The 106,136-nt window shown below is 40.1% G+C and overlaps 3 protein-coding genes and 1 long non-coding RNA gene across 11 annotated transcripts in view; 3 read left to right on the plus strand and 1 right to left on the minus strand.

The window, feature by feature from the left end:
• Positions 1-2,221, plus strand: part of LOC147134850 (uncharacterized) — a 5,785-nt gene extending 3,564 nt beyond the window's left edge. For both annotated transcript variants that reach the window (XR_015090161.1, XR_015090162.1), the window contains exon 4: positions 1,625-2,221. This is a non-coding gene — a long non-coding RNA (uncharacterized LOC147134850). The remainder of the gene's footprint in view (positions 1-1,624) is intronic.
• A 39,267-nt stretch (positions 2,222-41,488) lies between these two features.
• plppr2a (phospholipid phosphatase related 2a) lies at positions 41,489-77,395 on the minus strand. 6 transcript variants are annotated; one of them, XM_086056306.1, is made up of 8 exons: positions 76,942-77,395; positions 71,900-72,020; positions 58,245-58,433; positions 51,442-51,562; positions 49,742-49,992; positions 49,281-49,457; positions 48,892-48,992; positions 41,489-46,848 (listed from the first exon to the last, which is right to left on the minus strand). In XM_086056306.1, exons 2-8 carry the CDS (start codon positions 71,966-71,968, stop codon positions 46,740-46,742), a joined length of 1,017 nt encoding a protein of 338 aa, XP_085912432.1. In that variant the 5' UTR covers positions 71,969-72,020; positions 76,942-77,395; the 3' UTR covers positions 41,489-46,739. The 6 variants fall into 6 exon arrangements, with proteins under 6 accessions (XP_085912432.1, XP_085912435.1, XP_085912430.1 ...); XM_086056309.1 differs by having other exon boundaries at positions 48,876-48,992; positions 76,942-77,394; XM_086056304.1 differs by having other exon boundaries at positions 48,892-49,019; positions 76,942-77,394.
• Positions 77,396-92,892: 15,497 nt separating this feature from the next.
• LOC147134852 (uncharacterized) lies at positions 92,893-94,511 on the plus strand. 2 transcript variants are annotated; one of them, XM_086056536.1, is made up of 3 exons: positions 92,893-92,938; positions 93,706-94,037; positions 94,110-94,511. In XM_086056536.1, the coding sequence occupies exons 1-3, from the start codon at positions 92,893-92,895 to the stop codon at positions 94,509-94,511; spliced, it is 780 nt and encodes a 259-aa protein (XP_085912662.1). The 2 variants fall into 2 exon arrangements, with proteins under 2 accessions (XP_085912662.1, XP_085912661.1); XM_086056535.1 differs by having other exon boundaries at positions 93,706-94,511.
• Positions 94,512-95,564: 1,053 nt separating this feature from the next.
• LOC147134853 (uncharacterized) lies at positions 95,565-103,663 on the plus strand. Its single transcript, XM_086056722.1, has 4 exons — positions 95,565-95,690; positions 97,176-99,473; positions 102,316-102,401; positions 102,832-103,663. The coding sequence occupies exons 2-4, from the start codon at positions 97,205-97,207 to the stop codon at positions 102,928-102,930; spliced, it is 2,454 nt and encodes an 817-aa protein (XP_085912848.1). The 5' UTR covers positions 95,565-95,690; positions 97,176-97,204; the 3' UTR covers positions 102,931-103,663.
• The last annotated feature ends 2,473 nt before the right edge of the window (positions 103,664-106,136 follow it).

Here is a 106,136-nt window from a genome sequence, read left to right on the forward strand (position 1 = left end):
ATCATTTTGAATCTTTTGTATTCCATGACTGTTGATGTTCGGAGACAACATCAAATTATTTTCTTCCCTGGAGATGCTTTCAAATTCACAAAGCTGTCTTGAGTAACTGACAAGCATGGCAAGCAGTATTGGGTTGCGATCATAACATGAGCCCAGCCATACATGACCACGTTTGATGCATGATGTCATGCATTTTGGGTGATGAGCTGTTCCCTTTTCTCCACCGTAGTTTCCTCTTCTGTAATTCTTATACAAGACGACCTTGGCTCCATTTGTCCAAAGACTGATACTCGAACATGAGGCCTTTAAAAATAATAAAATAAAATCTGACAAAGTCTAATCTGAAATCTAATGAAAAGTGTATGGCTTTTTGAAGACATTTGTAATAAATACAGAAGATAACAATTTCATTTGAGTCTTATTCTTTATTCAAACATCTGTGTGAGTAGGATCATTATTGAAGTCTATAAGTCATTTTGCAGCAACAGTTTAAGACTTGTTTGTCTGGTTCAACTGCTTACAAGATGTTGAACTCTCAGTCAGATCATGACCGTACGAGGTCTTTCACAACTTAGGTTTTGCGGATGTAAGTTTTATGTGGAGTTTTACGACACTCATTTGTCATATATAATCCACTGTGTTTTAATGGCTTTAGTTCAATCCACCATGAAAATAACAGAATATCAGATTGCACAGATTATTAAATCAGAATCTGAATCAGTGTGTAAGACAGAACGAATGTGATCCCTGTTCTAACAATGAAAATCCTCATCGCTTTATAAAACACCCTTTTCTAATTAGCGTAGCTCAGATGCCAATCAGGAAAAGGCAGAGTTAAATAATGAGACACTGGGAAAACAAACAGCAATTAATATGACAGGAGCAAGGATGCGAGTATTTTTGTCTTCCGGTGCATCAAGTTGTAAAATGCAGCAGCATTTCTGTTGTGTGCTTGCGGATCTGGTGCTTTGAAATTTCTGAATGCACACCAGGACAGCAAGTTTACGGTTTGACTCAGAGCATCCAAGTTAGCTTTTGAACAACTTGTTAATATTTGAAATATCCACAGACACCCTCTTTAACCTACACTTTGCTGTACCTATGTATACCTATATGTTGCTCTATTCAATTGTTAAAAGAACAACATTGGGCTTGTTAAACGATACTGTATTATTACATAGGTTCTCAAGTTGTGGCTGCTGCTTGACTCGTCGCCGTGCCTTAATTTGTCACTGGGTGTGTCATCAAGTTAAACAAGCAAAGTGCTAAAATGGGTCATTTACATATTGTATACCCGATGTAACGTGTCATGTTTTCAAGCATTTGTATTTAACAGACAGCTTTTTCATATCAAGGACTGTTGTTAGATCTTGCAATAATCTACAGTAGCTGTAAACAGTGTTTACAAACATATGTACAGTATATGCCTTGCTTACCGCAGCAGTCCTTTTTTTTTTACTACATTTATTTTACACTGTGATTGTGGTCACATGTAATTATTACTCTTGGAAAGACCCTTGTTTTTATAGACTGAAAGTCACCTCTGCATACTATCAATATGCTGAGCACCTCAGCGCAGACTGTCAGTGATTTTCTCCTTATCGTCTCTCTTTGTTTTCTTCAGGCCTGGTCAGCTAAACAATCACTCCACATCAGCAGCTTCTTTACACACTAACCGTTTGCAAGATGCTCGACGCTTCCATTTTACACTTTGCCTGATCTGTGAAGCCAATTCGACGTGGGCCAAATCAGAAAAAGAGCTGATGGTAGTAAAAAGGAAAAAAAGCACTTACAGGCACTGTGCAGTGTGAAACATGATTCATGCAGCTGACTCACACTTTGTGCAGTACACACTGGATGTGAATTTTGTTGTTGTTGTTAGAAATGACTCAGCTGTCATTTGTTTTGATGAGGATTATGGAGGGCCATTTGTCCAAAGAGTATATCTTTGTTACATTCAAATGTCTTAAAACAAGTGTGTTTTTAAGACCTCATTTAAAATGTGCTTAACATGCTGGGCCATTGCGTTTCATGAATCTTACCTTGATGTTAAATCAGAGCGCTAAGAATTTATGCAAGCTTATTAGGGTTGCGTCAGGAAGGGCATTCGGCGTAAAATGCTTTGCCAAATCAATGATGCGAATTGAGCGTGCACTTGATTCGCTGTGGCGATCCCTGAAGGGAAAAGCCGAAAGGATAACAACATTTTGCATCAGAAGTAAATTTAGCCTAATATATATATACTGTATATATATATATATATATATATATATATATATATATACTATGTATTGTGGCTGGTCTAGTAGCCACAAGGGGGCACTCTATTACTGTCCATTGTTCATATTAAGTAAGTATGAATGACTTTACTGTTTCAACCATGCATTCATCCATGCTATACGTCTGAATGGAAGCAGGTTGCACCAATGACCTTGCCAACATAAAGGACAAATAAAACCAAAGTTTGAATTAGAATTTTGAATCCAAGTCAATATTTATAATGCAAGTTATATTTTCAAAATATTTCAGTCGCACTCTGGGTGCGGTTATCAGTAATGTCATAGCCCACTATTAAAAATGTGCAAATATTTCTCCAGACATCTTTTATTTGACTGATTTGATTAATATACACACCCCCTCTAAACCAATTTTTAATTTACATTTCTCAGCATGGAATTTCATGTCCCAGATGACCTGTTGTGATTAACCTATAATGATTATGGTAATAAGAACAACAATGACAGTGTTGGATCAGCAGTGTAATTAAATACAGCAGGCTACTTCTTCTCACCGCAATCCCGACGGCTGTTCTCATCAAGATGTGAGGCTGCTGAGGCAGGACAGGCCCAGGCAGAGTTGTGCACAAACCTGCATGCCTGAGTCTTGGTGTCAGAGCCTTCTCTGATTGTTCTCTTTGGATACACCATAAGGTCTATGAGCGATACATTCGATTTAAAAAACAAAAAAAATTATTAATGAGATGTAAAATATTAAACTTGTGGTTTGTGGTTTGGAGCTAATCGCTATATGCGAGTTACTGGCTTTGTGGTGTAAGTTATGTAAAATACAATAGCAATGCTGAACATATCTACTGGAAAACATGACTACACTGCTTTTGATAATTTCCTCCGCACAATACACAAACAATACTTTCTTGAACTGTACCTCATGGCTACCATGTCTGCATTAAAGATGCTGAGTTTGAATCTGATCCCGAGCCTTTCTCTGTAGGGTTAGACTGTGCACTCTCTTCTACCTTTCAACACATGCATACACGTACATGTGTGCCCTGCAGTGGTGAGCCACCAAGGTCAGCAAGGCCTTCTCTGCTGGCCGAAACACTATCATAAGCACTGACCCAAATTACAACCTTTGTAATATACACAGTGTGTATATATATATATATATATATATATATATATATATATATATATAGAGAGAGAGAGAGAGAGAGAGAGAGAGAGAGAGAGAGAGAGAGAGAGAGAGAGAGAGAGAGAGAGAGAGAGAGAGAGAGAGAGAGAGAGAGAGAGAGAGAGAGAGAGGTCATTGTGTATCTCACCCAAAATACCCGTGACCCTAAACAGGATTACATTACCTTAGACCCTATAGGTTGTTCCATCCTCAGGAGGACGTAGATCTGCAGATGAGGTTTCCGTATAATTTTTTAATATGTAATTTTTACTACAGTACGTGATCATTAACCTCCCCCCAAAACAGGATCAGTAATAGAAAATAGCAGTATGGATATTTTTGGATAGTTACCCAACACATTCCAGGGAATTACCTCCACCAAGTGCTAAAGTATGATGGTGGGAGGGATTTTTTTTTTCCACCAGTCTGTTTTTGCGCCAGTTAGTTGGTAATATTATAGAGAAAGTTCATCACTGATTTCCATGAAGCTCAGTGGTTAGATGCAGAGCAACAACCCATTGCTGCGCACAAACTCAACAGCGTTTGTTTATTATTTCATAACACCTTTTGGCTTGAGATTTCAAATTTAAAATTAATCCAATTATTTGTTGAAACATTTTCTTTTCATTTCATTTCGTTTCATTTTCCAAGCAAAATTTCTTATAAATTTGAGGTTGGGGCCGCTTTGCTACTTCAAGACTTGGACTTAGATTATTTTTTTTACCACATGATAAATAAAACCATCAATTAAAAAACTGCATATTATTTTTACTTGTCTTGTCTGGTATTTACATTCTCTTGATTATCTTAAACATTAAATGGGGAAACTAAGCAAAAAAAAAAAAAATGAAGAGTTTGAGAAAAAAAAATGAAGAGTTTGAGAACAGGGCAAATTCTTTTTCCATGCCACTGTCTGTGGTACATTAATACTGTAATGCCAACAATAATAATAATAATAATAATAATAATAATAATAAAATAGTAGCATGAGTAATCCCAAGTAAAAACTCGGCTAAATAAATCTTTATCCAGGTGTCTTTGGTCAATTACAGTAATTACTAATCTCCCATGGGCCTGCTGAATAATGTTGGAATTTAGCATGTCTCTCGATGTCCAAATATTTAATTATCCCAGGAGGAGTCTAATTAGCATGCAATGCTGAAGGTACCACATAAAAAAACAGTTTTATCAGTATTAGTATTCTCAGAACAAGCATTCAACTTGCAACGTACAGCGACAGAAATGCGTAATGCTTTGATCATTTCATGTGTAGCTGTGCATCCTAGGATTCTTCTGGAAAAGATTTACTCAAGTATGATTAAAAAACAATTTGAATATTTGATTTGAAATGGTGAGAAACATTTCAAGTGGAAAGGAATGGAGGCTTATATTAAAAAATTCCCAATGCTTGAGGGAATCTCAAACGTAATCACGTCAGTGATGCAAAGCGTAGAATTAGTCGAAAAGTATTGTTGATATGAGTAATGAAAAAGTATAAACTCAGCGGGGAGCCATCTTGCAGTGTATTATTATTTTTGCTTTGCAAAGCAGAGTTGTAAGTAACAAATTACAATTTCAAATTTTATTTGAATGATTGACCAGGTGATTTGCCTTTTACTTGATTTAAACATGAAAAAAAAATGCAAAGGGTGCTACGATCATATTGTCATCTTTTTTTTTCTTAAATGCTGTGGTAGCACTTCAAGCAATTGATCCTTTATAGACTGGAAAACTAACAAGCCATATGTTTTATTTTGCATTTATTCATTTAAGCATTCTTTATTTCCATAATAGTGATGATAAAGAATAGAAAATCAAAATCAAAACATTTTAAGCAATTATACATGAACTGCTTTTGATATTAGTTGAGACCACAGCGCCGCTGGCTACAGAGTGGACTTCATGTCTCAATTAGTATACAATGACAATCATTCAGCAGTTCATTTCACGCAATCAATAGTATTATTTGCATTCAATTAATTGATTAATCAATTATTATACACATCTCAGATGACTCAGACAATAAACATACAAAGTAAATGAAGCTAGAACACTCCATAAAATGGAAGTCGTTTGAAATGAGTTATAGATATGTAATTTGCTAATGGACACAAGATGGCAGACTTGATATTCCCTAATAGCAACAAGACTTCATTTGGCCTGAGGAGGAGTATTTTTTTTCTTCTTCTTTTTGTTCTTTCCACAAATGGCTCTTCTATTCGCACAGTGAAGCAAACTATTGCAGAATTTACTAGAATAAGGAAAGTGAGCAAACAATGTTAAAACTTAAAAGTCTCAGTGGACAGAAGCTATTTCAGCAGAGCCGGAGTGTAATGTAATTTGTAGTAATGTAATGTAGCTTTGAATCTAAAGCAGTTTGACGAGGGGAGCAGTTAATGCCGGTGTGTGTGTGGGGGAGTGTGGGCGTGCGTGTGTGTGTGGGGGGGCCAGGGGGGGAGGAGGCGTGAGGTGTCAGGGAGGGAGGGGGGAAGCCTTAAGTTTTTGCTGTGCCATGAGCATCTCATTCCACACCCACACAAGCAACTAAACTACGAACTGGAGAGAAAAGCAACTCATGGCAAAACAGTGCAGACATACTGTACCGCACCATAATCAGATTCCCACATATTGTTTGACGAAGGGACAAAAGAGTCGGTCCTCCCTTTTTCTCGACATCTGAGCGGCTCTGGCCTTCTGTGTTATGACTCGCTCTTCCACATCTGGGGTGTTTGTCGGTGGGCCTTTGACGACTCTTGCCGCATCTGGACAGCGACGCAGCTGCCGCGCCCCTCCCGCGTCTCGACAGCCTCGTGCAGACACCTCGCTGTCACTCCAGGTTACCTACAGTCCACCTCACTGTCCGAGGTGAGACTCTGCTACATGGGTGTCCACAAAGCCACATCTGCAAAGACTTTTGTGTGTGTGTGTGTGTGTGTGACTTCGGGTACATGTTTATCCTCAGGGCTGGGGCTTTGCTCTTCACACCTCTCAGATAAGCACACATCCGGAAATACACACTAAGTTCAGAAGCCAGACAGTGTTTATGGGTCAATCAAATACGAACAACTTCAAAAATGGATTACCCTTCAAAATGTAGCAACTAAATTTACAGAGGAGAAATGTATAGATGAGTCAAAAAGTATTCATATGTTATTATATCAAATATCACATCATATGATGCAATGTGCCTTTTTATTTTGTTCAGTGTGGAAATTACAAAAGAACGTGTAAGAATTTGGTTGCTTAGAAGGCTCAAGAATAGTGTCAAATTTAGTTAAGGTACTTATTAGAATCCTCTCGAATCGTACAAAATATATTGTTGCCACTAAATTGTCCGCAATCAAAGATATGAACACATTTAAAAGTGTATGGGGAAAATGTTTTTTCTGTTTCATTTGGTTGCTGATGGAAATGGTGTAGTGGTACAATCACCTAACTTCTGTGCAGGCCACGTGGTGAGTGTCAGTGTGATGGGTTTGTCTCTATACTGTATGCCCTGTGATTAACTGGGGACCAATCCCGGGTGTAGTCTGTCTTTTACCCGAATTCAGATCGAATAAGATTCCCCGTGATCCTGAACAGGTTAAATGTTATAGAATAAATGGATGGAAGGATGGATATCGGAAATGTTGTTGTAACGTCTTTTGCCACTTTGTTGTCCAGCCAGAAATGACCAATTCTACAAATAAGAAATCATTTAAACTCAGAATTTGGTCGGGATATGAATTATTATTTTAATTGTATATCTATTACATAGAACTGGGCAAGTTGAGGCACGAGCGGTGTGGAGCGAAGTGACGACGTGAAAGTGGAGGAGCAAAGCAATTCACCAAACTAAACTCAAGAACATCCCGTGGATGAGCAAGTCTGCAACTGTTTGACTGACGAATTTTCTTGGCAAGTGGATAGCGATGAACTTCAGGTCAAGCATAGTTGAAGACAAGGGGTTAACAGAGGTGTTGCAAACAGCATCCAATGAGCTATCATACAGTGATGGCCAAAATCAACAAGATTGATGATGGCGAATAGAAAAACAAACTTGTCATTTTGGTGGAAGATGTGTTGCTGTAACCGAAGATCGCTGGACCTCAACTCGCAACCATAGCTATTTTGGGGTGACCGGACACTTTATTGAAGGTGAGTGGAACCTCGTTTTGCAAACTCATTTGGCACTGATTCTCATGAAAACAGAAACCAGGCACTTTGCTGATAAATGCACCAAACAGTTTCTCAAGGTGGCAAATGACTCGGAAATTGAAAACAAGATATCCACCATACATCCAGAGATACAAACATACAGACAGCGCAGCAAACGTGCTGGCTGGTATGTGAGCCCACCCATACGAGCACATTGCCTAGTTCCATTCTCTGAACTAGAGGACCATCACGGCTTGCTGGTGTAGAAGTCAAATAATGCAAAAATAGTAGAACTGAATCAGCAACAAATATCAATGAAAAAAAGAGTGAGCAACTTACAATAACAATGTATTTCAATAAAAATACCTCTGGTTGAGGATACAACTCCGAAATGGCTTTAGGAAATGATATAGATGATAAAATATGCTCTCTCTCCTCCCCTCTCTCTCTCTCTCTCTCTCTCTCTCTCTCTCTCTCTCTCTCTCTCTCTCTCTCTCTCTCTCTCTCTCTCTCTATATATATATATATATATATATACATATATATATATGAACAAATCTGGTACTCAATGGATACACCCATGTCAACTGGTGTGTGACATAGTAAGTACAAGTAATGCACAAGGGTTTTCTAATATCCTTGAGCCTTCTGATGCCTGAATGGACAAACACCTTGTATCTTTAGAACACTGGCGTGATAGTTGCTGGAAGTGGGCCTTTATACACTTATGTAGATATTGCACCAAAAATTTGCAGCTAGAATTGTCATTTACCACGTTAATAATGTATAGAGTGTATTGCTGATTAGTTTCAAATTATCTTCATTTAAAAAATACATTTCTTGGACCCCAAACTTTTGAACGGTAGTGTGTATATATATATATATATATATATATATATATATATATATATATATATATATATATATATATATATATATATATATCAAGTCCGCCTCACAGTTCAGAGGTTGTGGGTTCGATCCCCGCTCCGGCCTCCCTGTGTGGAGTTTTTGCATGTTCTCCCCGTGCCTGCGTGGGTTTTCTCCGGGTACTCCGGTTTCCTCCCACATTCCAAAAACATGCATGGTAAGTTGATTGGACTCTCTAGATTGCCCCTAGGTGTGATTGTGAGTGTGTGTGTGATTGTTTGTCTCTGTGTGCCCTGCGATTGGCTGGCAACCAATTCAGGATGTCCCCCGCCAACTGCGCGAAGACAGCTGGGATAGGCTACAGCACGCCTGCGACCCTTGTGAGGATAAGCATTCATATAGATAATGGATGGATATATATATATATATATATATATATATATATATATATATATATATCAATAGTATATTTCAATGTAGAAATCAATAGTATATATATATATATACTATTGATTTCTTTCTTAATTATATGAATAATTTTGGTGCTGGGTGTCCTTTGGCTTGAGCACCTGCCCCCCAAAATGTCTGTGTACCTTCCGTACGGGCCTCTTTCAGTGTAGTTGTGGAACTTCAGATGAGTGTAACATGCATCTTTCCCCTAAGCACTCCACCACTGAACAATCTCTATTCTAATTATCAGAGATTACAGCAATTAGCAGACCATTAATCACACCCTTATTAGTTTAGCTGGGCAGGGAGAGGGGAAGAGTGAAGAGAGGGAAGGAGAGGATGTAAAGTGCAATCGGATGGGAAATAATAAGCGGAGGAATGATTGTGGGGGAAGAGAGTGGCTCTCCTCTTGGCACTGTGATTTCTTGCTTTCTTTTCAGGAGTTGAAACAATGTCTCATTGACAAAAGTGTCGAATGTATGACGTGCGCTCAAACAAAAATGTTTATGTTAGAACAGAAAAAGCCAACATACCCACGTTAATCCCCCTAAATGAGATTTTATGAGTTATGCGATGTGTGAGATATGCGGTAGGGTAGATTTACTCTAAAATGTGTTGAAGACAGTGAGTGTGTGTGTTATGATAGGATTAGTGCTGCTATGTTAAAGCATCAATATGTGCTTGTGCGTAGCAGCATAATCAGAGTAAAACCAGTGTGAACGTGCGTGTGCATGCGTGTGTGTGTAAGCTGAGGAGCTAGGGGCACGGGGGGCGGTGTGTTAAGGAAGTGAGAGCGAAGCGGCTTCAGAGGATGAATTTCTAAACATGCTCCTTGTGATACCATCTTCTTTCTCCTAACCCCCTCATCTCCTCCTCCCCCCGCACTTCATGCACCACCTCCTCTTCTGCCCCCCCCTCGCCGACTCGCCCGCTCTCCCCCCATCAGCAAGAGGGGTCAAATGTTATTCCCTCCTCGTTGTCACGGTTGCCAATCACCTCACACTCTGTAGCAACTGTTTCCAAGGCAACGGAGGGATCTGGTTGCCAGGCACCGAGAGCAATGCATGTGATTGTTACATATTTATTTAATTCTATCTTTATCTATTTGTTCATTCTAAATGCGTATGCACTCCAAGGGTGAATGCCAGACACACACGCGCGCGCACACACACGCACACACACTTCTCCTTTTTCCCTCCTCCTCAAGCTTTTCTTTATGCACACGTCCATGAACTTTATCTTTTTCTTCATTTAGAACCACGCTCGCATATGCATGCGGATGGACCACGCACCGACTGCTACAAACCCCCAACGTGAACTAACCGACTCATCTGCATGTACCACAGGTGTGAAACGTGAGCACCGGATGACAAACAGTCATTATCATAGCAATAAGGATGATAATCTGGAGTCGGCTCTCCTCTTCTGGCCTTCTGTTCCCTCCTCTCATCTGCCTCGTCTCAGAGGAGCTGCGCAGTGATAAAGACAGGCCCTAATGAGAGGGCACTTATTGCGCTGTGATTTTCTCCCCTCCATCCCCTCCTCTCTCTCTCACCCATTTCTGTCAACCTATACCTGCGCTATCTTTTCTCTTTCCAGCCATCCTTCCGTCAAATCCCCGCAGCCCGTGCGCCGCCAGCCTTTTATTTGCTTGGATAAATATTTCAAGGTAATTGTAATGGAGTGACCCATCAAAGTGGAAATTATTGCTAACGCCTAGACCTACTTATTTATTCAAAGTCTATTGTCTCAGTTTGCTTCTGCATATAGGGCCATTTGAGTCGGTGAGGACCACTCTGACCGAGGCTGCTTTTGCTTTTTGCCTCTTCTGGCATAGGAGGCATATACCATTTGTAGCCATGTTTTGTTACATTCTTGTTTGCTCTGTAAGTGTAAGGAATAAGATTAATTATGCTCATTTGTCCACCCTATGGCACACAAACAGTGATGAATTATAGGTGAATGAAGAGCTAGCCATGTAGGCAGCCAGCATGATTATACAGTGCGGCACTGCAGAAATAGTGCAGGCAGTTCACTTGATTATTCATTACGAACAATGTAAAATTGTGTGGAAACTGTAATGAGAAATCAGCGGAAACATGCACAAGCTATATAGAGTACACTCGTCAGCCTCAATGTTAGAGCTGTACGATTACAAGTACCCTCAACTTCTTGCCTGGACAATAATGTTCGCTTTGGGCTGACATATATGAATACATGAGTTAGCATTGATTGAATGAATAAATCATTAAGTATTGTTGTACTCGTAGTGGTATGGAACTGAAATGCACTGTAACAATTCAAGAGATCAGGGAGGTAGGAAGATTGCTTGTGGTGGCTCTCCAATGGGTAGTCACATTACTTGATTATTCAACAGACAGTACACATTTTACATTTTACCATTACCCAGTCTAATGATTATTTTATTTGAACCCGACTTAAGTAAGTGCAAAATTAATGACTCCCAACCCAATTAGTCATTAAATGGCAGAGGACTTATGTGCTTCTTAAATGTAATATGTCAAGTGGATGCTGAATTAACAAACAGTCATTATATTTATGCAAAAATGGCTTAAATTGAGTTACAACATAACCAGCCACACAAAATAACCCACTAGTGCAATGGCTTTATTTTTGTTTTGTTTTAAAAAAAAACATACGTAAATGTTTTTTTTTTTTTTAAAGATAATACTAATCAATTTTGATTGACAAGTTCCACAACGTATTCATTTACATTTAAGGTTACAGTAGTTGTTATTTGCAGTGCTGTAGAGCAGCACTACATAAATAATTCATCGTGGTCATATTTTTGTAAGTCACTAAAATCTGCCCTTTGACAGGAGTAACGTAATTTATATACATAAATACATACTATTGATTTCATTGATATGTATTTGTGTGTGTGTGTGTGTACCATCCACTACAAACATCTGCAAAAGGTTACTGTTTCATCGTATAAGAAAATAATGTATCGCATACAGTATCGGGAATCATATGTAAACTCAAGAATAAGAGGCGCTCATGTTATCGTCTTGGAGCTCTGTAATCATCATAAATGAATTCAGCATCCAATTTGCAGGGGAAAAAAATCCAACCTGTGAGGCAAGTGATCAGTGTACGCAGGGAAATCAATTAGATCTTTAATTGCTGTGTGGAAGGGGAGGTAGAAATATTGCCTGCGCATGCACGCACACGCGCGCATGCACGCAGGCACACACTGCTGGAGACAGTGGCATTGGTGTAAGTGGAGTCTCTGGGGAGTGGCGTGGAGAATCCTCTTGGCTGGGATTTTTCAGGGTTTAGCACTCAGACACAGCTGCTGTCAAAGGGCCTTTTACGTGGATGTGCCCCACTATCACATTGGCCCACTGTGAAATAGAGGGATTTGAATAATCTTATTACACCCCATTACAATAACACTAATACGATCCAATGCCCTACAAGTCAGTGAAGTCGAGCAGATACCAGCGATGTTGAGCCTGCAGTGAATCATGACAAATAGTAAATAATATTACAGTTTAATGCGTGCTTGTGAAAAATAGATTTGACAGCAAAATATGATTTGATCCCAGCAGGCTTTCGTCTCATTTGTCAGTTTTGTCCCATTACACTCATTCTCTCGTAGCTCTCCTCTCCTCCTTGCAGAGCATCTTAAAGTAGACTAAGATTTATCTCTGACTTTCTAAAACGTGTTCTGCTCGTGCCCCCACCTGCCCGCCCGTCTGCCCGCCAGCCAGCCTGTCTAGATATTGCATTTGCTCTTTGACTGTGACCTTATACACAGCAGCAAGTGCAACTGCTGGACCTGCTGTCCTGTCGAGCATAGTCGTGTCTCGCTGCCATCAGGGGCCCCAGACTCCCTGCCATCGCTGCCCTGCACCAATTCCTCAATGCCCCCTCACATGCCCCCCCCCCCCCCAACCCCCCTCTCCCTCCACCATGTGCACTTATTGGATTCCCCTCTTCAACCATGCACTCTGATAAGGGCATCTGTCAAGCGGATGAACAAGCCAAGCTGAAAAGGTGTGTGATGCACGCTTGGAAGGTTCTTACTTCCTGCAGAGGCCAGGAGGAGGCTGGGTGGAGGAGTGTTGCGAGCCCGGGGACCACAAGTAGGACTTTAGGAGAACTAGAATGATGCTTCTCGCATCAACACCGTCGGAGGAAGAACCGCCGATTAACATCCCATCACGCCGCTGGAGGAATATTTGTGGCCGGTGACGATGGCTTCCGCTCAGCTACGCGTATTCTCAAGCAATAACATCGACATCTGTATTATCAACCCAAGAATACCCGTGGTCGAGACGGGAGCAAATGGTCGAACCACCTCTCTCCCCTCCACCTTTTCTCCGCTCTATAGCGCCCTCTCCCATCCCCCCACTTCTGAGTCTGACGCCATAGAGCAGGAGAGAGCTGGAGGGAAGGGTGGGGATTTCATAAGCTGCGGAAACTGACCAGGTCCTGCAGGAAAAGGGGAGACAAAAAACAGGTCTTATATATATTTTTTTTTAAATAGATAACACCATAAAAGATAAGCAGCAACACATTCTGTTTGTGGAAGAATTGCCTATTGTTGGTTTGGTATGGTTTGAAATATGAAAAATAGCATCTTATTATTTAGGACCAGTAGAATCGGGATTTGTTGCTATAGTAATGTAAATAGTGAAAAGTAGATTTTAACATAAAATCAACTCATTAATTGATTCCATTGCATAATAATGTCATTTTTTCTTATATTATAAGGCACGAGGAAACAAACAGAACTAATCTGCATCAGCGACTAATGGTAGATTTTCATCTCCTGCATTTGCCTGAATTTTGTCATTAAGTGCCATGCATTAATTCATGATAATTTCAGGAAAATATTTTTGCAAAGTTAACAAAAGCGGGAACAAAAATCATTCCCCATTTCTTGTTCCCTGCTTCCACAAGAAATCAGTACTTGTTGCATTATCTTTCAAAGTACAAATAAAGAATAAAGGCATGTCTTTTGTTTTGTTTTGGCAATACCTCCATTATATCAGGTAGCCTACTTTTTTTCCTCTTTAAACTATATTCACTATTTCAGTCAGCACTAGGTGAGCCACAAGACACGAGTAGATAAAAAAAAAGAAAAGAAAATGTTGACTGCTGAATATGATGGACTGCTTTGCTTACATGAGTAGTCACTTTGCCGTAGTGCACAAGGGTGCAATAACGTTTTTTTTTTTTTTTTTTTAAGCCACGGAACCCTGACTGAGTGCGAGTAAAGAAGTGGGAGATGTGAGCATCTCCATCCCTGTTTCTGAGTTTATCAGTAAGCACCACAGTTGCACGCATACATCTGAGGCAGTTGGGGCTGCCCCCGCAGTGCTCTCAGCTCGGGGCCCCCATGCTGAACACATGAGAGTGAGTAAGAAAGCAACAGAGCAAAAAGATTTTAAAAAGGGAGAAAGTAAGACGGGAAGACTGAAAGGTGGAGGGAGTGTGGATGTGTGATTTCATGTACATGTGTGAGAAAGGAAAAAAAAACACACACAAGAGAAAGCAACATGGCAGCATCCAAGCAGAGTAGAGAAGCGAAAAGCAATGAGGAGAGTCAGAAATGTCAGCAAGCCAAATGAGAATGAAAAAAAGGGTGTGCAATTTCAAAAGAGATGAAAGGGAAGAAATTGATAGAACACGATGGAGTTATATGTGCCTATGTGTGAGAGAGGCAGGGAGAAAAAGAGATGAAAAAAGAGGAAGGGGGTATGTATCAGCTGGGTTCAGACTGTCATTCTACGACATGATTGGCTGTGTCAGGAAGAGATAAGCAGCCTTCACATCCTTCTGCCCTCGTATCTTCAAGGCCCCGGAATCAAACGGTGGAGAACACTGCGGCACATTCCTCCGCACTGAAAGAGACTACATGAAAGGAGTAATTCCTACTATTATTCTAAACACCTCTGCATGCGAAATAGCAGACTTTTTCAAAGTGGGGAAAGTGGGGAAAGTGATGAAAAAGGTAGAAAACCACACCGGGAAAGGATTTTGAAAATGTTAGCCTTCTTCCTAGGAGGTAGCCGGATAGCACCCTGGTGGATCCGGCTGGAGATCTTACACCCCTGACAATTCTTGTGCTTCTACAGCTTTGCCGTAAGCGCTCACATTAGACGGCATTAGGGAGGGAGACCAATCGAGTATCCCCTGCTTTGTCTCACTTCCTGGGGGAGCACATCCCTGCTCTTAAAAGGCCCGCTGCATGTGTCCAGCTGACCCAGTCGAGCACATGTCATCTAAGAGAAATCCCTAAGTGAATCCTTCACACATTACTCTCATCTTTGACACTCTTCCATAGATCTCCAGGATTACAGAGTAGGTGGGTATTATGAGGCATTAGTTTCTTTAAGCAGAGGCTTAAACCTCCACGTCGGAAAGAGTTTGGAAACAATAATTCATACAAGTTGTTCCTCGCCTGCGCTCACTTGAGGGATGATGTAAAAATTCACCTCCCGAAGCCCCTTTGTCAACTTGTTGCTTTATTACACCTGCACAGTGAAGCATTTGAGAGCAGTGGGACACACGAGCGTATGTTATAATGTGGAGACCCTGTGAGATTAGAACACGTTCAAGGATTTGCCGAAACAGAGGCTGCATAGGCATCACTAGCAATCTCCTGTGGGCTCCAAACAGCTCCCCACTATGCGTCGCATCAATTATTCAACATATTTATCTATGCAATCTGACGGCCTCTCCCCTCTAAAGCTCTGAACAAATTGCGGAAGCAGCTAATATCACTTCTGGCTCTGTGGCTCAAATCACCACGCTAGAAAACCCCAGGGGGCGAGCAGGAGAGGCTGTAAACAATCACTTGACACTTAGCACTTATATTTTTTCATCTGTCGAGCTAAATGCAGGCTGTGAACTGAATGCACCTCCGCTCGGGGGCAATGCATCAGTAGGGTCTTCTTTCATGAAAGAGACAATGGCAGTAAATGTGTGCACAAGAGACCTGTGGCGCTTTCACAATACCAACAAATCACTGCTTCCCTTCCCCCAGTCAGACACCACAATCATGCATTTTGCACACTAACACGCACACACACACACACACACACACATATATTCCCACTCCCTATTTCTTTCTTTTCCCCCTTCTTTCCACCAAACCGGCATTTAGCATGACACACGCTGAGGAGCCAGGGTAGCCAATTATCAAACAGATGTCAATGTATGCGTTGCAATACTAAGGGGAGCCCAATTACCGCACAGATGTTTTGTTTTTCCTCCTTTCACTCCTTGCTTTCTTAGCCAGCATCCCCTCTGCTCAAGGCCCTCTGAGGATTTCCCCAACACACCATCAGCACTACAATAAATACAAAATAAAAAACTCCCTCACCCTCCACCAATCATGTATACACTCAAGGCCTCGTCCGCATGTACACAGCGAGGCGCTGGTCGGACTAAATGAGAACATGTGGATGTCAATCAACAGGGTGGCGAGGGGTTGGGTGGGGTGGGGGTGGGGGGGGGGGTTATTTGCGGCTGTTGGAGGGTCAGGAGGAGGAGGAGGTCCAGATCAGAACCAAGGACAGCTCCCAATGGAGAGATATGTGCCGCTTTGCTGCCTTCCTAAATGGAAGTCTGCCCCATTCAGCTAATGTGGACCAACACCCCCCACACACACGCACACTCGGGTGCAGCACACACTTGTGGGTTTTACACAAAAGGAGACGCTAACAATCAATCTCATTGAAGCACACATACATTCAATGAATATGTATAATCATATGTTCCAATAAATGCATGCACATGTAAACACACATACACGTACAAGCTACAATTTGGTGACCAACTGATGACACACAACTATTCTCCATCTTTACTAACGGATTCCCAACCAATCTTCGCTCCTCTTCATTTCCTCCATTTCTTCTTCTGTTTCTGATGCTTGAATAAAGGGGGAGTAGAAAAGGCTGAAAGACGACGCTCACTCAAAGCCCGCATGAAAGCGAGGAGATGGAACTTCATGTCTCTCTTTGCTGCTTGATCAATAGGAATTTAATGGACATGGATTGAGTTCAGAGAGTTCATGCTTGCCAATGTGCCTGAGGGCTGAGCTCGAGCACACACTGAGGCAGGCGGGCGGAGGGGGGGGGGGGGGGGTGGACACACCTCACAAACACACACACACACTCACACACACACTGAAATTAATGTTCTTTCTCCAGACACACACACTCATACACAGCACAGTGGCAAATGCCCCAACAAACACACATATTGCCAAAGGCTCCTAAAAAGAGCTTGGATTCAGATTGATCATTTAAACAGAAGAACTATTGTTTGATGCATTAATGATCATGTATACTGAATTACACTGCTCTTTTGGAGGGCTGCTGTTGTTTTGTGGCTATAGGTGAAAGCTTAAATATTTCATTGAAGTGATCTGAAAGCAATCAATTGAAGAGGAGGTCTCATCACGCCAGCCCTTGTGTCAGAGCAGCTATCGCCTTGAGGAGTTAAACTGCAGTGTTTTGCCCACATAGGATATACATGAATAAAATAAGAAGACAAAAACGTACGCAAGATTGCTGTGGTACATAAAAGTGAATGAGCGATGAAGGCCTTGAACCACAAATATATGCGCCTGGCATTATTAGTGTATTAGTCTTGCTACATCCAGTTGAGCATCATACAAAGCTGATGAATCTGACCTTTGAAATTGAATTCAATTAAGAACAGCTGAATCATCTATAGTTTCATTTAGCTGCAGGTCTATTCTTAGATTTCTTTTAATCATCAACACGGAGAGCTACCGAAGTGAAGTCTGAATAGGGAAACAAGTGTTCACTGCGAATATGAGCAACAAGCGGCCCCAACTCTATAATCAGATTTTCCCGTCACCAAAGATGAAAAAGACACAAAAAAAGAAAGGAGAACCGACAACCGACCAACTCAAAGATGGATAAAAGAATGCATGAAGATGGAAATAAAATCATTGTGTGGCAAGATTATATATGCCATGACAGCACTGTTGGCTTTGAGCACCCCTCCCTCTCCTCACTCTAACATCCTGTCGCGGACAGGCGACTATTTATGGTGGTCAAATAATGTGAACGAACCCACCTGGCATGGCTTGACAGCAGTCTGTACAGTGCATTGTGAGCGCATTGGCCGCGCGCATTTATGCGTGACTTGCGCTTCTGCATTAATTCTATTACACAGCAGTGAAGTCGCGCCTACAAAAGGATGGCAGTGGATGGAGTGAATGCGGTCCATACTCACTCCATTGTTGGAAGTCTGTCCAGTTCTCCCCGCTCGCTGAAGTCGACGACATAGTGGATTTTAGCAATATGTGCAAATCACACTGAAGGGGAAACGCCCCCTCTCTAAGTCTCTCTTTTTCTCTCCCTCTCTCCATCACCCATTCATCCCAAAACACACACACACACACACACACACAGGCACTCACACACATCCCTGCAGGAGGAAAATGAAGGTAAAAGGAAAGGAAAAAAAAGATCCGAGAGGCGCCGTTTGTCCTCCCTGAACACACTGGAACATCTCTCTCACTCTCCCCCTCTCCCTCTCTCTCTCTCTCTCTCTCTCTCTCTCTCTCTCTCTCTCTCTCCCTCTCTCTATTGTTGCGAATCACGCGTGGTCAAAGGGGCACGGCGGAGGCGCTCCAAGATTGAGGAATCAGAGGAGTGTAGGAAGAGATTCAAGCTCACATATCACCATGATGGATGCTCGCTGTGGTCAGGATACGGTGACAGCTCAGATACTGGGGGATTTATTGGGTGTACGACTAATAACTACACGGGCTAATAATGTATAATGTATGTCATGTATTTATGAGTCTCTATAATTGTCTCTGTATAACTTATCCGTTGTCAGAAATACAATTTTAGCCCCTTAAGGAACAAGCTAGCTACACATACAAAATCGAATTAATATGTTGGTCGGCTGTGCCGTTTGTATGACTTTGGGGCTAGTTGCGTCAATGACTCTAAATACTGTATCCGTTTTAAAAGGGAAATGAAAAATGGTGGTTCATCAGGCATTTATAGGTAGATCAGTGATTGCAAACCAATGTGTCGCGGAACATTAGTGTGTTCTGAGCAGAGGCGTGGATCTGGGTGGCGGGGGTGGCCGGTTAATTGGGGTACGTGGGCGGGTGGGGCTAATGGGAAGACTTTGTGGTTGCACCAAGCATGCTGGCGGGACCTACATATGATACTGCCACCACCGTGCTTCACTGTAGGTATGGTGTTTTGATTTTTGTTTCAATGAGGCATTAAATATACCATGGAAGACAGTCATCATCAAGTGGGTAAAATATGGGCAAAGAGGAGAAGAAAAACTGGTCAGGGGAGCCTTCAGGAAGCCTACAGCAGCACTGAGGGAGCTGCAGAAATTCTGGCATGTAGGCCTACTGAGTATATAATACATGCAGCAACAACCTCTAATTTTCTTTGTACAGTATGTCTGGGCAAGGAATTTTGAAAAACAAACAAACATCCAAGGCCGGCTACATTTTTTTGAAAACACCTTTCAAATCTCCCAAATGCATGTCGGCAAATGCGATGTGGTTCGATGAAACCAAGGTTGAACATTTTGGCCTTGGTTCCCAAACACAACACTTCATCATAAAAAACAAAACAAAAAAACAACACCAACAACAACAACACAATTCCTACAGTGGATGATGGCGGCAGTCAGTCTTAGCATAAAAACCTTCCTGCTTCTACTTGAAAGCAAAACAGTGTCAGGAAAGAACTAGTGGTATATCTGATCTTTATATGGTGGTAATCAGAAGCACTTTAAAACTTCCTTTTAAAATGAGTTGAGTGTGATGTGTCAATGCGGTATTCTCAAGAATCAGTCTTGTGTTTATTTTAGTCACTTTAATTACATTTAAGCACAGAGAACTATTTAACAGTATCCATTCAATGTGGCATCAAGCTACCTTTCTCCTTCTCTTATCAACGTGCTAAACTGAGGATAAAGATTACTAAACTAAGTATTCAGATTACTAAAATGTGGAAACGGATTAGTAAATTGAGGGTACGGTTACTAAAATGAGGGTAAAGATGACTAAATTGAGAGTACAGAGTACAAAACTGAGGGGACAATTTAGAAAACAGATTTAATGGAGTGCACTTACATAGCATTTTATCTACACCATATGGTGCCCAAAGCGCTTTAAATAGACTAACATTCACCCATACACACATACATTTCTATACCAATGCTAGGCTCCTGCCACACATGGCACTGCCGGGTGTACAGGGAGCAAATTAGGGTTCAGTGCCTTGCTCAAGGACACTTTGACGCGGTCACAAAGGTTGAGGATCCAACCCACAACCTCCGGGTTTGGACACGGCCACTCTACCATTGAACCATGCCGATCATGATAAGTAAAGTAAGGGTACATATTGGTAAATTAGGAAATTTAGTCTACATATTACTAAACCGAGGGTACAGATTACTAAATGGAGGAAACATATTACAAAACCGAGGGTACATTTTACTAAACTGAGGGTACAGATTATGAAATTGAGGATACAGATAACCACAGTGAAGGTACAGATAACTAAACTGAGGGTACAGATTAGTACATTTAGGGAACCGATTGTCAATGAATATTATTATTCTCATACCTTGTTACCAGAGGGACTCGGCATTTTAGTCACCAGTGCAATACGTTTTTTTTTTTGTTTGTTAGTTTTTTTGAGGGTTAAGACAGTAGACTTAGTGCAGCCAAAATCCACCCCCATGTCGTCTTAATGTCTTAATTCTATTATGGCAAAATAAGCATATCAAACAATAGTCTAACTTAGGCTTGGAAATTATTCAAATGTAACCTTCACCAAAGTGTTCAAACGCTAAAACTGCACACCGGGAGACACTCATTAGGCAGTGGCAGGCTGCCTGGAGAGCTCTACTTTGGAGCCATTTGCCCTGAACATGACCGCGTTGCACATTGGGCTAATTAACTTTTCAAAATTACAGATGGTCGCGTATTTAAATTCCGGCCGTAATGACTGATCGACATTTCCCGTTATTAATTCTGGCCTCCACCTCCCCGCAAGAGCGATTGTGCACAGGCTTTTTGCTTGGAAATGAAACACTGTTTAATTAGGCACACAACATACTGTAGGATCTGATGGACAATCTGTGTGATTCCCAGGTAGAAGACGTCTCTGAGCCAGCCCATTCAAGAGCACATCTGCGGCCTAGTGTGAGGATTGTTTCTCTCAGCCAGCTACTTCTCAGTGACTGGCTCCATTTCCAACCTAATCCAATCCCACAGGATTACCAGGTGTTGAAATTCCCCAGCAGAGGACTGGCAGTTCCAGTAGGATCTCTGCTCCCCAAATCTCTCCAAACCTTGCCTTATCCACCAGAGATTACACAGCTCATCTCCCCCAGTGGAAGTAAAGGTTCTCAAGTCCATTGGTAGTGGAAGTGCGAGTGGGCTTGCTCCTTGTTGCATAATAGTTCCATATAGCAAAGTGGGCATATTGTGAGGCTGCACCGCCATTCATCTTGCTTTTATTATATGTCAAACAGAATCAGGATACAGGATTTTACTGGCCTGTCAAGGTGCTTGGCTTTACTCTAAATCATACACAGACTGTATACGCACAAGCCATATTTTCACCACAGTGGTTTTATATGTAGTGTTTTCAGAATGCGTAGTTATGAAATTACAGTAATGTGTATAAATAAACTTCTCTCATAAACGTTATAGTGCTGCTTTTACAGAAATTTCCCCTGTGTCTGCGGACATCCTCGTGGACATGGCTGGCAGGTAAGCATTTTTTAATCAGCCTATGGGGCAGTTATGATTGAGACCTGTGAACCCTTCCTAGAAGCAAGTGGCCACACAAATTCTCACACAGATTCTGCTCGTTTGTTATTCTGCCAGCGGGATGAGGAACAAGTGGAATTGAAAACAAACCATGTCATGGTTTGTGTTTTGCCTAGTTTAATGTTCTGTATCTGTTGCTGTTCCAGTTCCAGACAGTACATTCGACAGTGGGGAATAGCACTTGAGATTTATTTATTTTTTTTGCCTATACAGTCTGCCTATGTGGTACACCTCTTGAATTTAATTTACTTGCCAGAATATTTTTTGGTAAACTCAGATTTCCCAAAATATCAGCATCATATAACACGTGGTGTCCGGCCCGTGATCTGCGAATGTCTTGGATCTAAGTCTCTAGATAATTTGTAAGCAAGATACAAATCCTCTTCATAATCAATTTCAGTGTCTCACTACTATGCCAACAAGCAGTATGTTTCTGTTCACTAAGTTATGGCGAAGTGAAGCTACAAAAATTCATTTGTCATCAATGATCAGGGATATCAAAACAAACACATTATAGCAAGCCTTTTTTTTTTTTTGCAGTCTTTGTAATTCCACCTGCAAGTAAGGTTTGAGTGAGGCTTCTGTGTGGTGACTGATGTGACTGATGCACAGGGAATTCTTAAGAGCTTTTGCGTGGTTATGTAAAGAAATAAAATAAAATTGCACTGTTGAAAAAGACAATTAAAGAAAAGAGGATTCAAAGCCATTTGATGTTTTCAGATAATGTTGTCGTCACATTCCTCTTCTCTGTGAATTCATCGGCACGTCACACTGTGTCACGCTGCTATGATGACACTATTTATGTATCTAGCTGATCTGCTGTCCTGCCTACACCCGCTGCTGTGAAAACTCATGCCAAATCAGGATTTATGAAGTGTACTGCTTCGATGAAATGTCAAAATCTACTAGTGTAATAATACCCAAGTGAACGATTGGCAAAAAGTGATTTAGTGCGTGTGGAGCAGTTATTTTGTAATGCTACTTTTGAACTTATGTATAATGTACAGAACAGATCTGTAATGCTATCCAAACTATGGTATTGCACATGTGCACACACAGGATATCTTTAATGGTATTGGTGGTGGAATCTAGATGGAGGGAAAAAAAATCAGCCTCGACTTTTGGTTCTCCCTCTTTTGCAGTCAGCTCAGATCTCAGTAGTATGAGCGCATTTCTCATTCCCTCTCCTTCCGTCTCTCTCACTCCCCCAAGAGTACTGCTTTATTAAACAGACGCTCCCTATCGTTCATTTTTCCTCACCGTTCTCCCCACTCTCAGGCTCTGCGTGACCACCCCCCCCATCACATACATCACACTGGCATAGCATACATCACTGTATTACGCATTTGTATTTACCTCTCAGCTATATGCCCACCATACTCCCTTTAGTGTGAAAAAAAAAAAATATGTGTAATCGTGATGCAGATATAATGTATTCTCATTTTATATACATGTTTCATTCTCCGCTGTTTTCCTGCCCTCCTTGGTCTCTTTGTTCACTCCCCACATTGCTTCCCCTTATATGTTGTGCCTCCTCCATCTTTTTCAGACCCGGGGCGGCTATATTTAGCGGCAGGTTAACTGCTCCTGTCAAAGGTCTGATTTGTATTCTTTGCATGCAAGTCTGACTCTGGCCTTGCAGCAACACAAACAAAAGGCCCCCATTTGAATATGCACTGAGCCCACTGGCTTAGGAATCAAAGCCCTCTCTCTGCCCCACTGCCAGTGGTGCCACCTGCTATGGAGGCGGAGGGTGGGTGAGGAGAGGACTGGGGCCTGGAGAGGCGTGGCTATTGGAACGTCACATCAAGCCCATTTAACAAGAAACCACTCTAAAAACAGTTGGGTTAAAAATAACACAATTTGGGGTCAAAAATGAACTGATCCACTACTTGGGTCAATTTGATCCAATTTTCTGGGTTGTTTTTGCAGAAAACAACCCAGAAATTGGTATTTTTGTACAAAACAAAAAAGGGGATTTTTTTTTGTACAAAATAATGCAAGAACATGGGTCAAATTGACCAAATTAATGGATCGGTCGGTCCATTTTTTAACCAAAATTGTGTTATTTTTAACCCAACTGTTTTTAGAGTGCATTTACAAATGATGCACCGCAGATCGGTGGGCTTGTGAGATTGTTGCACTCTGTGTGCAAAGTTTGTGAAAGTTGGAAACAAAGAGAGGGCCATCGCCTTGTACCGCCCCCTGTGGATGGCGGATTTTTATACAGTAGAAGCCATTGTGAGTCGATGGCCTTGAGCTGGAGAATAAAGTGTGATGCAACCTGCTGTTTGCCCATCACTTCGCCTGCTTGGTCTCATCTGGTCTTGCAGCAGGCTGTGTGTGAGAGGCTCAAATCAAGAGATAAAGTCATACAGACCAGGGGCTGAGATTATGACATATCTAATATAGCACAGCACATTTCACAATTGCTCGCACAGCCCAGCAACCTTGAGTTACTGTTGCTAAGCAGGTCAGGCTTTCTTTCAATAAGACATCACATGTACCGTATGCAGGGTCAACTTTTTGTTCTTGAATAATGGCTCTGATTTCACACAGAGCTTAAGAAAAACAGCCTTTATTGTTATTATAATCCAGCAATTTGGAAAGGTAAAAGGAATAGCAGAAGAAAAGGAGAAGAAAAATATTATGAATACAAATATACAAGAATTCATAGAGAGGAATATTGATCACTTCATGACCTTTTCATAGTACCGATAACAATGACTGAAAAAGCTGTATAGTATTCACGCCAACCACCAACATGCTGTTCCTTCTGTTTCTTGCCTAAAACCATCTTTTGCATACTAGTCATCCCTTTATGTCTTTATGTCAAACTCAAGGCCCGGGGGCCATATCTGGCCCGCCACATCATTTTTTGTGGCTCACGAAAGCAAATCATGCGCGTCAACTTCCATGATTCTTGCTCAAATCTGTCATATGTAAAGAATGATAACTGACGTATTGCAAGCATTTTTTTGGTTGACAAACCCATTTTCAAAGTAACACGGACACGAACTTGAAGTCAAACAAACTATTATCCTAGACCAGGGGTGTCCAAACTCAGTCGTCAAGGGCCGGTGTCCTGCCTGTTTTCCATCCATCCCTGCTGCAACTCACCTGATTCAAGAGATCCTGATTGTTATCAAGCTTCTTCAGAGCTTGCTGATGTGCTGATCATTTCAATCAGGTGTGATGCAGCAAGGAGGCAGGAAAGCGGCCCTTGACGACTGGAGCTGGACACCCCTGTCCTAGACTTTTCATTTCAGAACTAGTCATCAATTTGTTGTTTATATGTACTGATAGGACGATGTGCTTAAACATTTCTATGCTTTCTTAGTCATACCGGCCCCCTGCGAGAAACCTAAACAACACTGCGGCCCATGCCAAAAATGAATTTGACGCCCTTGCTTTTTAGGTATAGCTTTAGAATTTGATGTAAAGTAATAAGTGACATATTGTTTGACGCAGTGCTCTAGTAAAAGTACACTTTGTTGGGCATCAGCTTTCATTGTATGTATCATTCCAAATTTTGACAAAGACAAAAGACAAAGTAGCGTCACATCATCTGCACAGCGGAAGCTGTGGTTGAACCTTTTACATAAAGTTTGTATTCCCTGCAAAGTCATCACTAAAACACAATAAAGAAAAAAAAATGGGCCGAAGTTTCAAATGGTGCAGAACAGGTTTGACCTGCCAGATAAAATTAATGGGGATATGGGAGTGAATAAGCAGTTCCCACTTACTGTATAGATGTGTATATTCTGTATTCTTCCCGAGGTTAACTGCTTCCCTCCAAACCCTCAGTAGGTGCTGGAATGCTGATTAGTCCTTCCTTGTTTCACTAATGCTATGTGTGTTGTGTATACCACTGCGATATGTGAATGCAAATTTCAAATTTGCATGTAAAAGTCAAAGACCGGGGTCCTAAGTGTTCTTTTTGGCTGCGCAAGACCCTGGCTATAGGACAACAGTCGAAATCCTTTCCACGTTGAATACAAACATCAATACATGAAGCATTTGTATGCAAAATAGCTGCTTGAAGTCCAATGGAGAATTATTTTATATTTTGCTGTCAATTTTTGACTAGTTTCAAGCTGGGTTCACCTTGTGACTGTCAGCAGTGTCCTGAATGAATTATGAAGTTGTCTAGTCGTGGTGAAGGCATTATAAATATACAGTAGATATGCTCTGAGGAGAAAGTAATTTGAGGGTACGCTTGTTGTTGTAAGCGACACTAACAATTCTATTTGAGGTCATTTGAAATGAGATGCTGGGCAATAAGATTAATGAGCTGCTCACCAGTTTTTGCTGGCTTGTTCTGCTTGACGTTGTTTTGTGTGATATCGTGAACGCGGAGACAAGGGCAAGTGGAAATGATACAATATGCTTACAGCATATGAATGTTAACACATCACTGTCCAAAGGAAGCCAGTGAAATAGAACAGAACAGGACAGAAGCAAATGCATTCTTAATTGCATTTTGAATATTGCTCTTGGCTTGCATGAGTTTACCCCGCCCACAAAGCGAGTAAATAACATAAGAGCAAACCACCACTCTTTGCAAATATAGCGGAAAATCACTTATCTAGACTGTGCTCACGTTATATTGGTAGGATATGCTACAGGTTGATTATCTTTCAGTTTACATTCAGCTGCAAAATACTGATTTATAAGGCATGAATTAATCATTCATTTTGTTTTGATTTATGATTGATTCATTTTAGTATTGAAAGTGATGGACAACTAAAACTACAGTACATGGTTCTTTGTTGTTTTTTTCAACCAATAGGAATCACACATCTGCTGTTGCCATAGAGACAGATCACCAAATTTCATGTCACAACACATGCATTGGTTCTAACCTTACTGTTCAGAGTTATAGTATACAGTACTCTTGCAAATTTTTCTTCACATGAAAACAAGCAGAAAATGTTTGTTTCTAGAAACAATTAGAAAAGCAGAAGGAAATCCAGGAGCAATAAAACAAATTTCCCTGACTGTGGATTTTACTTTGAAATCAAATGAAAAATTCTACCAAATTATTGCTCAGATTAGAGTTTAAAATCATATTGGAACGCTTGTTGAAGACGTAATAATAAATGTTAGTCCAAATCTGGGATACTGGCCATAAAGTAAATATTTGGAATGCAAACTGCTACATCTGGTGTCCAGGTGTTCTTGCCAGGTTCAAACAAACAATAGAAATCTGATTTGAGAGCATGTGTGTATGTGTGTGTGTGTGTGTGTGTGTGTGTGTGTGTGTGTGTGTGTGTTTTAAGGGATGTCTTGAATGTTGTTGAATAGGATACATGACATGTCAGTTTCCAACAAGTGAAATGAGGCTTGAATAAGAGGTCTATGCAATGAATACATTTCTTGAGTGACAGAACCACATTCGAACAAAATTACGAATGAGCTACACAGTCTATATTTTGCATGCACTTAAATACCTTGGCTGCACGTAAATGTACCCTGAGAGGGTGGAGCTTGTTCTTTGAAAACTGCATAACTTGGCATTCAACACACAAATGAAACATATTTCACATTTATTTCATTTTGGTCATTTTGTCGTTCAATGTGCTTTAAAATGGGAGAATTGGTATGAACGAATGAATGGCTTCATTTTGAGATCCACCGTACTGTTGATAGTGTCTGAGTGACACTCGGATGCGTTTTCCTATCAGTGTGAGGTTAAAGTGGTCAGTGGATTGACATGTCTGTAATTTTGGTGCCTAAAAGTCAGACTCCAGAGCGGTACATTGTTGCAATAAGATTGGACAATTATTCCCACAAATGAGATGACGCAGCTTCATTTTTAAAAGGCTCAATTCCTCAATTGTGAAGGCAAATGGCCTTGTTTTGAATAGGGTAACGTCATTTTAAATCTCTATTGTTTAATGACAATTTCACATCAAGATATAATTTGTATTTCATATAACTTGTTTCATAATGACATTTTTACATTACAGTGTTATTTGATATTAGTTTAAATGATCTAAATTCACATTGGAACCCTGCTGCGTTAGATATAAAACAAACCTCGTAAGAAGAAAAATAATAATCGTCCAAAAAGTCAAGTCTGGAAATGAACGGGCACTGTGTCACTTGCCCCTAGTTTTAAAATGCCAATGCACATGTGCTGCTATCGTGAGTTCTTCTTGTCCAGCGCCCAAGGAAGAGATTTAAATAATGGACCACCAGCGGCCAACCACTTTGGAGTGGGCACAACAAAGAGGCATTCCTTATGGGCGCCTTCGACACAATTGATCCTCAGCAAACACTTGAGAAAATTGCAGAAGTCCAGACCACAGCTGCTGCCTCCCTTCAGATGATAAGGGAGCTCACTTTCGATAGAGGAGGGCCCATGTGTGCAGAGTTGGATGGCCTTGTCCACCCAAAGGAGTGTGATTGATGCCAGGAGCTCATTGCAGACCTTTCCAGGGAGCCTCTTTACCATAACATCCACTGAAGGCAACACACATTGACAAATGGATATTCGCAAGAAAGTTGGGATGGATTGAATTCAGCCATGCCATATTATTTTATGTTCCAGCGCATGATTTTTCATTGGTATCCAATTCTTGCTAGATCATGAATACACAGAGACAAGAGTAAGGCCTGATGAATACATGATTGTAGATCCCTTAAACTTTAGGGAATTTTTTATAATTAAAGCTTCATGGCCCAAAATTTGCCCAAATATGCCCATTCTATACAAGCCCACTAGTTGAAACAGGGCATTCTGATAAATATTGCATTTGTGGAAAATCCACTCGTTTTTAGCCATCTCCGGGGGCGGCCATTTTGTCTTCTGTCGACTGAAAATGACATCACCACTGCTCACAACAACCAATCACGACTGCTCACAACAACCAATCACGTTCGTTGTGAGCAGTTGTGATGTCATTTTCAGTCGACAGAAGACAAAATGGCCGCCCCCAGAAATGTCTAAAAACGAGTGCATTTTGCTGCTTAATTTATATTACACAAATGTAAAATTAATCAGAATGCCGTTTTTCAACTAGTGGACCTGCCGGGAACATATTCTTGAAAAAAATACGTTTGGGTTGACTTCCGCTTTAAATAATGGGCGCTACATTGCATTCTGCTGGTGGACGTCTTGTGTGTAATTTAACACGATTGCATCTTTTACAAAGATCTCAAATGGAGGAGGTTGAATGGTGAGCTCAACAGTGTTGACACGGTTACCTTCGGAAAAAATAGTTATGTGAAATCAAAAGTAATTTAGTTGCTTTACTTATTTGATTTTGAAAATGACTAAGTTACGATACAAGTTACTTTAATAGTTACATTCAGCAGCTTCAATCTAAAAATGATAACTGGGTTTGCCAATTGGAAGTTAATAAGAGCTATTGATTGCGGGGAACTTATTATTGCTCAAAGGGTTAGGGTTATAATAACTTTTATGACATTAATTTTAAAACTTTCATATTTAGACAAAGGATAATATCTTCGAAATTTTATGAAAGCCCAGGCTCCATCTGTGATTTGGGCCCTGATACACAATTCTTAATCTCCACCCCCACCCCAAAGTATATTTTTACTAGCGCTTTACTTTTAATAGTAAAGCGCTTGTATACCTTGATCTGAATAATGGTCTGGAAATAGTAACGTGTTAGATTACTAGCTACAAAAAAAAAGTCACATATTGGAGTAACGGGTTACTGGCATCACTGGTGCTCACTCACTCTAACATATGTAAAAGTGATGGAGGCTGCCATATTTAAGAGCGCTTTGCATGTTTACATGAGCAGAAAATATCCGTTCTCCCCATCACCTCTCATTCTGCCCACGCTTCTTTTTGCCGAGATTGCCGCAGTCATGGTTACGCAAAGCAGGGCTGGTTTCGCGCGATACTAAATGACACAAAATCAGCCATCGCAATTCATGTCAGGTTAGATAAATCACACATTTTCTTCCTGTATACTCCTCCTAGAAAGCGCAAAATAAACTCTGCGGTAAATTTGCCCATTTGGAAGACGTAATCCTGGGTGCGCCCAGTTTGTACATCAGCTACCCCATCTGTTTGCATGAGTTTCCACCTGTTTTTACACAACCTTTAGTAAATCAGGCCCTAAATCTTAATGGGACATATGGTTGAATTACCCAGTGGTGGCTTTGCACAAACATGATTCATTTACAACCTGGACAAAGAGGGATGAAGATCTCCTGTTCGAAAGGGAGTCTCAGAATATCCAGAAGTCTCCAATAACACCACAAAAAGTCACTAGAATTGTTGCTAGTCGTTTTTTTTTTTCTTTTGGGACCCCTTTGGGGTCATTAAAGGGGTCAGAAAAATCACTAAATACCGTGTAGTGATAATAGCGCTTACTTTGTTGCAAGGCCAGAACAAATGCTCCGCCAACTCGAGTGATTTCAACAGAGTGTTACAAAAGAATGTTCAATGTGGTTTAATTATTTATTCACGTGTATTTTGACAGCAAAGGCGCCTGACTTCTATAAAGTTTGCAACAGTACAGGGTCACATCATCCTTTCATTACTGCCTGTACCAATCCTCTGTTGTAGCAATGCATCTTCATCATCATCATCATCATCATCACCATCTTGTTTTCCAGGCATAGTCTTGAAAGCAAAACACCCTTCTTTTTGTCAAGTAGTCCATCTCTCAAAAATGCTGAAATACCATAAATGGTCAGTGATTTTCTTCTTGGCCTAAGCCGTCTGAAAGGCGATCATCAATCAAGTGGTTGAATTCAGCTTCACATGTTATGATTCGGAAAGGCAATTGCATATGGGGATCCGAAAGCAGCATGTAGATACTGTAGCTGCGTTGGCCGTACGAATTGTGTGATCTACAAACAGAATATTGTCTAAGCGCTTCCGTTTCCAACAAAGAAGAGGAATATGAGAGGGAAAACAAAAGGCAACAATGGAGGACATTGTTGTATTCTTTGGATACTCTTCAGAGGTTTCGTCAATTGAAAGGAAAAAAAAAAAAAAATCAGTACAGAACTCAAATAAACCGCTCGGTGGAAATGCCAGCTGTCCAACTTGCGACTGTAGCCAGCTTTGAAGTAAGTGACTGCTTCAGTCAAGCAGCACCGACATGAAACCGCATGTACTGTACATTGTGCTCCAGGTTGAATCCGACTCTCGCCAGCTCTGTCAGGCGATCACTCGTCGTGTCAGTCAACCAAGCGGGATTAGAAAAGCTTGTCACATTCATCAGCAGAGAGTGACATTCATGCTTTTACATTGTTCCCTTTAAATGCTTGATCACACACAATTATGATTGTGATAGACTTGTTTTTCATTTACCCTGATAGGTGGGTTAAAATGTGACAGATGCAACTGACTGTACTTAAATCTATCATCCTGGCCAGCTCACTCAAGGGGAATGTTCTCATTGTCTATTAGCTCAGTGTGTGTCCATATGTTCACGCTTGAGTAGAAGAGGTCCTGAGCTTGTCATCAATCAGATTTACAGCGGTAGAAGCAGCAGGTAGGCAGCCGTTTTATAGGTGTGAGAAAGGATACTTGGATGTGGTTCTCTCGTCATTCTTGCAGGGGCATCCAAAGGTGAAAAAAGTGATGCTTCCGAGGGCCAAAGACTCGCAAATATATTTTCAATTTGCAAATGCATGGCAGCACCTTTGCCTTCTCGTGTCTGTGGATAAGTGTTTGTGTGTGTGCGTCTGTGTGTCCGCGGATATTTACAAGTCTGTGATTTTTTTTTTTTTTTTTTTTTTCACTCCACCCTCGGCCTGCTGATGATGTCCATTCCTGATGATGTCATTGTATCGATTGGCAGGGCGTCTGCTGGGGGATTACGTTTCAGTGGCTCAAGACAGAGCAAGCAAAGGGAAGGGAGGGTGGAGACTACGTATATATAAAAATATATATATATATATATATATGAATGAGTGAATATGGGGCGGGTTGTTTTTATAGATTTGTGTCCTCTGGGTTTCCGTGCGATGCCTCTGTAAAGTGCAGCACCTCCATCAAATTGACAGTCAGTCAGTGGGCTGAGCCATGCATGAGCTGTATTGTAAGAGAGAAGGCTTGTACAGTACAGTTAAGCTGCAGCTGCTGAATTCGGACGCTCAGGCTTTGCCGTGTGCTTTTTCTGAGGAAGGAGAAGAGGAGAAAAAGATTTTTTTTTTTTTTCCCTCACCACCTCCTCCTCCTTCTCTATATCTCTCACTACCCGCTTCTTGGAACCTGCCCATGCAATTGGATTTTGTGTCCGTGTGTGTGCCTATTTAGTGGTTTGTCTCAACCCACTCACTTTCTTTCTCCCTGTGCTCCCTGGCACTCCGCTGTCTCTCTTTACTAGCCTCCTTGGCTTGCCTCTGCATTTTAATTGGACAATAATGCATCCAGTGTGGTCCAAAACGACAACACTACATGATAGTGCAACAACAACTGTGCTTCTTGACTGGCTAACTGTGTATTGAGTTTCTGCTGCTGGGTATGCTGAGTATCGACGCGTGTGGCTCTGATGTTACAGTCGTTGTTTGTGTTCTTAGTGGAAGGCCGAAAGAGGCAGCAGGCATGGGGGATGGAGCTATACGCTTCATTGTTTACCTTTATCAATTGGACTCCCACACCTCCACTCGTGGTTACATTCCTTAATTGTCTGCTGAATTCATTCATCTTCATGACTCCCCAACAATTTGCAAGCCAACATGTCCTTTTCAGGGGTGTCAAATTCAGTTTTGTCTTGGGTCACATTGTAGTTATGGCTTCACTTGGAGGGCCGACTGTGAAATCATATCAGTGTTTAATCACTTGCACATATTCTTACATATTCAGTGCACGACAAATTGATAAATAATTAGTTTTAAATCAGAAGTCAACAATGGTTTGTTCAACTATTGTTTCTGTAATAAGGGGTTTGGTAACAAGAAAAGGCTTGCAATACATCAATGTTATTATTTACTACACGTGACAATTTTAAATTTCGGTACAGATTTCAGCAAGCCTCATGGAAATGGTCTTGCTTCATTTGCTTTTGCAGGTCACATAAAATGATGTGGTGGCCCCCGAGCCTTGAGTTTGACACCTGTGATTTAAACATAAAAAAAACCTCAAGTATGTGAGTAGATTTATTAACTTATCTTTTATTTGAGTCATACAATTCAAAAGAGTGCTTTTAGTTGAGCACAATTTTTGGCTACTTTCTGACATATACACATACCCGCGCTACAATTAACAATTATTTTGATAATCAATTAACCTATCAATTATTTTGCCGATTAATCAATGAATTGGATAATAAAAACATGTTTTCATTTAATATTTAAATAAGTCAATCAATCTTTCACGGAGAGCTACTGAAATCTGAGAATATATACTGAGAGGCTGAAATTCTGAGGATTAGGTCAATTTTAAATCAAGTATGGCCTCTTAACAATTAATTGATTATCAAAATCATTATGGATGAATTTGATCATAGATTAGTTGTTGATTCATCACTTCTCATACACACACGCACGCGCGCACATACACGCACACACACCCACACACACACATATACATATGTACAGTACACAATAAGATGTGGCACTTCAAAAATTTGTTTCCTGATGAGAACACAAGGGGCAATATTTCTCCTGGTATGTATACGCGAGGGTCAATCGGCAGCTGTGCACGTGTGAGTCGCCAAATGTAATTTATGCGCAATCATCCAATTCAGTCGTTATCCAGTTAACCAATGATCCACCTATTCCATTCATCCTTCCTTACTCAGCTACTCATCCAGTAATCCCCCAATACATAACCAGCGGGCCAACCATCCATCCAACCGTCCTTCCGTGCACATTCGCATACACGCACATAGACGGAACATGACCCTGCCCAATCGGAACGCCCAGATCCAATCATCCCTTCTAATCCATTCATACAGCCTGCTCAACCAATCAAATCGCCCATCCACCCATTGTTTCAATTGTTCATTTATGAATTGATCCAGCCAGCCACCAAGAACCCATCAATCCACCCGCCTCACAGAAATACATCTTGTCCACCCGAGACCTAGCTACCTACATCCTTCCATCCAATCCATCCTCATAAGTGTTATACCTGACCCTTTGTACACTTCTCGCTGTAGCCGTTGCCCTGTGCTGCTCCCTCTGCGTCTGCTCCATGTTCGGCTGGGGAGAGGGACGCTGGCTGAATAATGGCTGTAGTATCGGCCTAATAACATTACGGCTGCCATGAGGACGGGGAGGGGTCAGGAAGGGTAAAACAAGGGAGAAGGGGGCTTGGGGATTTACGTACAGTATAAAGGGTGAGGTTTGGTTGAGGGGTTGTCTCGAGGATGGGTGCTGAGAAGGAGGGAGGGGGAGGGGCAGGTGCATCACTAATGGCTTTTTAAAAAGGTTACAGCATGTCGCTCCCTCTTCATAATGGGGCCCAGGCTGTGCTGGAAATGCAATTTCCGGGAAAGATAATGCAAGGAGTGAAGAGCTGTGTGTGTCGGGGTGGGTGGCGGCGGTGCTGTTGTAGACGGGGATGGCTGGCTGCTCAGTACCTTGCGCTTATATTCAAGTGAGAGAAAGAAAGGAGGAGAGGAGAGGATGAAGACACAGATGAGGGACATGTGAATGGGGATGCTGAGAGGAAGGAGCAGGGGCCGAACGAGTAGAACGCAGGCGCGAAGATACTCGACGGGGATGGGGAGGGGAGGCTGTGCGACGGCACGATGAGGGGAGGGTGACGGATTTTTCCTGGATGCTTGGATAATGCAACGAGAGGAGGAGAAAGGTGGAGTGGATGCAACGCATATGCTGGAGGGCTCTATGAGGGCTATCTGCCTGCCTGGGTGATCAATAGTTAATGACAACATTATCGCCGGACGCTGCGCCTTCGTGTCCAAACAAACATTATCCTTCAACCCTTCAACTTCCTTTGCGGTTGGGTAGAGCCAAATATACTAATTAACCCCCCCCCAGCCCCCCGCCCACCCGCACGTCCACCGCTATATGAGCCTCAACTTTGCCTGATTGAATCTCCCTGCTTTTGAACGGGCAACTGTAATTGCGAGCCATGTTCGAGGGACCATTTAAGCGGTATACATTATGTTCTTGTCGACACAGCACACTTCGCTCTATGCTGCAGTAATACTTTCAATTTATTTCACGCCCTCTGCGCCGAACACAAAATCAATAACTCGCGGTTATGTGTAATTTCTTTGCGTCAGTCTTTAGTTCTGCCTGAACAATTATAATCTAACTAAATTAATATTGAGCTGGAATTTGCGTGCACGTGAGCTACATACGTGTGTGTGTGTGTTTGTGCATGTGACGAAACAAGAGCAAGCCTGCATTCATTTGTACGTTAGTGGAAAGAATGGACAATAGAAGGTAAAGCTGTGTGGAGAAAGTAATAATGGGCCGCACGCACGCACACACGCGCACACACACACACACACATGCGCGCATACACGCCTCTCTGCCTTCTACGTCTCTGTCTGTCCCATCATGACTCATCCAGCATGTCTCTCCTCCTCTCCGCCACTTAACCACAATGATGACATGTGCTACTTCCTCAGTGGAACGCCTCAGCCGACTGCTCCTCGCGTCCAAACTGTCAGGGGGAAACTGATGGCCCAAACCAACAGCACCTGCTTTTAAAACAGAGGCCCTGCATCTCTCAGAAAGAAGACAATAAGAGCGATGGAATTTAAGTTTGTGAGAAGGAGTCTTCCACTATTGTATGTCCACAAAATACTTGGGACAAGCTGCATGAATACAGTGAAAAGAAAACGGACCGTCTATCCACATATGACGGACGCCCGTTTTGTAGGCGATAAATGACGGGAAACTTAAAAAAATAGTCGGATTAAGCATAGTCGGAAGCCTATTTTCGCGGTGAGGCTTCCGTTTCACTTTGGCCGCGGCCAAGGTCCTCAAAGGTCCTCAAAGGTCCATACAGGTCCAAAAAGGTCCTAAAAGGAGACGCATTTAGTCCGGCCGCGTTGATGTTTCCACGCCATGGTGAGTCTTTCATTTCAGATATCGGCCAGCAGGGGGAGTGCTAGTGGTAGTTTGTCGTGGCTAGCAATCAGAAAGTTTTTAAAATGATAGGCGGACCGGCCTTTCGGTGATTTCTATTTGTCCCGGCCAGACAAAATGGGGTATCGCTGCAGGCGGAAAGCGATAAACGGGCCGCAAATTTTTAGTAAAATGTCCAGCTCTGGAAAAGATGTTTGCTGCACTACCGGTCTAATTCCGAATATCTACATCTTCTTTTGAGTGAACCATATCTGACCTCAATGTGTTTACATTCACCGAACAATTGTGTTCAGGTTCAGAAATGCAGAAGAAAATGAGAAATGGACACAGAGCTCACTATATACAAACATGTTAAGGCTTTCCAAATCCTAGGCTGTTAATCCACTGGCTGACGTTGGACGTCTCTCTTTGTCCATGCACCTCCAAGATTTCACTGTAAGTTTTTTCACCAAATATGTTTGTTTGATTTGTATGTATGTTAGCGATCGGCATATGTTGTTAGTCTTGCAGTGACAAGATATAACCGAATTGCCTGCTTATGTAGCAGTCACGCTGTCAGTTTTATCCACTTATGATCAAGGTCTCATTCCATGCATTATGGTCCAATTTAGAATTGCTCAGCCTTGGTAGAGCTCAGCATTCTTCCAAGGCCTATCCGACTGCAACATATTTTTCAGGAAGTCCTTGATTTGAAGAGACAAAAGATGGACTTTCACAAAAGGTTATCCAAGCTATCCAAAGAAAATAATTCTATTGTGTCTAGGCTTGTCAAAAATATCGATACTATCGGTACTTACGCGATACTAAACATTTTGAACGGATACAATACTAGCTTGCTGTGGCATCGATATCGCCGATACCAAACCACTGACTTCGATACCAACAGCGCTTTGCCAACGTGTGCTCCTAATGGTCTGCTGCTCCCGCACACACTGCCGAAGCCTGCCCCGTGCGCCCGTCCCTCCCTGCTCTGCCGAGTGCAGACTGCTCGTCGACTCCCTAGTTAGCCGCACGCATGAGCTACAAACGAAGTACTACGGATTAGAAAAAAAAGTTTGCGCCCCGGGCTCCTGCTGTGTCGCAATAGCACGGAAGCTCGCCCTCACTCGAGCTGCCGTGGTCCTTTCGGTCAGCCCCTCCGCTCACTTCGTACGCACGCAAACGCTTCTCTGAGCGTGCGCCCGGCCCTTCCCACGGATCTCCCCAGCAGCCGCCGCGGTGGCAGCGGTCGCCCATCGCGGGGCCGCTGATCCTGCTCGTGCCGGGTGTTCAGTAGCATGTTTTCAGTAACAGCTGCATTATTGTATTGTCTTGAACTTCTCAAAAACAAAGCTCTTGTGAAAAATAATACTAGATAATAATGCAAAAAATGTATTAAAATAAATACCGGTTAAAAACAGCCCTTTGAGTAATCCATGGTAAAGTTCACAAATAGTAAAAACTTCATGAAATTGAAGAACAGAGAAGTTCAAGTGATTTGTCCCAAAATTAATCCTTCTATTTTTTTTGGTTAAGAATCGGAATTGTGAATCGTTAGGAACCAGAATCTAATCAAAACATCGGAACAGGAATCGTCCAAATTGAAACGATGCCCAACCCTACCTGCTACTGTTCTGGATAGCCAATAACTGAATGTATTTTAATTTATTTTATTTTATTTTTTTATTATTACTATTATTATTATTATCTGTGACTTGTTGGTTTGCCTTAATCGATAAACATGTGGGTACTCAGACAACTTTTTGTTGATTTTGTTGTCAATTTATGTTACTGTAAGTGGTGGGTGTTATTCTTTTTCACTACCTCAAACAACTTGAAAATGATGTGCCATTGGTGTTGCACAGTATGGTTATTTCTTTGCACTAGTTCAAACAATTTATGGATTAATAATTGTTGTTTTTTTGTGTGTTTTGTTCTTTGCACTACTTCTTCCTTTGTTTTGCAAAAAAAAAAAAAAAAGCCTGTGCTTTAATTTGTTCCGTGTGGTATCGAAATAGTATCGAGTATCGATACTGAACAGGGTATTGGTGTCGAAGTTGAAATTCTAGCATCGTGACAAGCCTAATTGTGTCATTATATTACTTGGGATTACTGGAGTGCAGTCTTAATGAACAACAAAAAAAGATTTCCCACATGTTACCCAGAGGCCCACTGCTTTTATAATAATCTATTATCCAAAGCAGAATAACAGGATTTAACTAATCTATTAGAATTTAATTCATGGGTTTGTTTTTTAAAATGCCAGCAAGAGAAACACTTTTCTCCATTTTTTCTCTGGCTGCAGCCCTGTTCCAAGTCTAAATCTAGATGTTATCAAGCTCGGGGCCATGTTCAGTGTGTGACGTTTTGCTGCAGTTAAATGACATATTTCCTCTAAATGGGTGCGCTGAGGGCTTTCAAGTTTTCATTTCGTGGTCGGTGTATATAAATCTCGGAGTGGTCAAAGAAAGGCAGTGAAGCCTACCTGTGAGTAGTAGTAAAAGTACACGCTGTTTTCATCTGTATAATGTTTTTGTCAAAATACGATGACATCTTGATATATTGGCAGCCGCGCACAAACAGTTGAAAGCTACACTTAATAGATTCTCTGCCCGTTGTGTCCTTCGTGTTTTTTAATTAACTTTTGTAATCCAAATTTCCTCTTGAAAACGGTCAACTATTTAGATGCCTTGCATGTGATTGATTGTAAAAATGTAATATTTGAAATATTTAGAATCAATACTTATAATGAGGCAAGGACAACAATAGTCAATGACTGTACCTCACGAAAAGCTTCATTTTCAATTGCCATGGCAACTGCAGATCGCCATTATTGCGGTGGGCCAGCTAGGGCACTTATCATCTTGTGCTATAGCGCTAGCATTGATTAGTATTTAGCATAGCTTGTCGTAGTACAAAAAATATTTAGGTCATAGTTTGCCAGACCACTCTCAACACTCTCTGCTCTTACAAGCCCAGTGGACGTCCAGGCAATGCCCCCTTTGAGCGTTTTCAAATATTAGTGAGGGGTGGAGCAAGGGTCTGGTAGGGGAGTGAGTACCCCTTTAAGTCAGAAAAGGTGCAACAGCTACACACTTTTTGGGTTGTGCAGATCCTCTCATCTACTTTTCTCTCCTGCACCTTCATGAAATGTATGCACTCTGGGCGGAGCAACCTTGAAATGCGGCCGTTCCCTGTCAAATTTGTCTTGAAGAGACTTTAGCATCTTTCTGGATATGCATATGAAACATCATATTGCACGTTTCGAAGAAGAATAAGACGAAAAGAAGAAGAAGAAGAAAAATAAGAAATTGAAGAAAAAAAAACACTCATTTCTTGTAATAGCTACTATATTTCGGTTTGCACAACTACTAGCATTTTAGTCTACCAGGATTGTACCTTTGGCCACGATGTGACACGAGATTCTGCTTACGGTACCTAAAACTTTAAAGTAAAACTTTTGAGAGTTAAAGTGGCAGTAGGCTCCCACTTAACAGTTTAATAGATTGGCAAATAAGTGTAAGTGAAATGTCAAATGTATGTGAGTGCAAAGCATGTTTGAGCGTCAAGCTGACACATAATGATGTACATAGTACACTACATATATTTACAAATGTAAATGCGAATGAAATGATACTAAAGAGATTTCATCATGATTGTTAAATATTATGAATGCTTATTTAGCTCACATTACTAAAAGTCTCTGGAGTCATTTTTACAAAACCAAGAAGCAATCACAACACTGTTCACGTTGTCTCTCGGGAGGTAACTGAAAAGTTGGTGTATCACATCACATCTGATATATATATATATATATATATATATATATATATATATATATATATATATATATATATATATATATATATATATATGGAGGGGTGTATATACACAAAGTAACGAAGTATACAGTTTCCCATCTCCGCCCCTGCATGGAAGGCAAATGACAGAAGCCCAAGATTCAAACCTAGATCGAGGTCCATAAACCACTGTCCTGTCTCTCCATCTCCATAAGCACATAAATACTAAAGTTATACAAAATACAGATTAGAAAACTACAATAACAGGTGGATATCAGGCAGATATGTGCACTCATGCAATCTGCACATCACTCCCCAATGCAGCGGAATTGAAGCATCAATTACACTGATCATATACATTTACCTGGAAACCAAAGTAAAGAATTTGTCTTGAAAATAAAATCAGCTCAGTTTACCTGCAGAGGTTTGTAATTGGAATGCAGCGGAGACCTTTGCACAATTAACATTCTTTGCAAAGTAACAGAGGATGTTGCACTGCCCACACTAATGAGGCAAAAAATAAATAAGTAAATAAATAAACAAAAAATAAAAGAAAGACGCTGCAGGTGGCATGCTACCAACTACGAAGGAAACAGCATCATCCTTTGAATCCCTCTGGATACAATACTTGGTAGTCTTTTAAATTCAGTGAACCAGAGGTTTTCAGGAATTGCAGGTGCAGCTCTGCAAAGTCTGGAGAACTGAGCAGGCTGCAATCAAAGCCAGCAGCACCTCTTAAACCTTTCACTCTCATTTCATTTTCACGGTTTTCCTTAAATTAGAGAGAAACGAGCTCTTGCTGGAGTTTCTTGAGTGTGCAGACTGAAGGACATAGAGATATGTGACGCACAAGCTATTTTTTATAACTGTCATTAAGAAAATCGGCCTTTTAGAGCACAGGTTCGTGGAGTCCCAAAATGTGCAAAAATTCCTCTTTTCAATTTCATGACTCGAGTTGGGAAATAGCCTCATGTAAGAAATGTTTACCCGTGTCAAGGGCCCCGCGTCAAGCAGCAATATCCATGACGTACAGTGCCACCTTTTGGATGTAAATTGCAAATGCATGCACATGTGACGAGAAGGAGTTTGTTGAATTGTCAACATGATGTAGTGCTGTTGAATTTATAGGATTATTCTGATGTGTTTTCATTTTAATGTACATTCATTGTTACATATTCTCTGTCAAAGATGAAGACATACTGTTTTGTGCAGCCTTTTAAAATTGTTTTTTTTACAGGAATAAAAACCGAATTATAATTATAAATAATATATACAAAATAATACTTAACACTTATCTAAATCTGTATATTCGTCATCAGACAAGTCATCACCATAGCCTGTTGTCATGGAGATGCCGCAGTATCTCTTCTGTGAAGTTCTTCAGTTACAGGTGATTGTCTAAAAAGTACTGCATCCCAACCTTTTTTGAGCCAAGGCATACCTTTACAGGAGAACAATTTCACGGCACATCACCCACACAAATGTTACAAAATGTATGATTATAGAAATATTGTCTCAATTTACTCACAAACCGACTACGAATACTCACTGTGAACTTGATTAATTCAATCAATCAATGAATTTTTTTTTTTTTAATCCAGGAAATAAAACCCGTTGAAACCAAGATCTCTTTTTCAAGAGTGATCTTGCCAAGAAGTCGGAGCAGACTATACATCTACTTAAAAAAAAATTCTGGCCTCAGATGATTTTATTTTGTGTAGCCACGTGATAAAATTAAATTGATTGCATTCAACACACCATTTTTTTTTCAGTGTATGCAAACTACACTGAGAAAAGTTTTTTTTTTAAATTTAAAATCTAAATATCTACTGTGTGTGAAAACTGTCAAATCCAAGTTGTCACATGCACCCATTGAAACAAGCACACATTTTGGACCACATAAGAGGTCCAATGTAACCAACAAAACCAAAAAAATGTTTTTTGACGAAATAACTCACAGAGTTTCTCCAATTACAATATCCATTTATTGTTCTCATCACACAATTCTTACAAAACAGACAGTTTGCTGTAACAAGATGTGAAGAAAGGAAATGTGTTCCCCTCAGTGTTGCAGATCCGAGGGACACTGGTGCTTTTTATTCACTTTCATTCAGTCAACTGCAGAGTTTGTTCTTCACTGAAACACATATTACTTGACAGGAAAGTAAACTGCCATGCTGATGGTTGAATGCGGGGAAAATATGTACTGATCAGGTGGGTTTTTTTTCTCAGGCCTTTGTTTTTGCGCTGACACATTTCGAAAGCCACTCTCAGACAACATTGACACACAATGCACAAATATTAATCGTGCGCTGAAAATATTAACACACATTACACTCAGAATAATCATCAGGGGCCATTTGTTCAAAAAAATTAATCTCAATCATTTGATTGACTGATTTGGAAATAAATTTCTTTGCTGTCCAGGCTCAGGTAATCCGTTCTACTTTTATGACGTTTTTTCAAAGCAACATTGGATTGTATGACCCAGATCCGGATACACCGTTTTCAAAATTACCAGTGTTCTACATGGGACGACATATCACAATGTGGGCTACCAGTAATGTGAAGACTGGTAGAAGAGCCAACATGGAGTCATTTTAAGTGACGTCCACTATTTATGATTTCTTTTATGAAGACTCATCCGAGCCACAACAAATAAGAAATATTAAGTGAAGTAAATGTAAAATGACGCAAATAGATTACTTTACCAATTTTTTAAGTCTTTTTTTTTTTACATTTTCTTCCCAAAATCTACCTTGAAATTCTACCCCGTTGGGATCAAGATAATCCTCCTGAAATGTTTTGAACAACACAAACTGAAGGTTTGATCCAGATTAAAAACAGGATTATATTACATGATTTAATCCAATTTCAGAATCCTTCTTTTCCGTTTGAACAACCCATTTTCAAAATTCGATCCAACCCAATAACCAAAATCCAGTCAGATGACCTTTGAACATCTGGCCCCTGCCATATGTGCTGTCGTTGACCATAAAGTTCTACAGTGCTCTTAAGGCATTTCTGCTTCATGGTGACAATGATGGAAAACCATGATGTTGGGATGTCATGCGGCAAATGTCATGAGTCTGACAAAATGTTTGTACACGTGATTGATATGCATAGACACTGCATCTCTGAACTTCCAGAATGGCAGTTTTTCTTTTAGACTTTTTGCAGTGCAAGGCAATCAGTAAATGTGCACTTGAACCTCACATCCCAACACAGATTTAAATATGAGATGCCTGCACATAATCATATAGTCCTTGCAAAAACGGGAGGTGGGGAAAAGTTACTCTTGTGAAGCAACTTTTTTTTTTTGCTAATTCACATTTTCATTGGGATGAAGTATTGCAATAGCTGTCTTATATTAGCTTTAGCCACAAATAATACTTCATAACACATTTTGGATGATTGTTATATTTCTATCATGTGGCTGGCTTTTAAATTTCAAATGATAATAATGATAATGTTTAGCCTTTGACAGTGTTTTGCTTTTTTTTTTCAATCTCTTACTTTGGTCCAATGAGCAGTTTATTTGAAACCTAATTATGGTCATATTTTCCAGCCAATATATCCAATAAGTAGCTAGACACTCTCATGATGACATTGCTATTAAACTAATAAATACAAGATTTTCCCCGGTCAAGAGAGGAAGTGATGTTTGACTAAATATATGACTCTCAATACAAAAAAAGAAATAAATAAACTATGTACAATATTCTACAGATTTCAGTGTAAAAAGTGGATTAAACTGGTGGACAATATAAACAGCATGAGACAACATGTACAAATGTAAGTGTGCACACACGTTTATGTGTGTATTCTCCAGCAGAGGGAAACATTACACAACTAAAATGATAATTAAAAAGAATACAGGAGCGATGCCTAGGTGGACTGTGAAAGTATTTGGGGAGAAAGAAGCAAAGGGGAGGGTGAATGAAAACACGGATGGGAGGGAGTGTGCACATCAAAGTCAGCAAAACTGTCATCAAGTTTACACGTCGTGACGAAAACAAGCAAACCATATGTCACATAAAAAAAATTATCAATTCAAATCATCGCTAAAATTGTGGCAGAAAACAGTGAGTATTCACCCGTGATAAATGAATGAAAGATTAACATAAATAATAATATTAATAATATATAACAGGAAGGAAAATGTCAGTACGCATCTGTACCATCTACAGTAATATGGTGCTTGTTTTATTATAAAATAATAATAATTCCAGAATGTTTTAAGAACTGAGTTAAAAGTTAAGACACTGACTCAAAGACTCTTTTTTATTTTGAACTGACCTCTGCCATCTTGTCTTAATGCAAAAGCATGCTTTGCTGATAAGAGCTAAATAATACAATTTAAGAATCTAGTGCTGGCAATGATTTTTCAATTTATTTCACCTCAGCTATCTGACTTGGCTGACAATTGTGAGCGATAGCGAGTTAACAAGGCACGTGAAGTTATTCAACATCTTGTACTCTGACAAAAGGAAATACTTGACTATACTTTCAAGAAATGAGACTATTGACGGAAATTGATTAAATATTGTGCTTGCAGACTGGTCTGAATTATTTGTTGACATTATGCAAATTGAATCGAAATGTTCTTTGGATGTCATCCTAACTCATGACACACCCTTCACATGAGAAAGAAAAAAAATGCCATATGTGTTCTTACTGCTCTCATAGTGTGTGGTGTACTCAGATGACTTACATAGGACACCACACAGACAACCATAAGCCTCTTCTCCCGAAAATTATCTAAGACTGACCTGCAAGAGGCTGCAAGGTGCCACAGGGCATCAAAACCGCTGGAAAACACAAAGAGGAAAAGTAGAAGTGGAAAAAGAAATAAAAGAAGTTAGGGTAGCTAGTAGTCATTTTTCATTGCGCTGAATGACTGGGGAGACACATGACGTACACCAATACTCGACACATCCAGCTGCTTCCGGCAACAGAACAAGCCTCAAGCCTGGTTCCTGAATGAGAACTGTTCCGTTTCATGTCTCAATCCACACAAAAGCCTTTGTAAATGTCAGACAGGTTGAACAGTGTAGTTGACCATTTTCTGAGCAGATCAGCGAGGCAAAATCACTCTGAACACACCACAGAATAACGGCTCAGGATAATCGGTCAGACACATTCGAAAATTGCGCCTCGAACGACTTTGATCGCAAGGGAGGGTAAATGCTCCGATTTGGCCCAATTGTCGGTAAACGTGTACCCTGCTTGAGATCCAGTAGCTTCGCATGAACTGCAAATATGCGCAGAAATGAATGTTCTAGGTCAGCAAGGTCATTCCAGCACGTACAGTAATGCAAACTAAAGTTGACATTGTTGAAGTGACTTGGTTAAAGCGCAGAGCTGGGCACCGCCTATTTCCCGTCTGCATATTTAATCGACCCACGTGGTCACAGTCGGTCCGAGTCAGCCAGACAAAATCGAGAACGGACCTGTACCACGTACACGCAGGTGGCGCACTCCTTACATGCGGCCGAGTAAGGAAAAAATACAAAATAAAAGGACGAGGGATGGACCGGGATCACGTGCCCGATTAAATATGCAGGGTAGAACACGGGTAGCGGTTGGGCGATGCCCAGCTCTGGTTAAAGTCTTCTTGCCCATTTGGAAATGTTGCGCCTGATTGTGATAGTCTGTATTTTGCTGTCTGTTGCTCCTAAATTGTGGAGAGGAAAGTATGACATTTTTCTCTCCACGCCTATAAGAACTTTGCATCAGTTCGCAGCGAGCCAGAAAGAAACATGACGCTGATCGCCATGTGAAGATGTTTCCCCTTTAATCCTGTTTGCTTTTGTCTACAATGTCTGCCGAGAGACCACAAATGGATCCTTTGATCCGAGTAAACCTCAAGCAGTGCTGACTAGAGTACATATAGCGACTCCGACTACAGTGTGTGTGTGCGTGTCACACGTGGCTTTGAGGCGCTGCATGCATGAAAGTAATGAGAAAATGGGAGTGAAAAGATAATGCGAAGGAGTGCAAAAAAGTAAAAATCACATCTGTGTTCACGGAATACTTTGGATAAAAGGATTTTTTTTTTATGGGTAAACCAGGAGCACACAATTCCTCTTTGGACCAAGGTAGCAACTTCATGATGGCAGACCAAATCAATCCAACCTTGATTCACATTTTACTTTCAGCGTGCACTTCTTTTTGCATACAGTGAACCCCAATTACATTGCGCTTCATCATTAATACCACCCCGCCATATCACAGATTTTTAGCAAATCCAGAGCTGGGCATTCCGTCTATGTGAGGGGCCGATCCGTCTATCCGTCTATGACGGACGTCCATTTTGCTGACGGTTGACGAATGACGGGTAAAATTTTAAAATAGACGGCCTAAGAATAGTTGGAAGCCCGTGTATTTAATCTGTCTTTCGTCTGCAGTCCGTCATTAGTCTATTTTTTTCGGCGAGGCCTCGATGGCCAATAGTGAATTGTTGTTGCTCGGGGGGTTACAACTGAACCCCCCCGAATAAAAGGCAAATGGGGGACGACGGAAGTGTACCCACGCTGCAGACGGATGATGAATAACGGACGCTCAATTTTTAGTAAAATGCCCAGCTCTGAACAAATCATATTTTATATACAATATACAGCGTCAAGAAGGGGAAGAGACAGAGAAGGCCCCAAACTAATCTTCAGTTATAGTTATCCCCATTGAGTATTGTTGTATTGTCTGCTTGTATGTGTTTCTACTGCATATGTGTGTTTATGAGCAACATCGTTTTCAATTTTATGATGCTCCATCGTTGCAGTTTTGCACCTTTGCAGGTGGTTCTGGAATGTATGCCCCGCAATAAATGGGGGTTCACTGTAATGTTTGCATTTTGGTGGAATGGGAAGGGAGGAAACATGGACATTCGTTGTGGTCACAGTCTGATGTGTCTTTGCACACAAAGCACACCAGTTGAAAAAAAGTGAGCTTCACATGATTTCATATAAAAAAGTAGAAACACGGCAAAAAAGATTATTGAAAAGGAAAAGTGAATGTTCTGGTCCTTCACTGGGGTTCCAGCCAAGAGAAGGTCTTTGAAAAAGTCTAGCCTATCGGTTCCCTGGGAGTTTGGGTGGGTGGGGGTCAACAGGAAGGATGTGTGTGTGTACTTTAGAATTGTGTATCAGCAGTCTAGACCTGCGTGGAATAGGAGCGGTGCAGTGTCGCGTACCGCCCGGCTGAATGTGCGGCACAGCGAGGAGAGTGCTGTTCCGGCTGCTGGTCTAGACTTCGCTGGAAATGGAGCGAGACAGTATGAGGACATCGGGTGTGACGGGGAACCGATAGGGCTGATGGTCATGTGATCTCGGTGAACGGAGATCCCCGCGGAGTCTGCAGGGGAAAGAGAGGAGTGAGAAAGAGGAGAGGGTGGGGGGAGACGGAGGAGAGAGGAAAGCGAAGAGAAGGCTCATCAAGAGAGATGCACATGGATGCAGGGGTGAGAGGGGATGTCTTTGGGGCTTGTGGTAATTTTGACATGTAGCTACAAAACAGAAATATGAGAACAAAGGAAGGGGATAGTGGGGCAAGAGTCAAAAAGACTTAGAGGTGGTCAGAATGGTTGAACGTAGGTGTTGTAGAGTGGGGGGGAAGAGCAAAGTGCCGGATGCTGGTGGAGAGTGAGGGACAAAGGGAGCAGATTGAGAGGAAAGAGGCAAGGTGGGAGACAGAGGAAAATAGGCAATCAGGTATGGGTTAGAACAGGTGACAGACCACAAAGGACGCAAGGCATTTTCCAAACACAGTGGCTATATTTACGTCACTGGGAAGTGCTTCTGAAGGCTATTTTTATCGCGGTTATGCAATGTGCAGTGTCAGAACAGAGAAGCTGTTTACATGTGTTTAAAACAGCATCTGACCAATGAAGCTGGATCAAGAGGCTGAATGTTGTCACGTTTGATGCTCTCTCATGCTCGTGTGGAAACATTTTGACAAAGTGGGCTTTTAAAATTTGTATTTTCATTTCTTGTTATTGATTTTTTTAGAAATACATTTCTACACTGTCCGAAAAAACTTGTTTTTTATGTGTTATTTTGATTGATGTCAATGTTTGTGCAAAAATATGTAGGCTACTGTGCTTCTGTTTACATTTGATAAGTTTATATACCAGAACAACTGGATGCATTTGTCATTTGATACAGGTCTGTTTAATTAATGTCTCTACGAAATAAAGTGAGAAAGGGTAAAGAGTGATAGTATGTTGTAGATTTTTATATATTGAATAACTAATAATACATTATTGCATAACGTATATACATAGGTGATCTAAAATCTTCTATCACGATATAGGCCATTTTATATCACGAAAACAATATGCAATAATGTATTATTAGTTATTCAATAAAAAATCTACAACATACTATCTCTCTTTATCCTTTCTCACTTTATTTTGTAGTGACATTAATTATAAATAATCATATATATATATATATTTATATATATATATATATATATATATACATTAGGGATGTGCGCGACTAGTCGTTTAACCGTCTACGATTTATTTAACGTTTAGTATTTTACTAGTCGGTTGAACGCTGCATTAGTATCACACAAATTGTTCCTCACGCCTCTGCTTTGGTAAACAAGCTGAGCACCAAGAGAGAGAATTGCTCCTCCCCCCGCCCACTCGCACACATAGTAGGGGGCGGGGACACTAAGTTTGGGGAAGAAAAGTACATTCTGAAGATGTCGATATATATATATATATATATATATATATATATATATATATATATATATATATACATATATATATATATATATATATATATATATATATATATATATATGTACACAGTGTGCAAAGCTGCCAAAAAAATGCCTTCAGATGAAAAATAAATCCATCCGTGTAAATATAGCCAAAAGACGCGGTGCCCCATCCATAAAGCTGCTTTGTAAATCACAGCATTATGAAGCAGACTTCTACAGCCCACTGCATTTCATTTTCCCACAATGCTTTATGGGGTTATAGGGCAAACAGCTGACTCTCAACAAACTCATAAGTGACTTTCTGCATGTATACATGTATAACACCATAGAATGAGAGGAAACAGTCCTTTCCAAACAAACACACAATAGAATTTGTTCCATTCTCTTGTTGAAATGTAACCACAGCACATTTCACGCCAGAAGAACAAATCCCAGCTGTTCTCTTATCAGCTGACTGCACAACGTGCTTGTGCACAGAATTAAAGGATTCGCCTCTTGTTTTTTGTTGTTGAGTGCATTTGGGCACGGCATGCAAGCATGTGTGTTGGGTTGTTTGGTGAAAAAGGAGGACAGCAGATTTAGGTATAAGACAAGGAGTGTTTATCACCGACGGTCTTCGATGGGAGTAAACATGCCCCGGCCCTTACCTGAGGGCCACTTAACTTTTCTAGTGGACTCTCCACACAGGGCAGCGTCACCATGGGCATACCCAGCGTTGACTCGGGGCACTGGCGTAGCTGTGCAGAAGGCCTGGGCTGCATCTGCTGGAAGTTGTTAATCACACAAGTCACCTGGAGGAAGAGTTAGAGAGACGCTTGAAAAACAGTATGAAAGTCAATTGACTGTGAGAGACCTGCAAGATCTGCAGGTGCTGATCATTTGAATCAGGTGTGTTGGAGGACGGAAACATCTAAAACATGCAGGATAGTGGCCTTGTTACACCCTTTACAACCTCCTCAAGAGCAACAGAGAATGAAGCGTTCCACAAATGTGCAAATGAAAACCCATACATCCCCAAAATACTGTACTGTACTTCAATTTTCTCTCCTTACCAGAAACACAGCAATAGCTCCGCCAGTGAAGAATCCCGCCAGGACATCAGCCCAGTGGTTGCGATATTCAGCCACCCTGACCACGCCTACGATCAGTGCCAGACACAGCAAGGTGAAGCTGACGGTGGGCTTTGTCAGACGCGTACCTTTGGTCTTGAACACCAGCGTCACATACATCTGAAGAAAGGCAAGTGAGAGAGCACACAAGGTGGGGAACAACAAAGCCAAGGATACCCGAGTGCAGAAACCAACCAATTGCATTTAATGGAAGTTAGCAGGATTTCCTCCACCCCATCTTAAAGCGAAATACACATTTGCTTTCCAGCCAAGATGTATGGCTGACTTCCATCTTACTGAAAGGGTCAACTGGAAACCATCATCTCGAATCAAGGAGGTGAGATTGATAGCATGGCTCTTATATCTTTTTACAGAAGCGCCACCGCCAGCATGTATCAACCTACCACTGTGTACACGGCAGAGTAGACGCTGAGTGCTGCGTCCTTGGATGGGAAAGATTTACGTGCAGACATGACAATGAGAGGGTTGCCGGTGCAGGCCCGGCGCTCTGTGATGTATTGCGTGTTGGACTGGCAGCCCAGGACTGTGTAGTTTGGTCGGCATGCTGAGAGGAAGTGAGGAGTCTGGTTTCCTGTCACCACCTGCCCGGCATTGGCGAAGATGGTTGTAGTAAAGAGACCAAAGGCATAGACACCTGGATTCAGATGAATAGAGATAGTGAGAAATAAGCACATGAGTCTTTAAATGCTGGCTTCGCACTGCCCATTCATTCTCTGTCTAAATGGGATGATTCAAACGCTGTTTACATATCACTTATTGACCCCTAACCTATAGTACAGTATGTTACAGTGCTTACACAAGTAAAAACTGAAAAAAAAATCGACATACTGTATGCACACAATCAAAAAATACCAGTAGAACAACACAAAAGTCCTGCAAACAAACATACATTTAATTCCATTAAAGCGGAAATCAACCCAAACCTTTTTTTTCAAGAATATGTTCTATGCAAGCCAACTAGTTGATACATGGCATTATGATAAATATTGCGTTTGTGGAATAAGAATTAATCCACCCATTTTTAGCCATCTCAGGGGGCGACCATTTTGTCACTTTTGTCGACGGAAAATTACATCACAACTGCTCGGGGCTCAGGTAACAACCAATCACAGCTCAGCTTCAGAAGACAAGTCAGTCATGATTGGTCGTTACCTGAGCCCTGAGCAGTTGTGATGTCGTTTTCGGTCGACAGAAGTGACAAAATGGCCGCCCCCTGAGATGGCTAAAAATGGGTGGATTAATTCTTATTCCACAAACGCAATATTTATCATAATGCCATGTATCAACTAGTTGGCTTGCATAGAACATATTCTTGAAAAAAATGTTTGAGTTGATTTCCCTTTTAAGTTTGGTCTAATTCTTCTCCCCATTGTTTCAAATGACAGTTACCCTCAGCATTAATCTACTCATTAACCGACTGCCGTTTGCCATCATTTTCCCTTTTTTGCGTACCTCCAAGATTTTGCCCTAGTTTTGATTTACATCAGATGTGTTTATTCAATTTCATTACCACAGATGTGTTGCGGACATTTGAATTGAAATGAAAGGTTATACGGTGGAACCTCGCTTTAAAATTGGTTGATTAGTAACACGGTTTTATGACAACGTTAAGTTACAAAGTGAAAATCGTCATAGTAGAGAGTAGAGGTACAAGGTGATAACTCAACAGTGACACTATCCAAAATGGGTCACATGAGGGGAAAAAAAACCCCATCAGAATTAGGTTGAATCGAGCAGAAGAGAGCAAAACAAATCTCTCGAAGCTCTTAGATAAAACAGGTGATAACAAGTCTTGCTTCTCAAAATAGCATCAACACATTATTATCATCTTGGGTGTGAAATTGCAACTGAAGCTTTCACCTCTGGATATTCATCATCATATGCTAATTTCTACATGCAGTTAATTATTTAAATGACTTCTGTTTGTTCAGTTGACATAGCTAGAAAACTTTAAAATGTCATCAGCCATTGTCTTTCATGTTAATTTGGTCCTTCTTCACTGACTTTTACATTAATCCCAATGAGGAAAATGACAGTGAGGATTTCGAAGTGTGAAGGAAGTGGAATACAAAGCTGTGTTCACCTAAAAAGCGTATGATGCGTCTCAGTAGGGGGTTGAAGTAACAGCAGTCTGCGGTCACAATGGTCTTCTCCTGAGTTCCCTCTGCCTTGGTGAAGAAAGCACACAGTTCTCCAACAAGAATCTGGAGACAAAAAAAAAAAAAAAAAACTATGATAGAGTTGTTGGAAATTGTTGCGTGTAACTTTTACATGAATGAAAACAACACAACAATGTATGGGATTTTCTTGAAACGATATTCACATTGCTAAAAGATTGATAAATAAATGTTCAAACATTATAGAGAAAAGCATCCCAAAAATCCCCATACAACAAATCTGTATTCTTACTTGCATTAAATAGCATTAAAATGCCTTTATGCACTTGACCAAAACAGTCATGAACATGATGGATTATGTAATTACATGCGGGATGCATTGCACTGTTGAATGCACTGAGCACATTCATTAATATAACGACGTCAACTAACTTTAATGAATCATGCTAACATTGTAATTCAAAAGCCCCCCAAAAACTTGGCCAGTGAAGATGACACACAATTTGTTTAGTGTCATTTCAGATATGCTTTAGGGATACTTCAGAGTCACTTTTTTGGCTGAAGCTCAAGTGATGAATTTCTTATCTGGCAGACTGCCATTTTAATGGTATGCTAGCCTTTAAATGGGAGAGTAGCTTCTCAGTCTTTCTCAAGGCAACCCTGGATTGCCTGCTTTGGTGAGCTGTATCTAATAGTGTACACCTAATACCCTAACAAACTGAATCCGTAAGGATTAGCATTTGTAAAAAGGGGGGAGCTTCGAATCATCCTGTGGACTTGAGTGAGTCACACAACCGGCATTGCTAAGCACTCCAAAAGCATTAGAACAGTGGTTCTCTAATTTTTCACTTTATTCAAGTTAAATGTTAGATAAAAACGAACTAAATCAATGTTTGAAAAATAGGACTTTTAAAATTGTGATATTCTGTTTTATTCTATTGAATTATTTGTTTCATTTCATTTTGCGTCTCAGTTGCTGGCAATCTTAAACAGCAGGCTATTTAAATCCAGGAGTCACAGGAGGAAGATTGCAGAGTTATAATTGTTACTTGTTGCCATTGCCACAGCATTTTGTTAATTCTCATGCATATTCCTGTATTGTCCTAGTACCTGCCAGTAGTACTTATCGGTTCTCGCCGTCTGTTAGTTTCCAGTAAGTACTTCTGTGATTTTTCAGTTGCCGAGTTTGTCATTGCCCTGTATACGTACTTGTTTAGGTACTTAGTTTTTGCTTAGTTTCATTTCGTATCTTCCTCCCGTGGCACTCTGTCCACATTCATTAGTTAGGCACTTTGGTTTACTTACCACGTCGACCTTTTGTCATGGTCGCTTTTTGTTGTTAGTATTTATTTATGCTGGTGAGATCTTTTGGTCTAATAGAAACTGTAAAACGTGCCTATGCCTTTGAGTTGCATTTGAATCCTCCACCTGTGTTTTCATATGATTCTGACAAAAATATTCAATGCAAGTGCATTGTACTTAAAAGTTAAATACAATTGAACTATACTTAACGGGTGTACTGCACTGGATTAAAAAATACTTGATGGGGAAATCAACCCAAACATATTTTTCTCAATATGTTCCCAGCAGACCCACTAGTTGAAAGACAGCATTCTGATTAATATTGTGTTTGTGGAATATGAATTAAACAACAAAATCCCACTGTTTTTATCCATCTCTGGGGATGGTCATTTTGTGACTTCTGTCAACTGAAAATGACATCACACCCCCAGGGATCAGATAACAACCAATCATAGCTCAGTTTCAGAAAACAGGTGAGCTGTGATTGGTTGTTACCTGAGCCCTGAGCAACTGTCATTTTCAGTCGGCAGAAGTGACAAAATGGCCGCCCCCGGAGATAGCTAAAAATGGGTGGATTAACTCTTTTTCCACACACGCAATATTTATCCCCCCTCGAATTTTCATCATCATATTTATCCAGAAGACTGAAACACTGTAGTCAACAGAGGGAGCATGAAAGCGAGGGACTGGGGATAAAATTGTTCAAGGCTTTTCCTAGCAGTTCCAGCCAAGTTCAATTAGGTAAAAACCTCCAGAGGCTTTTTCATTGCATGCCTAGCTTGTTCTTTCTACCATTAGTGAAACATAACCCTTGAGGGTGTTCCATGGCAACCATCTAAACAATATTACAAGCACAAAATTAAAGCTGAAGGAGGATTTGATCTGTTGAATTAAGTCAGAGCTATTAAGGGCAATGTCACACGCTGGATATCAACTGATGGGGCAATTTAAAGACAGGATAGTGTCCACGGGGACGTTCAGTCCATGGAGCGCTGTGCACACCGGAATATGTGTGCTAATCAACGTACTGTGCTGTCACTTTTGTCACTGCTGACAAACACTCTTGAGCACATTGCCTCAGGCGTAGCTAGCTAAGTAGTGGGTGGTAGGCCTGATGCTAAGCATGTAGTACTAATGCAGCTCTGATGCCTTTAGTTCACTGTCTTTTACTCATGTTGTATGCTCAACATTAATTCATCTTTTTTCCGCAATATCGGTCAATGGGTCGCAGCTGCACCAGACCGTGACGTGACGTCTTTCTTGCAACATGCAAATGTAGCAGCTGATAAATAATGTTCGCTAGGTCAATTGTGTTCTATTAGCTCTTCAGAATTGCGCACAAAATTGCTGAAAGTAACACCTGAAATTCAAGCTTAGACTGGTGAATATTCCATTAGTCACTGCACATTTAATTTGATTTATAAACACTTCTGTCAGGTCCTGGCACCTGTGACCTGATCAACGGTTGTGAACCCTTCTCTTGAATAAAAGGAAGTGCATCACTCAGGAGAATATGAAAGAAAGAGGACGTGTTAAACTGGGAAAGGAAACAGACAGAAGCTAATGTGTGAATGACTGGTTCAAGAAAAAGGAAGGAGAGGAAACAAACCTTTCAAACAAATGGAGAAAAGACATTCTCATCAAACAAACTGCAAGGATACCACTCGTGGGATTCACACCTGTTGATCATTGGAATCAGGTGTGTTGGAGCAGGGAGACATATAAAACATCCAGGATACAGGAATTGCCCACCCCTGCATTAGCACATCATGCCGTATGTCCTAATATGTTCATCTACTAGCTAGCTAGGTCATGATGTAGGATACACTCATTGTACTGTATTTACTTTGAAGTGATTGAATGTGGGATGTAAGGTAAAACTTAAAACCCAGGCTCAAGGTTTGGAAAATACTTCTTTCCCTTTAGCCTCAGCTGTCAGACAGACAAACAGACAAACAGAGAGATGGATGGATGGATGGATGGATGGATGGATGGATGGATGGATGGATAGATAGATAGATAGATAGATAGATAGATAGATAGATAGATAGATACATAGATAGATAGATACTGTAGAAAGACAAAGTATTATTAATGATATAGAATGCCTGAAGCAAACACAAAGAGCAGCACCAAGAAAGAATAAAAACATGTTTTTAATCTAATCAAAGCAAGCACAAAACGAAACACAATACTAAGCATTTTAGTATATAGTATGCAATAAATATTGTCTAATTATGCCACAGTAATATTTGTACAATATTTGGAAAATGGGATATAAATTATAATTGACAATGATGCATAGTGATACAATCACAAATGACACATTACTTTTATGGATAAATGCATTATTTTCAGTCATTATTTTCTTGTTTAAGAATAGTAGCCTATGGTATATGTTTTTTATGTATTAAGTGGGCATTGTAATAAAAGATAGATTCAAGGACAGTCATTAAAGCCTTGTCTGTTGTACTAGTCTGTATGTACATTGTTTAGCTGTGTACTTGAACTAACAGACATTACTTCCACCCCTACACTGCACTGACTAATTAATGAATAGAAAACAAATAACAAGAATCATGGTGGATTTCCTCTCTCTTTATTTTGCGGTCAACAATTTGACAGCCAAGTGAGCCCAAAAACGAAGGCATAACTTGTTATAAGTTGTATCACTTCTGAACTAAGGAGTAGATCAGCAACAGAAAGGCATAAGCACACTTTCCCTCTGTCCAATCACATCGTTCACTGCCTAATCCATTGAGTTGATGCAGGGGCTGACTTAGTCCACCAGGAAATTGGTACAGAGGATGAGGTCGGTAAGCTCACATGAATAAAACCGAAATAATGACTCATGGAGAAATGAGTTCTGAAATGTAGATGACATGTTTTGGAAATTATTCAGTCCATCTTTGGATTATTGCTGTGAGCATTTACAGCAGAGAGCCAATAGGCAGACCGTGATAAATGATCAGTTTTATGTACATGGCAGGGGCAGAGCACGGAAAAGCTCAACCCAACCCATTCACAACAATTGGTGCTGCCATCTCCCACCACGGAGCCCACCCTGCCATCTGTGTCTTTGACCTGGGATGATGGTGCACGAGGCTCAACTATGAGGGAGGTCTGTGTTTTTATGGGGTAACATATGGACATTTGAAGATCTGTTTTCTATACGCCTAAGAACTGTGAGATAGATGTGCTCACCAATATGCTGCCCAAATGAAGGTACATGAAATTGAATTCAAAACAATTAAAATAGAAAGAAAAATTTGGGCCCCTGCCCTGGTTCTAGCCGCCAATACACCCGAAATTCATTTTTCAATATGTTTTATCATTACAAAAAAATGCACTGAACAATACTGTCCTGTATAAAAAACACAGTAGCTGGATCCGGCATCATTTTATGCGGCCCGCGAAGGCAAATCATATGTGTTGACTTGACATGTGCCTTTCACATTGTCTTCAGTTTTAACACTGCATGAGATATTGCAAACATTTGTCACCAATCCCTCCTTTAAAATAAATTGAAGAGTTGAACAAAGGATTTACTGGCTTCTGATTTTAAAACTAGTTCATCAATTTGTTGTGTATATGTGATAATATAAGGCAGTCATACATTTCTATGGGTTCACAGTGATAAACGTCCTCCGAGGGACACCATAACTACCATATGGCCTACGGCAAAAATGAGTTTGACACCCCTGCTATATTGCATAGGGAAAAAATATCCATATAAAGAAAAACTCATGTTCTGGAAGTGATACGACCATCCCCTCATTTATAACTTTAAAAAATGCATTATGTTCTGAAAATGACCTGCCGCGATCATTTATTTCACCCTGTGTATGCATGATTCATAAAAAAAAAAATACTCATTGCCGATCTACTTTGCAGCTACAAAGTAATACAGCGAAACTATCATTACCATCAAGCACTGTGGTGCTTCTCCTTACGATTGAGCGCGAGTGCAATGATTGATGGCAAAGTTCATTTGTACCAGCCTGTGTGCATCACAGACTTAGTGCAGTCATTTAACTTGCAGCTGTACACAATGAATTCTCTGTCAGCTCATGTGAGGAAACACTAGTACTGTAGGTGTAAGTGATGTGTGATGACCTAGATAGAGAGGAAGGAAAGCACCAACTGCTGGGGCGGCCTTGTAGGATCGTTTAATGGGGTTTGTAAATGAGTCAACCCTTGTATTCATATGCAAGATGCTGCAGTTTTGCTTATTTATCTGTAGGTGGTTGGTTATAATTCCTCATAGTAGATCATGACGTAATTTTTTGTAAAATAGTGAAACCAGCCACTCTTGGACAATTAACAGTAAATATCCATCTATTTTCTATATCCATCTCTCAGCCTGTCCCAGCTGACTTGGGCCAAGAGAAGTCACAATGACAAACAACCATTCACACTCAAATTCACACCTATAGGCAAGTTTTTGTGTTATATTGTTATTGTTATTGTGTTATTATTATCAAAATTGTGTTATTTCTAACCCAAGTGTTTTTAGAGTGTGATTTACCTTTGCTAATTATCTTCCTAAAAGAATGCTGCTTGTATATGCACATAACATTTTAGCACTTTATATTAAAATTGTGTTAGTCCATTGTAAGAATAAACAGTAACATTTCATTGAAATTGTATTGCGGTATTACTACTACCCCATTCCAAAGAACTATCATTGTGATCCTTCATGAATTTTTGCTCTCTGATCAGGCGGAAATCAAACAGTTCTACTGGCGCATTTCAGGATGCACAGTCCCGTTACAAAAGTGTTTTCTTGCTGGCTAAAGTTTGAAAATATATTTTTCTCTCAAAAGAAAAACCTTTTGTTTTTCATGGGGCATAAATTTGTATTGTGGGCCTTTTTGGGTCTGTTGCACATTTGAAGATCCATGCTCACCATCTTTCTTGGAACTAAACAGTTACCCTCCTCCAAACGCAGAGCACATGCCCTCCCACGAAATTGCTTTCCTTTGTGAAAATTGTCTCTTTTCAGTGCCCACCAAGAGAGTTTTTTTTTTCTTCTTGCTGCAAGCCATGATAACTATGTACTGACTTCAGCTCTCTTTTTTTCTTTTGTGGCACGTCCCTGAGTCAGCGTCCTTTCTATAACTACGTTCCTGCTCCTTCGCATTGTAGACGCAGGAGCTCACACGCTCGTACGCACATATGCACACACAAACACCTGCTTGTCGGGGTTGAGGGGGCGGGTGTCACCTCCATGCAGCTCACCAATCTGCTCACTATATCTATAGTGCAACAAATACCGGAAATAATTCATCAAACAACACTCACAATAGAAACAACCGTCGACCTGTATGGTACATGGCAGTGACTTTGACAGCCTTACTGTCCATCAAATCTCTTTTCTTCACCCTCATATTTTATTAATAGAAGCATATTCACTTGCTGATTTTGCTTTTCTCACACACTCATCATAAATAAGTAAAACTCTTACCGAGAGGGTGGGAATGGCAGTGACGAGCGAGTAGATGAGGACCGGGGGAATCTTGCTGGTGTTGTCTGGTCCAGGGTAGGGTTTGGAGAAGCTTTTGTCATAGCAGAAGAACCCTTGGACGTGCACGGGGAAGGTGTCTGTGAACTCGAAGTAGTAAGCCAGGAGAACCGTCCCAGCCATGATCACCAGCTGGAAATAGAACATTATCACTCCGTTAGGAAATGAGAAGATAAGAGGAGAGCGAGAGGAGGGAGAGGCAGAGGAGGGGGAAGAGAGGTAGCTGGGAGAGTCCAGTCCCAGCTCCCGTTTGCAATGAGGAGATGCATAGGAAAATAACAGACACGGAGTGAGATCTTCAGTGTTTGGATCCAGATTAGAGGCTGAGAAGAAAGAGAGCGAGAGAGCGCACACATAAAACGATAAAGACATGAAAGTGATAGGAAATGTGATGCTGGAAGTTTTTTTCCCCTTCTTCGGGGTAGAAAAATGCGAACAAAATCAAACCAAAGAGGGTTCCTCAACAAGGAATTGAAGAGTGAGAGAGCAGATATTGTGACAGAAAGGAGCCAGGCATTGTTAAGATGCTACAGTTGAATGTGTCAAGTCGTATGCTACATGGACAGTGAAATAACAAATGACAGAAAAAGGTAGTCCATGTGTTTCCAATTTATACAAGACATTTTTGTTTTTTTCAAAGTGCAAATACATCCTTACTCTCCGCAGTCAACAGCCAGTTTAGGCTAGTAGAGGCCTCGTAGAGTACACAATTATTGTACAAAGTCAACATATAAACTACACATATATATATGTATATATGTCATCTTCCAAACCGCTCGTCATGTACAGACAACACTCTTGCCAATTCATTTTAACATAGACCTGCAAAATGCTTGCAAAGGCTATAGAGACAATAGTCCGACAGATAGTTAGAAATGATTCTTTCTAAGAAAGGGTTTTGCTTGTTCTGTCTTCAAAATAATCTTTGAACCAGGAAGCAGTCTACTGACAAAGGAAAAGAATGACAAATGAACAAACAATGGCACCTCATTTTTGTTAACAGTTCAGCATTGGCAGGGGTCGGTGCTTTAATCATGCCATTCTAGTCTATTCTGCTCTCTTCTGCCCATCAACAAAGAAACAAAGCTGTAACTCATTTGATCGCAACTCTTTCAATTAAAGAAAAAAATTCCAAACATACCAACTTGTAACAACCTTGCGGGGAATGCCTTTAACATGGCTTATGGTTTCATTCCCTTTTGTCTCTCCATGGAGGTCAAGCCATCTCCTTGCAGGATGCTGTTAAAGTTATGTTATCTAAAAGAGCAGTTTGGCGTTTCATGGATGGAGGATTCAAAGCAGAGAGACAAGGAGACGCAGGGCTTTTATCGTCATACACATGCTTTCCATTAAGAGGGGCGGCTATCCATACACGCTACAATGCACCTGCGCAGCATGACAATGGTTATGAAGTACAGGGAGAAGCAATAAGTTAGACGTTCAAAAGGGATAGAACAAAAAGATAATAGAAAGGAGGTAGGGGCAAGGCAAATTTACTCTGATTTTATTTTAGGCTCGTTACCTCCCCAGAGTCAAAAGCTTGACTATTATTTCCAAGGCCATTGTGCTGTTAGCCACAAGAAATAAAATTGTTCATGTAAAAATGAAGTACTCTTTGTCTGGGTCAGGATTATTATTTTTTTTATGTGTTGTCTTCCTACCCTGACAAGAAACAAACAAAATGAAAACACTTAAATTACATATCTCAGATCTCAATGAATGAAATATTCAACTTAGAAACCTGTATTGAAGATAGCAACGATCAACTGAAACCAAAATCAGCCCGTGAAAAACTGGATTCCAAAGTGTGACATCACAGACTCCATCAACCCATCAACTGTGAATTTCTTCAAGACAACTTTTTCACACGCCTTTCTACACTTAACAGGGATAGCAACTTCATTATCACTTGGGCACAAATGTTTAATTTATACCACGCACCTGAGAGAAAGACCATGAACCAAGGTCCCTCTAAAAACAATGAATTAGTTTTATAAAAACTATACTGTACTTTAAAGTACTTAGCATTTTTAATATCAATGAATTTATGGACATATTAAATGAGTGTAATTTACCAGCTCACAATGTTTCCATTTATTAATTCACTTAAATGAATAGACTACAAGTGTACACACACTTCCATGTGTAATGAACTTTTTTAGAACATTACTACTAATACTGTGGATTTTGGACATTAATTTCACTAAGTAGCTCCTGTAAATATGAACATTCGGTTCCCTCACGGGACCCATATTGTGCATTTATAGAACAATTTTCAAAACTCATGAAATACCCCAAGAATCAATAATTATAGATATCTTTCATATTTATTTCCTTCCATAGTGAAATCAGCTCGTTTTGGGATGGATGGATGGATCTCATGCAGTGCAGAGCCCAAAGAGAGTGGGTGCCCAAAGATTCGACTGCATTGTCACTGGTGGAGACACCATTTCATCACCAAGCCACCAAAATCCACTTAGACTCCTTTGAGAAGTAGACCAAAATGTCCATATGCACCCCTACTTGTTATTATAATAACCTGATGGCTACACCTTGTATTGATGTGCCATCTTGGAGGAGCTTGCACCACTAACCTCGATGAGTTGCAGATGCTCCCTCATTGGTCAGGGCACTTGATAATATAAAACCATTCAGGAATCTGCCGTAAAGGATGATGAGATGAACATTCCCCATGACTAGGGCTTGCAAAACCATTCTTTAACTGATACAACGCCCTAGTACGCAGCCACTGCTAGTCCATACGACATGAAAAGAAAACAACCTGCCAAACAAATCCGGTGATCGAGGCGATCCCAGATAGAACAAGCCAAAATTCTCAATCTGTTTAATGGAGGTAAACTTTGACAAGCATTTGTTCTTTTGTTTGGTAATGCGTAGGCCAATCACAGGGCACTAACAAATAACTAACAACTTTTTATTAGCAGAATGTTACACACAAACAAACACACAAACAAACAAACAGAACATCTGAACTGAATATAAACTGTGTGGGAATACTATTCCATCTTTCTGTTACTCGATATTCCACAGACAGTTTTGCTGTGAGACCTTGTTTTATTTCATAGTGAGCCAGTGTCTTTGTAGTCTACACTCAGTCTTCACAAAAAAAGACACCCACTCACCAGAATATCACCAGTACATACACCAAAACTACCCACACATCATGCTCCCACTTTTATATTCTAAAACCATTGCTCTTCCTTTGTGTCTCTTCCTACTCCTTTCTTAAAACCACAGTTATGTCACAACAAATCTTCTAAAAGGAAGATTGCTGTCATAGAGATGTGGGTGACATTGCGCGAATAAGATACTGACAGGCGGTCAGTGCTAATTAGAGCTTCTCAGCAGGAGCTGGACGAGCTCACTGGCCTGCACTAAGACTGATTTGTCACTTCAAATATATGAAAGGCTCCCTGCTGATAGATGTCGAACAGACTGGGGAAATAGAGTGATAACTCTATTCCTGAAGCAAATTCATACAGGTACTTATTTGGCGAATTCCCCATCCTACAGAATGCTTATGAGTTCCATCCATGTAAACATGTAAGATATTTCTATGTTTCTATGGGGAACAAGCTGTGAGGCAGAACTCAACAAATGCTGCATTTAATTCCTCAGCAGCCGCTCTGTTGGAAAAATGTCGATCATTATTGTACTTTCATTTTTATTTATAACCTCTGAAAACATGTTCAGTGTCATTAACAAAACACAATACATTGCTAAATTTGACCTTGTTACAATAACAACCACAAATTGCAGTTCCTTTAGAAATTACATGTACAGGTGGCCCTTGGTTTATGACGGAATTCCGTTCCTATGTCGAGGAATAACACAAATTTGTATCACTGTCATGCAGTAGTGAAGTCCTAATTAACTAAAAGTAAATATTTGGATGAAAATTCTTGTGGTCCGTGATTGTAGGGGTTTGTTTTATGCCACGATGCAGCGTATTCTTATACGTAACCTCGAAACCTTGCACGTCAGGACCAGCGTAAACGAGGACCCAGTAAAACGAATGAAATTGAAGAGTTCTGTGCTCGCGACCCGTGTGAGGAAAAGCGGTTCTGAAAATGGATGGATGGATGAATGGATGGATGGATAACATTGTGTTTATCTAGAGTAGACAGATGATTTCTCTGAATGCCAGAAGCTAGTGGTATCTCAGCTGGCACAAGATGCAACGGATTCATCATGAATCATTTTTGTAGCCAACAACAATTCTTTCCGTTCAGTCCAATTTTTTGAAATTGTCTACTATAAACATTTTATATATACATATTAATTTGCTGGGTTTTTTTTTATTTTACATAATTTCACCATGGGAACCAATTAGTATAGCCCATGTGTGTTCTTCCATTTCACTTCCTTGTTTATCCTCCAACCTCACGTACTTTCGAGAAGTATGTGAGAGACACAAGCGTTTACGCATGTAATTCAGATGTCTTGTATCTCAGGTGAGAGACTTGGCTTGGAAAGAAAACAAGGAGCGCTGGTAAAACAGAGTTAGGAAATATTGACCTGGCTGCATTCTTTTCATCCGTGTTTCTCGGATTGCGTGTTTGTGTGTGTGTTCATAGGCAAGTGAGGAGGAGGATGGAAAGAGTGGATTTGTGCTGTAAATGTGAGGATTGCAGGGAACGTGAATTCCAATGGGAATGGCAGAAGCGAGATAATCGCTTTAATCGTCCTACAACCCAGCCTTCTTTCCCCATTTCGAAAGCACCTCTCCCATTTCTCTCATGTCATGTTCTGCCTGACATCATGCAGACTATCTTACAATTATCTTTTAATGGATAATGCAGCACAGTATCACATCTTTCCTGCTGGGAAACAGTGTTTTATAGGCCAGGGTAAGTAAAGCATCTCAATAGACTCATCAATTAGTGAGAAAATATGTTTGTTTGATGTTTGGTCATTAACATTAATTGCATTGTACTGAAGTGCAACCTCTAAATACAAATTCCCCCATGGTCATACAATTCTTATTTGACCCAGATTTTCTGTAAAAAACAAAACGAAACAAAATTCAGTCTCACAAGAGCCCATTGTCTTACATGATGTGAGATGTTATTTCACAAGACCTCAGTTCAGACCATATCAAAAGATGCACTGTTTTGCTTTTTCTTTGGCTCCTTTTTTATAACCACTGAAGAACAATGTGAGAAGAGGTGAACTATCGACAAAACTTGCACAAAATAAGCAAACTCACATTTAATGCAAGAGGCCAGCATCATCATACGAGTCATCACTTGTCAACAAAGTTCAAATATGTTCAAGTGCTTTTAGTGTTTTTACTTTAAAGTGGTTAACTTCTTTTTACACTTGTGTGACAAGTAAAAATATCAAAAAGTGAGGTTACAAAAGACATGCATCTGCAACGCGATTCACCTTTGAATTGCCCTTTGTCATTTTAGATTTTTTTTTTTTTTACTGGCAGTCATGAAGACATTCACGCACATTCTAGACCATTAACAGAACTCATAAGACTATAGTATAACACAAAAATTCTTAAATAATTCCACATTTCAGGTGATTATGTGATTATTGATTATGTTTGATGATTCATTAATATTGAATGAATTTTCATTGAAAAATAAAAAACATCATAATACATTTCAACAGGAAATTACAGATCCCAGAATAAGGACGTTGACATTCTAATGACTCTTATGATCTTTTGGTGCTATGACTCTTTATATGTTTAGTTTCACATTGCATCCAACTGCATTTGTTTTCACTTGAATGCATCAGTTTGTTGTGGCTTACAAGTGAGTGTCTGCCATGCAGCAACAGTGTCATCTAGTGGTGGAATTGCACGCACATGTTTTCACATCTATTTCCCGCCCCTCTCAAGTCATGACATAAATTTAAATTACAAACCATTTGTTAGAAAACTAAAAAAAAAAAAGTACATCGTTTCATTCACTTTAATTCAAAACACTTCTAAAAATGTGGCTACTGATAGCAAGTGAGAGTTGGCAAATCATCACACTTCTGAAAATATTACTTATGTTCACTAACAAATGGAAACAAAATCTTACTTTTCAAAATAAATTGATGTTGACCTCTGTACATCCGGGTTCATGCAACACAGTAGATAGTGTTTGTGATATCTGAACTCTTGAAAGGATTAAAGTACAAACTAAGTCTAAATTCCTTTACAACCTGGGGCAAGAATAAATATCAGAAAAATTGTCTCTATCACACATTTAAATGACGTATAAAATATAAATTAGCGTCTATATTCTTAATGTATTTGTTTGGGGAAAAGATTGTTTTGACCCTTGCTTGATTAGTTCCTTTTGGACTCTCCCTTTGGACTAACACAATTTCAACAATGTATATATCCATTTAAAATGACATTTATTTTTAGGACAGGAAAGACTTTCTATTGGATCAATAGTGTTTTGGGATTTTTAGCCCACCATTAGTATACAAACTAATAAACCCATAAAACGCTGACAGGAAATCATTGCTTATTTACAAACTGAGCGGCTACAGAACATTGGTATTCAGTGGGTGCTGTGAGTTTTCCCACTTTAATTATTTAAAGTTTAGTTTAAAAGGATTCCCACGTAATAAAATGTCTCAGAAATTCTTCCATTGAAATACAGTATGGTGTGGATAAAACATTATAGGAAATTGTTTCAACTCAGGTTTCAACTCAGGTTGATAATAAGGACAACTTTGGTATGTTTTGGGGGGGCATGTATTCAACATACCAACGAAGACTACAACTTTTGTTGCCATGACAACCAAGAGCTGAGAGAGGGCATGTTGGGCTTGTTGTCAACCTAGTGACTTTGTGATGATATCTAGCGAGTTTTTGAACCCATCTTGTGTCTATTTAAACAAAATAAAATGAGGAGGCGCCACAAATCTAGTGAATTTTTGTCCCACTATTAGTCACTTCTGGAGACTAAAGTGACTGACAGGAGCACAGTATCGGGAGGGACCAATGGCCCAGAAACCAATCGGAAACTAAAATCTATGGTAAAATCAAAAATCGACATAACTAGCACCTGTCAATATGGACAGACCATAGGGGACCATGCCCAGCCACTTGAGACACAGATCTCTAAAAATAAACAATTATTCATGCATTCATTCATTCATTTATTCACATTTTTTTATTTTTTATTATAGTAGGGTACCTGCCCGCACTACCAACTGAAGGCAACTGAAGGCAACAGAGGCCTGTTGAAGGGGCATCCTTCTGTGATTAATGGGCATATAGTTTGAAAAACATCCATCCGTACTGTACTATAAATGTTGTGTGTGGTAGTACTTGCCAGTGGATGTCACACAGGGCACCATTCAAGACTAATGACTGCAAGTGTCATTGCTACATGAATAGATTACAGTATAGGATCATCGAAATATATGAAGACATGTACTGTCCGTACAGTAATAATAATTGGGACCCGACGCATTCACGTGACACCTCAAGACTGAGATCTGGTGACGAGTCTGACTAACAACAACTTTAAAACTTTTCAGCTGTGTGGCAGGATTATGAATATTATGAAGTCAGAAATCTCCAAACTCTACAAACTCATTTGCCTTGCAGACATTTCGATAGCAGGCAGACAGAATCAAGGCAGGTAGGGCAAGTTTTTCAGAATAAAGGTCGATGAATGAAGGTCAGCAACTACCAAGGTCAGAATTGGGTGGTCAATTTGGAATCAAATGCTGCAAAGTCAGGAATGACATGATGCTGCTCATAAAATGGGCAGATAACGAGCCTCAGCTGGACACTGCAGGTGTGGGTGGTTGGCTAACAAGCTCAAGTGTGTCTAGGAGTAGAGTAGAAAATTACACAGCAGGCAGAAGGACAGCAGGCAGAGAGGAGGGTGGCAAAGTGTCCCCCGTCTCAAGGGACATCCCAAAGATGAACTTGCTGGGTGAGTGGAGGGGCTGGAAGGAGGAGCACAGGCAGGCAGACACTGGATAAGTGGGACTAATACCATCTGTTCTAACAAGTGGTCAGATTAGTGATGGTCGATGTAATAGTCTGCACTAGAAGACCCTTTTGCAGGTGGGTCCTCCTAATAACTGGAAGGCGGGGTGCAATTGCAAGTAGCAGTGTATTGAGCACTGGAGAGAGGAGCAAGTCCAGGCTCAGCTTCTCCAGTAGTATCTGGTGAAGGAGAGCTGATTGGCAGGAGGAGTTTTTGTCAAAGCACAAAGAGGGTTCCTGGACACCATACATGACAAAGCAGTCTCCATCTCGTGGTTCTTCCACTCCGTGTGCATGTTGGACTGGGGATGGAGCCAAGTGTGGTATCGATTCGATGACACAACTCCCTCAAGAAGCCCGATGAGAACCAGGGGCCCCAGGCAGACACCACATCAAGGGGCAGATGGGCATCTTCACTGCCAGCAGCACTCTTGTTTCCAATGTCTTATTTCCTATCTGCCAGGGACAGTTGGCAAGAAAAGCAATCAAGGGCAGAGTTTCTGGTTAAAGTCAGACCATTGGGACACGATGCCTCCCATTCCGATATCCAAAACGTCCACTTTTTTTTTTTTTATTGCGTTATTTCACAATAAAATATTTATTGAAAAAAATAATACAAGGTTATTTTAGGAGGAAACGAAAGACTCCCACTTCCGGGGCGTTTAAGTGTACGTCGGCGCTGGCAGAGATTTTTACAGAGGTGTCCCGGATAAGGACATACTTTGCATGCAGGGATAAGGTATGTAATAAATGTTAACAAAACAAAATTGATAGCCATCTTTTGCCTACGTCCAATACATGCTATACCTTCTCCCAGATTACACACACAAAACAGGCTGAGCGTCTTTCTGTCAGTCAGTGAAATGGCCACCTGACTCCGGTTGTATTATCCATGATATTACATGTGTTGAAACACTAGAGGGCAGAATATGCACATGCAATATTACTGAAGGGAACACACATGAAAAGTGTCGTGCAGGCACTTAAAGACGGCTCCGTGCTATCGCAGAAGAGAACAGTGGTCTTGCTTTTTAAAAGAACACAACACTTCAGTTGGCACTTGATCCGGTTAAGGACGATTAGAGGTACCGACAAAAACCCACTTCCGTCCTTGCTTAGTCCGTCCTTTTTAAAAGACTTCTCATCTGCCCATCTCTGATTGAAGGTTTCTATTGTGATGGAGGGGTGGATTAAGTCGGGTAATTGTCTTCTGCAGGGCCCAAATGTAAAAGTTGTCATGTAAAGTACATATCAGCTGTTCTCCTTCATCTAATACTGTATGTCCTGAATTTCAGAGTCGATCAATGAAAGACTAGAGATGCGATTCCCATGTTGTTTATGTGAAATGTCAAGTGATTGCCTTTTTTTTTTCACCACAATTATTTTTTCGACAAACGGAATCTGTGTGGTTTTGCACAGTTCTGTTGTATGGTCACATTTGTGAAAATACCCAACTATAGACAAAGCAGTGAAGAGGACTGTGTGAACTATTTACAGAGGTCATAGTTAAGCCTCCTCTGTCTGTATAAACAGTGAATCAGAGACCTGTCACAATCAAATGCTTCTTTCTCCTTTGTGCTTTGCCTTGAAAGCACACAAGAGGACTTGAAAAAGAAATAATGTTTGAAATAAAGTCTTTCATCTGTGTTTTCCTTGACGGCAGAGACCATTGAATTGGTTCATAGGTCATTTAATTCATGCAACCAACAATCTGAAATGTTTCAGATGGCTAGTGTCTGGTATTGTCAGAGATAAGCGATTGCCTTAAAAATTAAACACAGCTCACTTTCCCGTGTACATGTTCTTCTTTTAATATTAAGAATATTATATTGAGCAGCAAAGAAATTGACGTGCGTCGCTCTTTCTCACATCAGGCAGCCATCTAAAATTCTATAGTCCATCAAGATTTTGGGTAGTTTTTGTATGACTTACAAGGCACATTTTTCTGAAAAATACATATAATATTACCTTGATAGCTGAACAAGTATTTGTTCTGCTGTCTATTTTCCCAAGCATCCCAAATCCCCGTTGATGACACTGAAGATAAGCAAAGAAAGAGGGAGAAGAGTGGAAGGGGATAAACTGGATGCGACGAGCAGAACAAGATGGCTGAGTGGGTAGCGCTGATGGGAAAGGTTGTGACTTGTGATTAGGGCACAGCGAATGAAAGGATTCCCGAAGAAAAAGAATGGAAATAGGGAATGAGTCTATCTGATCTGTTTCTATGGTAACTGCTGATGAGGTGTGGGGGCAAAAGAAAATTGCAGTTCATTTTGGCTTGGTTTGGATCCCTGTCACTGTCAGCTACCTCACAAACAGAATAAAACACAACACCGACAAGTTGTCAACTTTTTATTTTTACTCTATATATATTAAACATTATAATACTTTTTTCATTATGCTTTTCCCGCAGAACACGTGCCAGAATGTTTTGGGGTTTTTTTTCTGACGGAACGCATGCTTAATCGATACTGGTGGAAATAAGCAGAGTTCGAAAGCTTTCATACTGTATATTGTGGTCAAAGGTGTGTAAAAACCAAGCCATGTGATGTGTTTTTCAATGTTTATTATAAGCATACCTACTTCATTGAGCATTATTATGCTCAATATGATGCTGCCATTGAAAGAGGAGGTTATATAACATTCAGAGAAGCATTCTCGCATCCCATGAAAACTATTTTCTATTTTCTCAATTCAAATGAAATTGATTAGGGATATTTAGGTTCTGCATTTTGTCTTTACTGCTTCGTGTGGCAATTGTGCACCTATCAGTTCAACTGCCAGTGTGTAATCATTACTTGTCAACAGACGTGAATAGAATAGAATAGAATAGAATAGAATAGAATTAAAACAGTTATTGAGCTAACTGTATACTATATTCGCATCACATACTGAATACAAAAAACAATGTTCATTTTCTACTTTCACACAATTTTCAATGTACATTTATTGTGGTGAAAATAAATTTGACATCTTTGACATTTCAGCATATTGTCACCTTCCTAAAAGAATGCCCTAAGTTATTTTTTCTTTTATTTTTCTCAGAAAACACAGAAAACTGAACAAAATACTCATTATAGTAGATTTATGAATAATTTCATTTCAGGGGTGGAATCGAATGATCTTTATAACTAAAGCTGTAGTTGATTTTAGCAGAGGTGGTCAGCATCTTGAGGAGATGTTTCAGGTATTTTTTTTTTGGGGGGGGGGCTTATTTGTAAATATGACATGACCATATGCAGGACTGGGCAAAGGGAGTTTTTCATCACATTCTGTAAGTGTAGGTTTGGTTGCGGTGTCTAAGAGTAAAAAAATAAAAAAATAAAAATTAAATAAATCCAAATTCTCTTTCATCACTCAAATAAGTTTACTCTTCAAACATAAAATTCAAATCTAGGATTTAGGACTGTGTTCCCCCTTCAATGTCAATTTCTTCCGAGATGTCTCCATCTCAGTAATAGCAGATGGAAATAGTCTTTAATATACTCTCGCCAAACACACAGACACACACAGGCACACTCATACATAGCCAAGGGAATTGACTCAGACCTGAGGGCTGAGAGATTATGAGTGGGAGGCACATGGCAGAGTGGTCTAATAGAGAGCGTTCGGAGTGTATTATAGCCAGGGGGACCAGTGTTTCATGTGCTCACAAGGGTGCGGTAGATCAGTGGTGCTATTGCATCTCAGTCCCTCCCTTGAGAGTGGAGGTTTTCAGGTAAAGGGCAGTTTAAATGCATCCACTCACTTTGTGCAATGTTACAATCTGGGGGATGTCATTCAAAATTTTCTGTATAACAAGTGAGCATTATTTTTTTTATGTTACAATGTAGCTTTTCTCTCAAAAATATGTACAGTATTCTGATTGCTTTTAATATACAGTATGTATAGTGTACAGTGCCGCGTAGTGCAAGAGTGACTGGTGTATTTAGCCTGTTTGTAGACCCATGTTGGGATCGTCAAGTTTATAACCTGTTTTTTTTGTTTGTTTGTTTTTTTTTTTGTTTTTTTTAAACAGGCTCTTTAACTGAAGTTTGATTGGGCTGTTACCATTAAAAAAAATAAAATGTAAAATGTATGCCTATTCTGATTTTTTTGGGTGCAACAGGCAACCTTATTCTGAAAATGAAAACAATGTACAATTTTGATGGGCAAATTGTTGTCTATTGTAGTGCAAGTTACAGAGGTTTGTTTGGGTTGATTTTAATGTAGTGATCCTCGGTTAGGCTCATTTAGAGGTCTTGCATTTTTGGTTGGTTGGTTGGTTGGTTGGTTGGTTGGTTGGTCACTAGATCAAAAGTGCCACATGCAACAAACAGACTGTAATCTCCTTATGGCAAGTCACTAGGAAAAGTGATTTCAACTGAGTGTGTGAAAAACATTGTTGCATGAAGCGTATTGGATGGGTTAACATTCAAACAGGATTGTGTTCTTGTTCCGATGCAATTGCTGAACATTGAAAGTTATTTTTTTCTAAATGGTGAGGGCAGTTACAATTAACCGATTTGACATTGTTAGCTGCCTTGCTGTGACTGCAATATCCACACAGAGGGCTATTCCCTTAAAATCTGGAGGAAAAAAAACAACCTTTCACTCCATTTTCCATGGTTGTCTTAATTGTAACCAAAATTACTTAAGTTCTTTATGTGACTCTTTTAGCTTGTATCAGCATTCCTGGCTTGTTTTACAATGTTTATATATGATAGCATCATAGCACAAATTAAAATGAAGGCTATACTCTGGCTTTTGCATAATATTTTTAGCTGTAAATGTTTAGTGCACTTTAAAATGGAACTAAAACCTATGTACTGGAATCAGCCACCGAGTACTTCGTCTTTAGATGCTGTCGTGGTGCCATGAAGGGCAAGTTCTGTCTTTCAAGTTTCGCATCACATTCTTCTTTAGTAATTTTAGTAAAAGCTCAAAAACAGATGGCCATGATCATGGGACACTTTTTGTCGGATATCGACGACAAAGATGCACTTTTTTTTTTTTTTTTTTCGTTATGTCACTGCTTGACCCAGATTACCACTACTGTGTATGTGCGTCAACGACAGGAGGTTCAGATGCAGTTTGGAGAAAAAAACAAAGATTACAAAAATAAGATAAATTGTTAAATTAATTTTATATGTATATATATATATATATATATATATATATATATATATATATATACTCCAAAGCACAGCACAGCTGCTGAAAATCATTTACCTTGCACTGCGACATCAACAACTACCTCCACGAATCATGCAGTTCACAAACACTCAACATGCTACAAGACAACTGTAGCCACTTAAGAACACCTCAGCAACCTCTGGGGTTGCAACAAGGCGGGACGTGAGACACAAGTGGAATCGTCAGAGAGCATGTTTGCTCGGCTGTCCCAAACTCCAAAGTCCATCTTCAAATATTGATGTAACACTGAGATTGCAGATAGAGAATCAATTCTTAACGCAAAAAGCGTTTTTCTCAAGTGATAGCACAAGTAATTCCATAGAGGCTTACAGGTGACTGGCAAGCTCAGAGAAAATAGCACACAGATATAATCAAAAAGCAACACTGGCTAGTTCATATTTTGAAGAAATAAACATGTACTGCATATTCAAGACTTTCTTACCTCTACAAACAGGAAACAAGGGACAATGGAGCTGCTGCTCTTCACACCTGGCTTCTTCTCCACTGCCATGCCACTGCGTGGTTGTTTCAGCCTCCCTTGCCTCAGCTTTCAACCTCCTGGTCTGGAAGTAAAGAGCATGAAGTTAGTCCAGCGATTAATCTGGGGTGCAATTGGTGAGATTTAGTGGAAACAAATGTAGGATTTATGAGCTTCAGAGCACATACAGGTATGCATGATCAAAGTAGTATTCCATTTTAGCGTAAAAGAAGGCCGACCCACGGACGACCCACGGCCTTCTATGTATTCAAACGTCCATAATTCAGTGCCAGTAGCACTTAAAAAGATTTTGATAGTTGTGGAGAAAAATTCAAAGTATCATCTTCAAAAAGAGACCAAAACTATGCCGATACTCCAAATGGTTCAAATTTACTTTGGTGCACCTTTCGTTCAGGTAAAACTGCCAGGTGGAATGGCAAAGGGATACACATATTATACTGGCGCTTAGGGTGCATATATCTTTCTAGTTGAACAGGTAAGCAATAGTGTCATCAAAAGGAGGAAATTGACAACTTCCGGAATGGAGTATTCTTTCACAAAAGAACAGACACTGTAAATTTGTGTGAGAATCTAAAGCTACTTAGGTGTTTATATGTGACAAAGTGAGGATCAATGAATATGCAAGTTACTGTACTTATTGATATACAAAGTTCTTGTGTCATAACTTTTAAGCACATGTAGTATAGAATAAAGTCTCAAGCAGAGGTGAGTGGTTCTGTGCAGGAGAACTTTCTGCTTTTGAATGCTATCCTTTCACGAGTGGAAAGAAAGCCTCAGGGATGAATAAGGCATGACGCCAAGCTTTTAGCAGTCCTCAGAACAATGTTATGTGCAAACCAAGACTGCTTTAAGAGAGATCATTTGGAATCAGTGTGCATGTGCATAGCCTGTCTGCGTGTGTAAATGGACAAGATTGCAGGTGAGCAAGCAGAAACCCAACAAAAAATATAAGGGAATCACTTCCATCCATTTCAATCACTTCCATCACAATGACAACTTCATCTCCAAGAGAGAAACAAGAGAATTTTTTTTTAAATTGAACTGTTTTGTTATGGTGAATGAAATGTTGGATTTCCGCCTCCTCTTGCTGTGGGAGGCGACACAAAGAACATCTCTCTTGCAATTTGGACCAAACTACATGGATGTGTTGGTGGCAGCAATTGTGTTTTGGGAAAAGCTGCTCGGGTGTCCAGAGATTAGTAGGAGAAGCTTTGATCATCTTTAAAAAGAGGACTGAGTCGTGGGACACCTTGCCAGGGATGATATAATTGGAATAATAACAGCTTTATATATTCCCAGCTGGTTCCCTGGTGAACATCTGGGCTGTCCTACACATCATGTGATTTTCTTTTCAACCATTCTCAGTTTTGTTTTGCCTGTAAGGTACTTTTCCAGAATGAATATGGTTCAAAAGAATGTGCCCCATATTTGGACAAATGTAGCGCTATCATAACTCCACTGTCCTGTACTTATCATGGACATGAATGCCTTGTTAATTTTGAGCTTTGATGACTATTTATTTGAATTATTGTACACTGAAATGATTCCACACTAGGTCAAATTTGTACATCCAGGCTCAAAAACACATATGGACAAAGAAAAAAATTCCCAAAATAGTCACTGAATTTATCTGAAACTGATGAGACTGCAATATGCCATAATACATTCTGGCAAAGCTTTGGAGAGAATGCTGTTTGGACTGATAAGGCAAACCTGTTTAATGTCTTTCTTTCTTTTTTCATCCATCCATCCATTATCGATACCACTTATCCTCACAAGGGTCGCGGGGCGTGCTGGAGCCTATCCCAGCTGTCTTCGGGCAGTAGGCGGGGGACACCCTGAATTGGTTGCCAGCCAATTGCAGGGCACACAGAGACAAACAAACAAACAACCGCACTCACAATCACACCTAGGGGCAATTTAGAGAGTCCAATCAACCTACCATGCATGTTTTTGGAATGTGGGAGGAAACCGGAGTACCCGGAGAAAACCCACGCAGGCACGGGGAGAACATGCAAACTCCACACAGGGAAGCTGGAGCCGGGATCGAACCCACGACCTCTGTACTGTGAGGCCGACGTGCTAACCAGTCGACCACCGCCTCTTTCTTTTTCTTTTCTTTTATTTTTTTTGCCACTCACATCATTTCAAAGTTTACAGAAGCATTGAAAAACACAACACCAGCTCTATGGCGACTGTGAAACAAGAAAGAGGCGTTGCATCAGGCAGACGTTGTCTGTGCAGGCTAGAATGAAACCTCAAGATTATCACGGCAACAATTTTGGCCATCTGTTTGGATAAATGCATTCACATAAATCCAGAGATGGGCATTCCGTCCCAGGGACAGAATGGTCCGTCCATCCGTTCAAGACGGACGCCCGTTTTGGGGACGGCAGACAAGAAGTTTTTTTAAAAAAAATACGGACTAAGCAGGTGCGGAAGTGGGTTTTTGTCCGTCCCTGTAATCATCCCTAACCGGGTCAAGTACCGACTGACATGTTGTGTTGGGTTATAAAAGACCACCTTTATGAACTGCCTGCACAACACTGTAGAGTCCTTTTTTTTATGTGCTTTCCCTGCAGCAACATTGTATTCACAGGCATAGTCTGCCCTTGAGTAGTTCAACACATGTAATATCATGGATTATGCCACAGGAGGCCACTGACGAGGAAAAAGGTGGATCGCAATTTTGTTTTGTTAACTAATTGTTAACATTTAGTACATACCTTATCCCTTTGCATGCAAAGTATGTCCTTGTCTGGGACATTTCTAGAGCATAAAAATCGCTCCAAACCGTCATTCATGCTCACGCCAGCAACACCGTACACTTAAAGCTACGATCCAGAAGTGGAAGTCTTTCATTCTACTCCTGAAATAACATTGCGTTACCGTGCACAATTATTATTATTGTGAAATAATATTGTATTATAACGCAAATGTTTTGTGTTGTTGGGTATTTGCAGACTGGAGAGTCACCTAACGTTGATTGTTGCTCCTCTACATTAATGCGGCAGGGACGGAATTTATTTCGGCTGTCCATGTCGTGTAAATTATTTGTTTATGGCCACTAGATTATTTTCTTTGGTTTCATTCACATTAAACCAAGTGAATGGCAACATTTTAGGAGCGTATCTTCATTGGTGTGTTTTGAATCTTTATTCGTTTGCAATAATATTGGGAGCTGTAACTAATTTCTATTTTCTTTGGTTCATTTTCCAGACATTTTATTTGTTTATTATTTGTTTCAGCATTTCAGTTAAATTTCTTGATTTGTGTTGGAAACGTATATTTGCAGATTTACACTCACAACAATGTCAATGTAATTCACCGTACAGTATATGAAAGGCAATATTTGCCGATAGTTCAAATTGACCTATAGTGCCTATAGTATTTTGAGTATTTTGACATTGTGAACCATTGATTGCAGTTATCCAACGCAGTGGGCATTTTACATACAGTTTAAGGCTGACTACTCATGTTCATTGCAGGGTATCTGATCATATATGACTTGCCTGAATGTATCTGTCCATGGGACCCTTGACACAGATTTCCCGAACGTGTGCGCGTTTAAAGAAAAGCGGTCCAGATGGTTTTAATCTGATAATAATAGCAGGCAAAGTGAAAGGGAAGCCTAATCTGATTGTGGGTGTATCAATCAGAGAAAATCCAACTAACCTGTCAACAGAGACAAAGTTGCTGGATGCAACTAGATAGGAGAGAGCCAGTCTCACTAACAAAACTAAAATTGTGTTTTGAATGGAGCAAAGCAAACCACAGAGGGGATAGTTGATTCTAGCATACACACACACACACACACATTATGGAGGGCAGGAGTCCGAAATTAGTCTCCCATGCTGCTCCAAGGACTTCAGTCAGAGCATAGCGATGAGGGCGACCATATGCCCTCTCTTCTGGCTCTGCAGTCCCATCACCATGCCCCAGGTTACGTACAGTACATACCTAAGTCATTTTAGCAAATACTGCCCAGACACATGCATAAATTTGGCACAACACACTTCATGCTTGATTTTCTTGCTCTTTCAACCTTGCCATACATTTCGCATCCCATTTCAAGCATACATGCTAAATCCGAACAACAGTAACATGAGAGGGGGTGCAGTGATGCAGCATTAAAGTGCCAACTGTCTGTCAGTCAGTCATTCTTCTGTTTCAGTGCACCTCATACCAAGCAATGCCACAACCTAAATATTCAAGAGAGTGGAGAGGAGCATGTGACCCCTTACCTGCAGAATGCCTCTTTACATTTTAGTGTTTCTGTAAATAATAATAATAATAATAAGGTCACAACTTTATCACCATGAGATCTGAAAAAAAAAAGGCCTTTGTAAAGATAATGCTCAGTTTTATATGAACTGTCAGAGAAGTGTTAGTTTAACAATGTTGTTGTCGTTATGGATGTCATTTTTACCGATATAGAACTGCGCTGCCTCATGTTTCTAATATTCCGGTCACCTGATGAGTCAAATGATACCTGAGACACATTTTCTGCTGGATATCAGACTGGTCAAGTGCTCAAAATATTTTGGACAGTCACTGTATATGCACTCACATGTACACAAGCATAAGCGATGCACCTAAAGTGAGCAAGCAATTCCTCTAACTTCACCTTTATACTACTCAAAGAAAAGTGTAATGCCCTAAATAGGTTTAGCACTGTGCTGCACAATTGGGCATTGTTTGGGGAGTACCACTGCAAAATGCTGGATAGCACAGCGACACTCCTCCCATCACACCATACACACCCACAGGCACACTCAAGAATCATAGGAAGAACCCCGCAACAAACAAATCCTCTACTTACTCGAAGTGTTGAATATGCAAAATAGAGCTTTCCAAAGCGCATGCTTCTGCCTCTCCAGCACCAGAGGCATGATGGCTGTTAAGATCTACCTCTCATGAAAGAGGGAATCCTGTCATCCATCCATGCGTTTATCCCCCTTCCTCCCTCCTCTTTCCCTACTTACCTCGGGTACCTCGTTGCTGGGCTGACGGTTGCCGTGGCGCCAGATTCCTATGCGGTGACCATGTCTGATCAGATGTTGATGATGTCAAAACGCTGTGACAAATCGCTCGCCACGTCCTCTGCTTCTTGCCCTCTCCTAGTCCGCCGCTGCTCAGAGAGCCAGATGATGAGAAGGAGGCGCGCGGAAGCCTCCAAAACCTTGCACGTTCGCACTCACACGGTCCACGCACTCGCCATCCTTTTAATAAGCTCGTCCCAAACACCAGCGATGACTAATGACTTAAGTGGTTGAAATAACCTCCTGTGCAATACTTGGTCTGACGCAACTACAGAGCACAGAGAGATGGAGAGAGAAGGAAAGCATGTCTGTGAAGGAGTAAGAGTGGAGATGCGTGTGTGTGTGAAACAGTGAGAGAGAGGGAGAGCGAGGGAGGGAATGCATTATATGTGTCAGCTCATTTGTATTCAGAGCTTGTGTTCCCTCTCTACTCCCCTTGTCTTCCACCGTCCGGTTCTCCACCGTCCATCCTTTCCCACTCTGCCTTTTCTGTCCTCCTCCCATCGCTCTCACTTTCTTTCCCCTGCCTCTTGGTGAATGCCGTGAGAAGCCAAGGGGACGTGAACCTGCCCCAAACATTAATGCAAAGTAGGAGGGATCCTGCAGACGGGAGAAGAGGTGGGGATCTGTAAAAGAAAAAAAAAAAGATTATTTTGTTTTTGTAAGGCTGTGCTGCAACTTGCCTCTAGCCGAGCTCATATTGGATGTAGGTTAAGGATACATTGATCTGCCTCTTCAGTGGCACATGTAACATCTCTAATCAGAACGACTGAGAAAAGGAAAGGACCGCAGTGGTGCATGTATCACGAAGTTGTGTTTTTGTGATGGCGCTTAGAGAGGATGAATACAGTATCAAAGGAATTCATTGCCATATGCTGTACTATTTACTCCATACAAATTACAAACTTAATTTTTGCCATGAGCACGTGTGTGGACCAAGGCCAAATAATCCTAAATCTATCAGTCAAGTAAACTTTACCCATCAATTTCTTTCTGTGACGCCTTTCCTCAGGATCGAAGGTGAGCTGAAACCTAACCCACCTGACCTTTGGCAAGGGGTGGGGTATAACCTGAACTCGGTGCCAGCCAATCGTAAGACACATCTAAACAAACAACCGTTCACACTCATATATATATATATATATATATATATATATATATATATATATATATAGGCTACATACACATATACTGTACTGTATATAATATATATGAACTGGACACTGCTGGAAAAAAGAGATGTTTGCTTTTATTCCACCCAGGAAAAAGAATGGTTCAAATAAATCATTTAAAGATATTCATGGCATTCCCACACAAGTTGAGTGTATGTAAACTTAAGTGCAACCGTAGCATCCATCTATCAGCCGCGCCTTTTGAGTTGAAGCCGACCCCAGCTGTGGCACCCAAAAAATAGCAGGTCACATTTGATCCCAGTTTGTGGGGTAGCTTTGATCGGAAAGAGGTTACTTGATCTTCCTTACCAATAAAGCGCTGCAGTCTTTCATAGCCACATTATCTGTAGTCCAGGTGAACTCCTCCTCAGTGACACCCTAGGGTGCAATAAATGAATCAGGAGGTTAACCTCAAGTGTGTCTGCTCTCCTCTTAAGTTGGTAGCTCCTGCCTTACTGTCATAAATATTCAATGACCTCAGAGACAGTAGCCACTAGCCAACCAACATTATATTTGATGAAACACAGTGCATTAAAAAAGAGCACCGAACACCAATGGAATGAAGAACATGAAGGACATTTTACATTTATACGGCAACATGTTTACCATCACCAACGTTACTGCGCTGATTTGTGGCAGGGCTATTGTTTAGCACAATAGCATTCCTAAATGTCCTAATGGACTTCATAAAATAAACAATGTAAACCAGATTGTTGTGACGCAATTGTATATATGTAAACAATAGCATTTATTGTGTGGAAAGAAAATTTGAATGTATAGTCAGCATTCAACAATATAGACAACTATTAAGTCAATGTCACTTTTATGAGGCAATCTTGAAATAAAAATGAAACAATTTGAGACCTGCAGCTGCTTTCACTTCATAGAGACAGTATCAATTGTATTAACGGGGTTATATCGTTGAATAATGTCAAACCACTTCTGGCAAATGAAGGAAGAAACATAACTTCATTAAATAAATACACCATTTTTTTTTTTTTTTTGTTAACCGGCCAATTATGCTGTAATGAGTTTTTTTTCTGCCAAAAATCAGCATCAGCATATTAGGGGATCAGCCTATTAATTTCAATGCCTGTGTTCTGTAGGAAGTGACATTTTACCAAACCACATCAAACTGCTTGATGTACCCTATCAACACCTGTTTATCTTCATAGTTTATCAAATTTAACCTTACAACATCTGAAATACTCCTCATTTTAACACAGGCCTACATTACCATTGCCAGGTTCACACCAAGTGAGACATTAGTAAACAACGCACACAATGAGGAGAGAAGACACTCGACACAATATTTTCTTTTTTCTTGCAAGGAGAGTGCAGAGAAGTGTACTATTACAGTTCCTAAAACCCTCTGCCCGGCTCCCGTGCCTCCTCTTTTTTCATTTTCTTGGTTGTCCCTGATTACAAAGGTGTTCCAGCTCTAAGGGAAAGGGGAGCTGGAACACTCTGGACTTGTTTTGTCTGTGTGTGTGTGTGTGTTGGGGGTGTGTGTGTGTGAGCCATTAACATACATATGTGTAAGCAAAGCACATCAAGCAAGTTGGGACTAGATATGGAAAAAGCTAAAGCTAAACCCACAAGCTAATAAAGCTAACAAGCCTAATAATAATCTAACACATGAATCATAATATATATTATTATTATTACAATTGTCTATTGCATAATTATACTTGTGATATTCCAACTTTATTCATCAAGTTGTATTATGTGTAGAAATAAACTATTCAAGAACAATCAAGTAGAGTTTGGAAACTACAAGCACATTTTATTTACTTAGTTATGTACGTCGTTTTTGTGGATTTCCTGTTTTTGGCCACTGTGGTCCAATTACTACCTCACCAGGTTCCACTTCCCCTCCTCCACTGGTGAGTGGGTAACGTCGGCTGGCTGATATGTGGCTCTCTGGGATTGTCATGAAGTAGATGAGATATGACTGCTGCGTCGTGGAAATGAAAAATCTGCTTGATATGGGGCTGTTATAGTTTACAGCATCTAGGGTGACTGTCCCATGGGCCCCCTCTTCTTCAGGCCATTTACCCTGCTGCATTTCGCAGTCCATCCCCCCTTGGAGCTTGACATCATTCTTATAGGATGGCAGTGGATGTGATGTGAAAGCCAGAGACGGGAATGCCAGAGACGGGAATATGTATCGTGGAAATATGAGTCTTCTCATTGAGGTTTTGAATACAGTAGTATAGAGTAAACAAAAAAAAAAGCCTAACTGGAATTAAATGGATATATGAAGAAATGTGTTCATCCATGCGCAACCATGAATCCAATAACAGTCACTTAAGTGCAGTGCATGCACAAATAAAAACATTCACAGCAAACTTGATACAGATGGATGCTTTCCTTTCCGGTTGACGCGCACTGCCACTGAACATGTCTCATTTAAATTATTCACATCATCGATTTAGTGTCAGTACATCATCAGATGAGCACTCATGCAAAATTTGGGTCGACATGGTAAATCTACAGATGAGATAACAGTGTGAATCCCAAATTTACACTCAGGCCTTCACCATTTTGACTACTAGAATTATTGAAATGTCAAATACACCAAAACATTCCGTTAGGTGAGAGAATGGTGCAGTCATTTGAGCATTTCATATGGCCAATCCCAAGAGGCCACAACAGCCCATGACTGCAATTTGTAACTTGAAGTGCATCACATAAACCCACATTGTACCGACACACACATAAACCCTATAGTGCCTGGCCAGCACAAACGCAACCCCCCAGTTCCATCCTTCTTGCCCAGGATCATTATGATGAAAGTTCCAGCTGTGATCTGAAACACCAATTCATTAATCAGCCTCACTCATGTCACCGATGCCCCCATCCTCTGAAACTCACTCCCACAACCCATCAGGAACTCAGATTCATTAGAAAACTTCAAATCCTTTCAAAACCCACAGCAAAGTCAACGACTTTTTGTACTTGCTTTAAAATAAATATTTGTACATATTTTACTTTGTATTATTATAGTGGTATTTTTTAATATATTTGGGATTTTTATTGTGTCGATTGTCTGTGTAAACTACTATAGATTTAATCTGACATAGTTATGTTGAATATTATTAAATGGGTCGAATGGTTTAAACATCTTTTGTCTTTGAGGGATTACATTTGGTGATGATTCATTGTTTTTCCTTGGAAGAGGTCTGCACCCATACATATTACTTTGGAACTGGAACATGTAAATAAACAGACCTGGACAATTTCTGAGTGTAGAAACATTTAAAAGGGCTTAAGATAGTCTGATTTTTGAGGGTTAAACCTGAAAAAAAAATAGCCAGATGAATGTGTATCTAATCTGCTTTAAGGACACTACCATTACCCATGTCATATGCACATTTTTATGCGTGCATGCAGTGAGGAAATGGCCCCTAGACAGATGTGGACGAGACAGTCCAAAAGTCAAAAAAGGGAAAGGAAAGGGGAATGGTGGTGTTAGCAGGTGCGTCTCTCTTTTACAGTCATTGGAAAATGAATTCCATCTCATGTGATTTCTTTTCCTGAGCCACAGTTTGCTAATATCACCTCCCCATTTACACGGGATCCAGTGAAGTTGCTCCTCACTCGTGTCGGCCTGCAATAAAGTCTTCAGGCAGAGGGAAATGATGCATGTTATTGTGAACACACCAGATGGGGCCCTGAAGCAGGGAACATGAGTGCAGAGCAGCAATCTCGTCATAATGAGATGTTAATAGATTCAACTTTATGGGAAGGCTGGCTTGGATTGTGGCAGGGCGGCTCGTTTTGACAAATGATAGTGACAAGTAACAAACATGCATGAAAACAAAAGTTTTGTCAAATTAGACAGGAACAAGCCCTGGCTATTCTGGGATGTATTATAATAAAAAACGTTCTCGAGTAGAAGTGCACATGAGGCATTGTTTGTTTTAACAATGGAACTTGTTGTTGAAATGTTTTTTTTTGTTTTTTGTTTTTTTAATTCTGTGTAATAAACTTGTGAATTATCCTCTGATGTGTTTGTTCCACTGCAATTGCCTGGACTGAAAATCACCTCTTTGCACAAATTCATGGACTCACACAACCTGAATGTAAATAAGCAGCAAATATATCAAATATCAAATAGATTAATATTAAATAATAATAATTCATATTAAATGAATATTAAATTGATGATGTTTGTTCTTATTGCTTGTGGGCATAAATCTGAAATGATTAGGGTTATTTACAAAGAGTAGCTGAATGTGTTCAATCAGATCTGGCATGGAACAAGGGAGAGGTACTTTTCTCAACTGATTACAAAGTGCAGTTACTAACGACTCTTGTGCCCTGTTTGCCGCATTTCACAGGTAAATGAACTTTCCTGCTCCACTGCCTTTAAAATTTGCCAGGGAATTAAAATGTAATAAATCCTGCAACATCGTGACCACTGCAGTCTTCCAGACACCTTGAACTGACACACGTCACATCTGTCACTGACAAAACAGTCTGAGACCATCTCTAATCTGAGTTTAGTCACATGTTGCCTAGACGAGTTATCGACTAGATTTTTAAAATCCTTGTGAGCAGTTTGTTTTGTTTTTTTCTTGACTCCGTGGTACTGAAAAACTATTGGCCCATCGAACCCGCTGTTTATCGTTAGTCGCTTGGGGGTTCCCCCAGGGGTCTATCCTCGGACTCTTTTTATTTTATCCAAGATCTTGAAGAGGATAAGCAGTATGAATGACGACCGCAATGATACATGTAAATAGAATTTTTGACACAACAGTAACTACAATAAATCATAATTATTTTCCTGTATTGGTATCTTACTTAAGGTAGATTGCGGCCTCATAGCAGATAGCACTAATTCATCCTCCTGCATGCCTTGTAATTTCCCCTATTCATTTTTTGAAAGGCTAAAAATAAAGGTTTCTAGAATAAAAATCACACTCTGTGCATGAAAAGTGGCATCCTTTAAATCTGGAGCACACTGAGGCTGTGACAATGATCCAAGCATTGAGATTGGTGCCCTGGGCTGCTGAGATTCACTGTAATGCACCCACATGCTGAAGCGGGGGCACCTCATTAGGTGGGACATCCAGAAGTGGGGGCGGATGATGAAAAGTGGAAGGTGGGAGACAGGGATTGATATTGAATCTTTCATTTGCTTTCTAATCCACAAATTAATTAGAAGTGATTTTGTCCAAACAAGTAGCAGTCAAAAGCCGAATACGACTTCAGCAGAAAAGCGTCTTGGCAAACATTGTTCCGATCTTCACCATGTCTACAGTATGGTAACATAACATTGTAATGAACACTGTGTGCTCTGTATACTAGCATGTAGCAAAGCAGACTTTTGTAAATCTACTGAATGTTTGATTTCCCCATTACTAAACCTCTTCCTCATTTCTCTTCCACTGCATAATGTATCAGGCTACAGAGTACAGATTGATTACTCCGTCATAAAGTGACCATTTATAAGAGGGAGTCTTACACCAATATGGTCAACGAGGGGCTCATCAATCCACATTTATGGATACAATGTCCACTCGTTCAAATGTTAAATGTGCAATCAGTGCCCACTCTGTGATAAAGCTCCAGCACTGGACTGCAGCCATATGAGTTAGTGAAAAGTCACACTATCTGATATAAAAAATACATTATTAAAAGTTCAAGGCAATCAATATGAGAATGAAATATATTTTGACACTTATTAGAAATTGACAAAACTAGATTCATGGAGCATATCACTTTGCAGGGTGTATAAAATAGTCGTTTGTAATTTTGAACTCAACATATCATCACATTGTTGTGATAATTGTCCAAAAGAGTGGAAATGGAAATTATTAGATTATGATCATTTTCCACAAATTTTTTTAGCTACTGATTCAAAATTATCAAGCACTTTACTTGAGTCTTTGCTCCTTTTTATTGTTTTTGTTTCTAAACCAAGACCAAGGAATAAATTATTTCCAAATCCCAGTTTTCATGAGACGTCTTGTTGCAGGGATATTATTTTATTAAAATTAACCAATTCGAGTTGGAGAATTATGTGTGCATTCATAAATCTAGAAACGATAGCCCCACTGCAGAACATATTCTAGTTGGTACATCTTTCTTAATTCTAGCAAGGAGTCCATCCCGACATGTACACTGAAGTATGCTTTAAGAGCATTCAAGAGGGAGCATGAGAGCAAGTCCAGTCTCCATATTGCATGCAACAGTGCGCAACTTCATGCTGCACTGGTTTGTTCCTTGAGGACACGGTTAAGAGGAGATGGAAAGAGTTAAATACTGTTCGCGAGTCGTCGCTTACTCGCTTCCTTCTAATTAACGAGTGTTTGACAGAGCTGCTGTGACAAACAAGGCGAGGAAGCACATAGCAGCCATCTGCAGCAGCCTTGTGTGCCGAAGATTTGATGCTGATTTGACTCAATGATGAAGTTACACTGACTGACATCAGGCTACATTCAGGCCTTGACACAGACACATGAACACACACGCTGCACACACACTGTGCCTCACAATCTGTGTGTTGCAGGATGACAACTGCACTGCAATAAAACAGACTGACATGAAGAAGAGGCCTGAAACGAAAAGAAAATGCAGCATTAACACTAGTAGCATCTGTGTGATTGTGATGACGGGTATACTAGTAGATTGTTCTGAGGTTGGTCACTTAACGTAGGTATTCTGGAATGTAGGCGTCCCCAAAATGTAACGTGGGTGTCCCCATAATGAATTGTACATGCAATGTAGAGTGGGTACACCCATAACCTGCACTACCTTATGGGTACACCTGTCTTATGGAGACACCTACCTTATGGGGACACATGCCGTATGAGGACACCTGCACTGCCTTATAGGGACATCTGCCTTATCAAATTTTATTTATATAGCACTTTTCACACACAAAATGCAATTTATGAGGACACCTGCCTTATGGGGACATCTGCAGTGCCTTATGAGAACACCTACTTTATGGGGACATCTGCCTTATGGGGACATATGCTGTGCCTTATGGGTACACCTGCCTTATGGCAGACCTACCTTATGGGGACACCCGCGTTATGAGGACACCTGCACTACCTATGGGGACATCTGTGTTATGAGGACACCTGCCTTATGGGGACATCTGCAGTGCCTTATGAGAACACCTACTTTATGGGGACATCTGTCTTATGGGGACATATGCTGTGCCTTATGGGTACACCTGCCTTATGGGGACACCCGCCTTATGGAGACATCTGCAGTGCCTTATGGGGACACCTACTTTATGGGGACATCTGCCTTATGGAGACACCTGTACTCACTTATAGTTACACCTTCCCTACGGAACACCGGTTTTATTGGTACACCTTTTGTGGCTAATGGCGAAATCTTCCTTATGGGGACACTTGCACTGCCTTATGAGGGCAACTGAGTTATGGGGACTCCTGTCTTTCAAGGGACACCTATACTACCTTATGGGGACTCCTACACTACCATATGGGGACATGTGCCTTATGGGGACACCTGCTTTATGAGGACACCTGCTCCTATATCGTAAAAGTAAATTCAATTCAATTTAGTTTGATTATTTCATTCATACTGTACAATTGAAGTCCTTCTCATCTTTGCTAGATCGTAATGTGGTGATCTTTTTCATCATCAGACCATTTAGATGTAGAAACTTAGAAACTTAGAAACTTGTCTCTGAGCCACACGTCGATGATCATCTTTCTAACATCCTTCATTTAACCCGCTTCTACAGGCCTTACACATTATGGAAATAAGGTTGTGCATCTGTGAAACTGCAGCATCAGTCCCAACCAAACATCCACCACCACCATTCCTCATCTCATTAAGATCCATGCGGCATACAGTATCATAATCGTATTCACTCCGGGGTTGTATATAATTATGCGCACGTGCATGTGTGTGTGCGTGTGTGTGCGTGCGTGTGCTTGCATGTGTGTGCCTGGTAGTGGCTGCCATGAGAAGATAGCAGTTCCCTCCTGGGTTATCAGTGACCTTCTTAATAAGTGTGTTCATCATATTCAAACAAGAAAGAATTCCAGCGGTGTGTCTTGATCACAAGCACTTCCGCTGTCATCCTTCATGTACATTTTCATTGCAATTAATGCCTTTTCTTTCTTATAAAAATGAAAAAGAAAAGACAACTTTTCCGTGAACGTCTTGTCTAAGGCACATGCGGCTGTAGGCAGGCTTTTAGAATGAAGTAAGAGCCAATGAGGGAGGTGGATATTGAGCATCATGATTAAGGCGGTAGAATTGAAAGTGTTACTCCTTGTTTGCTCATAATTGAGCTTGCTCAGTGACTAACGAGCACATCTATTAAAAGAAATACCGGTAGTGGTGACGGAGTGATAATCAATATACAATACAACAGCTCAAAAGTCTGAGTACGACCAAAACGATTGGGGTTAATACAGTATGTCACTATAATTGCACAAAACAAACACCGTCACATGACATGTACAATGTTAAAACGTGACTTTTAATATTGCCTGGATAGGTAAAGTGGATGATGATGACTGCTTGAATCTGGAACAAATTCTACATTTTTTTATTATTTCCTATGGGAAAAATTGTTTATAATTTTTTTTCAAAAACACGGAAGCTGACCATTATCCTGTAATGGCTTTGATATTATGGATTTCACTGTTATTCATTGCCAAATAAATGAATTGCTATGTAAATGATGAGTTGTATACTTTGTATTTGAAGATTTGACTTTTCATTTGAAACATAATATACAAAGGCTTTGATGCAAAAACACACAAAAAAACACCTAAATACCGTACTCAGATATTTTTAAATGTATGCAGTTATAGCTGTTGTGAATATGACTGTGACATGCCCATAAAGACAGCACACAGCATTTCATGGTTGCCACACTATTAACTAATAGCCATTTCTATCTACAATAACAATATTTTCAATGTTTTAAATTTGTGCATTTTTTCTAATCTATTTATTGTACGTTGTTATTAACTAATTAAGTAGAAGTCACCTTCATTCTTGACTAATCATACCTGGCAACTACTGGTACATTTTTCTAAAACAAGCTACAGCCTGAAAACATCTGACAAAGTCTTGGCCACTGTGAAAACAGGTGCAGCTAAAGTGAGCTGAAATTTTATTGCCTTCATGCCGGCATGAAGAAGGTTCAGGGTGCAAGTTAGATATGTGGGGAATGTGCAGTGTATCTATCTACAGCTTCACACCAGAAGCCCTACGCCTTCACACTTTCCGAGAGACGGCGTAAAGTGTTTTGGCAAAAAGCTTAAATCCATGATCAGTGAGTCAGAGTACGTATGACCTGACCAATTTGTATGTAAAACTGAATATTTCGTACTCCTCCCTGCTACAGCAAAAGACGTCTAACTTAAATTCACAAAAATAGGACTGAATCAGCGGACAACTTTGACAGTTCCTGTTATAGTTGAAGCTGTATTTTTTTGCTGACGTTTTAAAAAATGGCTATGCGGTCTGTGTGATTTATTGCTGTTGGTGGAATTTAAAACAAGAAAGGGACATGAGAGAATATTGGAGACATGTTCATTTTTCCTATAGTAATTAAATACTACTACTGTATTGAACACCGTGAAATCAATTATAAGTAAAAAAAATAATAAACAAAGCAGTGCAGCAGAATCAATTTAAAGGTTAATCTTTGATTAAACTATACTATAAATCATCTATTTCAAACTCAGGGCCAGATCTGTCCCGCAATATCATTTTATGTTTCTTTCAAATTGACTTCACTTTTTACACTATGAATGAAATATTGCAAACATTTGTTTTCAATACCCCGTTTAAAATAAATCTGAAAATTACAAACTATTTACTGGCTTGTGATTTGAAAACTGGTTATCCATTGATTTGTTTGATTGATTTGTTGTGTCAATATAAGGCGGTCATACATTTATATGGGTTCACAGTCATAACAGCCCCAGAGACACCAAAACTCTGATGTGGCCAGCGACAAAAATGAGTTTTGACACCCCTGCAATAAATCGTACAGTTTGAAAACCAAAATTTTGTCAGCTGAGCACCTAAAGAATTAATGTGACGAATAAAGGTAATAACAATTACAAATTAGTTTTAGCATCGAGATGCTAATATTAATAGCATGTAGTTGAAAGCATAATCACGAAATCCTGACCAAAATAAAAAAACATAACTTCAGCGACAGTCAAGTCAAAAATTAGTTTTTCAATAAAATAATCTCTGTACCCCCACTGCTCGAAACAAGGTATTCTGATTAACATTGTGTTTGTGGAATATGAATTACGCAGAAAATTCCACCCATTTTTATCTTTCACAGGGGGCTGGATTTTTCTGCTAAATTCATATTCAACAAATGCAGTATTAATCGGAATTCCATATGGGCTACTAGTAGTGGCACATATAGCAACAAAGTCACAAGATGTTTTCTTATGCAGCCTGCCAACAGACAGACTAACAATAGAATGCCACTACAGTATCACGATGCAAACACATTGCTGTGCCCTCTACATTACATGGAGCAGTTATAGTAGCTACAGTTTTATCAAACAGTGTTGAACTTCTCTGACACTTTAGCATGCTAATATTAAAAGTCTAGATTTTATAAAGGTTTTAAGTGAATGGCAGTTTGATCCTGGAACGGAACAAATTAATACCCTCTACATTAGGTACTTTTGCAAAACCTCAACAAGGAGTCAGACAAAGCAAAGTAACATAACATCTTTTCTTTGTCATTGTTTAGCATTATCAAAAGCTCCATCCACACAACACTACACCAATTACTATCATAAATATATAAAAGGTGCTGCTTTTGAATCGATTGTATGTGTTCAGGTCATTTTTACCCAAGATGTGGTTAATTATACATTTCAAACATACACTGTTTGTGGGGGTTGAATGGCTCAAGAGCACCACTGCTCAGTAATCCTTGGCTTCATCTTCCAGCTCACTTTCCTTCTTTTATGCCCTTTGACAGTCGACTTCAGTGCGCCATAACCAATGTCAAATTTCACCTCATGTCAAAATACAGTAAGTGGAGCGTACAAACATTTTGGGATGTCACTTCAATAGACTGGACTCATTTGATCTCTGCTGCCTGAAGTGAATATGCCAAGATGAAGTTAATATTCTGCTTAATAGTCAGTGCTCTGTGAAAGGTTTTGAGGGTGTGCTTGGACCCGGCTTGACTTCTTTATGTAAAACGAGCCATGAGAAAAGTCCAAACAACCAGTGACTCACTTTTGGCAAAAAAAAATATGAAGGCCACAGCATGTTTACAGCTTCCATTATCAGTGCAGATAGAGTGTCAGCATGTGTACTATGTGCTGTGTCATTGAACTATTTCCATCGGCATCTCTGCTCTGTGCCAGCTATATCTGCCCACTTTAATCCGTCAGTTTGCATCTTGTAAAAATATTCCCCAACCCCCTTCTGCTTCACTTGGTACCTCATGCAAAAGAAATCACCTCTTGTCGGGTGTCAAGGGGTGTTCCCGTAGTAAGACTCAACAGCGGGTCTAACCTACCGTCATGACTACAACAGACTCATAGATAAAAGATTCACTCGAGATGTATGATCTCTTTTTTTAATGCGGTTTTCTTTTGAGCAGCCTTTTACAGGAGTTGTATGCTGAGCGGTAAGTAATGCTGGTTTTGCATGAAAGTACGTACAGTAGTTTGAAATAATTTGATCGAATGTGAAGTAATTCTTAGTGTATATAATCTCTTGAAGTGAGGTCCAAAAGTACTTTTCGCAAGCACCTGTAATCGCTTGCTACTGTTTTTTTATGGCAACTGCAAAACGTGAACACTAAAGGATTTCATTTTATTGCTTCTTGTTTGACATGTGCTGTATCTCAAAACTAACTTGTGGCAGTAAGAATTCTAACTGCAGAGTTGCAATCAGATCTCTCGGTGACACACCTCATCAGTTCCACAGATGTTTTGTGGATAACATTCTGGCCACTGAAGTCATTTTATTTTATTTAATTAACTGCGTAAATAAGCAAGATTTGGGAATATTTGTTTGTATTACAAATATACAGTCAATACACATTGCATAAAAAACTATTCATCACTGTAGTAATTGCAATGCTAACATATACTGCGAAATGACAGATAGGCTAACGGAAATCTGCACGGATGTTACAGTAATGACAACTTTAACACACGTGGAGCAGCAGCACATACAAACAACATGCAACATTATCCAAAAATATTAACGCTACTCCGAGGTAATAAATAATGACTATTACTGCAGCTTAGTGCGGGACCTTCTCTGCCCCTTCTTGCTCTTATTTACACTACATCCATTAGAGCTCAGTGCTGCGCAGCATTTTGGCACTTCATGGTACTGCGCTGAAGTCTCTTAATTCATTCACCGCCAGACATTTTCAGACCCTCTTTTACCCTAACGTTTGAAAAAAATTGGAAGAAAATATTAATAAGTTCCTGGGGATTGAATGGCTGGACTGTGAAAAGACAAATAAGTATGTCCTTGACAATGAATAAGTTAATGTGTGAGGAGTGTGGTTCTAGACCTGCTCCATATGAAGGGTGAATTGAGACCACTCATATAAACAATATAGAATTAAATTTGCAAAAAATTGACTATCATAAGGAGGATCACCCCAACCAGAATATAAGCAATATAGAAAATTGATGTGGTATTAGATTTCTAGATTGCTATTCCTCCTCTTCACTTGGTTCCAGTTAAACTTGGCCATCGGTGCATCCCACCCTCCACATGCCTCCACATGTCATATTTGAAGGCTCTCACCAAGCTCGCCTGCCTGTTATTCAACACCTTACTCAAGTGTCCAGGGTGGAGCTTTTGAACCTCCATTAAGGCCCCGGTTCAGTCCCTTTGGCAAGTTATATTTAGTTCATGGCATGTCGCACCAATTCACTGGATGTGCACATAGCTGATATTGCGGCATTAGAAGTATTTGTTTGTTGATTTTTAAACTTGCTTTTCATTATACAGTGAACATTGTTGCTAACACCTTTACATCATTTGGCAGAAGGCTGTTATTTTAATATCACATTGTAAAAGCTCATGTTATATGACTGCAACTGACTGTCAAGTTATTGGTGTTTAAGATACAGTATTCCTTAATACTCCTTCGGGCACTGCGGGTTCAGCTTCCAAATCCAAACTGACTTTATTTATTTACATTGTCCAAAAAAGCCATAGGAGTAACAACAGTACTTCATCATTAAACTGACACTGCATTAGTGGTGGTGGAAGAAGAATAGGAAAAACAAATAAATAAATAAATAAATAAAAAGAATTCAGTTTGCTAGCGGTACTGGTTGTACATGTGGTTTCTTCAACTTTGCCGCACACTTAAATGATCAAACAATATTTATTTTAAATTATCACCTTATTATAATTTAAGGCATTAATAGTGTAGGAAGAGTCTGGAAGACAGAAAAAAACATTGGGTCTCATTTATGAAGCATCTACTGCCTTTTACATAAACTTACACGTAAAGCTCTTGTAAAATTTCATAGGCCTAAATTAATATTATATATTAGAAAAATGGCCAGTCATATTTCCATTTTTTTATCTTTATTGTTGTATGTATTCAGGGACCAAAAGAGAAGTTATTGCATTCATTATATTTTTTTAATTTATCGTCCAATTAATTGGTTATAGGAAGTTTATTCTGCCAAATCTCAGAATCGGCATCAGCCTAATAAAATCCATTTTTAAAAATGTATTTGCCGCCCTTTCTGATTTATATTTGAGTACCCCTGCTTTAGATCTGTGAAATGTTCTGTTGTCTTGGTTGTTTCTACATTCTACATTGACATGAACAATTTAGACAGACAGTACAACTTCAAACCAAGTACTCAGATGGCCCTGTATGACTATTGTTGACCTCAGATTTTCTAGACACTCTACTTCTTGTCTGAACCAATGACAGTTGTACAGTATGTATCTCATGCATCCCTTGAGGCACTATGGGCTCAGTGGAACATATTCATTCATCCCTTGTAGATGGATGGATGGATGGATGGATGGATGGATGGATGGATGTATAGATAGATAGATAGATAGATAGATAGATAGATAGATAGATAGATAGATAGATAGATAGATAGATAGATAGATAGATAGATAGATAGATAGATAGATAGATAGATCATCAATCACTTGATCAAATTTTTTTTTTTTTGGTTGGTGTTTAAAGCCTCTTGAGAACAACAGTATTTTATCTCTAACGCAATCTAAGTCTATTGCGTCTCTGTCTCATAAATAGCCCTGTTACTATTATTTCTTGGGGGATGATAATTTACCATAACTAAGTCTTTCCCTGAAGAATGGGAAATTTAAATCAAGGTGACAGAATGGAGTCACAGCTAAGAAGCATTTCGACTTCAATCGGGGTGGTATGACTTATATATTCTCCATCCGCATGGCAGTCGGACATTAAGAATGCTATTAGTAACTTAGCTTAGGGCCCCAAACCCAGAAAGGAATCAATTCCACAGCAGAAAAATGCAATGATGATTAGTGGCGCTTGGTGGTACAACACTGAAAGTATGCAACTCCTAATTCAAATTTTCCTGTTTTCTGTAAAAATATAGTGTGATACGTGAACGATGAATCACAATAAAGTGGGAGAACACTGTAATGGCTATTTGTGTTTTGGGACTAAATTAGTAATAAAGAATGTCCTCTTTATTTCAGTGAACAAAAAGGCTGACACTCATAACTCCACATGGCACAAAGGACATTTCAAGAAAGTGGGAAGGATGGCCGCTCAGGTAAGACTAAGGTTGGGCTATTATCTTTCCCACGAAACCTACACCCTACTTATTTAGTTTTCTTATTTATAAAGTATTCTTACAAACCGTGCACACCACAGATGTGAATTGTAATTCATTATAAAACTTCACAACTGAAATAACTGCATGGATTAACAAAATTGTGTCTCTTGATTTTTGAAAAAAAAAAATCTTCATTTATAAAAAATATTTATTTATTAATTAAAAAGGAATCTGACATCATAACCAACAGTCAACATTGAATATTGCATTGTTGCACTGAAGTGTTTTAACAGACCTATATTGACATGATGTCAGTCCACCAATGGCAAATGGGCAAACTGCCGGAGATGACTTGATTTACCCTCAATTTTAGCAAAAATAGAGAGAAAGACATGTTAAACTTGTATTTACTTGCAATCCATGTTGTCTATATTTAATGTTTAGCAGCCTTCAGGGTATGACTTAAAGAGACTGAGTTAAAATGCTCGGGCCTATGTTATATTTGGCCCACTTTTAGCTGGTCTATTCATTGTTTTCCCCTAAATAAACAAGTAAACAAGCACTTTTTGCATAGTGTATTGAATGTTGTGAGCCTACACTATTGGTACTTAAAAAAAAGCTCGAAGTATGAATTTGGACACCTTTACTTGTTAACTACACCCAGTCAAAGTAGCGTACAAATTATGTTATTTTAGCCATGGTTTTTTTTCACATATTTACTCACTTTTGATTGTACATGATTGTCCTTATATTTTGTATTGCAGTTTTGGGAATGCTAACAGTGGAAGTGGAAAGGGACCCCAAGACAGGAGCCACAGTTGTTAAGTCAATAACACCCATGTCCACACCAGCCAGTGGTCCACTGGCCGCCACTGTCTTTGACGACGGCAGGAAAAGCATCCATGCAGTCGGCGGCTCAGGCTGTAATCCCTCAAATGAAGAGCTCGGACAGATTTTGAGTGTTGTCGATGGCGTTGGGATGCAAGTGATACTAGATGAGGTCACAGTCACCCCAAATGAAGCAGAGCCGACGATGGTTTATGCAGAAACTAACGGAGTTCCAGTCAAAGGAATACAGGCGCCTGTCAATCACTCTGTGTCTAAAGAGAACTGTATGCGGTTAGACAACCCTAGAAGGCCTAGCTCTGAACATAAAATGACAACAGAGGTCAGTAATGTGAATGTGAGATTTGAGGAGGATGCAAATGTGATGGTGGTCAGAGACACCGCGGGAAAAGAGGTGAGCATGGATGATCACGATTTGGAGGAAAGCCCAGTCACACTTGTGTTCCTGGGCTACACAGATTCGACGACTGCCCAAGAAAACCCCGACATGCTCACTGCAGAGAGAGTGATTATCACAGAGGATGAAGAAGAACACAGTGTTGCAGATCAAGAGGCGGGAAAAGAGAATGAAAGTGAAATGTATCTGGACATTCCCCTGAAGGAAAAAGAGCAAGTGTCGAAAGTCCGGGAAGATAATGCTAATAAGGCGTCATCCTCACCCACTGTTGAAGAACAAAAAGGCCCTTCCAAGCACAAGACCTGTCAGTGTTGCTCTGTCATGTAAGACGTGATCTCATTTAATCATAAATGTATTTTCTTACCTTTGAAACTGTAAGGCATCATTGAGGCACTGTTAACTCAATTGACATGCATTTGGACTTTTCTGCCCATCTTTTCCTTTCCATTTGACTCTGAGTCTGACCATTATAATGTTGTATAAAGCCGACAGTAAATGCGTAGTAGCAGCTGCACTAAGCTCCTTTAAAAAAAAAAGCACTTTCTCCCCCTAGAGGAGAAAGGCAGGCAAGTCAACATGCAAAACATGTGATCAGCTCTTTAACCAGAGAAATCCATGAAGGTAGAAGAGGGAAAAGGGAAACAAAGGATCTGACTGTAGTGTGGACAGCAATATATTAGTAACCGTACCTGTTTTGAGTTATTTTTTTCAGGTTCAGGTTATTTTATTGTAACCACCTGCAGAGGTGGGTAGATTACCGTAGCCAAAAATTGTACTCAAGTAAAAGTACTGTTACTTCAGAATAATATGTCTCAAGTAGAAGTAAAAAGTAGTCATCCAAATAATTACTGCTATTTCAGGCATAATTCCTCCAACAGATGTTTGAAATTGGAGGAATATGACATTAAAACAAATTGACAAAAATATATGTTGTTCTATGTTTAATGCAAAGTTGATGCTTGTTACAGTAAATCTTGCAGGAAGTGGCTAAGCAGGTTTTCAAATCTTAATATTAGTGACAGTAGGGTGGGACTAAAAGAATTCTCTTTCCGCTCCTTTTCCGGAAAGGTTTTGTTTCAGTATTGATTGGAAATTTTTGTTATAAATGAACGAATGGAATGGAATAATAATAATTTGCAGTTGGCATCGTAAAAATCATGTTTTACGTCACAATTTAAAAGTAGTATAAATTTAGTCTAATACCTGATCTCATCATCCTCGTCAGTAGGCATCATCGCTTTGCAGTGGACCGATTACTATAACCATTTGCATTCTAAGCTATTAAATGTGTACAATACTTTTGAACTTGGATGTCTACAGTGTATTTGTGTCTCTAGCTTCTAATTAAATATGTCAAGCCTCTTAGAGATTTTGTGTATGTCCATCTCATCATATGAGTCATGGCTCACATGACTAGAACATGCTAAGAAGATCCCTTGCATTACCATCTGGATCATTCACATTTCCCCCGAGGCAGATCCTAGATGACTGCAGGGCTACAATCAGGTGAGTTTCTTTAAATACACAATAACTTATTTTTACCGTTGTATAAATTTAGAGTGCCAGGAACTGAACTTTTGTAGTGCCATAAAACGTACATTGTTTCAGGACATCTGCCCAATGGTTGGATCACAGGGTGCTGACAACAACAAGTTTAGTGGTATAAAATGAGGTCTTAAAGAAGATCTACTAATAAAATAACATCCACCATACAAAAATTCCGAATGGGATAAACAGGTTAAGCTCATTTAATGTCCTGTTGCTGGAGTTGCTGCTGCTTGTGTTGATAATCCTCGACTACACCGCAGAAATGAAGCTACTCAAAACATGTGTGAATAGACTCATAGATTCATAGTAGACTCATAGTATAAAACCCGCACCCTAGTAAAAGAAATTACTTTTCTTCTTCTGTGCAGTATAAACTATACTCTATTAGTGCTTTGTATGCACGTTTTTTATATGTTGCTCCACTGCAATGACAGCTTTTATTGTTACAGTTTTAGATAAAAGAAAGTGAGTGCTACCAGGGATTTGATGCCCCATGATTTTATTTTAATTTTTAATTCCATCGGGCGCCACCATGGCAGGGTCCCGATCAATGAGGGGCTTTTGGAATCCTCATCACTGTCCTCCCCTTACTGCACTAATGGGCTGCTGGTTACAAGTCACTGTGGTTGAGTGTAAAAATTAGTGGGTATTTTATGCAGGTGATGCAGAAAATGCTACATGGGCTAAGTGATGAGATTATTAGCAGTGGGTGGCAAGATCGCATTTGTGCCAAAATAAGCAGCTGTTGTTTGTGTCAGTTAAAAGATCAGAGGCACCAAAACACTTTTGTGCGCATACACATTCTTGACAAAAGAATTGGATCACATAGCCATTAAACCTATACAAAAAGCTAATAGGTACAGTTCTAGAACAACATTTGTGAAGTCATGTAGGACTGGAGGATCTATCTTATCATCTCCATTATGGCTCGTCCCATAGCTGTCTGATGAGGTGGAGATCAGGATTCTCAAATTGATCCATACCATACTTATCCAACCATGCCTTGACCTTGCCAAAACCTATCACACAAGTTGGAAAACAGACTTTCCCCAATATGCAGTTATGGAATGAATTTCATTTTATGGTTAACTGTGATTAGCCTACATTAATATTTGACTGATCCAAATGAACTCACTGAAAAAAGGCATATGGTATGTGTTGTATTTATTGTCAATCACATTACTATAAAATAAAGTTGACACCAAAAAGCATTATATCACAGATTGCACAGCGTGCAATTGCTGCAGTGGGAACACCCCCCCCCCCCCAAATATTAGGCTGTTAAAGTGGCATACTCAAGTGTGCAATTAATTACACCTATTAAAATGGTTTGAATATGTATCCAAAAGTTGAAAACAGCAATACAAATTGTTATTAAAGAGCTATCATTTTAAATTGTACTAATAAAGGTTTCTCACATTTCTCTTCCCAAAACCCCAAAAGAACCTTGAGGTTTTCAAAAGCGTGTCACCATGGAAACAAATACATCCATGCGAAGAAAACCGCCACTAGCCCCTCAGGATGATAATGACGTGTGCAAGATGAATTTCAAGATAGTGGCAGAAAATACAGAAACAACACACAGCAGCTCGTTGAGTATTCCTGGTGTGGTACCAATAAGTGAACCTAACTCCCCTCCCCCTACAGTGATTCAGAATGATGCAATAAACAATGAAGGTGCAGATCATGAGTTTATCCCACGACGACCTTCCCTTTCAAACATGGGTCCACTATTGCCGGGAGGGAGCAACAAAGACACAGCCACATGTAATTCCAGTGTGAGCCTTGTGTTCGAGGCAGGTGACGACACTGAGGCTGAAGCTAATCCCATCAGCTTACGCTGGCATCATCGTGAAAGGCAGTCAATGGCAGCACAGAGGGAGACTGTGGAAGTGTCAGCAGGTACAGCACAGATTTCTGGGGAGTTTAAAGACCTTACTCCAAACGCCGAAGTCCAAATGCACGAGGCTCCTGTCGGAGGAGCAAAAGAAAAAGACCGGTCAAGTGTGCAAGTGGAAAGCTGGAGAGAAGCGAATGTAGAAACATTTCCGATCCAAGCATCTTCAGACTACGTGGACATGTTTGAAAATGAGGCACATTTGGACAAGGTAGGAGACGAAACACAACAAGGAGATTTAGCTAAGCCTTTGGAGGCCTCAAAAGGCAACGGAATTATACTCACGCAACACTGCAACATAACGAGAGAGTTCTACAAAAACAAGGAAAACATGACTGCTAGAGCACTCAGTGATCCAAAGGCAGAGAGACAAGAACAAACCCCAGAAAATGGACAGTACTTTGACACCGGCTCAGAAGATTCCTTGGTAGAAAGCGAGAAAGGCACCTGTGAGGTACAAATTCTCAAGAAGGCCTTTGGAAACGTATATTTAACTCCATCCAATGAGAAGCAGAATAAGGTGGGAAAGGCAAAGAACAGAGATGACTTTTGGAGAATAGCTTCAGATATTCTTCTAGGCGAGCGACTACTTCAGCGTTTGCAACTGGTGCAGCAGCGACAGGAGGCAGATATGTGCACCTGCCAGGAAACTAGTCACGAGAGGGAGCATGAGGAGAAGTTTCTGACTGAAAACATGGCAGCAAGTGGAGTGGACCGCTCGGGCGAAGATGAGAAAGAAGAGATCAGATTTCACACCATCAATTCTGACAGGATAAAGACGAGCTTGTTGGGGAGAGAAAGGACTGAAGGGAATGGGAGTGGAGAAGCCCGAGAAAAGATGCCTGAACAGCCTGAACACCAGAAAATTGCTACAACACAAGGAGATGCTTCTGAGGATACCCCAAGTGTCAGTTGTGTGTTTCCAGATTGGATTCCAATCAATTCCACTGAAACCGGTCCCAGTGCAACTACCCTCCGATCCTCCTGTCACCGTTTCTCTGTCACAGAGATATCCATGGAACGGACAATCCATGAGGATGCCCAAGGGAAACAGAACTTGCAGAGGGCTGAAGGGATTCTAAACCTGGCAGATGATCCAGATGTACTGGAAATCCCCTTTAAAACCAACATCATGTTCGAACTACTTCCCACAAAATGTCGGAGCCCGGACAGTGAATGGCAGTTGTCCGAGCAGGAGTTGCCGCACCAGGAGATAAGTCAGGAGAGTCCGAGAAAACCTGGAACAACTGGACAGGAGGATATCCCAAAAGAGTATGGCAGAAGCGAAGCCTATCAATTAAAGAAGACAAAATTGCTGTTTGAAGCTTTCCAGCAGTATAACACACAGGGTCCAACCAGATTAAGGAAAGCCCTTTCTACATCGATGACGGATCAAGTTTCTCCCACAGTGCTCGAACGCACACATAAACTGGATCTCTTTTCAACCTCAGACAGGAAGAAAAGTTCCGAAAACCTGCATTTTAAGATTCCAAGCGAGGGATCTCGAGATAGGACAAGGTTATCTCCATACCCAAAACAGGATAAAAATGTATGTCTTTGCCGAAGTTCGGACTCCATAATCTCGGATGTCTCCACACAAATGGTAGAAATTGACAGCTCGGTAGGAATGGACAAGGTGAGACGGGCAGCTCCAGCGTTCCGACAAAATCCTTTCTTCAAGTTGCGTCCTGCATTGGCTTTGAAGCCAGAGGTTGAGGAGGACATCCGGGAAGCTGAAGCAAGAGAAGACGAGCTTCGCAGACAAAGAAGCACTTTGTATGGAGAGAAGCAACAGTGTACAGAGGAAGCTACCAAGCAGCCATGCACATCTACTGTTATACCAGGTGAGTTTTGTAGCACAGGGATGTCAAGCTAATTTTAAAACGGATTATTTTCAGTATTGTCACTTACTGGTTAGTTTCATGCTAAGTCCTAATTGATGTGCAATTGTGCAACAGAAGTTCTTTTTTGACACATTGATACGCCAAAATGATGGCAGTTTTAAGATGTATACAGTGTCAGTAAGGAACGCAAGTGTTCGTAAAAAGCAGCACGTGTACATGTGCTACTTAACAGAGTTCCAAACAACAACATATCTAATACTTGTAGTTGGCAGTAATGGTTGAATGTGGGTTGGCTCAATGAACAAACGATGATCATAACAATTAAACAATTCATGAAAAAAAATAAAAATAGAAGCCGTTTGTAGCGATAAAGATCATCGTCTGCACTCGTATGTTGCTCTCTACTCTTAAGAACAAGTTACCTCTTGATAAATTCTTCATATGTCATGGAATCCTGAAGAATTTTCATGAAATCTAACTTAAGAGGAAAAGTTCTTTCCCATTCTTGGTGAATGAGGTTTTCTTTTATTTCGTCCTAAACCTTTCACTAAACAAAACAAAAAATAAGGATACCCTATGATAAAATCCTACAATTTGTGATAAATTAGGGTAACAATAATCATTACATCATCAGATAAAATAGTGGAGCTGGAAACCTGTTCATCGGTTCACCTGTTCCTGCTGCATGAGAGCCCTGGTGAAAACACTCACTGACAGCTGTGGTAATGATAATCAAAAAATGTCTTTTTAGAGATGAAAAAAAAAAGATCAGCTGACTTAAAAAGTTTTTAATACATGCATTCCTTTGGGATGGACTGGTATCAAAGAAGAACTTGAGGAAGCTAACGATTGCCAACTAGACGAAACATATGAACTTCTGTTTTACTCATTTGTTGGTGTGCCAGAGCCACCTTGCCTGTGACACAATGGTAGTTATTTATGAATATATATGGTAGGCTTAAAAGTTGCTACCCTTGACATGTACTAAGATCGTACGTATTTAATACACTAAGTGGCCATCCTAGCTTTAATGTCACCTGTAAAACCCAAGCATGAAAGCAATTCATCACTCCAGAGTGTGACTCTACACAGGACACATTCTTTCGCAGTAATCATTATGTTAATTAAACATTATGAATATCAAAATATGTTACGTTACGTTGGTATCGTATATTCAAGTGTAAATACTCGTATTGGTGTGAGTCTGAAAAAAAGTGGGATGTAGATTGAAAATGCCTATATAAAACCATTTCACATAGCATTTTTTTGGGGGGGGATAGTTCATTGCCACCTACACAGCCGTACTGCCATTCCAGAAAATGACACTCAGTGACTACACTTTATCACTAACCCTGGTTAAAAATCAACCGACCACATGTACAGAGATGTAGGTGGTCGAATATGCCTGACTTTGATAACATCAGTGAGCAGACTGAAACTACAATGGACCCACACAGCTCAGATAGCAGCCACGCATTAAAAATCAGATGAACACCCATCTGAAATTAGCATTGTAGTGTAGTACATTAAAACATTTTATAAATCCACTCCTACTGTGAAAATATCCCCACGAGGGGTTGTGAGCAGTGCAAGGAAGATATAATCTGATATGATCTTGATCTTTAGCAAAATGATCTTCTATATCAGGGGTGTTCAGCTCCGGTCCTCAAGGGCCGCTTTCCTGCCCGTTTTCCAATTCTCCTTGTGGCAACACACCTGATTTAAATGATCAGCTCAGCAGCAAGCTCTGAAGAAGCTTGATAACGGTCATGATCTCTTGAAACAGGTGCGTTGCAACTGGGATAGATGGAAAACAGGCAGGACACCGGCCCTTGAGGACCGAGTTTGGACACCTCGGTTCTATATTATTATTCTGTTGGCAAGAGTCTTTTGATTGTGCTGGCAATGATGGATTTTTGTATTGTTTATATTGAGGCAGATTATCTGTGATTGTACAAAGATCCATCAAGTGCCTTAAAGTGTCACTTTGAGCTTTATTTCTCAGCACATCTTGACCTTCTTACCCCGTCTGGCACTTAAATGAATGACCTTCTCTGTTACCATCAAAGTGTGTTATTCGGGGAACAGGATTAGCCGCTAGTGCTAACCATTTCGCAAGCAGTTAGACAATGGAGCGCTATAGGAGTGGTTCTGTCACATTCAGAGGAGGCCTAAAACCAGGAAGACATCGATCTAGACTCATAAATGTACAGTATTTGTTTTTATTTGTTTGTATGTACAGTATTTGTTTATTTTTTCGTGTTTAAACCTGAACGCTTTGCTCTGAAATGAATTCAATGAGGGTGTTCGGAGTAGATGAGCTTGGAGACACAACAGTACTGTACAGCCAGACCAGGAATGTGTTGTTCGTATTTTTAGCTTGTAAGACTGCTAACAATGGGAGGGTTGAATCAAGGTTAAAACGGCCACACAAGTTACACGTGACAGTAATGCAATATGTCTGGGACTGCTATACAAGGAAAGCAAAGAAAAAATGAATTGGTTAGTTGAGTAACAACAACCCCAGAAATCTCACCATGAGGGAGTGGAACTGGAATTTCTGCATTTTAACTTACTACAATCATAATATTGACAACATATACAGTAAATCTAACAATATACTGCATATTGAAATTACATACATTATAATGCATTATAATGATAATGTACAACATTTTGTAAGAAGTCACACTACAAAAATGGCTTTGTAATGTATTTGTGTAAACTTTTGAATTTCCAAGTCCAGGTATTTCAATGAGTACTCTTTCATGAGTTAAAAAGAAAATAGCAATCCCTGAAATCCAATCGCATCATTTTCTTTCCACTTTTTCCATGTCTTTAGGTGTAAAACAACAGTCCCGAGGTAAACTTGTACGAATCTGGCCACCACCCTGCAAGAAAGAGCATCTTAAATCTGAACATACACAGGTAACGCAAATTATGTTAATATGTTGTGTATTTTCTGGGACATGTTGTTTTGTTTTGAATGTACTGAAGATTTTTTTTAAAAAGCACTGACTAGATTATCATTTGATACGTGAGAGATACGAAAAAAAATGAAAGCTTTTGTCAATGTTTGGGCAGATATAATGAAATTGGGAGTTGGTCCAATAGCCACCATTGTTGTTTTTTGTTTGCACTGAGCTCATAAGAAGGACTATAATAGTTACAAACACCTTGTAACTCTCTGGATTAGTTTGTTGTCCTGCAAGGTTAGCACTTAGAGCAGACTTTAAGGATTAACTAATACAATTAGTTTTCTCAATGCTGCCTGAAAATCAACTGCCTCTGATGTTGCTCTTCTATTTTGGAGTGAAAAACAGGAAAGTAATCCCTCCCACTTGAATCATCACCACAGGGGCCGAGTGTGCACAGAGCAGGATGTCAGAGGTCTCATCTGTGGCAACGCTGGGAGTTCGGTCGGATCAACGGGCAGCCATCAGCAGAAAAGGACTGACAACAGCCCAAACAGATCAAATACCAACATGACTCAAATCAGAGGGGGAAATAATAATTATCAGTAGTTAGTTCCTTATTTAAATATTGCTGTTATGATGACCTTGGCCCCTCATACATCCCATTGACGGAGAATGGGAAGACATTCCTTGCCCTGGAAAACTGAGGCTGCTGAAGGTAGCATTGTTGGGGAGGCAAGTGCTGCAGAAGGCATTGCAGAGGATTTGCCTAACTGAGTTGTTCTTTTTCTTCTTTGTGCTGTTTAACAGTGGCTGAAAAAAATACAGAGTGGTCTTTGTCTTCTTCTCATTATAGATGAGTATTGGTAAAGCACATATAGAGCACTGCATTTATGGACATCAGACAGCATTTGTTCGTATCTACAAATGTCCGTAAGTCAGATGTGTGTAACTTGGGGACCTCCTGAAACTGAATTCTGTAGGGAAAGTATGTATCAACACCCCATAGTCAAACCCCCAACCTTATATGGACAAACATGGTGGGGGCCCTTCATGAGGATTATGGACGTGGGCCCACCTATGGGTGCATACGCCCTTCCTGGTGAGTGTAAACGTGAAGTCATCTGCTGAGAAAATGTCAAATTAATTCCATTTGAAGCAAGACGAGAAGACAAAGTGACATGGATAATAAGGTCTGTTTAATAATAAAGTAAACACCAGACACCTTTTTTTTTGTAGAAGCCAGGAGAGCTAAATAAAACCTTCACTCATTGACCCTTGGTTGCACTTTATTTTCTAATCTCTGCAGACAGACGTTAGCCTATCAAGTGCCATCTGTCCTGACACTAGACAATGCCAAGAGACTTTCTCTCAAGTGTCCCTGCATGAACTGGCTGGAGTGCGCTCTACTATAGCCAGTCTGGCGCTGTGGCACAGTGTTCTGAAAACTGTAGCGGAGGTTGACCAATGATCAGGGTCCAAATGACATGTAAATTGAAGCGATAGTGCACTTTGATTAGCTCTGAAAAATAAATAAATAAATAAATAAATGACAGTCACAACAGATCTGACTGGAAATGTTCCATCCATTATCCATGTAGTTTTTAATTCAGGATTATTCCTGTTTAAATGTCGAATACTAAAACGTGTGTTTGTGTGATCAAAGTACGTAGCAGAAATATGCTCGAGAACAGGAAATAACTGCGGTGTGAATTACATCTAAGAATCACCTCCCTTTTTGGCTCTGCTTGAGATTCGCTGATGAGAAGTGCAATAATGATTTCCTTTCTATTTTTAGGCCCATGACAGGCGTATCTTGGCCACTTTTTTTAAATGAAAGTTCACTTTTAACTTTTATTTGCTTAAAATGACATGAGTAGCTAATCTTACAAAATGTATTGTTGATTCCAATACTGTACTCAAGTTCACAGGATCCCTAGAATGGTCAAACGATTGTTTCCTCAAAATTTTCCATGAAGACAAGGGGTATGATTCATTTTCAAAGTACCAGTGAAAATTGTGAGTATTTCTTTTCTCCGTTAACAATATTTCTGAACATATCTTCTGACAGGGATGCCCAAATCCAGTCCTGGGGGTCCTGTCTTTTACATGTTTTAGATGTGTCCTTTCTCCAGCACACCTGAGGACCGGATTTGAACCCCCCTAAGTCTTTTTCCACTTGTCTGCCATTTTCTTGAGTTGTTTCCTCCCAGAGCATTAAAAATGTTTAAAAATTCACTTATTCTCACATTCCAAATTTGTGTGTGTTTCTGTATCTTTGGACTCGGAAGAATTCAACTCAATATGAATGAATAAGTACTTAATGTGAGAGAGTGCCTATGCTAAGGCAAATAATACAGTAGATGATAATATTACAATCACAAAGCTGAATTAATCACCAGGGCCTGGATAATTCATTCATTCATTATCCATACCGCTTATCCTCACAAGGGTCGCGGGCATGCTGGAGCCTATCCCAGCTGTCTTTGGGCAGTAGGCGGGGGACACCCTGAATTGGTTGCCAGCCAATTACAGGGCACACAGAGACAAACATCCGCACTCACAATCACACCTAGGGGCAATTTAGAGTGTCCAATCAACTTACCATGCATGTTTTTGGAATGTGGGAGGAAACCGGAGTACCCGGAGGAAACCCACGCAGGCACGGGGAGAACATGCAAACTCCACACAGGGTGGCTGGAGCCGGGATCGATCCCACGACCTCTGAACTGTGAGGCGGACGTGCTAACCAGTCGACCACCGTGCCGCCGGCCTGGATAATATTTTTTTTTTAAAAATACTCCTCGGCAAACCTATCAGTTTGCTAATGAAATCATTTGTCATTATTTGTCATTTGTCATCATTTACAATTCACTATTTGATATAGGTTATTTTTTTGTGTTTGTTAGTTTTGTATTATGTGGATATTCTTCTAAATATTTACATATGTGTTTAAAATATTATATTAAATAGGTGCATATCAGTATATTGGTTTCTGGGGATTAGGCCTAAATGTTAGTCTATAGGTATTTTTCATGTTGTCTTCTTTAATTTAATTGTGGCGTTGTAGGTACTCTACTGTTTTCACATTTGACAAGCTGCATGCATGTGAGGCATTTCATTTTTTTACCAAGAGAGGGCAGTATGGCCTTGATTGCTAGCAGAAGCCAAGGTATTGGACATGACCATGGAGACTGCGGCACAGCACTGTGTAAGTAAACCCAAAACAACTGAGATTTGATAAACATCTGTATATCATATTGGATATCAATTGAAATATTAAAGGTGTGTGGGGAATAAAGGGAAGAACTGACTGGCAAAGGCATATCCAGACATATCTTAATGTTACTGCATACTGACGATGAAGATAACTTATGCAATATGCAGTCACATACCGGAAGCAGCGCTGGGAACGTACAGTACAGTTATGTAACCTTTGTAAATTATCTAATGATGAGTCACTTACTTCATGAAATAAGAACAGATCAACATGTACACTGCTTGAAAGAACATCAGTAACATTTTGTGCAAGTGTGTGGGTGGTACCTTCCTCAAAGTTTGCCGCACTGAGTCAACCTAGGATGATAAATCAGGTGTGCCTCAAGAAAAAGGGAACAAAACAAGAATACGACAAAATCAACATAAAAATTTTTGGTCGGACTGTTTGCGGACTGTGTTGTTGGACTTGTGTGTCCATGGTTCTCTGTGTCCGTGTGGCTTCATTCATTATTATTATTATTTTTTTTAT

This window comes from Filicampus tigris, chromosome 16 (genome assembly GCF_054856515.1).
Source record: "Filicampus tigris isolate MCC_2025a chromosome 16, RoL_Ftig_1.0, whole genome shotgun sequence".
NCBI classification, from domain to species: Eukaryota; Metazoa; Chordata; class Actinopteri; order Syngnathiformes; family Syngnathidae; genus Filicampus; species Filicampus tigris.

Bases quoted from the DNA above. Each gene is read 5' to 3' on its own strand.
- plppr2a (XM_086056304.1), bottom strand. From the start codon at position 71,968: ATGGCAGTGGAGAAGAAGCCAGGTGTGAAGAGCAGCAGCTCCATTGTC. The intron at 58,434-71,899 runs GTAAGAAAGTCT...TTCTATTTCCAG, and splicing joins CTTGTTTCCTGTTTGTAGAG to CTGGTGATCATGGCTGGGAC. The intron at 49,020-49,280 runs GTAAGGAGAGAA...CTCTTCCTCCAG, and splicing joins GAGCTATTGCTGTGTTTCTG to GTGACTTGTGTGATTAACAA.
- LOC147134852 (XM_086056535.1), top strand. From the start codon at position 92,893: ATGGCACAAAGGACATTTCAAGAAAGTGGGAAGGATGGCCGCTCAG. The intron at 92,939-93,705 runs GTAAGACTAAGG...TTTGTATTGCAG, and splicing joins TGGGAAGGATGGCCGCTCAG to TTTTGGGAATGCTAACAGTG.
- LOC147134853 (XM_086056722.1), top strand. From the start codon at position 97,205: ATGGAAACAAATACATCCATGCGAAGAAAACCGCCACTAGCCCCTCAG. The intron at 99,474-102,315 runs GTGAGTTTTGTA...CCATGTCTTTAG, and splicing joins CACATCTACTGTTATACCAG to GTGTAAAACAACAGTCCCGA. The intron at 102,402-102,831 runs GTAACGCAAATT...TCATCACCACAG, and splicing joins TTAAATCTGAACATACACAG to GGGCCGAGTGTGCACAGAGC.